Source organism: Mytilus galloprovincialis, chromosome 1 (genome assembly GCF_965363235.1).
Source record: "Mytilus galloprovincialis chromosome 1, xbMytGall1.hap1.1, whole genome shotgun sequence".
NCBI lineage: Eukaryota > Metazoa > Mollusca > Bivalvia > Mytilida > Mytilidae > Mytilus > Mytilus galloprovincialis.
The window spans coordinates 30,675,168-30,819,346 of NC_134838.1; the positions used below are offsets into that span (position 1 = coordinate 30,675,168).

Here is a 144,179-nt window from a genome sequence, read left to right on the forward strand (position 1 = left end):
TGTGTAAATGTTCGCTAACGTCGCCAACGTCGCCAACATTTACGAAATCATTACTGTTTGCCAGCGTCGCCAACGTCGCCAACATTTACAAACTCATTAATGTTCGCCAACGTCGCCAACATTTATGAAATCAATACACTTCGCCAATATCGCTAACGTCGCCAACATTTACAAACTCATTACTGTTCGCCAATGTCGCAAACGTCGCCAACATTTATGAAATCAATACGTTTCACCAACGTCGCCAACGTTTATTAAATCAATACTGTTCGCCAATGTCGCCAACGTCGCCAACATTTACAAACTCATTACTGTTCGCCAACGTCGCCAACATTTATGAAATCAATACTGTTCACCAACGTCGCCAACATTTACAAACTCATTACTGTTCGCCAACGTCGCCAACGTTACCAACATTTATGAAATCAATACTGTTCGCCAACGTCGCCAACATTTACAAACTCATTATTGTTCGTCAATGTTGCCAACGTTGTCAACATTTACGAAATCATTACCAATGTCGCCAACTTTAGGAAATCATTATTGTTCGCAAACATTGCCAATATTTATGTAGTCATAACTATTCGCAAACATTTACCAATTAATACTGTTCGCTTAGGTTGCCAACATTCAGGAAAACATTACTGTTCGCCAGTGTCGCTATCATTGCCAACCTTTACGAAACCTGTACTGTTCACTAACATTTACTGTTCGCCAAGTGTGCGTCAACTTCGCCAATTTTTAGAATTATTATTGTTCGCCAACCTTAACATAATAATTATTGTTTACCAAGTTCGCCAACATTGTTTTATATGTAATGTTGGCCAACTTACTGAAGTTTGCCAACTTAGCCAAGTTCGCCAACATTTATTTTTGTATTTTTTTTATATTCACCAACATTTCCAACATTATTTTTCATTTACTGTTTGCACAGTTTGTAAAAAATATTTTTTATGTTTTGTTTAGCATGTTTGTAAACATTAAATTTAGATATAAATATATCATTATAACTTTATGGCGAAAAATTAAATTCGGATTTTGGCCTTATGTATTCGTCCTTGTCTCTGGAAATACACAAGTTGTCAACATCCGTTTTCTCTAACTTTCCCTGGAAATTGACCGCTAACCTTTTATTGAGTCTTACTTGGTGCTATAGAACATTATAATGCTGTGAAATGGTATACAGTATGTCCCTTAAGTTATTTTTGTAAGTTTCAAACATTAAATACCGACTAAAAAAATGAATTAAATGTTAGTGCAAACGTGATCACATACTGTATTTTTAATTTAAATCATTTGCGAATGTCCATGACCAGCATGTTTTAACTTATAAGAATATCCCTTTTTACTACTATTACTATCAGACCACTCAGGGACAGAATAAGACGTTTTTAAAAGGGGGTTCCAGCCTTCACGCTTAACTTTTGAGTCCACAAGCCAGACGCTCAATTTTTTGAAAATTTTAGTTGGATTCTGTTGGCTTGTAGAGAGAATTTTACAAGCCCGAGAGCAATTTTACAACCAATGCAGTAGGACTTGGGGCTGCCCCGTTAATCCGACACCCCATTGGTCCGACACCCCATTAGTCCGACACCTCATTGGTCCGACACCCCATTATTCCGACACCCCATTGGTCTGACACCCCAATAGTCCGACACCCCATTAGTCCGACACGGATATAATTGAACAATATTATAATAAAAAGTAAAATAAGAAAATACCAAACTCCGAAGAAAACGGAAAGTATTTAGTCAAATGGAAAAATCAAAAGCCCAAACTCATCAAATGAATGGATAACAACTGCCATATTCCTGACTTGGTAAAAGCATTTTCTTATAAACGGTAGTTTAAATCTGGTTTTATAGGTATAGTTTCAAGATTCAAGATTTTCAAGATTTTTAAAATTCATAACCTCAGACTCATACAGGTGTACAAGAGGACAATATATACAAACATGAGATAATACATAATACATAGCGAGACAGGACAGACGAAACATAAATACATAGTATATTATAAAGGACAATTGGTATAATTAGTTAAAGTATTTCATAATTTTTTCACGAAAATTGATAATTTCCTTTAAACTTGTACGTTACATATAGACAGCAAGCCAGTAAAGGAGTAGGTACGGTACTGACCGATTTTGGCCTCAATTTTCAGGTTCATCTGACGAAATATTTTGACCACTTTTTAAACACTTAAGTGTCTATTTCATTTGATTCAATTAGTTTATGTGAAAGATTTTAACTGATTTAGTCATGAAAAGCGATCCGATTTAAGCTCCAATATGAAAAATCTACCAGATATGCCGAGAAATGTCACTTTTCAGATGGTTTTTGTCAAAAATGAAAGTGTCCGCATCCGTGTTCATCCTCAACCTTTATATATGTTATGTATTATCATCAAATACAACTTACATTTCAATATTAAGGATGAACACGAATGCGGACACTTTCGTTTTACACGGAAACCGTCTAAAATTTAACTAAAATGATAGAATTGTGAAGATTTCAGTAATTTGGCATGACTTGATGGTGCTACTACCCGATATATGGGCATTGTAGTGTCAAAAACAGCCTATATTTATGTAGCAGAAGCATTCTTCTGTCCGATAAATAACTAAAAGTTTACATTTTAACAATTTTGTAAAACTGCTATATTTTGGGGCCAAAAAGGGGTCTTATACTGAACCTACTCCTTTGTTTTTGCTTAGATTCAAAACAATAATTTGGTGTAAACGTTGATTTAAGAGCAGTTGCATCAGCATTTTTACAGATGAACAATATATGAAACTCATCCCTATTCCCTGATAACATAATGTACATATTCTCTGAACCTCTCCCTTGCATTACAGTCGTATAAAATTCCACTATATTGACAACACTATGTGAACAAATTAAAACAAACATAATAGGTAAAAATGTCAAAAATAGGGGTACAATAGTCAACATTGTGTTATAATCTCTATAACAACAAAAATGTAACAAGGAAACACAACTAAGGGCTCCAAGGAGCCTGTGTCGCTTCCCTGATATTTTTATTTTAATTGATGCATGAAATAATGCAACCGTTATTCTTTTGCTATATATAAATAGTTTCAGAAATATAAGTCAAAAACTGCATTTCCCCCCTTTGTGATATTCTTAGCCATGTCTGCCATTTTGGTTGGATGGCAGGGTCACCAAACACATTTCTAAAACTAAATACCATAATGCTGATTGTGGCCAAGTTTAGTTAAATTTCCCTCAGTAGTTTCAGAGGAGAAGAAAAATCAAGGGGTCGACCATTTTGGTCATGTTTGACTTTGTAGATCGTACAGTTTAGCTCTATCTATCATAATATTTAAGATCATAACCTAAAACTGCAAAATTTCCTTAAAATTTACAAATTTCAGTTGCAGCAACCCGACAACGGGTTGTACGATTTGTTTCAGGGCAGATAGATCTTGATCTAGGAAACAATTTAAACCCATTTCAGATTTGCTCTAAATGCTTTGGATTTAGAGATATATTCCAGAAACTACATTTGACCCCTATGTTCTATTTTTAACCATGCCAGCCACCGCCTTGGTTGATTGGCCGGTTCATCGGACACATGCTTTAAACTAGCTGATATCTAAATGATGATTGTGGCCAAATTTGGTTGAATTTGAAATTTGGCCCAGTAGGTTCAGAGGAGAAGGTTTTTGTAAAAGTTAACGGACGACGCCGGTCGACGGACGCCAAATGATGGGCCAGATGAACTGAAAAGGCATATAATAGACAAAGCACATTAGGAAAAATGAACGAAGAAATACATTATCTTCATTTCAAGAGAATAATATCATTAGTTAAAACTAATCCTCCTTTGAGTCCTCATAATTATAATAACATAATTCATGAAGCACTTACAATATTATAATTTTGCTTAATGTCCAGTGACAAATATTACCTGTATGTTCAGGGCAAGAACAATTTAACAATAAACAATAGGTAGGTACTGTAATAGATACCATCCGGGGTGAAAAAAAGGTCAATGAAACTTGGAGTGCTGCTGGATGATAAACGTATATTGAATAGGGACAAACATTCGCCTTGCAACAGGCTCAGCGAAAAGGCTACCGACAACCCCTCATAGATTTGTTGCAATGTTTCTTAACCTGCAGAGAGCGTGGTACTCTATCTACACGAGGCATCGGATAAAACGTCACCACTCTGACATTTGTTGAAAATTATATACCTCGACCAATCAAACGGACGTATCATGCACCCAGGGTTTACTGATAGTTGGAAAAAGGCAAAAGTGACCATAATTCTTTTCCCACTTTAATGTTCAATAGATATCAAAACTCATTGACCTTGTCCATCGAATGACTGAGAACAGGTAATGCAACTTAGGAATATCAAGGTTGGTTGGTATTAGTGAAAATTATGGCATATATTTACTCAAACCAAATACCGAAAATCTGACTGAGGTGCCGAGTAGCGAACATTTTGTAAAACTAAATGTACTTTTTGAAGTTTGTGACTGCCTAGACGCAGTCCAGCTAAACCTATGTGCTAAATCGTTAGGGACTAACAAATCAAAGTCAATACTGTGAGATAGTATTTATTCCGTTGCACATCTATATGGTGAAAAGCTACAATAAAACAAAGACAATCGATATAAAAACAGCTAATGTAACATTTCAGACAAATCAACAAAAATAGTATCAAATAATAGAAAATGTAATGTACCTCTAATGGAAACATATATTTCAAAATAAGAATTCAGTATACAAACTTCATATATTCAAAGTATCAACTTATTCGCAAAAAAGCAATTTATCTACTGTCAAGTTTACACACAGTGACATTTCTGACCAAATTCCAACTGAAAACATATTATCGATTCACACTTTGCTCACAGTGATTTCGAATTCGCATGTGGTTATCAAAAATTGTTTGCATCGTCAAAAACTTATAAAAACAATTGCAGTCTATCAAAATGAATGTGTTTACACTATATATACATAAAAAAAGGTAAGTATAAGTGACTTACATCGTGGCATCAGAAGGATTGTCCAAGAGAAAATTCACGTGACTTGACGGAAGTTTATGAAAATTGTAATACAAAAAATAAGTCCGGTTTCTTTCCGGAAAATAAATGAATGTGAAACATGGGACATGACACTCCTCGCCTGATATTATCTATATCACATTATAATGACGGAGTCAAACATGTATCTAGTTCTATAATAATACACAACAACAAATATCAACAAGTCAAATTGTCCATCGAAACTCCATATTGTTAGTTTGGCAAAAGTACATTGAAACTACATATTGTTAGTTTGGTAATAGTACAATCAACTCGTTCACGGGCCTTGTGAATGTTTTCCTGTCTTTTCCTAAACGAACATCGACCTTGCGCACACGTTTGTCATCGCTTGTGTGTTTATCGCACATGAGAACAACATCACCTTCTTGTACGTTTTTACGGTCCTGTTGCCATTTCTTACGAGATTGTAAAGATGGTAGAAATTCAGATTTCCATCGGTACCAGAACTGATGTGCGAGATGCTGAGTACCTTTCCACTACTTCTTGAAGAGATCCTTGGAACTGAAGTCTTCTAGATGAAAAGATCGAACAGTGTGATCAGTTTTCAAGGTGAGTATTGTTGCAGGAGTTAACGGAAATGGAACTTCAGGATCATATGATATAGGCAAAAGAGGTCGAGCATTGATGATGGAAGAGACTTCTGCAAATAGTGTAGCAAGCATATCGTGTGTCAATTGTTTGACATCAAGTAGGATAGCGTCGAGTATCCGTCTAGCAACACCTATCATCCGTTCCCAAATTCCTCCCATGTGGGAGGAATGGGGAGTGTTAAAAATCCAATTTATTCCTTTTTCATTTAAGTACTGTTTGATTGGTCGATCCTCAACACTTATAATATTAATATTCAAGTCCTTCACAGATCCTATGAAGTTCGTACCACAGTCTGAACGTATAATCTTAACTTCTCCTCTGATTGTACAAAACCATCTAAGTGCATTAATAAAACATGATGATGTCATCTCTTCCAGTATTTCGATGTGAACGGCTCGCACAACAAGACACGTTAACAAGAGTGCCCATCTTTTAGAGTTAGCTTGTCCCCCTCGAGTACGGCGTGTAGAAACTGTCCACGGACCAAATACATCTATACCAATGTATGTAAACGGAGGCGCAGGGTCAAGCCTATCGAAAGGCAGATCTGCCATTTTTTGGAATTCTTGTCTGCCACGGAGTTGACGACATCTCACACACTTGAATACATACGATGTCACAACACGTCTTCCTCCCAACAACCAGAAACCCGCCTTTCGAATCTCATTTTCAGTGAATTGTCGCCCCTGGTGAAAGATTCGTTCATGAAAATGTCCTACCAGCAAAACGGCAATATGACCTTTGGGAACAATAATAGGATTCGCTTCAGATATCGAAAGGTCCGCGTTTCCCAATTCCCTCCAACCCGCAAAAGTCCAAACTCATCCAAGTAAGGCGAGAGATTCAAGATTTTACTGTCTTTATGCAATGGTTCCCCAAATGACAAAGCTGAAATTTCATCAGAAAAGAACTCCTTCTGAACGGCTTGAAGAATGAAATGTTGACTCTCCTCACGAGTAACTTGCCTTCTATTCTTTTCTTGACTGAAACCGATAGTTCTTAACTTAGTTTTCAACGTGGTGACGGCTCGTACAAGACTGATTCATGTGGAGAAATTTTCAAATCTATGAATTTCGAAAGGAACCTTGCCAACAGTTGTTTTCAAAATTCGTACTACACAGTCTTCATCCGGTGTAACTAGTGGAAATGATGACGGAACTTCATCGATGTGATCTATAAATGAAGCATTTGGGCCTTTCAACCAAAGACTATTTGGGAGATCTACGGCAGAGATAGAATTGCGAGTAGCATCGTCAGCTGGATTTTGATTAGTTGGCACATATTTCCATTGTGTGCAAGATGTTGACTTTCTAATACGGTCTACGCGATTTCTAACGTACACAAAGAATCGCTTGGTTTCATTGTAGATATATCCCAACGTTACCTTACTGTCTGTAAAGAACGTAACGTTTTTAAAGTCTGTGTCAAGCTCTTCTTGAACTGTTTCAAAGATTTCGACACCTAGAACAGCAGCACACAATTCGAGCCGCGGAATTGTGTGTCCATGTTTTGGGGCTACTTTAGCTTTTCCTAAAATGAATCATATTTCTTGTTGACCACTATTGTCAATTGTACGCACATAAGCCACTGCTGAAACGGCTTTTTCCGAGGCATCGGAAAATACCAGTAAATCTCGATGATGAATATCAGAGAGGTCTCCTCCATAAGTACGTGGAATTTGAACATTTTCCAACAGTTTGAATGAGTTTTTCCAAGTTTCAAACTTTGCACGAAATTCATCTGGCAATGGTTGATCCCAATCCAACTGCTCGGTCATTGCCTCGCGCAAAAGAAGTTTTCCGGCCAATGTCACTGGGGAGGCAAACCCAAGAGGATCGTAAAGTCCATTGATGATCGATAATACGCCTCTCCTTGTATATGGCTTCTCGTCCTGTATTACACGGTAAGTAAATGCATCGTCACGTAGATTCCAACAGACACCAAGACTCCTCTGAAGAGGAAGCTCGTCACATTGATTAAAGTCAAGTTTCTTCAAGTCCTTTGCTAAGTCATCCTTCTCAAATGCCGACAAAACTTTCCTTGAATTTGAGCAAATTTTGTGTAGCCGTAAATTTCCTTCTTCTAGTAGAGCTGATTTAGCTCTTTTGAGCAAACTTACTGCTTCTTCACTCGAACTGTGTGAGGACAGCGCGTCATCAACATAGAAGTTACGATAAATGTATTCCTTGACATCCATGCCCGACATTTCACCAGCAATATCGGCAGTTTTCTGTAAACCACAGGTAGCCACGGCAGGACTTGGGCTGTTGCCAAAGACGTGCACTTTCATTCTGAAATCCACAAGTTCTTTCGTGAGGTCGTTATTCTCGTGCCAAACGAAACGTAAGTAATCTCTGTGGTCACTACGCACATAAAAACTATAAAACATTTGTTGCAGGTCAGCTATCACAGCAACTTTCTCCGTCCTAAATCTAATGAGCACACCAAGCAAATTGTTAGTTAGATTAGGACCGGTCATTAAAACATCATTAAGGGATAGCCCCTGAAACTTAGCTGATGAGTCGAATACGATTCGTATACGGTCCTTTTTCTGTGGATGGTAGATCCCGAATAAAGGTAGGTACCAACATTCACTATTTGGTTCTAGTACTGGAGCACGTTCTGCATGCCCATTTTCAAACAGAGCTGTCATGAATTCATTAACGTGCTGTCTCTTAACGGGATCCTTCCTAAGAGTTGCGTCAAAGCTCCTGGCCCTGTGCAAGGCTTGTGTGCGGTTGTTGGGTAACTGTTTACGATTAGGTTTGAAGGGAAGTGGTGCTATCCAATTATGGCTGTTGTCGTCTCTTTTCATTTCAGTGTCCATCAGTTCTAAAAAGCGTCGATCTTCTATCGATAAACTCGGTTTGTCGTCATCTTTCGTAATCTTAAACAGGTGTTTGTCTTGTTCACAATCAGAAACATGAAATTTACTACTACAAGGTTCTAGCACTGAAGACTTTCCATTAACATCTATAAAAGTTTTCAAAACGCTTGCATCTTTGGGAATGTGAGCACCGTCTAAGCACGATTCACCGACAATAATCCATCCTAATTTTAATCTTTGTGCGTATGGCTGATATAGCTTGCCAATCTTTTGATCCAATACGTGGTGCGCTTGCATCAAATCTCTACCAATAAGAAGTAATATTTTCGCCTCAGCATCAAGAGGAGGTATGAATTGAGCAATGGATGCAAGGTGTTGGTAATTAGCAGCTACGTCACAGGTAGGTATATCATTTCGATTATTCGGTATCATGTCACACTCAATGAGAGTAGGAAGCTCAAGATTCTGTCCATCTAGAGATTGCACAACAAAACCACTTGCCCGTCTGCCTTTCATCATAACTTTACCGCTACAACTACTTAATGAATATTGTCTCGACTCTGCTTCGATGCCAAAGTAATCAAGTATGTTTCCATGCACATGTGAGGAATTGCTTTGTTCATCTATAATCGCGTATATACGCATGTGTGAGTTTGGTTTCTGTGCGTGTAATATGTCTAATAATACAATTTTCGCACATGATTTTCCTACGCCGCCTTTGCAAACTTCAGTGCATTTTGAATTAACTTCCTCCTTTGGGGAGTTCTCCTCGCCATAATTTGAGACACTTGCTTCTGGCTTTGATTTAATTCCATCTTGAGATTCAATTTTGAAGACATGCATAGCTGTAGTATGTGAAGTTCCTTTACATTCCGAACACTTGATGTTTTCGTGACAGTCTTTCCCGAGATGCTTTGAAACACAACATCTAAAACAGATACCGTGCTGTTTCAAACGTGATCTTCTTTCATACAATGTCTTGTGTCGAAAAACACGACAGTCATCAAGAGAATGATTCGCATTGTGAATGATACATTTAGGAGTGTTAGTGTTGTTATCAATTTCCGTTTTTACTACTGAAACATTACGATAATTGGTTCTAGGTTCATGAGACATTCCACTAAATTCAAAGTCAAAACTTGGGTCATTCATTTCTTCTGCCATTTCAAGAACAAAGTCACAAAAGAAGGTAAAAGGTGGAAAAATGACACAATGTTTTCTTTTGTAAGAGGCTGCACGATCACGCCATTTACTTTGTAATCCTGCTGGTAACTTTGAAATTGGCGGATTAACACCCATAGATGTATCATAAAAACTCAGCAGTGCAGAATATTCAGTTTTTTCCTTTACTGCTTGAATCTCAGCCAGAACATCTGAGAGTTCATATAGTTTGTTTTTGTCCTTGTAAGTGATTTTCGGCATAGAACTTAACTTCATTTTTAACGCAGTTTCTACTTTCTCTGGTGATCCATAACGACTGTCCAAACGATTCCACGCACGTTCGAGTGCGCTTGTCGGATAACCTGCGTTAGCTACTTTGATGCTTATCACTTGTTTCCTCGAGTTTACACCTGTATACTGTAACAAAAGGTCCAATTCCTCGGTGGCGGTGACACCAATTTCATGTACAACACATTTAAATGTGTCCTTCCACGAGACATAGTTTTCTGGGCAATCATCGAATTTATGTATTCTCGATGAAAGTAAATCCTTCTTCATCAGAAACATAGCGAAATTGTTGTTAACATCTCCTTGCTTAACATGCCTAATAATCTGACCAGTCTCTTTTGTTGTTAGCAGAATGCTAGGTTTAAAACTAGGAACAGAAGGATCAAGTTGAGACGGCTTTGAAATATATTTCTCTTTGTCATTCTCTTTACTCAGAATTTTATTTTGGTCTTCAACATACATTTTTGTTAATTGGATTTTTACAATTTCTGATCCATTGTCACTAGATTCTGACTCAGTTTCATCTTCTTCAATTGCATTTAACTCGGCCATAGCAACAGCTGCCTCTTTTCTAGCTGATAAACCTTTCTCTTTAGCCGCGAGTTTGGCCTTTTCAATAATGCATGTAGCTTCATATTCTGCCTTTTGTGTCAGCAAGTCTGATTCTTCTTGTGCAAATTCTAATTTCTTACGTGCAGTTTCTGCAAAAATCTTTGCCTTTTGTCGCAGTACTGAACTGTTACTTGATCTAAGAGAAGCTTTGGATAATGTTTTCTTTGAAGTTTTCTTGTGAGATTTAACAGAAGGTTCTTTGAGTGTAGATTTCGGTTGAAATTCTGTTGTCTCAGCAATACTTGATCGGATAAGTCCTTCCACTTTGTAGACAAAGTCTTCCCTAAATTTCGTGTGTTCTTCTAGTTCACTTGTCGCTTCATCTGTTTTCGTATGCGTAAGAAAACTGATGTAGTCATCAGACTTTTTAATGTATTTTTCTAATGATAGTTTGAGTAATTCTAACGTATCATGGTCCATTTGTCCAGAAGTAATTTTAAAACAGTGTTCGTCTATCTTACTTGAAACACGTTTTAAAGTTTTCATGTGTTTATCCATTGTTGTGTGAAACAACTCAAGTCCTTTTTCCGTCATTGTATGTTCTCTCTGTTTTGAATCATCAACAGTTTCTGCTGTATCCATGCTGATTAATGATCTTTTCACTGTGACTGCCTAGACGCAGTCCAGCTAAACCTATGTGCTAAATCGTTAGGGACTAACAAATCAAAGTCAATACTGTGAGATAGTATTTATTCCGTTGCACATCTATATGGTGAAAAGCTACAATAAAACAGAGACAATCGATATAAAAACAGCTAATGTAACATTTCAGACAAATCAACAAAAATAGTATCAAATAATAGAAAATGTAATGTACCTCTAATGGAAACATATATTTCAAAATAAGAATTCAGTATACAAACTTCTTATATTCAAAGTATCAACTTATTCGCAAAAAAGCAATTTATCTACTGTCAAGTTTACACACAGTGACATTTCTGACCAAATTCCAACTGAAAACATATTATCGATTCACACTTTGCTCACAGTGATTTCGAATTCGCATGTGGTTATCAAAAATTGTTTGCATCGTCAAAAACTTATAAAAACAATTGCAGTCTATCAAAATGAATGTGTTTACACTATATATACATAAAAAAGGTAAGTATAAGTGACTTACATCGTGGCATCAGAAGGATTGTCCAAGAGAAAATTAACGTGACTTGACGGAAGTTTATGAAAATTGTAATACAAAAAATAAGTCCAGTTTCTTTCCGGAAAATAAATGAATGTGAAACATGGGACATGACACGTCGAATAACTAACATGGCGATACGCTACTTTGTGTTTCTCCCAAAGGAGGGAAATAAGAAAGTTAAGGCTCAAATTAGGCTTTACTGAATACAAGTTTGTATGTAAAATGCGAAGTTGATTCGGTGTGGTGTACAGAATTTGTTTGAAAAGACCATTTAAGTTTAGTTTGTCTTTATGCAACAATGTTTGTACTTATTGAAGAGTGAATTATTTAAAGCAAATACATTAAACACCTAAAATAGGTGGTGAACCAAACAGAACTTTGTAAAGTTTGGTATTTTCTCTGTGAAAGAATCAGCCAAAAATGTACTGGTAAAAAGAAATAATGAAAACAAGTACATTCCTGTAACAGTGCCAATGTCAAGAGAAGTGGAGTTTGTTGCCAGATTTATTTTCATGTCGCATGTTTGCCAGGTTTGTTTAAAAAACAACCGATTAGTTGTGTTTTTGAAGATGCAACAAAGAACACAAATGAAAATAACTAAAATATAATTACAGAAAGTTTGTTGCTGTATGAATATGCAATTACAAATATTGTTGCTTATGTCGTCATTCATGGACATGACGGTTTGAATACATGATTGGTAGTTAATTTTTGTCTAATGTCCAGTGGCAAATGTTTCATGACTATTCAGTTCATGTTCATTCTGACAGCACATTTCATCCATTCATATCGAAGTTTCAACCTAAATCAAGTCTTCTTTGTATAGAAAGATAATTACCGATTGGACAATTTCACTATAGATGCTATAAACTTAAAACACACTCGCCATGGCTCTCAGTGTTCGATAATTAAGTTCGTGTACTGTATATATTGGAATCTAATTGAGTAATGGTTGTAATGAAAAGCCCCTCTTTATGGTAAAATGACAGTTTTTCCAGTTTTGACTGTATCCGAGACCTTATCACGAGTACGCGATTCATTATGATGAGAGACTGCTGATGACATTTATTTTTTAGTAGAATGTGTTCCCATATATATAGAACATATCTTAAATTAGTTTACCAAAACTTGAAGGACCTTGGTTTTTCTTATATGGACGTAGGTATGGTACTTCTTCAATAGTAATATCAAACAGGTGACATGGTATTATCTGTTTCTGTAATATACTCATAAGCAACAGTAGTTCAAATATCAAGATTCTACGAAGGAGTGTAGGGATTTGGGGAGGAGTCGTTCATATAGATATTCTTTAATTGATATGCAATTTTCTCTATTCTTTATACTGTTTGCAATTATTCTCTAACCTTTATATTTCGGCGGTTATTTACCTTTGTCGGACTATTGGTGTGTCGGACTATTAGGGTGTCGGACCAATGGGGTGTCGGACTAATGGGGTGTCCGACTATTGGGGTGTCGGACCAATGAGGTGTCGGACTACGGGGTGTCGGAATATCGGGGCGACCCCGTAGGAGTTGTGGTTAAGCATGAAGACTGGGGTTGCCAACCTGGGGTCCAACTAAATGTTCCCATTCAAATGCATAGTTTGTAAATTTAAAACCCCCACCCCCTTGACGACAGTAAACTGGTTAATATAAAATGAATTAATGTTTTTGTTCTAAAATTATTAAAAAATTCATAAAGGCAAAAGAAAAATTGAATTAGAAAGTAAATTTAAATTATGTTTTTTTTAAAACAAAACGAAAGGAATAGTCATGGTATTTAGCTTCCTTGGGGGACTAATAAAGGACGGAATTGTTTATAAAATCGAATTTTACTACTATATATGTTTAAACCATAATGATCTATTCTAATGGATATATTTTTATTGCTTTTTTTTAATATATTTTGGACATTAACTTATTTTATCGTACTGATTTTATTTACCAGTAAGAAATTTTTAGAAATTTCCAATTTGTGGGCCCAAAGCCATGAAAGAGAACAATTTTAATAATTTAAGGGTACAGTACATGTATATTCCTAATTAATTTATTCCTTTTCTTATTTTGCTAGTATTTTTTTGGCTTATAAACTTCACCTTGAAACATGAGGTTTAATCTTTAATCTTTACACAATTATTTATAAATTTCTCTTATTTTATTGAACAGAAAATTATTTTTTAATGATTTTTTCAACAAAGTTTATATTAATATGATCAGTCATTGTCAATTATGATTGTGGACAGGTGTAGTGACTGATAGTGTCAGAGCTACCAAGTATAACAACTGAATATGCATTAGGATTAAGACTAAATTTAGTAAAATGGGGGAAACAATTAAAGAATTGTGATATATTACTCTTTTTAAGGGTAAATGATATTTACACTTAAACTTTTATTTTTTAGCATGATTTATAGGGTAAAAGTTATAGTTTTGAGGGATTGAAACTTAGGAGAACTTATAATGAAGGCATATATAGAAACATAAATGTTGTTTATAATTTTAAACACATCTATTGTATCATGTTGTGGTGTTTTAATGGAGATGAAATTATAAAACAAATATTTGATTACATGTGTATTTATTGGTCTACACTATATTTTAATTTTTATCATTACCCGCATGATTTTTATTTTTTTTTAATCTGATGTTCAGTAATTGTCGTTTGTTGATGTGGTTCATAAGTGTTTCTCATTTTTTATGTAGATTAGACCATTAGTTTTCTTGTTTTCTTGTTTTTTTTCACTAGTAATTTTTGGGCCCCATTATAGCTTGCTGTTTAGTGTGAGACAAGGCTCCGTGTTGAAGACTGTACTTTTACCTATAATGGTTTATTTTTATGAATTGTGACTTGGATGGAAAGTTGTGTCATTGTAACTGATACATGTACCACATCTTCTTATATCTATCATGTCTATGACATCCTGTTTGATATAAAGTAAAAAAAAAGGATAGAAACATATGTTTTCTTGAATTTGACAGTTATATGCATATGATGTCAAGATAAACCTGCTTTTCATTGAAGAATTTTTTTTTAACATATGCAATATTAAACTTAGTTTGATTTCCTCAAAAATTGAAATCTTGGTGTACTTTGATATGCCGAGTTTAACTGTGTAATTAAATTTTTAATTTTGGGTTCGGTTTCTAAATTGGTTTACATTAAGGTTCAAAGGGTCAAATATAAAACTTAGTGTGATTTTAACAAAAAATGATTTCTTGGGGTTCTTTGATATGCTGAATCTCACCACGTATTTATATTTTGATGTTTGGGTCCCGTTATGAAGTTGGTCCTCATTGAGTTTAAAAGGGTACATAATCGAACTTTTGTTTGATTTATGAAAAATTGAGTTATTGGGTGTTTTTGATATGCTTAATCTAACCATGTATTTAGATTTTGGATATTGGACCATAATAGGAAAATTTTAAAGTTTTAAGTTCTTAGACTACATTTATTCTGTGTCAGAAACCTATGGCATTTGTGTTAATTTAGAAAGTAAGGGAACACAGAATAAATGTGTAAAAACTATGGAGCTATTAAATGTGTTCAAAGTATTAAATTTTCAAAGAACTTATTGTGTTAAAAATGGGATTTTTTACCATGAGGAGCCGCATTGCAAAAGGATACTCGTAGTTTGCTAATTTACGGAAAAATGAATCACACTTGGTACCCCGAAAATTTAACCACATATGTAAAAATGTCTCAGCTTCGAAACAAGCCATCATACATATATACAAGTTTACGGTATGGGCTGAGCAACAGAAGAAAATGTTACCATTACCGCCTATGGAGAAACAATTACGCATATTGCCCCATATGGTCATTTTTATACATTTCCTGTTACAAAAGTATGACTTTTTCGAAATACTAAGTATTTTCTTACTCCAGACACTGATTACCGCAGCTGTATTTAGCACGATTTTGGGGAATGTTTGGTCGTCAACTTTCTACTTGTTTGGCTCTCTATCTTTTTTTATCTGAGCATCACTTATAAGTCTTATGTAAACGAATCACGCGTCTGGCATATTACATTTTAAGGCTGCTACCTTTGATAATTATTTACACTACTGCGTCGATGTCACTGCTGGTGGACGATTCGTCAACGAGGGTATCACTAACCCAGTAGTCAGCACTTTGGTGTTTATAATGTTCCTTATGTCGTTCCTTATGTCGTAACTACAATATCATTCCCTTTTCGCGAATGTGACCCACCGAATTACTATTTACCGGATATATTACATAAGCAAGACGACTGGTGCCACATTTGGATCAGGATCTTCTTACCCTCCGGAGCACCTGAGATCATCACTAGTTTTTGGTGGGGTTCGTGTTGCTTAGTCTTTAGTTTTCCATGTTGTCTTATGTACTATTATTTGTCTGTTTGTCTTTAGTTTTTAAGCCATGGCGTTTTCAGTTTATTTTTAATCTATGAGTTTGACTGTCCCTCTGATATCGTTTGCGCCTCTTTTTTGATGACTATTTACTCTACTGGGTCGCTTTCACTGCTTGTAGACGTTTTGGTGTTGACCTGAATATCAATTATATGTTCATGTTTATAAATGGTCTGTTAACAAAAATTATAAATTTATCACCAACCCAGTAGTCAGCACTTTGGTGTTGACATGAATATCAATTATATGGTTATGCTTATAAATTTCCTGTTAATCAAAATATGAGGGTTTTTTTTATTCCAGGCATATACTACATTAGCCGTATTTGGCACACCTTTTTTGGTAGTTTGCTCTTCAATTTTGTACTAGTTTGGCCTATCACTATTTTGATATAAGCCTTACTAAAACGATTTATGTATACGTGCGTCTGGCGTATTCGATTTTAAGCCTGGTACCTTCGATAACTAATTATATATGATGATAGTTATCCAAAGCCGACTTAACATATATCATATACATAATATACAGCATATATATATTCCATGTAATTACGTATATGTATGTATTAAACTTAAAGCTGACGTGTCCGCTTGGTGTGTTCCACTGTATCTAAGCTTACACACGAATTTTAACGTTCATTTTATTCGTGCCTTCTTTTCTATTATAGTGAAGCTATTAGCTCTCATTCAAAAAGGGACATCATGACATGCAGATCAGATATGTCCACAGAAATAGTGTTACTTAGACGATGACGAATTTGTATGTACATAGATGGACATGTCATCTTTTCAGGTAAAACATGCCATTATGTTATATTTTGATTTAAAAAATCTATTAAGTCTAAAATGACTCTATTCAAAAAGTCAAAACGTCTGGAAAGCAAATACGTCCAAAAGCTATACACATAATCTAAGCTGACTTGATCTGTCGTTGCATATACATTTTTTCTCAAACATTAGACTTATTAATTGATATATGATACCGGTGTAATATGTTAATAAGGCTGAACACAGTGTATTTAAAAATCTTTTGTAAAAAGTATCTTGTCATTTAGCAAATATAATATGTTTCTGATATTTATATTTGGACTGCGCTACTGGTGCAACCTGGTGACTAAGCTGACAACGCATAAAAATACCATATGTTAAGGTTAACTTAACTGATAAAGGAATGTTTATAGATCTGTCGTAGCAAAGCTCCAGAAAAAATATATACATGTTTTATATCTGACAGTGGTATATTATTAATACCATTATGTTGTTAATCCTTATTTTAGTGAATTTGTATTTGCATTGTATCATAAATCAAATGTATTGGTTCAGTGTATGTTCAACTGTGTTGATATTTCTTTTGTTGAGTTAAGCCATTTAAATTGATATTTTATAGTGTGTCTTTCTGTGTTGTGATGTAACATAATTGTTTTTAATAAGGGTGAATGTTGATACACATTAAAACATTGAAACCCGCTGCATTTGTTTGCACCTGTCCTATGTCAGGAATATGATGTCCATTAGTTGTCGTTAATTGGTGTGGTTCATAAGTGTTTTTTGTTTCTCGTTTTTAATATATAGATTCGACCGTTGAATTTCCCGTTTGAATGGTTTTACACTAGTAATTTTTGGGGCCCTTTATAGCTTGTTGTTCGTTGTTAGTCAAGGAAAATTTGTAGTTTGCTTTTTACAATGTTCTATAGTACATTCCTAAGACAGTGAATACATATCTTCCCATTTGTCATCTCTAATTTTTTTTATTAAATAAAACTTTCTCCCCAGCTTTATTGTGAAAAAGGAGAAACATTTTCCTTATCAACAAAAAATGTATAAGCATCTTTAGTAAATAGTTTGCTGATAGGCATTGTTTTATTATCATGCTAAAACACGAATTCAAAATAAGGAGCTGTTTGGTGACATGTGCTGTTTTTATAACAAATCAGTCACGTGGTATAGCAAGTTTAATAGATAGAATGGCTGCAAAAGTAACTTCAAGTTTATAATTCTTGTTTACAGAGTCATGAGACAATCATGAGGCTTTATTATATACAGTATAATTGATGAACGCTATGCCTTTCATGTAGCTATATCTGTAAAAATACACGCTTTGTCAAGTTTGATAAACGGATTGAACCAAATAAATGCTTTTCTCCTCTGTAATATATATAACTAAATAAAAATCCACTGGATTGTTTTCAAGGAGATACAATATCTATATGAAAAAAGGTGCTTTCAAATTTAAAAACTCAAATTCATATCTGCTCAAATCATTCCCTTCAATCAAAAAGAGAGAAAAATGCTTTGAAATGTGTTTCCATTTCCAAATAACCTTTATAGCATATGTATATATAAGGCCAACAAAAAATCAATACATTATTTTACCTTTATTATAGAATTGTAAGGTACAGACCTAACATGTACAGAACGTTAACTTGCTTACCAGTCATTTTGTACTATTACAAGTTAGTTTCAAAACCAGTCCTGCCATAAGTTAAGCTTGATTTTGACAGCTAATATTGAACCAGACCTGATGTCTACTTAACTTTAGGCTGATATGTACAACACTAAGTTAATTTTTACCGGACCTACATATATTTTTTAAAATTGAATATTTTGATATTGTCTTTTTTATATAAACCATACGGATTGAATACATGTGTAAAAAGAAGTACTCATTCAAAATTGCTAGTATTACAAATTTCATCGTGATCACTTTTTTGTATAAATTGATAACTATAGTTGGTATACTGCTAACGTGCATTGAATATATATGCCAATATATAAATATCATTTTTAAAAGTAGTATATACATTTACATGCCACCTTAGTAGAAATTTACTAACTTCAGTTGCATATGGAATAATTGTTTTCCCAACTTCTCCGGTATTTAAGAACTTGCAGCTGCTACTCATACTTTGTAAAACGTCACCAGTGTCTTAGCAGAAAGTTGATAAACTAGGGGTATGTCAAAGAACATCTCGTCCTTCGTCGGAATAATATCTTATTGATAAATATTACGTGTTAACTTCAAACGATGGTCTTGAGGCAAAGACTGAGTACTGAGTTGAATATCGTCTTCATAACATGGTATAATATTCTTTTATGTGTCTTTTCGGATATAACTTTTACTGTATAGTCTATATGTTGTGTTATTCATTTGACGTGACTCGATAATTATACATCTCGTCATTCTGTGATTGTGCTATAGTAGTTTTTTGTATTGTTATCTTTCATATTTCATATGTGCTTTGTCTTTATGCTGTCATAGAAGTGAGATGTTAAACTAGCTACAAAAAAAGGTTAAAACCACCACTTTCTACATTTATAACCTTTACCAAGTGAGAAATATATGACAGTTATTATTTATTCCTTTGGTGAGTTTGTGCTTTTGATTTTGCCATTTGATTAGGGACTTTCAGTTTTGAATTTTTCTCTGAGTTCGGTATTTTTTTCTGCTTTTACTTTTTTGTGTGAAATGTTATATGTGCTGATCTGTTTTCAAATGTAAGAACAATCTTATAAAATGGTTATATCACCAAAGACAATCGCTAGACAATTAGAATAACGCTTAGCACTTAGATTGTAAAAAGTAATCATAATAAATGAAAGCAATATTGGTGTCAATTGTGATATTTATCATGCTATCGTCGGCTTTGATTCAGAGTACCACTTTCCTGCTGTGTCCTTTAAAAGGAGCATTTCGAAAAGGTAAATCATTAATTACAGAAACACAATGAGTTGTCTACCCAATGATGGTTAACCAAAAAAGTTTCTAAAAAAATGGCGACCTATTTCAATACTTAATGTAGACTATAGAATAATATCAACATGCATTGCAAATAGAATAAAAAAAGTCCTTAATTACCTGATTAGTGAACATCAAACTGGCTATATCAAAGGCAGATAAATTGGTTAGTGTACACGTCTTTTATGTCACTTTTACAAAAAGTAAATAAGAAGAATATTCCTGACTCGCTTGTCTTGTTAGATTTTGAAAAAGCTTTCGATTCCCTGGAGTGAACCTTTATATGCATAACTTTGAAATTTCTAGGTTTTGTTGACACAATAGTGAAATGATTCACAACCCTATTCTATAATTCCAAAAGTAGTATTTAAGATACTGGCTATCTATCTGAATTTTTCTTGTAATATAGAGGGGATACGACAAGGGAATCCATTGACTCTCTACCTTTTTATTTTATGTTTGGAACTGCTTAGTGCATCAATAAAATATGACACCAACATTAATGGTATACAGATTAAAAATTCAGAATTTTTACTCAGCCATTATGCCGATGATTCGACTTTGATTCTGGACGAAAATGAAGAATCTCTAAACAGTGCTCTGAATAATTTAGACTTGTTTTACTCATGCTTGTTTGAATGCTAATTTTGAAAAAAAAAAAGAAGTTAGATGGATTAGGATAAAAAGGGCTGTGGTGAGAATCCTAACATACACACAAAATAATATGGAACCATATAGGAAATTTGAAATCATTGCGTCCAAAATTGTTTGTCAAAAGTTGATGTATGTGTCTACAATTATTAAGAAAACATTCAAAAAGGCAAAAAATCTCTCAAGTGATTGGTCGTTTAGGAATATTACTATATATGAAAAAAAATGTAGTTATGAAAACTCTTGTCCTGCCAATTCTAATTCAATGTTTTACCATATCCATCCCTTGATTTTTAAATTAAAGCAGAAACAATCTATGCTATACAGATTTGTGTGGGTTGGTAACGTAAACAAAATTAAAAGATATATACTTATCTCAAATAACAAGGATGGCGGTGTAAAAATGCTAAATATTGAATCCTTTATAAAATCAAGTAAGCTATCTTTGGTTAAAAAAAAGTTTTATAACCCACTTATTATTCATCATGGAAGGTGTTATGTGCAGATCATCTTGAAATGAATGGCGAAGAAAATATTCAAAATCAGCACTTAATAAAATTAAAAAAGAATCTAACTCTTTTCGGCATATTATCATTTCATCATGGGCCTCACTGTGTGAACCTCCGACCACAGCCCCAAGTGACTCCTTATCTCAACCATTATTTGTAGATAAAAATATTTTGGTTCATGGAAGAACAGCTTTTTATTTTAATTGAATAATGAATAATATAGTTTTCATCAATAATATCATTAAGGAAAACGGAGAATTTTATAATTTTTATGAATTTATAAAAAACAATAATATAAAAGCAATTTTCTTAGAGTTTTGTGGACGAATCTTTGAACTTCGAAAGGAATGGTAAATTGTTATTCATTCACAAGTATTTAATTTTTCAAACTAAAAACTTTCGGTCAAATAATTGTCACCGCTAAAAAGAAACAGTGGATAAAGTATCAACACATTTTTATAGAACGATTCTAGATAAAATAAAGAAAACCCCATATCGTATACAAGAGAAATGGAAAATAAAATTGGAAAAAGATATCGTAGCCGAAGAATGGAGTTTCTTTTTTAGTCTTCCTTTACTTATTACCGCAGATCCAACATTAAGAGCATTTCAATACATATAATTATAGGAAAACATACTTTACTCATGAAGTGTAAATATAGTGAATCAGAACTGTGCACTTTTGTGCAGAAAGTAGAGAAAAAATATTTACATCTCTTTTTCTAATATAGATATGTACGAACATTCTGGCTTAATTGTATTTTTTCTAAAGTTGGAAGAGGTATGTAAAATACGTTCTCTTGCAACCTTTTCAAGTATAATCGTGGGCGTTAGTTATCAGAATATTTAAAGATATTCTGATATTGAAAAAATATGTTTACCAATGTAGAGTTAGTCCCATCTGTTACTAAAGCAATTGAATTGCTTAGATGTTAAAATAGGATTGACATGGTCTATAGATATAGGAAGATGTGGTGTGAGTGCCAATGAAACAACTCTCCATTCAAATAACAATTTAAAACAGTAAACCATTATAGGTCAATGTTCGGCCGTCAATACGGAGCCCTGGCTCACACCGAACAACAAGCTATAAACGGCCCCAAAATTACTAGTGTAAAACCATTTTAAACGGGAAAACCAACGGTCTAATCTATATAAAAAAAAGAAAAACGAGAAACACGTATAAATTACATAAACAAACGACAACTACTGTACATCAGATTCCTGACTTAGGACAGGTGCAATTTTTTGCAGCGGGATTAAACGTTTTAATGGTACCAAACATTCTCCCTTTTTCTGAAACAATAACATAACATCACAACATAGAAAAACACACGCTGAAATATCAATTGGCAGGCTTAACTCAATCAAAAAACGTAAATTAATACACTATGAACGAATAAATTTGATCTGCGATATCTGAATGCAAATGCACAGTGAATAAAATATTAGGGACAATCATTTAAGGCCAAAAAGCAAACAAATAAGTCCAAACAAAGCCATGGCAAGACACCACTGCGAAATATTTAACCCTTCGAAAAAATAAAAAAGTATTTTTTTGGAATACTAAGGTCTTTCTAGCTCAGGAATAGATTACCTTAACAGTATTTGGCAAAACTTTAAGGATTTTTGGTCCTCAATGCTTTTCAAAATCGTACTTTATTTGAACTTTTTAACTTGTTGAGATTCGTGCGTGACTGATGAGTCTTTGAAGAAGAAACGCGCGTCTGGCGTAAATTAAATCTAATCCTGTTATGTATGATGAGTTCGTTTGTTATTAATTGTAGTATAATAAATTAATAGGTTGGTTTCGTGTCACAACCAGAATATGGCACAAATAGTCTATGTTATGGTCTTGCATATTGTTTTCAACCTAAATCCCTCTTGGTGTGAACAACAAAAATATATCATTGTTTCTTCTATAGATCATACACCAGCAGAAAGAAATGCAATACTTTTAAAGCTGAATAGGCAATAGGTTTTTCGTGTGTTGCTACATATTCTTATATTTTCCGTGGCTTTAATACGGATTTTTTTGTACACATTTATATCCTTAAATATCCTGCATTTCATTTTGCAGATAATTTATTTTCAACCAGTCTTGTGAAAAGTCAATGATTTTATGCCAAATAATGACTTTCAAAATCCTCCTTCCCTCCCTCCTTTCAAAATCAAATGACCAGTTCATTACTGAAAGCTAATGAAATGGAGTTATACATCTACAGTCTGAGAAAAGTACGACCATTAACGTCATAATTTAAAAACTAGCATTATACTGTCACAGCCTGTTCTACTATCTGACTAAATTATATGGAAATTCTTAGAGAGAAGGATTACATACATTTTCGCCGCGATGTAGCCTTTTTGTACTGATGTGGCGTAAAGCTACAATGTATCATGATCAAACAATCCATACATTCTGTATATGCTTGTTACAAGTTAGGGTCGAACCTTTATTAGTGGTTGTTGTTATGTCAAGTTTGTCAATCTTTCGGCAAATTGTCTTGTTATAAATTATCCCGTTTTTTCATTAAATAAATTGTTTGAATGTTCTTATATCCGTGCCATTTACAGCCGACAATACTGTGTGTATTTTGTCACTGTTGAAGATCCATCAGTTGCAAATAACTGCATACTTCCGCATCTCCTTGTGTTTTTCTATACAGGTGTTACATGAAATTAACATTATCAATGTTCCATGCAAATGAGGTCAGATGAATTGGCCACAAAGTCATGTACACCTTGCTAACATCCTATTCACCAAATATTTGGCAAAACTTTTAGGATTTTCGGTCCTCAATGCTCTTCAAATTCGTACTTAATTTGAACCTTTTTAAGTTGTGGAGATTCGAGCGTCACTGATGAGTCTTTTGTAGACGAAACGCGCGTCTGTCGTAAATTAAATCTAATCCTGTTATTTATGATGAGTTTGTTTGTTAGTAATTGTAGTATAATAAATTAATCGGTTGGTTTCGTGTCACAACCAGAATATGGCACAAATAGTCTATGTTATGGTCTTGCATATTGTTTCCAACCTAAATCCCTCTTGGTGTGAACAACAAAAATGTATCATTGTTTTTCCTATAGATCATACACCAGCAGAAAGAAATGCAATACTTTTAAAGCTGAATAGGCAATAGGTTTGTTCGAGGAATCCTCTAAACCCAATTACCTATGATGTTCCAAGCTGGCAGTAGGATTTATTTTTACGTGTGTTGCTACATATTCTTATATTTTCCGTGGCTTTGGTACGGATTTTTTTGTACATATTTATATCCTTAAATATTCTGCATTGCATGTTGCAGATAATTCATTTTCAACCAGTCTTGTGAAAAGTCAATGATTTTCAGGTCATTTTATGCCAAATTATTGACTTTCAAAATCCTCCTTCCCTCCCTCCTTTCAAAATCAAATGACCAGTTCATTACTGAAAGCTAATGAAATGGAGTTATACATCTATAGTCTGAGAAAAGTACGAACATTAACGTCATAATTTAAAAACTAGCATTATACTGTTACAGCCTGTTCTACTATCTGACTAAATTATATGGAAATTCTTAGAGAGAAGGATTACATACATTTTCGCCACGATGTAGCCTTTTTGTACTGATGTGGCGTAAAGCTACAATGTATCATGATCAAACAATCCATACATTCTGTATATGCTTTTTACAAGTTAAGGTCGAACCTTTATTAGTGGTTGTTGTTATGTCAAGTTTGTCAATCTTTTGGCAAATTGTCTTGTTATAAATTATCCCGTTTTTTCATTAAATAAATTGTTTGAATGTTCTTATATCCGTGCCATTTACAGCCGACAATACTGTGTGTATTTTGTCACTGTTGAAGATCCATCAGTTGCAAATAACCGCATACTTCCGCATCTCCTTGTGTTTTTCTATACAGGTGTTACATGAAATTAACATTATCAATGTTCCATGCAAATGAGGTCAGATGAATTGGCCACAAAGTCATGTACACCTTGCTAACATCCCATTCACAAAATATTTGGCAAAACTTTTAGGATTTTCAGTCCTCAATGCTCTTCAAATTCGTACTTTATTTGAACTTTTTAAGTTTTGGAGATTCCAGCGTCACTGATGAGTCTTTTGTAGACGAAACGCGCGTCTGGCGTAAATTAAATCTAATCCTGTTATTTATGATGAGTTTGTTTGTTAGTAATTGTAGTATAATAAATTAATCGGTTGGTTTCGTGTCACAACCAGAATATGGCACAAATAGTCTATGTTATGGTCTTGCATATTGTTTTCAACCTAAATCCCTCTTGGTGTGAACAACAAAAATGTATCACTGTTTCTTCTATAGATCATACACCAGCAGAAAGAAATGCAATACTTTTAAAGCTGAATAGGCAATAGGTTTGTTCGAGGAATCCTCTAAACCCAATTACCTATGATGTTCCAAGCTGGCAGTAGGATTTATTTTTACGTGTGTTGCTACATTTTATATTTTCCGTGGCTTTGGTACGGATTTTTTTGTACATATTTATATCCTTAAATATTCTGCATTGCATGTTGCAGATAATTCATTTTCAACCAGTCTTGTGAAAAGTCAATGATTTTCAGGTCATTTTATGCCAAATTATTGACTTTCAGAATCCTCCTTTCCTCCCTCCTTTCAAAATCAAATGACCAGTTCATTACTGAATGCTAATGAAATGGAGTTATACATCTATAGTCTGAGAAAAGTACGACCATTAACATCATCATTTTAAAAACTGGCATTATACTGTTACAGCCTGTTCTACTATCTTACTAAATTTTATGGGAATTCTTAGAGAGAAGGATTATTTACATTTTCGCCGCGATGTAGCCTTTCTGTGCTGGTGTGGCGTAACGTTACAATGTATCACGATCAAACAATCAATACATTCTGTAAATGCTTTTTACAAGTCAGGATCGAACCTTTATTAGTGGTTGTTGTTATGTCAAGTTTGTCAATTTTTTGGCAAATTGTCTTGTTATAAATTATCCCGTTTTTTTCAGCAAATAAATTGTTTGAATGTTCTTATATCCGTGCCACACTTCCGCATCTCCTTTTTTTATATACAGTTGTTACATGAAATTAACATTATCAATGTTCCATGCAAATGAGGTCAATCAACTTGGCCACAAAGTCATGTACACCTTGCTAACATCCAATTTACTAAATATAATTAACTCAATACTTGAAGTATATACAATCAGACTGGACAACTAAAACTGAACCTGATCCATGAACAGAGGTCGATGTCATGAACCATAAACGACTGTCATGTAGAGCTTACAAGGATAAAAGATGTTATTAAACAAACATAGTTATCATAGAACTCATCATTAAAGAGATGCGAAGGATACCAAGCGACACTCAATGGCAAAAGTGAGACATTCACATAACAAAAAAACTATTAGTCAATAAACCATAAAAATGAGATCAAGGAAAATAATTATATGTCATACTGGGAATTTCTAAATACATAAAGATATACAAATAGTTTAAGGGTCCACCTCCACTGCAAGAATGTATGCCTAGCAATCTGCGACTTGCTTCGAATGCGATTTAAAACATAACCACTGACATATTTCTCTTTCATGGTCGATAGGCTTACAACTTAACAAAAAACAATGAAACGTAATAACTACTGCTATCTTATTCAATGTTTAAATGTTTTTTCAATCTGATAAAATTCTTATCCATACTACAAAATGTACTAAATCGCGTGCTCGTATATATAAACGCATATGCAGATAAGAAATCAGCGATCTATAGTTTAGATTAATGCTGTTACAACCTCTTTTGTGTAGATAAACTTTAGGTCAATTGTAGGCCAATTTATGTTTAATAAGTCATATAAGTATAAAAGATGGAGTAATAACCTGTTTGTATTTGTCATTTTGTTTCCACAACTTTGACGGACCACCACTTCACCCTCTTTTTTACCGTTTGCAGTCTTTCGTATTTCTATAGAACAAAGACAATATCAATCCTGCTAGTTCAATCTAGTATACGTTGATATAACCAACTGATTTTTTTTGAAGAAAATCATTACAAACACTTTCTTTCAAAAGACGAAAAGAATACATTTTGGAAGGGCAACTTATAAATGTTAATAACTAACAAAACAATCTAGAGATATAACCTATATTTTTGACCTTCAAATAGGTAAGGTCACTGTTTTTGACAGGTGAATCAAATTGTAAATGTGCATCCGAAAAGTACAAATATCAATCTCGAACCATATTTGGTAGCATTAATATCAAATAAGTCATAAATATAGAACCTGTAGTAATAATCCTTTGAAATATGTGAACTTATTTTGCTATAAACGCGTATATGAAGGAGCGACCAGCTGTATTAACGTGTACTCTGAGTTTACCTTTAAATTATTTGCTTTGACCGTTGACTAAAATTTTAGAAAATCGTGACCCTTGTTGACAACGACGACATCATTGTTTCAATAAGGCTTGTTCTCCTGTTTCCCATACACCTTATCCCTATTTTTCGCTATTACTGGACATCTCAAAAGTTCCCGTAAAATGTTACGTCATATTATAAAAAAAATCTGACGCCACTATGGAATCGTGATGGTTGTATGACGTCTACGCGTGGCAGATTATCGGGTCAAGTGGGACAGATTTACAAATAGTGATAAGGTGTATGATGTTAAATACAGCCGTTAGTAATTCTGTTAACCTAAATCGAAAAAAAAGTGGACTGGACACCATAGTAGCAGTCCTAATCCTTCAACTGATATCTTCTATGTGTATGTTACATTCTATCAAATATCATACTTTCTTCTCCACATTTCCCAAACAACTTTAAATCGATATGATAAGTCATGAGTTCTTGACAGCAGTTCAACTAGACGACAATATCTACAAGAAAAAGAACCTACTTCCGTATACATAAAATGCGGTTGAAACTGTATATTGACAACTTTTTCTATTAAATTTGTCGCTGCTAACATTTCCAAGACTTCAAATTCGCAGCCTTCGCAATTTATGTTTAACAAATCAATATCAACGCATGCCACACCCAAATACACGAAAAAATCAATGATATTAACTACTTCAATAGTTTGAGAATTGGTAATGTTATTTGAATGGATAAGAGATGTTGCGTCAACATTTTCATTAATTGCTAATTTGCTATAATTTTTTCCTAAACCAAAATTGTAAAAATGAAAATTTGTTGTTCCCTTGCTGGACTTCATATTTCTTTTCATTTGGTCATAAAACTTTTTAACTGGTTCTACAAGTACGTATGTTTGTACATTCTGTTTTACAAGAAGCTTCGCTTGGTTACCAATATAGCCTCCAATATCTATTATGATGCTTTTTGGATTCTTATTTGTGGACGAAAAAAAAATTGTACTGAAATCAGAAAAGAACGAAAAACTGTGTGCCTTCAAAATTGCAGGATTTTGATGGTATGTCATGCATTCTTCTGTATTTAGTATTTCTTTTAAAGATAGCGGAAAAAGCGGACGTACTTTTATTGTCTTAACACACAGGTCTTGTGTAACCTTTTTGCTTAGGGGATATATGCCTTTATTGTTTGGCCTTTCTGGGATTATCCTCGAAACAGTTGGTTCCTCCTTTAATCCACAAGTTCTTGTGAAATTCATAATTGGTATTTGAGCACGCTCATCATCACAATATCTTTTAATGTACACGTTATTCCAAGTTATATCATCCTTGTACATCCAATAATATGAAAAGACCGCAGTTACTAGAAGGAGACACACGAATATGACACTTATTTTCCGCATCTAGAATACAAAACAGAATTATGTTACAAAAAAATGAAACGTTCTTCTTGAAAGTAAAACATTATAAACTTATTTCTCACACAGATACGATTTAAGACCCATACATATTTGTTCTTTAATGATATGTTTTATCTTATATTATATGATATGCATGCACAGTTGACACACGGGTGGTTGTGGTGCATAATGGTAAGTTTCACAACATTGATTTTTACCGAAACAAAGATAGTATGTTGTTTTAAAAATATATGCACTTCAGAAAAACTTCATAGTAGAACTGGTGGTGAGCTAGAGTAGTATGTCGATGAATTTTGATAGTTCTCTGCAAATCTGCAAAAAATTCCATCTATGAATCACAATTTTTAACAGTCTTTCCCCTCCGAAATATGGTTGATTGACCGATTGCTTTATGGCTTGATTTATTGGTTGATTTGTTGGTTGAATGATATATTAATTAAGCACATGGAGTAGGGTATCTTGGAACAAGCGAAAAAGAAACAAGTGAGATATTGGACTCCATAGGAATCATATTAACTGAATGATTGATTGATTGGTTGGATGGTTGGTTGGTTTGTTTGTTTGATTGATTGATTGATTAACACTGTGCATTGCACTTTCTTCATGCGAGGCATCGGATTTAACGTTAATATTTTTAGCGAACGTGACTGCATATTTGTACCTCCCGCACAGCCAAACCGTCCGTTTGGCCTTATGAAAACAATCCGTAATGAAAACAATCCATATTTTTATATGTTTTTCTCTTTTCTGCATTTTATTTGAGTTTAGAGGAAAACTGAGAAACGTTTTGTCTTATACGTTTCAATTTCTTAACTTGGACATGGAATTACATATCAGAGAGTACTTGCAGTTACTTACAGCTATAACAACTAATGAACAAAATTTGATTGTAGGATTTCCTATCACCCTTGTACCTCCAATAGTATAATCAAGCGGGCCGCACGTGTCTAATTGGAATAATTTTTTTTTTGGATTCATTTTACAGGTTTGTAGTCTAATCGGTGATCAAGAGTCTTCATTTATTGCATGCACATAAAAAATGCTATTCTTTAAGTATTTTAACAAAACGTTTATCGATTAATTTCAGAAAATAACATGAATTGGAGCATATTATTTTGAGTAAAGGATTTCTATATCAGAAAGAAAGTATATATTAAGCATTAGCATTTTACAGTAAACACTTTGGGACAAATAGCAAGTGTCTTGTCATAGAAATTGGATAATTTAAAGCAAATCAGTTAGAAAAAAGGGAATGTGTTATGTTAGACTTTGGTAGTCTTTGGTTGGTGATTGAGACAATAAGCAATTAAAACATGATATGTAATTTATATAATAAGTAATTTGTTGATTTGACTATTAGAGGGACATTGAAATATAATAATGTGTACTATTTCAACAAAAAATATGATTAGAAAGGAAATGTCCCGACAAACATTTTTGTTAAAATGTTTGTCGATATCCATTAGTATTCCTTGAAAGAAGCGATATGAACGTGATATAAACAAATCAGAACTCTGACCTTGACCTAATTTTAGTTTATTCGGACAGGACCTCAAATCAACAGACTCTAGGACTCTATAATCTATGGTTTACTAGTTACAAATGGATATAGTTTATATTAAATGCATCAATGGAAATAACTCGCACGTGGAGTTTTCGTTCAAAATTAGACTTAACATCATAAGGATATCAAGAGCAATTAGATGAAATAAATGTGTCGCTTTCTTTTATATATGTACAAAGGATATCTCATCACAAAGAAAACAGTGTTTGTGTAGATAGTTCTTACAATATAAACAGCAAATTGACAATAGTTTACCTGTAAAGTATGTTGCCGTTAGCACTATAAAAAATTACGTTTGACGGTCAGATCTGTCTTAAATAATTAAAACCAAAGTTCGTAAATGTTAATGAAATCCTTCAATCAAAGTTCTAAACATACATTAACATACAAATGTGTGCCCCCGTAAATATGTGGACGAAATGAGCATGCATTAGCAGACATCAATGACCTGTAAATGAAAGAAAATTAAACCCGTTAGCACAATCGTTATTCACAGGTCTGGTCTTGACGAAATCCTCCTCTGCAAAGAAATTTTAGAAACAGTCTTTTTGTTTCCCTCCGTTTGATGTTGACGTACACTTTTTTTTACCAAATTATATATGTCTAAACGTTGAAACTTTGTAAGATTTGTAAGTTGAAATGACGTTGAATGAATGTTGCAGTTTCAACATTGTATTGACAGTGATATCATGTTGGAATCGGTTCCAGTGAGGTTGTATTCAGCTATGATGAGGTTGAAATCAGGTCGTGTTTAGGTTGAAATCAAGTCGAGTTAAGTCGAAATTAGGTTAATTGCAGGTTGGTTGAAGTTATGTAAAGTGATGGTTCTCAGCTGTAAATTAATCCATTTTGGCACGTGTTCAAGTACTACAATAAGATGTCTGATTTATAAAATAACAAAAGACTCCTTTGTTTATTTCAAGTTAGAATATCCATCAAAAGTTCTTTATTGATAAGATTCAAATCCCAAAAGAGAACAGTAGACAATAGCAATCAAAACCTTAGAGAAGAGACAGTCAAAATATCAATATTTTATTTAAACCAAGTATCCCCATATTCAAAAATTCTTACGCTAATATCAAGTGATTTATACAGAAAAGGATTCTCTTGTTCTTATATTCATTAGACGCAGTTGTTCACTATTTGTTTATCAGTTTGCTGCGAGGATAATTTTCAAAATTTTCAAATTGGATGTTGAATGCGTATCCAAAAGAAATCAAACTTAAAATACCGCGATAATTAAAAAACTACGATCTTACACTGGGTACTTTGTACATCGATTATACTTTAAGATCGTATATACTTGTTTAATATTAATCGGTAAAAATAATTGAAATAAATAAAACTGATAAAATAACATCAACAAATTTTGAGATCCCCTTTTTTTGTGGGAAAATTTTTGTTGATTATTTATGGATCATAGAAGCATGACAAGAGGAAGCCTATTCATGCTTTTGGCAGTAGGACACCGTTAAAATTATGATAAAGTTCTGGATTAGCAACTAATTATCCAATCATTTGTAATACTGAACTGTCTTTGTCTGATCTGCTCATCACATTTATCTGTACCCTTCAATGTTGACAATGAGATTTGTCTGTCGCGAATGACTGATGTTAACCCATCTTTGAGTCTACGCTGTAATTTAAACTTTAATTTTGACGACGTAAATTAAACGTTGAAATAACATTGTAAAGTCAATATTGAATACCATTTCGTTAAATGAACGTTGAATTTAGGTTGATCAACGTCATGACCAATTTACAACGTTGAATGCCCACTAAGAAGCGACATATTGCTAAACAATCAAAAAGCAAAGACAAAAAATATAGACGGAAAAAATAAAGATAAAAATCAATTGTTCAGAGAACAATAGCAGGTCGTTCCACTTTTAAGGATTTATTTTGATTTGAAATATTACAAATGAATTTAAAATGTCATTTTCAATGTTAAATTTTAGTTTAGTGTTTGCTGATTTAAAAACATATATGGTTTCTATATAGTTTTCTTTGAAATACTGCAGATAATCTTTTACTGCCGGTCTGGAAAATATCACTGCCGGTATTATCAAATAGTTTATTTTACACTTGTTTCAAATATTTATTTGTTCTATATACTTTTACTTGAAAAAGTACAAAAAAATAGCCACTTCTGGTTCACACAAGATCACTTCCAATTTGTTTTTAATAGACAATTTTTCCTGACATTAACCTATAATGGTTTTATTATTCGGCCATAGTAATATACAACATAAAGTTCAATTATGGGCAGTTTCCGTTGATACGGTCATAACTTTGTTTAACGTGTCAGTCTAAGGTATCAAAACTACTGAATTTTACTAAAACGGGGGGTGTTACGTTTCAGTATTTTAGAGTAGAAAGAGAACTTACTGGAACTCTTAACTGATGCGGACAATATTGTGTAGTCATTGTGTTCCAACATTCCTGACATTTGTATTATACACAATGTTCTGATATACAAAAATACTGTTCTAGTAGTCCGGTAATAAAGTCAAAAAATTGTGTGTTTGAGTTAATACCGTAAAATGATTTTGTTGTATCAAAACTACTAAATAAGTGTTATTGTTAAAAATGTTCAGTAAAATGTGGAGATACTGGCACTACTCTAAATTGATAAGGACATAATTGTGAAGCCATTGTGTTCCATATTACAATCATTTATATTATACAATCGATCCTGACATAAATACAAAATACTAATTTAGGATGCCGCCATACACGTTTAAATAATAAAGTCTAAATCTCTATGGTCATGATTTTGTTATACTAGCCAGCCTGATGTATCAAAATAGGCGACATTTTGTTACATTTCAATATTTTAGATAAAGTGAGATCTTTCACATAAATTATACAGCTCGTAGTGACATTTTTGCATATACGAATGTATTATGTGGCACACATTGGTCACGGATAATTTTATACAAAACCCGACCACATGGTTTATATTACGCGTGTGTATTCCATAAATTGTAAAAACAAACACTTACTTTATAAATAAAGAACAGCCTTGATTTCATTCTTTTCGTAGTGAATTTATACTTGGTAATTATTTTTATATTCGAATAAATTAGTAATGATGCAGAATGAAGAGGTACGTAGTTGACTGAAAACAAGCAGAATAACAATTAAAAAATTAAGTACATTTTCTGGTCTATGGATTTTTGATAAATTGGGACGTTGATGACGTTTGAATATTAATATGCATGTATGGGTTTTCATGATTTGATGATTATGTACGTTGTCAATTTGTTATTTCCAATAGCTTTTTCTGTGGAACTGCATATGGTCTAACAATATATTATGAGCTTCAACCTGTTCAGCATGAATTCAAGGAAAGAAAATTTATCATATATATTTTGTAAAATCAACCATCCACATATTGTAGTTAACAGTTATTGTGGGATACTAGCATGAACAGATATGATTTATGAACAACATATGATAACCAACCAATGTTTGTTAAGGTGATAGCAGCAAATAAATAGGCAATACATGTGCTTCAAGGTAAAGAGTCATAATCTATACCTACACTACGGCATCAGTTCATAATGAATATATATAGTTATCAAAGGTACCAGGATTCTAATTTAGTACGCCAAACGCGCGTTTCATCTTAATAAGACTCATCAGTGACGCTCATATCAAAATAGTTATAAAGCCAAACAAATACAAAGTTGAAGAGCATTGAGGATCCAAAATTCCAAAAAATTGTGCCAAATACAAATAAGATACTCTATGCCTTGGATAAGCAAATCCTTAATTTTTCAAAATATTCAAAGTTTTATAAATGGGAAATTTATAAAAATGACCACAAAATTGATATTCATGTTAACACCGAAGTGCTTACTACCAGGCATGTGATACCCTCGACCCAGTGGTGTAAATAGTTATCAAAGGTACAAGGATTATAATTTAGTACGCCAGACGCGCGTTTCATCTACATACGACTCATCAGTGACGCTCATATCAAAATATTTATAATTAAGCCAAACAAATACAATAAATATGAACTGGTTCAGTAGAACATCTCAGTGGAACCAGACCTTTTTTCAATCAAATTGCTAGAAAAAAAACACCGTCTGTGTAATCGGTATTCATATGCTGACATTTAAAAAAAACGGTGCGTCATATTTACACATGCATTCGTGTGACGCTAGGTCCATTAGTCTTTGGTGCTGTATTTGTGTTATGTTGTAAAGGTTTTATGTTTTCGTTGTTAATATATTGTTTAAATGTTGAAATGTATCATTAAATGTTATGTTATGTGTTTTCCGTCCTGAATTTTCTTTCGTTTTTTTTAACTGTATTCCTGTCACTAGACTTTTCATTTTAGCGATATTTGTTAACATTGTCAAGGTAGCGGCTGGTTTGTCCAGCCATACAACCAGGTTCTACCCACCATTTGTTAAAATGTCACATAGACAGTCAGATGTATGGCAGTTGTTATCCCTTGTTCCGTTTTAATGTATGTGTGCGCGTGTTTGTGTGACAGTTTAGTGTTCCTCTTGTTCTGTACTTTTTTCTCTTACAGTAGATGTGTTCCCTCAGTTTTACTGTGAATATTTCATGATTGTTCATCGGCAATAAAAAAGGGTTGTCCCATTTCGCATCAGTTTACATGAAAATATGATCCCGTGACCTTAGCTCTGTCACGTGACGTGGCGTTTTCACGAACTACAACTGTTGTTTGCATTTTGCTCAAGCACAACCTTTTACGCTTGACCACTCTCTGTAAAATTTTAACAGTAAGTTAACCAACTAACAAACACAATATCACTTCAAAGTGCTTGGGGTTACAATATTTTTACTTTTATTTTTCTTGTGATCAAATTCCAGGATTTTGTCAACTTGTCATACCTCGTGCCACTCTCAGTGATAAACTAGGTGGAAAACAGTAAGTTTCAAGCTTGCATTTAAATGCCAAAATAAATATTCTTCAGTTGATGGCTCTTGTTTGAGATAGAAATGTTGTGCTAGGCAAAAAATGATTAAAAAAATAACGACAATCCTGTAGCCAGCGATGTTGTAAATCGCAACAATGAAAGCGATATACAACCGGGTTCATGTAAAAAGTCGATTGTTTGTTTAACATAAAAGACGGTGCTTCAACATGTATAAAATTGTTTTTAACTTTGTGTGATTGAATTGCAGTACTTTCAGTTATACATTTATACAAGAGGGACGAAAGATACCAAAGGACAGTCAAACTCATAAATCTTAAACAAACTGACAACGCCATGGCTAAAAATGAAAAAGACAAACAAACAACAGCACACACGACACAACATAGAAAACTAAAGAATAAACAACACGAACCCCACTAAAAAACTAGGGGTGATCTCAGGTGCTCCGGAAGGGTAAGCAGATCCTGCTCCACATGCGGCACCCGTCGTGTTGCTTATGTGATAACAAATCCGGTAAATAGTCTAATTCGGTGGGTCACATTCAGGAAAGGGAAGGGGATTGTAGTTACGACGTAAGGAACATATCCGATATCATTTGTGATACGGTTATTCCATAACGGTCAACCAACTCGTGATGGCGTCAGTAAAATTTACGAAGGGATGATTTCAACTTCACCATTTGGAAATTTAATAGCTTCCTTGTGAGCAGCAACCCTCTATCAAGAAAATTATGATAGGAAATGCAAGCACGGGCATATCGTATCAATTGGGAGATATATACCCCGTATGCAGGTGCTGCTGGAATGTTGCTACTTAGAAATGGAAAGTTCACAATTGGAAAACTGAAATCATCTCTTTTGTCGTAAAGTTTTGTTTACATGTATACATGTATACATGTACGATGTGTCATTTTCTATTTTAGGGGAACTTTTCTGTTGTATCCTTATTTTTACCTTTTATGTCTGTTTTGTTCACACATCGTTGTAAATATATGGAATTTGCTGCAACTGTCAAGTGAGAGGTTAAGCACTATAATGTCATAGTTCAATCCACAATTTTCTACAGTTGAAAATGCCTGTAACAAGTCAGGAATATGACAGTTGTTGTCCATTCGTTTGATGTGTTTTATGATTTGATTTTGCCATATGATTAGGGACTTTCCGTTTTGAATTTTCCCCGGAGTTCAGTATTCTTGTGATTTTACTTTTTACTAAAATAAAGAGAGTTTGGGTTGTGAAAAGTCCAGAGTAGAGCTGCCTTATGTGCAGTTGGACCAAGTCAATCATCTTATATGTATATAACACTTAAATAAAACAAAGTAAAACTATAGAATATATTTATACGGCAAATAGTTGTAAATAAAATTGAGAATGGAAATGGGGTGTGTTTATTTCCTAAATATAGTAACAGAGCTATATTTTGTGCAATGTCAATTTCATCATGGTACGCTTTTTTTCCATCAACAGTGGCTCATGAAGGGATGAAATAAGTTTAAAATGTGTGTTACAATTTAAAGAGCTATCAATGTATTAATTAAGATTGCAGTATAAAAACAATAGTAGGTCAATGTCAGAAAATATAAACTGTTTTGTACTAGGCACAAAGCTGGGGAAGAGCTCAGTCCAACCTCGCCCTTCCTCATTTTCTTAGTCACATACAAAAAGTTTAAATTTTTCTGACATTGACCTAATATTGTATATTTATTATTACAGAACTTTAAAGATGTCAGTCTATATGCCACGAAGTTAAATACTAATGTGGTCAAGTGTTTTAATTTGGGACATTTCATTGCAAAACGACTTAAAACTTAAATAAACAATTATGTTAACACGAGTTAAGTTATAGGACCTATAAATGGCTTACTGGGTTATAAGTCTGAGGAGAACATGTAAATAATCACTAAATTGATCATAGATCATAAAATGGTATTGGACCAAGCAATATCATAAAACAAAATATCCTAATGTTTTTTTTCAACATGCAAAATACAGCAGTGCCAGTTCAGCCCTTACAAAATCTCGAAAAATGTATGCAGAAATGTGGTCTTCACAAAAGTTTTGCAATCTTATTTTTACCAGTAATCAGTGATACATGTATGCAAGATTAATAAATGAACGCATTAATATCTGAATTTCCAGTTATTCTATTTTCAAATTGTTACAGCAAACAATAAATATCTTAATTTTACAGAATGAGTTTAGCCCACATAAAATGTGTATGTTTGCATAACATTATTCTCCTTTGAAGTTCTGATCGCATTCCAAGATTTAAAAATAATATTGAACTGCAAACTTATGACAAAGCATTAATTTATTCTTGGTCCTAATAATTGTTTCTCTTTAAGATCAAATGATCATAATGCTTGATACTGCCGTATCATCAGCTAAGTGTCATTGTGAGTAAACCTAGTGAATATGATTATGCGCTACAATCTCAGATATATTCAATATTTCGTAACACTACACTTAATATGACCTGTCATACCTTTTTTGTGTACTTTTCTCTTCCAAAATAGAGCAAAACCAATAAAAGACATGTATTATCCAGCAGGGGATGCAAGTACAACTGACAACACAGAGTAAGTAAGTAAGAAAGTTCTGTTTGCTATATATATATATGTATAGCTAGCGAGAATAGAGAGTGAAGTGGCACATTTAAATTATTGATTCGAATGTGTATGTTTATTTAGTAACACATTGTATATGATAGTTATTGTTGTTGTTATTGGTTTTGGTAGACGGATTACTTATGTAGTAATTGCGCCTTAAATTCATATAACATAAACATTATGTATATATACTTTCAGTTCTTAATTTATTTTTAGTATTGCGTTTTGGCGAGTAATTATATAAAAATTTGACGAACATGATTGACTGAGTTACTAAGAAGTATTTATATGTAGAGAGAAAAAAAAACACATAACAAAAGGTACATGTAATAGGAAAATGAAAAAAAAAGCAAACGATAGTTCCTAATGAAATATACATTACTAATTGATAGGTATCTTAAAATTGTTTAGAAATTTTATCTGGTTGTTCACCTTTGTGTCGTCTGTGATATACTTATACAAACAAATATATTTAGAAATATATAACAAGACATGTGCTAGTTAAATGCTACCAATGTAAGGACGTCTCCACGATTGGTGTAGCAAATAAAGAATTCTTATAAAAGTAAGAACTGGTTGTAGTTTTTTCTTTTCCATAACGACAAGTTGCGTCAATTTTTCGAAACAAATTTTCAAAGACATACTGGAATTTAGTGATTTCTCCTTCCCCAACGAGAAAAAAACATTTTTGTCATTGAATGAGAAATAACCCCTACCTACACTCTTAATTGCCTCTTTAGATATGTAATATATAAATGCATGGAGCAAAAATTAAAAAAAAATATTATAGTTGAGAGTATTCGTATTTTCTGATAAGTATATTAGTTTCCCGTAGATAGTTATGTACGGGACTAAAAGTGTGTGTGTATCCGGATCGAAGGTATTTCAATGAGAGATCTATGACTCAATTAATTTAAGCGATTCAAACATCTGTTTTCGTTGCACATCATATTTTGAGCAGACTAATAAAAAGTGTACAACATCACCTGTGACTTTTCACAAATTTCACTCGGGCTTTTCCCTATTTTGTGAAGATGTTTATTGACATTTATTTAATAGAGCCATATCTTAATCTGAATATTATTCGTTCATTTTTTCTATTCATTTGTGGAATAGTAATCTTTAATGATACATTATTTTGAAAAGAGTGTAGTAATCTCCCCTTTGGGTTGTCTGACCACTGTTTTTGGTAAATTTGGTTTCAAATGTTTTTTGTTAAACATTTGAGGTCTTCCTTATATAGGGGAATATGACAATCAATAGTCTGGTCTGCAATTTCATTTCCTAAAATTCCGACGTATCTTGGGATCCACTCAAATATTATGTTGCTACTTAGTTTGACTAACTAGTTGTATAAAAATATAATACCGTACAATAGATAATTTTCTACCTTAAATAAATTACTCTTTAATAAAATTCTGTCGTGTCGTAGTCCCTTCGTTTGATGTGTTTTATCCATTGATTTGTCATTTGTTTGGGACTCCGTTTTGAATTTACATCGGAGTTCAGTATTTTTGTGATTTCACTTTTTCAGGAGAAGTTGCTACGACAAACTGTTGTAGAAGTATATTGAGGTCAATGAATTAAAAGGAAAATAACTCCTCATAATTTTCTGTCCATAGCACAACTACAAAGTTTCATGAAGTTCTGTTGTGTGTTTTCAGAGGAGTTGTGATGACAAGAATATGACTGACAGACAGACAGACAGACAGATGGACGAAACAAATCTAATAAAATAATTGTCATTGTAAAAGTAAATAATGACACTGATTTTTTTTTAATACAACTATTTAATCAAAGCATGATATATCCAGTTTAAGATGCAGTTAACGAATAATAGTCATTTTGCAAGATAACTGTTATTACTGTTTTCTCTTTTTGATAGCAGATCTTAATTTGTAACTTAAGTCTTTTGTTTTGATTTTTGTTTTGTTGGAGTGCTGTCCATTGGACATATACCCAAAATCTCCTTGTATTAATATGTTAAAATCTTTGGGCAAACGTTAACTCAGAGTTTGATCGGAACATTACTGAAACTATGAGTAGTATTAACCAGAAGGCTCTTTTTGAAGTACTAACATGTTAAAAAAAGTCAAGGACATTTGTATTTCCATACTACTTGGCTGACACTGAAAAAAATTAATTATTTCGTTTTTAATTATAAACAACCATATGTGTATGACAAAATTATGAAGACAACAACACATAGAAGTACGCACGATATATGAAGGTGATATCAACATATTTTCATTTCTCTTAACATGCTTACAAATCTTTTGTATCAAATATGCAACAATATACGTGTGTCAAACACAGTTCACATAGATATGTCGAGTGTTTGCATATTTGGTTTATTGATAACTGTTAACATGGCGTAACACTTGCCTCTATGAAGATAAATGGCTGGTAAATAAACACAAAAGGAACTGTTGTTATTAATGTTCTTAATGTGAGCAATTCCACATGGGGTAAACAAAAAACTCCAGAACAAAGAATATATAGACACATAGACATAAGACGGTAAAATAGCTTGCGTTATAAACACATGGAAAAACACCTTGATTTTTTTAAACTTGAAAAATCAGCCTCATTTTTTGAATGTATGATAAAATAATATTAAAGATAACATACGCATTAAAACGAAAAAAAAATGTATGAAAAAAAATGTTTTATCTAACCAAAATTTTTATAACAAAATGAAGTGTTTTTTGTACAAAAAAATGCATTTTACAACTTTTACTGTAGTGGAAATTTACAATGTCAGACATTTCAAAATTAATCTTTAGATGATTGTTCACATCATGGTTGATCGTTATACGCCAAAGAATTAGTTCTTTGTGCGCAGCTTCCATTCAAACGGATAACCGCATCTTAACGTCTTTTGATTCCTGCCATAAGTCGACTTATTTGTTGCTTAGGTAGCAGCAACCATTCCTGATGAAGGGTATTGTTTATTTCATGACGTGTTTGACCTGGAGTGTCCTTTCGTGGATTTTACGCCTAATAGTGTCCCCCACGTATGCTCGATATGGTTCAAATTCGGGCTACGATCGGGCCAAAGAAGATAAACCGAATTCCATTGAAACAATTGATCTTCCTCCACGATGATAATTTCCAAATTTGGCGAGCTCTACATACACTATATTGGATACGGGCAACTGTTTGTCTGTTCGTAGGCAAAGGTCGCCGAAATGGTCTTATCGCACGATAACCAGTAGCGATGATCCGATATCGAAAAATTCTTGTTTAAAGGCTCCTGTATGGTTATCACTCTCTTTTTCGGATTTTATTGTTTGCAATGGGTTTCCTTCTGAACAACCTTCATTGTGCTTAATTTTCCCTAGTAGATGTCATAGGGGATCTTCTCAATCTCGGAAGGTTTTTAAGATCGTTTGTTGCCTGATTTTTATTCTCAAAACAACTTATAGTGGAATGGTGATGACCAACAATACGTGCAATTGTCACAACGACATACCTGCTTCTCTCATACTGATTATCTGTCAACTTGCTGCGATGTGGATGACCAATTACAAGGTGTCAATCACATAACTTTATAAACTTGGTTATTTAAATTGTTGAAAACAATGAGGATAAAAACATCTGTTTTATTGTTTACGAGTACAGTAGCTGCATGTGCAGATAAGAACTTATCGAGTCGATATTTATTGATTAAACTCATGTGATATTTGAATAATGTTGAACTAGTTCTACTTCAACAAATTATATCACAAAAAAATAAAGAGTGTTTTTTTAATTTGAATTTCAATTTGGTGTTGCAATACTTTTTTCCATGTGTATATGTTCCAGACTGTATGAGTATTTGGACCGTATGCGAACTTTTTCAAAATACGCATACGCTCGGACCGTACGCGTACGGTCTGACTAATATTAAGAAGTTGGTCAAGTTTATTAGATACAAATGTATATGACAGATCAACTTATATCTTAAATTAATATAAACAGTTCAACAGCAATTGAAATAAAAACTAAATATTCTATATATTTAAAAACATCACGCTTTAATCTGTTAATTTCCTGTATTTAGTCAATAATTGCAGCCCAGTATGCTCATTGAAACTGAAGTTATCGGAAGTTAACATAATATGGGGGGACAATTGTTTCAGAATATTTATGAACTTTACAAAAAAATGAATACGCAAAGGAACATGCATGAACACAACATGTAACTGTAACAAATATTATGTTCTTTGTAGAAGCAAGTGTCACCTGGGGTCAGAGTAACAAAATAGAATTCACGGATATACAATTAAACACATATCTAATTTTAATTGTTCGCTTATTCACTTTATCCATCTAATTGTGAAAATAACAATTTATATAAACAAAAAATAAATATTTTGATAAATGTTCGTTTAAATTTAACCCATATGATCCCAAAACACGTATGGTCAGCTGGACCGAACGCGTATACTCATACAGTCCGACCGTACGCGTATACGTACGGTCCAAATACTCATATGGTCAGAAACATGTATATATATATCAAGCGTTACATATACATAATTGAATTATAAGTGGTTATGTGTTCATCAACGATAAAGTTAATATATGCTTAAACTATTTACGCCTTTTCAATTTCATTAATATTTATCCCACAAGGACGCGGTGTGTCAGTGTAAGATCTTCCCGATGGCCGGAGGCCTGAGGGTGATCTAACACTGACACACCAATTCCGAGTGGGATAACAATTTTACATCCCAGCTGTTTTGGATTAGACGAAAAACCATTTACAATTCATAAAATCTAGTTTAGAACGCCACACAACCATTATAATATATTTTTTATATTACTATATGATGTATACCCTTAAGAATTATGACCCCGAATACGATGATTAAATATCAAACAATGTCAACTCGCCCCAATTGCAAATCGGCCAACACTATATCGCCACTTTATAAAAAAAATCTCCCACTCTTGTTTACTGACTCGCCCCACCTTTGAAAAAGTGTAAAATCAAATTGAACAATCAGTCTGACAACTCACTTATTAACGAAAAAGGTTTAAACCCCACTGAATAAAGGTCTGCCAACTCGCCCTACTTTTTTGTCTTGCTTCCTTTAAGTATGTAAAATTGCTATTAGTTCGTATCTAGTCGTCCTGGTGTATTGGTATGTGTCGTGGCTTGATATGCTAAAGGTCTTCAGTTCGAATCCCAGCATATACACTGGATTTTTGCCTCGTGAATTTTGATAGATATAATCCGTATAATAAATTATAAACTTTATACATGTAGTGGATTTCAAATTTCCGCCAAAATGTGACAGAACAAAGGAAAGCATGCATAACAAAGAAACTCAAACAAGGGTGACCCGGTAGGGGTTAGACGGTTCAGATCACCCCCTGTTGGAACAAAGGAACTGGGATGTAACTACTGTAGCAATGTCAACCAAACTATGAACTGTAGAGAAAGTGCATAAGTTATATTAATATAAAATAAGCATATGTTGTGATCCCTAGTAAATTTGAACACTTCCCCAACTTGACGTTGATTGGTTTTCTTTCTCTAGATGGCTGCGATTGTCTCTTTGGTTATTCTTTAGGACTTGTCGTCTAAATGGTTACCGGAAAGAGTTAGAGAAGGCATCATGGGATCGTGCAACTTCCGGCAGGGTCTGGCTTAGTACCAACGAATACCATACTCTCCTAGCTTTACATTTTTGTTGTACGTTTAGAATTTCCAAAATTGATATAATGATAAGGGTGAATTTTCGAGATGGGTCCTCTCAGATGAGAGTGGCCCAGATTGAACAAAGGTACTATTTCTATTTGTTTGGGGCCACTAAATTAAGTAGACCCTATTTGCATGTACAGCCAGCCCCTTTCCCCTTCTAGCAACGACCCAAGCCCCATCAACCCCTTCGTGATGCCACCTTGATTAGGTGGGTTAAGTGGGTTATTTTGACAAGAAAATAATACGAAAATAAACTTAATTATAACCTTCCTCTCTGGACAGACTTTTAAAACTGATGGACACATCTATTTACAACTTTTCTTCTCTCTACCTACATCCCTACTATACAGGGCCAGTACATTGCTGGTGGTGGTCTCCTGCAATGCCCAGATGGTGTCCCCTGACCTAAACGCCAGCAGTCCCATTGCCACCTCGGCAATATTTTTTGGATGCCCATGGCTGTTATTGAGCACCAATGACGGCCTGAAATACGGGGAATCATTCTCGGGTATGATCTTTTCTAGATGAAGGGACGACACCACTTGTCATTGTTCGTTTTGGGGTGTATTTTGGCTTGAAACCCTATACTCCCTTGTCGTAAAGTTTTTTTGGGGTGTCCTCTGGACTGACACCCCAGTCTCCCTCTGAGTAAAGTTGCCCTGGGGTATCCTCTTTCCTGACACCCAAGTCTCCCTTGCCTTATAGTTTATTTAGGGGTGTCCTCTAGCCTGACACCCCAGTCTCCCTCTGAGTAAAGTTGTCCTGGGATGTTTTCTGATCCGACATCCAAGTCTCCCTTTGTGTATAACTGTTCTGGCTGGGGTGTCCTCTGTCCTGAAACCCCTGTCCCCTTTGCTGTGTAGCTGCATTGGGGTGTCCTTTGCCACGACACCCCAGTCTCCTTATTTCCTCCTGCCTGTTGGAATGTGTTCCCCGGACTGGTGTGTTCGCCTCTCTTGGGCGTCTCTAAGGGCCCTCTGTAGCCTAGCGGTTTCCTCTGCAAGGCGTTCTTTCTGCCTATTCGTTCTCCTCTTCCTTTACTGTGTTGTCTCCTTCTTCCCTTGAAAGCCCCTACCCAGTCGAGGCGCGTTGTGAGCATCCCGTGTGGCTGGAATGCCCACAGGGTGTCCCTAGCCATCGGGACCACGGCCCATGGAGTGCTCATGGAAACGGAGCAGCTGCTCTTTCCACCACTGGGATACCTAACTGTTCCCTGCCTACTACCTGACCGAGCCCTTTTCTTGGAATAAGGGCTCCCATCCCTGGTACTCCTAACTACCTCGCAACCCCGCTCCAAACTCGTATCCCTAGGCTTTTGGGATGGGTCCCTGTGGTCTCCAGAGATGGCTTCCCCTGGGACCTCAGCTTCCTCCTTCTGGCCCTTTGTATCTCTCAGGCTTGGGGTATCCCCTTCAACTGAGGGGACCCTATCTTGGTGGGCTTCCTCTAGTATTCTCGTCACTGGACATCTCTAATGCTCCCTGCAAATACAAATAAAAAAACATTTTGAGGGCAAAACATACTGACATCTGGCCTAATCATTAAATATAACAGTTATGTAACTAGATACTCATGAACAGTGTAAATAGTTGCCTTTGTATGTACAATCTCTTAAAAAACTATATTCAATGACTTAAAAACTCCTTATGTACAACAGCCTCCTTATGTCACTCTTTTCTGAACCCTTCCTACGGGCTGACCTCCGCAGTCCAGTAGGGTTCAGACTAGCTTGCGGGTGATCTGGTTTACTTTTTAGATCTTACAACCAGAGCATATATAGTCCTGCTTCTCCCACTCTTCCGCTTCCTGTGGAGAAATTCCCACGCACCTGCCATGGTACCACTCACTGCACTTGTCACATGATATTATAAACTCACCTGTATAAGGTCCTCGGCAAGTGCAATACAGTGCCCCAGTACTTCATGTTGAGGTTTTCCAGCCCTCAATTGATGGCAGAGTGGGGAGCACCGGGTCCATCCCGACAAGACCTTGAACACTAGCTTGTGAAGGGGTTACAGGGTTATTAAGTTGTATTGCTTTGGCCACCCCTCCATTTTGAAGCTCTACTATTGCCCGGTTGACCCATGCCGGTAGCTCCCTATCCCTTCACAGCTTTAAACGGTCATGATTAACCGTGGTGAGCGCTTTCTTTTTTTTTACCTTATACAGGTAAGGGGAGATCCTTTCTAGGATGACCCCTTGCCCGTTCCACATAGGGCTTAGCTTCTAACCTTTTCGTGGCAGTAAAGCTGTGTCCAGCTTATAGACCCTACCTTGTACTGACGGCTCACTACCCTGAGATCGTAGGCTTGATTAGCTCTGAGCTGGGAGGTTTTGAGGTTTGCCCTCGCAAATTCATGGGCAGACTTAATGGACTCTTCCAAGTCACCCACATACCCTGCCAGTTCTGGAGGTTGCCCGGCTTGGCGGCCTAAACATTAACTTAGCAGGGAGATTAACCTCTCTGCCCAACATGAGCCTTGTGGATGTGTAGCAGTTCACAAACTGATTGGAAGAGTAGACTCGGAATTATGGCCCTGGTCTGTAAATACTTCATATGGATACCCAAACCTACAGAAAAATTCGTTAACAGCCGCCTATGCCGTGACATTAGCCGTCTGCGAGGGGAGAGATATACACTCTATCCGTTTGCTGAATTGAGCTACAATCATGAGCAGGTGTTCGTTTGCTCTGTCTGACTTTGGTAGGGGCCCTACAAAATCGAGGTGCACTCTTTCCATAAGAGCCCCAGCATTAAACATTGTCATTGGGAACCTTGCGGTCTTATTCGGTTTCTTGCCCTGATTACATGCCGAACAACTAGCCACATAGCCCTGCAAGTCCTTTTCAAGCCCATGTCAGTAGTAGAATTGTCTTACTCTATCTGGGGTTCTAGTCATGCACTGGTGCCCAGCTAAGGAGATGTCATGGCATAATTCCAAAATGTCCCTCCTCCATTCTCGGGGCACCAGCAACATGTTTCCCTCTCCGTCTTTTGCGTGATACATTATCATTCCCCGTTCATCCCTGCTGAACCGCTCCTTGATCGTCCAGTAAAATTTTGCCGGTTGGTTACTTCGAAACAGGTCCCCTTGAGCAGGCTGCTAACTGTTATCGCCAAGCCACTTAGTGAGCCACTTAATTTCGGGGTCTTTGCTCTCCGCGTCACACATCTGATCAACAGAGTATTTCCCTAAAACCATCCCAAGAACATCTGTACAACCCGGATGGAACCGTCTGGGTTGTCAGGGACAATCGCCACATCTCTACCAACAGTGGCAACTGTCACTCGTGATATGCAAATACTCTTGTCGGCGGGTTTTGGGCCAGCAACCGGTATTTCATCTAAAAACCCACTCTCTGCAGAATTCTGGCCAGTGACAAGTATTTCGTTTACAGACCGCCTTTCGGGGTCTTTGCTCTCCGCGTCACACATCTGATCAACAGAGTATTTCCCTAAAACCATCCCAAGAACATCTGTACAACCCGGATGGAACCGTCTGGGTTGTCAGGGACAATCGCCACATCTCTACCAACAGTGGCAACTGTCACTCGTGATATGCAAATACTCTTGTCGGCGGGCTTTGGGCCAGCAACCGGTATTTCATCTAAAAACCCACTATCTGCAGAATTCTGGCCAGTGACAAGTATTTCGTTTACCGACCGCCCCCCCCCCCCCCCCCACATCTGTTCCTTTGGATGTCAATGGGACCACGTCATCCACATCGGTCATACATTTAGACCACTGGGCTTGAGCCCTTGCACAATATGGACAACCCAACAGGGCAGGATTGCCAAGTTGACATCGGTTTTAAAGTCCTGACATGGAGAGTCAACAGGCATTCTGGGCAAGGCATCCGCGTCTATGTGCTTGGAGCCCGCCCTATGTCGCACCTCCATGTGATATTGGCTCAACTACTCGAGCCACCTGGTCAGTGCCCTTGGGTCTGCTTAAAGCGAAGCAGCCAGCTGAGGCTACTGTGGTCTGTGCGGACTTAAATTCCTTATCAGCAAGTAGTAGCCGGAACTGTTTCGTGAAGAGTACTACTGCCAGAAGCTCCTTCCGGGTAGTGCAACGCCGCCTTTAATCTGGAGTTAGAGTGAAACTGGCATAGCAAACAACCCTTTCCTCCCCATTTTGTACTTGGGATAAGACTGCCCCTATTGCAACATCCGAGGCATTTGTATCTAGGACAAATGTATCAGATGTATTCGGCAGGGCCAGTAGGGGTGCAGAGGTGAGAGTCTCCCGCAATTTATCAAATGCCTTCTGCTGTGTTTCCCCCATGTGAAAGACCTTTTGCCTGTAACATCTTGAAGTGGGGCTGCAATTTTAGAATACCCCTCAATGAAAGCCCGGTGATAATTGGCGAACCCCGGACAACGCTCTACCGTTTTCGTATTGTGAGGGGTTGGCCATTTCTTCACATCCTCTATACAGCCTGGGCCAATATTCATACCCTTCCTGCTTACTACTTGTAACTACTTCTTGAAACAGTTCGAATTTCTTTGGCTAAAGCTTGAGGCCGTATTCTCTAAAGCGCTGTACGACCGCCCTCAGGTTGGCCAAATGAGAAGCTATATCCTTTCCCAGAACCAAAATGTCATCTAGAAAGGCCAACACTATATCCCAGGTTAGCCCCCTTAGAACCAAGGTTATGACCTAAGCAGAAGTAGCTGGCGGCACTACAGAGCCCAAATGCCATCCTGAAATAAATACGGTTTTTGACCTATCCTCCTTCTTGATTTTCACTTGCCAATACGCTGAGTTTGCGTCCAGCTTGGAGTACCATCGATTCCCTGCAAGGGTATCCAGGCACTATTCTTCTAACGCTAAGGGGAATACATCTTTTACACAGGTAGAGTTCAAAGACCTAAAGTCAATGCACCACCTGACATACCCTCCCCCCCCCCCCCCCCGTCCTTCTTTCTTACCAGTACTGGGACAGAACACCATTTAGTAACTGAAGGCTGAATGAGCCCTGCCTCCAACATTTTCTTTAAGTGGGTCTTCTCCTCCTGAGCAAACCCAATAGGGACTCTTCTCATTCGTTGCTTTATCTGAGGGTGTCCCGCAGTGTCAAGTGGATGCTCAATGACTGAAAAGTTCCTTAAATCAAACTCACTTGCTGCGAAGTCATTCCAATACTCCATTAAAAGAGATAATTGAGGTGCTCTGGGACTCCCTGGTCAGACCCCTGTACCTACTACTCGTACCTTTGATGGGACTTCTATTATTCCACTTCTACTACATGGGCAATTAATTCCCCTTGACACACGTGTACAATCGTATCTGAAGTATTTATCAGACACACTACTGATTGGCTCCCCCTGTCTTTACAGTGCGGGGGACCAAAAGACCAGAGTGTATGCTGGTCTCAACAATATAGCTTGACAGTTCACAGTTAATCTGACAGCTGAACTTCATCACCGAACTAGGCACCACCGTAATTTTATCACGTATTGTCACATTAGCCAGTCATGGTGCCTGCCCGACCTTACCGATAGTCATGGGTATGACCTCGTCCCCTACCCGCAGCTGTCCATCAGACATTTGCAACTCGATGCAATGTGCCCTTAATAAATCAAAACCCAAAAGCATGTCGTCCTCTATAGAAGCCACGTACAGCTGTGTCTGTATGAGCTTGGAACCCAGTTTTAAATTCACTGGCCCGACAACATACCCATTCATTTGCATCCCCTTTCCTGCTGTATTCATTATGACCTCCCTGCAGATGGGTGGAACCGATTTTACGGACCTGTACACCTCTTCTGATATAAGGGTCACTTCTGCTGCAGTGTCCACTACAGCAAACAAACTCTGCTCCTGAACTTTTATAGGTACCCTAAATACAGTTCCAGACCGGAGCTGACAGTGACTATTTCGCAATCATTTTCTTCATCAACTAATGTGGTGTCTGCTTCCCCCTTTGACGAGGGGTCCCCACTGTTATGGGTTTCCTCATTACTTTCCAGGGCAGTATCAATGGTGCTTGCCGCCCTGAGAGGGCTACGGCCTTCAGTGGAGTCCCAGCTTCCCTGGGGCTCTCCATAACTGACAATAGTTGTTTCTGCTGGGCTGGTATCTACGTATTCAAACCGTAAGCTCCTTGTTATTTCACCCTCTCTTTATCCCTAGGACCCCCCCCCCCCCCCCGGGTCATGGGTAAGCACTGAACAATAGGGGTTCCCAATTTGATTTGTTCCTCAGAGCATGGAAGTATTATATTGACAGGAATTCCAAAGAAAAATTAGCACATTCCCATCCCACTGATTTCTTTAAGAAAATAAAAGGTTCCGACTCAGTTTGTACGTGATAACTCTTTTGTGGGGTATCTGTGATGCCGCCTTCGCCTGTTCTTTTAACTGAAGCTGGTCTTATCACGTGATTTGATATCGATTGTTCTATCTACCTTCCAATATAAATAAACACGGAAACTCCTGTGGTTATTTGTGAATCGCCACATGAATAACAACACCTGATTCCGTTCAATAAATGAGGAAATACGCTGAAAAGATCGAGAAAAAAAAATGGTCCATTTATAACAGAACGACATACGAAAATTAACTGCATTCGGAAAGAGGGCAAGCTTATTTTTAGTTTTGTTGAGTATGTTTTAATCATTGGAACTTAGAAATCGGGAAATATCTGATTATGAAAATTACATTATTCGGAAGTAGGGTGTTTGCAGAAAATAATGTGATGGGCTTGTAGTGTGCCATATGGTGCCAGATAACTCAAATTTTAAAGATTGTAAACTTTAATCGAGTGTTACACAAATATTTATGGTTTTCTATATCGTAAAATGTTTTTAACTTATTTATCAAATATGTTTTAAAGACTAAAAGAGGTTAATAATTACAGGCATGTGATAACCTCTACATAGCAATATCAGGTTACGAGACTTGCAGATGAATTGTTACACCTTTTATGATAATTCCAAAGTTGTAAACAACCTTAAACATTCAACCCAGTCCGAGATTACTCGATCTGACGTCTGACAGATTCATTGTTACGGATGGCTTTTAATATTTCTGTTCCGAATTTTGTAACTCAACCATTATATTTTCGATAAACTTCTTTATCATTTGAATGATATATTATATCTTTCCTATCGCAAAATTCATATTTCAAGGAGATTGATTGAAACCAATTAAAGAACTTGAAGAAATCTGACCGCAATCTTTTCAAGCAATTTTTTGTTATTTAATTTTCCGTTCAGGTCCGAGTTTTCACACCACAACGATATTTTTCATATCATTTCTTTTCATTTTATCATTATACTGAATTTTAGTTTCACAAAATCTCTAGTTGAAAGATAACCACTGAATATTAAAGAGGTTATTAAAGTTAGAATTAGTCCAACCATAGATTTTCAGGTCCCTTCAGGTCTTATACAGGTTCTCCGTTCAGGTCCAACTTTTAGCATAACAAATTTGTTTTTAATTTAAAACATTTAATCCTTAATGAAATATGGATGTTTACAATTAATAAAATTCCAATTGAAGAAATTCCATCCAATAATAAAACAGTTATTGCAATTTGAATAATTTTAGTCGTATACTTTCAGGTTTTATCAGGTCTTTGTAACCCACAAGATACAAGATATAAAATATCGATTTTTTTTTAAGATTGCATGTAATTTTATTAATTATGAACGCCTTAAAACTTATTATTGTATGCTGTTACACTAATGTAAGCAGTAAAACACCTATTACACCATTACAAATATTTTTCTCGGGATATATCATTTTGTTTTGGGCCTTAAGCAATTTATTTTTTTTTTATCATTGAAACCAAATTAGAATTTATTTATGTGTTTCAAAGCTTAACAGTTCTGAAACATCTTACACCGTATGCTAAGCAATTTATTTTTCTGTTTATTGTTAAATTGCATGAAATATTTACCATTTGACTTTCAGTAAACAATAAATCAAAATATTTGATATTTATTTCGGATCAAAGCTCTTTAATCCCGTCCCTCGGCCAACTTTTGGATTAAACTTTTGTTGGAAATTCTTTCATTAAACACTGTCTTCATTAAAATATTTGTCAGAGTTAGCAGTTAAACCTTATAATAATTATTGATAAAAACGTTTACTTTACATGAGAATTGTATGATTTTCAAGTCTAACAAGTATATAACAGTTACGAGTGTCTAGCCAACGGCTCTCTCATGAATAAAAATCTTACTATTTTAAAATTGATTGCAACTTAAACTGAAATGTTTATGGCATGTGAGTATTTTTACTCTTTAGTTTTTTGTTTTTTTTGTGTGTTTGTTTTTTTATTTGGTGAAACAGTCGCGGGGATTTCGTTTTTTTTTTTTTTATTTTTATTTGTTTTTAAGCAGGAAAATCTGTAAAAACTGACATATTTTTCATTCACATGGTCGGTAAATTCATTTCCTTGACAAAAAAGTACACATCCAGTTATTTCGGTATGTTCCGTAATTACGATCATTCACGAGGTTCCAAAAATTTGATCGGAACTCATGCATCGATAAGACATGTCGAGTGAATTAACAGATACTTAACGATTATGCGGCATCGCACTATAAACGTTTGAAGTCCGCTTGTTGGAGTTCCTGTCAATATAATAATTCCATGCTCAGAGTCTAGATGAACAACCCCCATAAAGAACTTGACGGACAGGATTCCTGCATGGTTACCCGGCCATAATATAGCACTAATGGGTGCCCAAAAGAACTCATAACCCTCTGTCTGACCCCTTGGTACATCATTATCTGTACTTTCCAATGAGGCTTGAAGGTAGGGGGTACCTCACTCAATAGATGAATGTGTTGCCTATTCATCCGTCTCAAATCTTCCTCTTATATATCCCCTAAGTAAGCATGGTTGTGTAGTGATAGGCAAGGGCAAGGGCAACAGTATTTTCCTCTACTGAGGGCATACCAAAAGATCCCACATCAATGGAATGCCCCTGGTTTGCCTTTATTTTCCACCAACCATAATCTGGGTCCCTCTCTAAAGTGAAACGTTTGTCCATATCTACCTCAACCAGACGGGTGAGCTTCTTTAGGGTGTACCCCGACAACCCTGGGTGCCTAGTCAGGAGCTCATCAACATGCACAAATCCCCCGGGAGAACCTTGAGTCCCCATTTACTGGCACCATGCCGCAACACATATATCAGTGTTTTTGACAACCGACGGTCAACTCCATGGTCTTGTATGACTTCCTCCTCTAAATCGGAGGAAGCATTTCCCTTATCCTCTAATGGGCACTAAGGCGCTAGTGTCCTGGGTGCTTTCCCCTTCAGACTCTGATGATAACACCCCCTCTGCCTCTTGTAGTTTGTTGGGCATTACCTCTTTCCCCGGACATACTGATTCCGGACAATGATATCCCAAGTTACTTCCCCCACCTTTTGCTCCCTAAACTGCACATCTGTCGACAGACCAAACTCTATTTGCATGGGCTTGCTCTGGCCTCTGGAGTTGCCCCGTTGGAGCATAACGGATTTGGTGCTGTACGAGTTTGGTCAGCAAAAGTGACAGTTCTTTCTTTAGACCTCAGATCTAGGCACTCATTTTGAAGATGTCCGGGCTTATAGCAGTGAGACCATACACTTTCCCGCTCAGGCCCTCGATATGGGGATGAGCTTCTTGATTGGAACCTTCCCCTAAATTTTGGGGAGTTCCGTTTGAAATGTCCACTCTCTCCACAGTCGAAGCATTCTCCTGTAGCTGGCCGTCCGCCCGGTGAGGGGCTTCTTGCCGTAGGGCGAGTGAGGAGTTTCCTAAATTGGTTCATCATGTCGTCAAATTTTTCATGGACTTGACCAAGTCTATTTTCAAACTTCTTATATGTCTTTTCTAATTCACTTTTCCATGTACTCACTTGGGCCTTCTCAGGGGCCATAGTAGCCCTTACTTGGGGTACCTAATACTCATCGAAAACATCTGAGTGATCTTAATACCGCCCGCCCATTACCTGCCTAATCTCATGCCTATTTGGCTTACCATATATTGCCTTGGTGTTATGTTGGAATAGCCGTATTTTATCTACGGCCTCCTCTATGCTTTGGGGCTGAAAGTAAGAGACTTGCACCCCCAACTTCTTGTGTTCTATGCCCTGGTACAGCCTCATTACGGCTTGCTCGCACATGTTATCGTCAGGGAAGTTTCTTAATGCCCTGGTGGCCAAGGACAACACCCGTTCAGCCCAGTCCTCGAGATACTCCTCATGGGCTTACCGGGCATTGTTAAACTGGACCCGGGCAGTCTCTGGGAGCGCCTTGAAACCAAAATGCTTGTGCAGCTTCTCCACAAGCTCCTTGTAACTGACCTCCCTGTCTCTTTCTGTTATGAGGGCATAATAATCACATGCTTTTCCCTCAAGACACCAGCAAAGTTGGTCCTTGCATTTCTGAGGACCTCATTCACAAACCTCTGCGTTTCCTGCAAATTTTGTGAAAAAGGCCTGCCAGTTGCCCTTCCTGTCATACTTTATATTCTTTGGGGCATTGCTAACCTGAGAGACTCCACCTAAAATTCCTCGTGTCCTACCTCTGCTGTCAGGTCCCCTTGTGTTTTCTCTGGGTATATCCTCATTATGTGGCCTGTTGTCCATAGCTCCCCCTGTGGTGACCCCTTGTGGGGCACCGGTGTATACCCTTGATGGTACGGATTCTGGGGTTGCCTATCCCCAATGGCACGGGCAGGGGTCTGCCTTGTGTCCTCACCCCTATTGTCTTATCTTTCTCCATACATTTGGGATGGGGCCGTCCTTGTGTGTTCGCCCCTATTGTCTTGCCAGTTGCCATATATACTGCGGGGTGTCTCTTACTGTCCCACACCATTGTGAGCCGGCTGGGTACAGGAGTTAAGCAGCATTATATATTTCCAAATGAAATAAACACATACAGGCTAAATGTTTTCATCCTCATATAGCTGTGTATAATGCCTGATGATTGTTGCAGGGGCAATACTTCTGATCACATTTGGTGTTTGAATGAGTTCTCCACTTGAAAGCTGTAATGTTTTTTTCTCAAATTGGTAAATCTTTGAAGTTATGAAGTCTAAAAAATGGTTAAGCTGTCGATCATTTATTTTCGAACGAGGAATCTTTGCGGTTTGTGCAGGAACACCTAAACCAATATTTTGTGCATGCTTAGTAGCAGAATAGAATAAACTTGTAGTGAGATAATCCTAGTATACTGGCACTGACTTTTGCAAAACTGTATCATTTGTTGCTATTGATAATAAATGTCTCCTCAATGTTGAGGTGTTTGCAACCATGTATGACGTGACAATAGCATCTAACAAAGCGCTTGTGGTTATATTTTTTTCAATAATTTCTTACATTCTAAAAAGAGACATTTTGATGAACTCAGAATCATCAGGACAAACAGTGTTCGGTAGAGCAGTTATACAAGTAAAAATGAGAATGGAAATGGGGAATGTGTCAAAGAGACAACAACCCGACCAAATAAAAAACAACAGCAGAGGTTCACCAACAGGTCTTCAATGTAGCGAGAAATTCCCGCACCCGAAGGCGTCCTTCAGCTGGCCCCTAAACAAATATATACTAGTCCAGTGATAATGAACGCCATACTAATTTCCAAATTGTACACAAGAAACTAAAATTAAAATAATACAAGACTAACAAAGGCCAGAGGCTCCTGACTTGGGACAGGCGCAAAAATGCGGCGGGGTTAAACATGTTTGTGAGATCTCAACCCTCCCCCTATACCTCTAACCAATGTAGTAAAGTAAACGCATAACAATACGCACATTAAAATTCAGTTCAAGAGAAATCCGAGTCTGATGTCAGAAGATGTAACCAAAGAAAATAAACAAAATGACAATAATACATAAATAACAACAGACTACTAGCAGTTAACTGACATGCCAGCTCCAGACTTCAATTAAACTGACTGAAAGATTATGATTTCATCATATGAACATCAGGCACAATCCTTCCCGTTAGGGGTTTAGTATCATACCATCATAACATATATGAGAAGAACATAACCCGTGTCATGCCAACAACTGTTTTTAACAAAATAATGTGTTTAGTTCCGATGCAAAGACCTTATCAGTGACTCAATATTAACGCCAAAATATGCAATCTTTAATGACTTGACAACAGTATCGTAATTATATCCCTTCTTAATAAGTCTATTCAAAGGTTTTGTAAGTTTCTGAGGTGAATACTGACACCTTTGTGCTTTATAAAGAATATTACCATAAAAAATTGGATGTGAAATACCTGAACGTATTAGAAGTCTGCATGTTGAACTATATTTACGAATGATGTCTTTATAGCGATGATAAAATTTAGTAAATGTTTTGACTAGTTTGTGATATCGAAAACCCTGGTGTAATAATTTATCAGTAATACATAAATTTCTCTCGTTAAAATCTAAAACATTGTTACATACACGAGCGAATCGTACAAGTTGAGATATATAAACACCGTAAGATGGTGACAAGGGAACGTCACCATCTAAAAACGGATAATTAACTATAGGAAATGAAAAATCATCCCTTTTATCATAAATTTTAGTATTCAGCTTTCCATTAGTGATATAGATATCAAGATCGAGAAAAGAGCAGTAGTCATTGTTAGTATAAGCTTTATTTAAAGTAAGTTCAACAGGATAAATTTCATTAATATACATACTGAAGTCGTCATTATTGAGAGCCAAAATATCATCCAAATATCTAAAAGTATTATTAAATTTGTTTATCAGATGTTGTTTCGATGGGTCTTTGCTTATTTTTGTCATAAATTGTAACTCATAACAATACAAAAACAGGTCCGCAATAAGTGGTGCACAGTTAGTCCCCATTGGAATTCCGATAATCTGACGATATACGGAATCCCCAAAGCGAACAAAAATGTTATCTAGTAAAAATTCAAGGGCATATATAGTATCAAAGCATGTCCAATTAACATAGTTTTTTTGTTTATTGCTACTAAAAAATGACCTAAAAGAGTTTGAACATATATATTCACATTCTGATTTTTTGAATGCCCATTTAATTAGGTGTGTGAATTTTTTCTTAATGAGAATGTGAGGCAATGTGGTATACAGGGTAGAAAAATCAAAACTTTGAACAGATTCAAAATCACCAATATATGCATGCAATTTATCAAGTACTTCCAACGAGTTCTTGACACTCCAAAAGTAGTTTATTCCACTATTTTCGAAGGCCTTATTTGAACAATTTATTATCAGGTTTTTAATTGTACCAAGTGTGCTGGTAAGAAGAATAGACAATTTAGTAGTTGAACAATGGCTTGAAGACGAAATAAATCTATATTTGTAAGGGGTTTTGTGTAGCTTCGGAAGCCAATACATAGTTGGGACTTTCATTGTATTTGGCTCTGCTTGTAAAGCGGTGGCTAAAAGTTTATGTTTGTTACAGATTTCGTTTTCTGAAAATGGAGTCAGTTGGAATGTTGGTATTTGCTTTTGATAGATATTGTCTCTTTTTTCTCTCACTTGACTTATACGATTTTTCGTTCCCTATTGTTAATTTTCCATTTTTAGATGGTGATGTTCCTTTGGCACCATCTTACGGTGTTTATATTTCACAACTTGTTCGCTATGTCCGTGTCTGTTGTGACGTTTTTGATTTTAACGAACGCAACCTATGTATTACTGGTAAATTATTAAACCAGGGATATCGTTACCATAAATTACTTAAAACCTTTACTAAATTTTTCCATAGATATAAAGATTTGGTTTTGAAGTTTGGTTGTACCTGTAGAAAACTTATTTCAAACGGGATAGCACATCCTCATTTTTACGGAAATGTTGAAATGATCCATGTAAACTTGTCGCTCCTTTAAAAAAACGTTTTCTAAATGGTTACCTATTCAACACTGTAATAAGATCATTGAATATTGTTTTTATTGGTATAAATATTGATTTTGTTATCAGTAAATTAAAAGCTAACTAAATATTACTAGTATGTTATATGCATATACATATTCATGGATCTACAATCTGTCGATACCTGTAACTTGGCATTGCACAAGGTCATGTTTTTCTCTGGCTGTTTATCTCGTCTTTACACTAAATCCATTGGATGTTGGATGTGTACGGATTGATAGTTTAGTCTAAGTTGCATGATTTTTTTTTAGTTGTTAGTTGCTTTGAACTAGCTGTCAGATAACTGCAAGTACTCTCAGATCTATTCATTTTGTCTTTTTGTGTCGGGATGTATAAGTACCGGGCCACGTTCACTTGTATTTTTGTCCATCTGATGAGTTTTTCAACTGATCTTTATAGTTCGTTCTTATGTTGTACTGTTATACCACTGTCCAGGTTAGGGGGAGGGTTGGGATCCCGCTAACATGTTCAACCCTGCCACATTATTTATGTAGGTGCCATGTAGGTGCCTGTCCTAAGTCAGGAGCCTGTAATTCAGTGGTTGTCGTGTGTTGATGTGTTACATATTTTTTTTTTACATAAATAAGGCCGTTATTTTTCTCGTTTGAATTGTTTTACAATGTCTTATCGGGGTCTTTTATAGCTGACTATGCGGTATGGGCTTTGCTCATTGTTGAAGGCCGTACGGTGTCCTATAGTTGTTAATGTCTGTGTCATGTTGGTCTTTTGTGGATAGTTGTCTCATTGGCAATCATACCACATCTTTTTTTTTTATATTATCTTAAGTTTCAGTTAGATACTTTACAGGGCTTATGTCACATGTTTCCAATAATTCATTAAATTTTCCAAGTTTATCAATTCTGATCACGGATGCTTCTGTACCCTGACTATCAGTAGTGCAGCAACTTTCAGTTGCAAGTGGTTGTTTCCTGACTTGATGATGTGGAAGCATGCACACCAAACTGAAAATAAATGTTTTTTTATTAAATATAACTGAAAATTCAGAAATTAATGTGATTACTGTCAAAAAAATGTAAATGCTATATTTATTTAATGGGATTTGGAAAACCACTACTGAAATAACAGTTGCAAGCTATTCTCACTATTAAGCTTGTATATTAATTTGAGGTCAATTAATTAACAAATAAAAAAGCTAGAATGTTTACAAATGAAATTCATTAAAAAGATCAATCAAAGGGCAATACCGCTTTAAATCTGAACTTGGCCAAGATATTCTCACTATAAAGTGTGTTTATAAATTTGAAGTCAACCGGTTAAGAAAAAAAAAATTCTTGAGCGCTTACAAATCCAGACGGACAGACCCGGCATTTCCATATCCTCCGCATTGCACAGTGTGCGGGGAACAACAGTTAGATTGCATAAACAGCTATACGATCAGTATCAGAACCTTGAAGACACTCTAGACAATAATCACAGAGTGATCTCAAATGAACAAAATGATTAAACTTAAAGTTAGTACAGTGAAAGTTCTTGAATTCTGTTATTCTCTAGCTCATAAGATAAAAATAGAGCATCTTTGCCATGAAGACAAGGAGATGTTTCATCTTGTTGTGTGTGCTTTAATATAGATACGATAACGTAGCCCCACTCACTAGCCTTGCGCTCGTTGGGGCTACCATACGGTTTGTTGCCTCGTAAGGTAACAAAACAAATTCACTATAACATTCAACATATAGACATATTTTCATATAAACCTGTTCAATATAATCAATTCAAACATCATTTATCAAATAAATGATGTCAATCGGTTATTAAATACCTTTCTTCAAGGTTTTTTTAGGCAAACTGTTGACATTTACAAAGGTAGTCGAAGAAAGTCGGTCAACACGCTTGGGAATCTATAAAGTGTTAATGTTTTGGTGTTTTTTTAGCTGACTTAATGAGGAAATATATATCTTTGTTAAAATAACGAGTTAAAGTGAACGATATATCTTTAAATATCGCCATAAAACTCCCGTTGTGAATTACAACGGTATGCTACATTATGACACATGGGACGAGCGTAAGGCTGTGAGTGGGGCTACGTTATCGTATTTAGCTTTACTACTGCAAATTTTGATCAAAATGAAATTTTCAATGATACCTACATTATAACCACTAGTAAGTCGATGAGGTCTGAGATTATACTGTTCTTCATTTTGATAGCTACATGTACATGTATCACCAAGGTTGTCACTGTACATCAAGCACTGCATAGAAAAAAATGTTTACTTATATCAAATGTTAACTGAGTCTTTAAAAACATAAACCACAGTAAGCGTACCCTTTAACAGGCTATCCTGACTCTGTGATTTTTACGTTTGTTGTTGTTCATTATATATGTACAATTTGTGAATAGTGGTTAGTTTTTCCTATTTTTGTATGGTCTGTCATTGTTGGCTTGTCCTGTTATCTTCTTTGTATTATTTATTAAATGTATAAAGGTAAAAAAATAAGAGTTAATTTTTAGATCAAAGATTTTGGTTTAAATGTTTGTTAAATTAAGATGTGACAATTTTGGACATATGTTATGGACCCCTCATAGGCAAAATTAAAACAATCTTATTTTGATGAGTTCGTTTGTACTGAGAAAAAGGGACAACACAATTTGCATAATGATAAATATACAGTATATATATGACTAGAGGTTTTAAAGTACTTAATGAACCCACATATTCAATAATATTAATGTTAATATTTTGGATTTGCTTTGCATGAATATTGATTGCAATTCATACATTGTTCAGGTTTTGAATAAAAATATGTAGAAGAAATGAATGCTATGCCCTTCAAAAAAGCACACATTAATTTGAAGTATCGTCATAAGATATATTAAAAATGCTGAAATATACTGAATGTCAAATGAAACAATACACCTATGTGTATTTTGCATTGAATAAAAATTCAGAGTCAGATTATTTTCTAACTAAATTTGTCTGTATACGTAATTTTGCTCAGCTCAATTGAGAAAAAAAACAACCAAACCAAAATGTGTTCAACTTCAATTTAATATTTAACAAATATCTTAATATCTTTTTAAACAAACAAAAAAATTGGGAGTATCAAAAACATTTCTTTTGGTATTCAGACTTTCAGTAAAATATTTTAATAATATATGTTATGATGTTTGATATACTCTTTTATACGACAGTTGGACTGATAAAATTAAGCCTATTCACAAATAGAGATACCATACCTGTACATTGACTCTGAATAAAATAACAATATGTACTAGCATTATTACTTACATTTTTATTTGCAAAATGTTCAGCAAGGCTACACGAAGTGAATTGTCCATAATAAAAGGTCTTTCTGCATCTTGGACATATTGCTGAAACATACAGTTCAAATTATTTTTTTATAAAGATACATGTTTAGTACATGCAGATACATTTGTACTGATAAAATAAGTATTGTTAATTTTGGGGTACTAACATTCTCTTACATTCAAAACCATGTATTTCCAACCCACTTACCATCTTACTTCTGTTATACTAAAATTTTGTTATCAAATCATTTTTGCAAATTTGAAGTAGAACTATCCAGGAATAATAGAAAATGACTATCATGCATAGTTTTAAAAATATATTGTAGTTTTTGCTTTTAAAATGAAGGTAAAATGTAATGTTCATTGTTTTGGAGGGAATTCTTTTTGATAAGAATGTTGAAATTATTTTATCAGTAAAAACTCAAAAATAGAATAAATGAACAAAATGTTCTTTTTTGGTAATATGTAACAACTCTTAACATTTTTCAGACCTTGAATGTTTTGTTTTATATGTCAGTTTCATTTTTGATGATTTTTTATGTACAAAAACAGGTCCAAGAGTCAACCCCCACACCCCCACCCCTAAGTAAATAGATGTTTGCCCCAAAAGAGAAAAAAAAAAGAATTTAGGAGAAATGAATTCTTAAAAATTCCTTATAAAAGTCAGAGTAAACTACTGATTGTAACAAATTTAAATATTTTGAAATAAAAACCTTTCAGTTTTTGGTCAACTTATTCTGTACCGTTGTCGTTGACAGGTTGTGCTGCATGTTTTTGAAATGAAATTCTGTTCCATCCAATGCACTGGTTGATGCTAACATTTATTTCACATAGCACACAATAAGTACGAGGGGTAAAAGACAAATATTTTCAATTTTCAGACGGCGTTCTTTTTTACTTTCTGCAAAATCGGTAATAATTTGGGTAAGGGAAAGAAATGGACAAAATCATGCAATGTAAATGCGTTTTTCCTTCTTTGATAACTTTAGAAAGATTTTAGCCATTGATGCAATAATCTGACCGTTCCTCCTAAATTTTATAATAGTTGTCACTTATTTTGAAAATAACATTTTGATTTAGTCCATAATGGTCCAGTATTGATGCCTCGTTTCGGAATGCATGTCTGTGATTCCGTAATGCCCAGTTTTCAAAATTTTCTTTTGTCTTATCGGGGCCTTTTATAGCTGACTATGCGGTATAGGCTTTGCTCATTGTTGAAGACCGTACGGTGACCTATAGTTGTTAATGTCTGTGTCATTTTTGTCTCATTGGCAATCATACAACATCTTCTTTTTTATATGATTCCTGTTCTAGCATGAATCTCTTTCACTTTTTCCACAGATACATTTCTGTCTCCCGTTATCCCATACCATCCTCCGTATATTTCATTGGCTTTGTTGTGAGACGAAATTATATCAGGTATCCCAAATATTTTAGATTTACAGCCTGCTTTGTTTTGATTAAAAACCTGTGAAAATGTTCACTGCACACGTTAAACTTCTGTGTAATATCATTTGGCAGTAGACTAGACTGAATTATCTTTCGTTCAAAAGTTTTTTTTGGAGGGTGCTTTTGTGACAAAATACAAAAACAAAAGCTTTTGAACAACAGATAATTCGATTTAGCAGTAGACCAGCCTCAGTTAGAATATTGGACTTCAATTTTGATGACAAAGAAGTCAGTGGAGTATTTTCACCTGCGCATTCACATATCTGTGAGCTTTTAAAGCTACAAAGGGATATGGTTATTTACTGACCATAATGTTTTAACATCCTGTTGATCACTGATCACTGTTGTCTGCAAAGTTTTTCCATTTGTGTATTCTTTCTGTGTACATCGTGTGTTCTTTTATATCAGAATAGTTCTTTCAGGGGAGATACCTCTATATTCTCAAACATGAATAATGACTATTTTCTTGATACTTTTTTAGGACATGCTTGAATATCCTATTCAATTTACAAGTTTTGTTGGTTATTTATATGGTATAGAATATATTGCAGTCACATAATACTTTGAAATCATTGTGGAAAGGAATGAAAACATCCACAGATTTTAAGGATCTATGGATCCAATAAATTCTTAAAAAAGTAGAAAACATTGATGAATCTGCATAATGGCCTATTAAATCTTTTAAAAAAAATAAAAAAAGCTTGAAGAAAACATTTCATGACATTAAGCAGTCTACAAACAAAAATTGAACAACATTTTTTATCATCTTTATTTTTATCTGAAAAGTCATGTTTCCATGGCAACAACAGGGTGACACATTTTGATTATGGAGTGACACATATTTTTTTGTGAAAATTGTGACAACTAAATAATAAAAGTTTGTTTTTTTGACGATGTATCAACGGTTTTCTTAAATAATCTGATATGTTTAGACATTTATATCTTCAAATAGAAAGCCGGTAGAGGTATGTTTATTTGCAGTTATGCAAAGACTTAACAGAAATATCTAAACAAATGTTATGCCAAAATATCTTCTTTACTTTAAAGTGAAAACAGATTGAAATAGAAAATAAGCATGTTGGGGCCAAAGATAGAGCTATCTTTGCCCCTTCAAAATAAAATACAAAAAAAAAAAAAAAAAAAAACAAACAACGCCAACAAAACTGATAATTTTGTTTTAAAACTAAAATAACATATCAGACACAATGACGGAATAGTCAATCCTGGTAGGCAAGAACATAATACTCTTCTCTCGAATTTTAATTTTCCGAAAACCATGCCCTGGTGATACTGGTATGCTATTAATTCAACACGTCTCTGTCTTTTTGCAATGTGAAACCATTGAATACATGTACGGATGGGAGGAGAAATTTCTAATTTTACCAAGCCGAGTGCAAGTTCTCGATCTGTTCTGTATCTGTTGTCGTATCTATACTACAAATCGACCTACAAGTACGTTTGACTACCGGATCGTAAACTTGAAAATATTCCTAAAATTTAAAGCCATCATTGAAGACCACTGGTTGAGTTACAATTTGCGGAATGATTTTCAAAATCATTAGACATTGACACACAATTTCTCGGCCAGCCAGTATTTTCATAAACTTCTTCACTTCCAATTTTTTTATTTTTTGGTTTTTATGACATGAAAGCACTCTAAATACCGTTTAACTTATATATATAGATAGATAAAGGTATAGGCTTTAATAACATATATGGATCTTATTATAAATTTATTAACAAGCAGAAAACATTAAACTTGCGGAATAGGTGGTATATCGAAATCATAAACTAATAATTAAATTCAATCTGTTTATCTGGTGAATCGTTTATTTTGCAATTATCAATTGCAGTCAGCAGGGTTTAAGAACATCAGTTGTTCGACCTGTTTGTAAAAAGCGTTTTGACGAAATATACTTCTACTGAATTAGTATACATTTGTGTGTAGAGGAGAGTCGAAGCACGACTACAGGTGCGTGTTTTTCTCGCTGTATGGAAAACCCATTGGTGATATTTGCTGTTTTGTTTCTCCTTGACCAATTTCCATTCTCAATTTAATTCTTAACTTGTTTCGTCTTTTTGCGATTGCCAAATAAACTGATCATCAGATGTTACAAAACAGTTCTTAATAATAAAACTGAAGGAAAAGTTATAAGTTGCCATCTAGACATGAATTATTCTTCTACCTTCGTGTACCTCGGACAACAGGGAGAACATTTATTTCATAAAAGTAGTATGCTGTCATATATATATATATAGGCGTAAAAAACAATTTTCACATGTGCAGATATATATATTCATTAAATAATATAATAAGATAAGTAAAAAGTTAACAGTTCCATTCTATCGATTTCATCCTTCCATTTGGGACTCTTCAGGATAACTGATGTAGTGTCGCTATAGGCGACGTCGTTAAGGAGGTTTATGACGTTCCGTCATTGTTCGTTATTAAAAGTTCTCTGGATTTAATTTTGATCGGAACGTTGTTATGAAATAACGTTCCATCTCTTTTCTATATGCTTCATCCCGTCTACATTTAAAAATAGGCATTATTTGAAAATGTTTTTTACCACAAATGTCAAGATGGGCACTAATTGGCGAATTTCTGTATTGTGAGTATATATATATATGCCTTATATATCATGTACTGTAGTACGACGCTAGATTAAAACTGACGTGGAAAGTTAACACCTGGCCACCGAAAGCTTCATTTTGTCGTGTGGTCTAGAGGGACGGCTACAGTGAAGGCGATTTGGTGTCACGATATCTTAGTAGCATGGGTTCGAATCCCGGCGATTGAAGAACCCAAAATTTGCGAAAGCAAATTCAGAGATCTAACATTGTGTTGGGTTGATGTTGTATATACATAATGTACACAGCCATGTATCACAATCACTGCTGGTGATGATGGATAAATCTGTTGTAGAGTTGTCACTGGCTCAGACGTACTTATAAATATAATTATTTTCTGTGACTGTATCTTACATTAATTTGTAGGATCCTTTACTATAAATAATTTAGCTGATCTGTAAAAATAACATCTCCATGCCTTATATATCATGTACTGTAGTACGACGCTACATTAAAACTGACGTGGAAAGGTAACACCCGGCCACCGAAAGCTTCATTTTTTATGAAGCCCAGGTGGTCGTGTGGTCTAGCGGGACAGCTACAGTGCAGGCGATTTGGTGTCACGATATCTCAGTAGTATGGGTTCGAATCCCGGCGAGGGAAGAACCAAAAATTGGCGAAAGCAAATTTACAGATCTAACATTGTTGGGTTGATGTTTAGACGAGTTGTATATACATAATGTACACAGCGATTTATCACCATCACTGCTGGTGATCCGATGGATAAATATGGTGTCACTGGTTCAGATATATATTGGAGATATGTGGGTCACATCTGGGGAATATGGAAACATGGTTAAGATGAATTCAAAAAAACATTTACGAATTGTCCAATAATTTACATTCGCGAATTAAAACGGAAATGCGCTGCTCAACTTAAAGAAATCAAATGTTTTGATGTGTGTGTTGACATAGAAACAGATCTTTGTACACAATCGACAGATAAACATCAGGAACTACATGTTTCGCCAAGCCATTCAAATTCTTACAAAAAATCTATACCTTATGGACTCGGTATTTGCGTTAGGAGAATTTGCTCAACAAAAACAAAACGAATTAAAAACGCACCTGAAAAAACCCACAATAACGCGTCAACTGAAGTTCAATGATAAAAGTAAACATTTTTAACTTAGATGATCTATTACAGTACAAATCAAAGCAACATCAAAGACATGTAAGTGCACAAGAACCACAATTTATTATTGTATAAACAAACTAATGGCTGTGGACCATGCAGGACAAATTGTACATTATGCTCACACATAAATGGTACCACGGTATTTTGTGATAACACCGGACATGAATATGAAATTCAGGGACAAATAAATTAAAAGCCATGAAGGTTATGTAGTCTATGAAATTAAATGTACAAAATACGAGAGAAAAAAAGTATATATGTAGGACAAACAGGTGATACACTATATAAACGGATGTTATTGAACTTTACGAAAATTAGAACAAATCAAAACCGACGACTTAATTGCAAACCATTTTATTCAACAATATTCGATGTAAAATTAAAAAGATACCGCCATAGGAAGAGTTTTGGAGAGAAGTTTACAGAAAACAACGATGAAGCTCTTTGACTAAAAAAAAACTGTAAAGCCTGATGGACCTAACACAATGCATAAACAATAATGAAAATAATTCTAAAAAAGAGGGGAAAAAAGACATTTGGAAAATGAACGTCAAAGTAGTAATTATAGAATTGTGTATCTTAGCGATGTTATTGTTGTTTCAATGTTGTAATTCATTTCAATGAGGAGAAGGTCACATTGGCCGAAACGTATGGAAAATTGTGTTATAATTTTGATAATATAATCAATTATAGACTTTATATAATAGATATTGTACAATTTTTCAATTATTCATTTATATATTAAATGTTAGTTGTAATATCATTTGACATTAACCTGTAATAAAACACCTTGCACTCAGCCTGTAGTGCAACATGTAATCACATCAGCGAGACGATACTTATTATTTCTAAAGCATATCGGTTTATACTTATATTTAAAAATCATCGTATCGTAACTGTGTATTTAGTATCTTGGTATACATGTGAAGTTACATATTTTTATGTCTTTATAAGGTGAATGGAAAATGTCTGCCTACCGAATTTGTGTTTTGTGTTTGTTTTTCTGTGTTAATTCATTAAAATACGAACCAACATGGGATTCTTTAGATACAAGACCACTTCCACTGTGGTTTGATGAAGCTAAACTTGGTATATTCATTCATTGGGGTGTATTTTCTGTACCAGCTTTTATGGGTGCTGGTCTTTGGTGGTCATGGAAAGGTCAGCCATTGCCGGCTATTGTGGATTTCATGCGGAAAAACTACCGTCCAGGTTTTACCTATGCAGAATTTGCAGCTATGTTCACAACAGACTTTTTTGATCCAGAGGAATGGGCTGAAATGTTTCAAGATTCTGGTGCAAGGTAAGAGTACAATTCATATAAAATTTGAAATTTATCTAATAAACTGTAAAGTGAAGATGTTGTGTGAGTCAAGAGTCTCCATCCACTTCGTTCATATAATGTTTGGTGAACAGATTTATCGAACAAAAGAACTCCTGCTTCACGATGTTCTTCGATAAAGTTATAATACACATGCTTTATGTAATGGTCATGATGGTATAACAAAAGCACTGAGTATTTCAAATGCACGATAATATGTAAAACGCGTCTATATAGATTCTAGGTATAAGTTTGGGCGCATTTGTCATGATTTCGGACATCAATAATTTACACAAAATTCATGACAAATGTTATACAAACCAGGTTTTGATAGTTCAGCTTGGTTATCGCTGATATTAGACAAGATATATTCAGGAGGGTCCGTGTAACACTTATCATTTCAAAGTTTTAAAAAGTTTTTGAAATTTTAGATTTTTGGAATTTTGGTAAAAGTTTTAAAATATCAAAATTCAAAATTCCGTAAAAGTTTTGAAATTTATAAATTTTAACCAAATGATTAACATACTTAAATTATAAATATCGTTTTCAAATTTTTATAGTTTACATATTTGATCAAACGTTAAAAATACTATACCTAACATGCAATTTTGATTATTTCACTTTTTGAAAGTTTGAGTTTTTAAATTTTTATTTTAGATATCAAAATTGGAAAAGGGGCGAAAAGTGGGGTACATCGTAGAGTAAAACAGAAATTTAGAAATTTAATAAGATAATACAACGTGTATTGAACCATTTTATTGCTTAAAGATCAGTAGAAATTCATATACATACTCAACCTAACCATACTATTTGACCTACTATTGGTCAGTTTCTAATGTTACTCCTAAAATGTGGGTGCTGTGAAAACCAGCATGTAAACTGGTCATTATCAGAGCTGTGCATCTTATTTCAAAATGAATTCTCTTCTTTTGAGAAAGATTTATTTTGTCATCCAATTTTTCACCGCTTACAACCAACAGCCTGTGATTTTATTGTATACATTAACTTTTAAGTATCATGAAATTGAAATTGAGAATGGATAAGTATCAGTATGTTTTTTTTTAAATATCAGTATGTTTTCATTTCATCTTGTTTCGTTCCTCTTTTATTTCGTTTCGCAATTTACAGGTATCCCTCTTTTCACCACTTTCCTATTTTTGATATCTTAATCAAAAATTTAAAAAATCAAACTTTCAAAACGGAAATAATCAAAACTTCACGTTAGGTTTATTATTTTAAAAGTTTGATAAAATTTCTAAACTATCAAATTTAAAAACGATATTTAGAATTTTATTATTTTAATTATTTGGTTTACATTTCAAAAATCTAAAACTGTCAAAACTTTTTAAAACTTTGAATTGATAAGTGTTACACGGACCTAGGAGAAATGATCAAAATGTACGTTAACAAAAGAGATAAGTTATCAATATTTTCAGGGCTGCATCACCTGTTTATAATTTTGTACATTTCTATGCAATACATCCTGGTATTTTTGTCTGTGTGTGTAGTCTAAAAATAACATTAAATATTCCTTAAATGGATTTGTTTTCACACCAACCTATCACAAAGACGAATAAACGAAAAATATTGAAACATATCAAATTCATCTCAAATCAGGATTATCTGTATTACAGAGGTCATATCTTTCCCTGTTATTGAACTAGACTTGAGTTGAGTCTTGCAACAATTTAAACAAATGTAACGTATACAACAACTACAATTTCACTGTGGTACAATGTTCTATACATTTAAAGCTCTGCTGTACCAAAGGGTGATAGATTGCCATGACTTGGTTTTAAACGTCAGTTGTCTGTCAAGTTGACTTTAAAAAATGTTCTCCTTTGAAACTACACGATCAATTAGAACTTTTAAAAAGCATCTTCCGAACATTTAAACGTCCCTACCATGAACTGGTTACCTAAATTACACAAAAAACCATAACATTCCGTTTCATCTCCTCATCTAGTAAGTGTTCTACTACTAATCTATCACTGCTTCTAACTACCTCCCTTACTACTATCAAAGAACTGGTTTATTAACTTTTGTAATAAAGCTTATGAAAATACTGGTATCAATCATTTTTGGAGTGTGAAAAAATCTTTAGAGGTTTTAGATAAAATACATGCTTTTGATGGTCCTTATAAATCTGTTGACAGTTAGATTTTTCTTCTCTGTACACTACACTTCCACGCAATCTTATAAAGAAAAAGTTTATGTATTTGATAAATTGGTCTTTAGAAAAATCTCATTGTATTTGTATTTGCTGTAACTCGTTTAAAGCCTTTTCTGTAACGAAAAAGGGAAGTATGATAGATACACTTACTGGAAATATGAGGATATGATTGAAGCTTTAAAGTTTCTGCTAGATAACATGTATGTACGTTTCGACGATAAAGTGTATCGCTTTAATAGCAGATTTATTTCTATATTGCTATGAATCTCAGTTAATGACCAATCTCAGTAAAGACCCATCATTATTGTATTTAGTTGATACATTCAACAATACCTACCGTTATCTGGATGATATTTTTTCGTTAAATAATCCAGAGTTCTCTAAATATACTTTCGAAATTTACACAAAAGAACTTACTTTAACTAAATCTATCATAAAAAGTAACAGTTGCCCTTTTCTAGATTTAGACATTTTAATTTCTAACTGGAAACTACAGACTAAAATTTACGACAAAAGAGACGATTTTTCATTTCCTATTGTTAATTTTCCATTTTTTGGACGGCGATGTGCCTTTGGCTCCATCATACTGTGTTTATATATCCCAACTCGTTCAGTCACTACAAAAGTTTAAAAGTCTGAAAAGACCAGTTTTTGTCTTGATTTGCATGAACTTTTACTCGACATTCTCCAAAAGTATGACTTGTGTCTTAATTTTTCTTGACAAATTCTCATTTATATCAAATTTGTATGAAAATTACTTGACATATTCTTGACATTCTGAATATGGTCTTAAACTTTCTTGACAAATTCTTGACATTTAAATACTGTCTTGAAATTTCTCAACATGTTCTCGACATTCTGATTCTGATCTCAGTATGGCTTGACATATTCTGAACATTTTGAATTGTGTCTTAAATTTACTTGACAGTTCTGAATTAAATCTAATGTTTAAAATAATTTAAATTTGGATGTGTTGATATAAAACACTTTAAAATTGAGTTTTTAAATAATTACAAATTTTGATTCCTAAATCTTATAAATTAATTGATTAAAACCAATCATACTGTAGACATATTTCATTCTACATTCATAATTATTATATTAAATGTTTATATGATTAAACATTATTGTACCAAAATGTGGTCTATATATTAATAGCAAATTATGATAATATACAAATCATTCATTTAACAGAAGAAAAATTGTGTAATGTCATCTGTTGGAATATATATTAAGTATTACACATGGGCAAGGATGTTCCCCATAAAATTAAGGTATTCCACACACCCAGAGTACACGCAACTGTCAAATAGAAATTACAGCTTTACCTGGAATAAGCCATACAACTTATCAATTGACCGACCATGCCACTACAATTTAAAAAAAGTTTGTTCACAGACGAAAATGAAAATCATCATTTTGATGAAAAAAATGAATTGAAAATTGAATATTTCCCAAAGATTAAAAGAAAAGTATTATCTACCCCAGGAATAATAAAAAAAAATGTATTTATAATGGGTCCATTTTCTATAAAAATCATTGGTCTTATGAAATGGATCCCAAACAGACCTGTATAATATAGACCTTCACGAAAGCCCCCCCCCCCCCTCTTATTTCAGCCACACAAACCCAAAAGATGAATTTTGGGGTCCAAAAGAGACGCAAGGTCACATTTTAAAACTGCCTTATAGACACCTATTTTAGTAAAGCAAATTTGACTAGCAGTTTTGTGAATGGCAAAAATCTAAATGCTGTTTGTCAGCAAGTTCAACTTATATTCCAAGTGAAAACAATTAATTAAACGTTTAATAAAAATTAATCAAAATCAAACTACATGGGGGATTATTCAGGGTATTCCAACTAAGTTGCACCAAAAGGGTATCTTACTACACAAAATTAATCCTTGATTCTTCAAAGTTTAGTTTAGCCATAATAAGTATATAAAGCAAAAGAATGTCACAAACAGTGCAGAATAAGTCTGTTCACATTTTTAGGCGAAATTTATATAACTAATTATACTGTTGAGATAGTGTCAAGACATATTTAAGACTGTCAAGAATGTGTCTAGACATATTCAGACATTATTTAGAATGTCAAGAATATGTCAAGACATATTCAGACATTATTAAGAATGTCAAGAATGTGTCAAGACAGATCGAGACATTATGAAGAATGTCAAGAATATGTCAAGACAGATCGAGACAAATTTAAGACAGTCAAGAATTGGTCGAGACTAATCCAGACTCTTATCAGATGATACAGGAAGTGTCGAGAAATTTTAAGACAATGTTCATACTGTCAAGACACTTGTCAAGAAAAATCAAGAACCTTATGCGACAAATTCATACAATGTCAAGATGTTTTTAAAATTATTTAGACAAATCAAGAATGTCGAGTAAAAATTCATGCAAATTCAGACAAAAACTGGTCTTTTCAGACTTTTTGACTTTTGTAGTGAGTATGGCCGTGGGTGTTCTGATGTCATAGATTTTAACGAACGTAATCGATGAATCACTGGGAAATTATTATATCAAGGATTTCGATACTATAAATTACTTGAAACTTTTACTAAATTTTCATAGATACAAAGATTTGATTAGTAAATTTGGCTGTACCTTATTAAACTTATTAAAAATGGTATTTCACATCCTAAATTTTATGGTTGTATTGTACTTAAAGCGAGGAAATCACTATGTGATCCGTGTAAACTCATCGAACCTTTAAACAAACTTATAAGTAAGGGTTATCGTACCAATATTGTAATTAGATCTCTGAATATAATTTACATTGTCACTTATATCGATTTGTCATAAGCAAATTAAAACGTAACTAAATTGTATCTTCTATTGAGGCGGGATGTATAGAGATGCATTTTTGGCATTACACAATCCATGTCTTCTCTGACTGTTCATGACGTTAAAATACTAAATCCTTGGGATGTGTGTGTTTTAGTTGATTTTAGTCTCTGATGCATGATTTGTTATTAATAATTTTTTGTTTTGGCTTTTAACTAGCTGTCAGTAACTGCGAGTACTCTCAAATTGTACTTTCTTGTTAATTCGACCTGTGGGTACTATTTGTAATACTTTTTTGTTATCTTATATTTATATGGTTTTGTCTATATATATACCAGCTTTGATTATTTGGAATATCTACTAATTTCCACTTCTTCATACTACATTTGTATGAACATCAATATTATTCTCCTTAAATCTGTACAGGGAAGTTTTAGCTAGCTCTAATTTTATAGTTTTATTGTTGATATTCACTCCTTATGTATCTAGTGTTAAATTATGTATTTATATGACAGACCTTTCATGGTATACCTAATTATTTGAAGATTTTATAGACAGAGGTAGTATACCTAAAACGACAAAGTTATTTTTCAGTTACCTGTATATATTATGAAAACCGTTTTTTTTTTTCAAAAGTGATTATTTTCTAAGGGTTAACTATTTCGCGGTGGTGACTTGCCATGGCTTTGTTTGGACTTGTTTGTTTGCTTTTTGGCCTTGAATGTTTGTCCGTGATATTGTATTAACTATGTATTTACATTCAGGTATCGCAGATCAAATTTATTCGTTCATAGTGTGTTAATTTACGTTTTTTTTTATTGGGTTAGGCCTTCCAATTGGTGTTTTATTGTGTAATTTCTATATTGTGATTTTATACTATTGTTTCAGAAAAAGAGAGAAGGTTTGGTACCATTTAAACGTTTAATCCCGCTGAAAATGTTTGCACCTGTCCTAAATCAGGAATCTAATTAACAGTAGTTGTCGTTTGTGTATGTAATTTATACGTGTTTCTCGTTTCTCGTTTTTTATATAGATTAGACATGGTTTTCCAGTTTGAATGGTTTTACTCTTACTAGTAATTTTGGTGCCCTTTATAGCTTGTTGTTCGGTGTAACCCAAGGCTCTGTGTTGAAGGCCGTACATTGACCTATAATGGTTCACTTTTATAAATTGTTATTTGGATGGAGAGTTGTCTCATTGGCTCTCACACCACATCTTCCATTATCTTACCTCCTATACATTTCCAGGAATATTATTGGTTAAAAGCGTCCGCGTGCAAACCGTGTATATTTGATATTAGGTTAGTAGGGAGGCGGGGCTTATCTCATACACGGTTAGTAGTGGAGTTACGTCCCTTTATATTCCATATTAGGTAAGAAGGGGGCGGGGCTTATTTCATACACGGTTAGTAATGGTGTTATGTCCCTTTATAAAAACAAAACGGTACTGAGAAAAAAACTTAAAAGTTCCAACAGACGACGAAATTGATGATTAAGATTGAAATAAATTCATAAAACACATTGAAACCTTAGAAGTCGTTATTGTTTGCATCTGTTTTTGTAGGATCAATGAAAGTATTTTCTTAATGCTAACAGTATTGAAGACTTGCTCATTTTGAGAATCACTAGTCTTAATTTCACATGTTAAGATAGTCGGTAACATAAATTCGTTACATAGTGTGCTAGTGACGTAATACGGTATATATGGGGTCAGTAAATTCCATATGGGGATTCGAGCTTCGCTCTCACCCCATATGGAATTTACTGACCCCATATATACCGTATTAGGTCACTAGCACACTATGTAACTAATAATATCTATGTACTGGAAATCTAAAGTAAAATATGTTTTTGGAATGTCAGGATCTACCTTTTTCCTTTTTTTACAATCATTCTTTTTTATATTTAAATTGTCTAACCATTTCCTATCTGATAAACTTGTATTGCCATTCCCCCTCTGAATATAAAGAAACAATCAATTGCAGTTTAATTTAATATCAACATATATAAAAATGTAGAAAGTAAAAATCACTCATATAAACGATAATTAAATCATATATGTCTTTAATTATGTTGGAGTAGGTTATAATTTTGCTAATTTGAAAAGAAAAGTACTATAATACTGTTGGGTATCATTTAGTATAACAAAACAAATGTATACTTACAAAAATATAAAACATAATTATACTTGTTCGAGTCCATGGTATTTGGATCTCCAATATGGATAATTTTAATCAAGAGGATATTTTGATTGCTCTGACGTATTATAGAAGTATCTTTTTGGAATCGAGTGAACACACTATAAACATATATCGGGATAACTTACGCAGATTATTAACATTCACGTGTCGTAGCAAGGGTGTTACAAAAAAGATACTATACTAGTGTCTCTCAGCGAACAATTGTAAATAAAACGTCGATGCTGGACGTCGATGACTTCATTACAAATTGCACCTTTTTTTCAATGTTCTATTTTATTCTGAAAGTGATTATCCCTTTTATAACATGTGTAAAAACAAAACCCATATCTTCGAAATGATATGCCAGACAAATAAGTTAAAGCATAATGAATCAACAGACGTCCTTCAAGACGTTTTGTTTTTGAATTATGTTTGTAAACCGTGTTTGTTTTGGAAATTGTTGCAAATTACTGGTAAATTGAGATGCAGTATGACGTTACAGTGCACCACAAATCACCCTGTCTGGATGATATTTTAGTGTTTTCAATCCTTTGTGTTCTTTGGTGTGCTTTGGTATAATAATGTTCGTATGTTCATAGTTCATAGACTTTTTGCCATGTCATTGGCAGTTTGTGTTTTATTTATGTGTTTGAATATACCTGATATATTTCGCCTCCGTTTTGACAGATTCTGATTATGAAATTTAAGCTATTAAGTTTCAGGTAATCATATAATAACAAAATATGGAGGTCATGAAATATATCAGAATATAAATATCTCTAACTTTTACTCTGTCAATGCTTTGTAGATTTGAGGTGAATTTTTGTTACTTTCCATTTAGACAATTAATTGTTTGAATACATCACAAACTTTTTTCAAAAACGTTTCTAAGTAGTTGGACTTAAAGACTTAAAACTCCACTGTGCATTATACAGTCTAAGTAGATTTAAATGGGTCGTTTCATCTTATTACAGATATGTTGTACTAGTAAGTAAACATCATGAAGGTTACACCAACTGGCCATCAAAGTATTCATTCAACTGGAATTCGAAAGATACTGGTCCTAATAGAGATCTTGTTGGTAAGTTTTGTGATGCACTACCAATTAAACAATCAAAGTAAATGATTGAAATGTTTAAGCCTAGACCAGAACGCCATGTTGACAACACGTAAACTTATAGTTCTAACTGGAATATAAAGTTCTTGATTCCTGTACAAAAAAAAAAAACGATATATAAATGCTGACCATAAGGAAACAAACATTACATGCCTCCTCGAAATAATGTTGTGAAAGTATTTAACAAACATTTATCCATCATTGTTTAGATATTACACGAATTTGAAATAAAAACTTGAATAAGTTGAATAATGCATGGACAAAAATCACGAAATTATAATTTTGAAATTTATTTGGTGAAATTTTCAAAACTTGAGAAAAAAAAATTGAATTTGGATGTTTAAAAACTTTCATAAGAATCCAAAAACTTATAAGATGAAAACTTTTTTAAAATTTTGAATGATAAGTACATGTATAACACAGACCCAGATAACCGCATCATCGATTTATAGGGCTGTATTTGCGTCATTTGGAAGTATTTTCTTTGTTACACCAGCATTGCAGAAGATGACTTGACAAGGCCGTGTCAAACCAACCAACGTGAGTTCAAATATTATGACGTCACTAATATGTTCAGGTCAAAGTTATAAAGGCTGGGTCAACGTATATGCCTTCACAAAGCCGTAATATGCATGTTGATCAAGTGCCGTGAAGAGTGTTTTATAGTAAACAGACAGTGGGAACCGATAAATTCGAATATTGACTCAATGTTACATTATTTACTTTTGTTATAGTTTGTCAACGATTTGGAAATGATTTGTTTTTCGTTTGTTCATTAAGTTGAGAAAAGTTCAACGGAGGCTGGGTCAACGTATATGCCTTCACAAAGCCGTAATATGCATATTGATCAAGTGCCGTGAAGAGTGTTTTATAGTAAACAGACAGTGGGAACCGATAAATTCGAATATTGACTCAATGTTACATTATTTACTTTTGTTATAATTCGTCAACGATTTGGAAATGTATTGTATTTCGTTTGTTCATTAAGTTGAGAAAAGTTCAACGGATATTTTGTGTTCAAATATCAATATATTATTCCTTTCACAATAAATTGTGCGAAGTTCGATAATGATGCATTTTACTTCTACTATTCACGAGTAATGGAAGTAAGATATAGGCTTGTGCAATAGAAAGAAGGTATACAATGTAGATATTACAATTTCGAGATTTGTTTACAGGTGAGTTAGCGGCTGCAATCAGGGCGAAAACACAGATGAAGTTTGGACTATATCACTCACTGTTTGAATGGTTCAACCCAGTATATTTGGATGACAAATATTCAAAATTTAAGAAACGCAACTTTGTCAAGGTATTATATTTAAAAGCTGATTATGAACATTCTTTTTTCCCCACCGAAAAAATATTCCAATGTGAGACTTATGCTTGTTGTTTCCGGTAGAGGCGTCAAAATTTTGCAAACCGTTTGCAAACATAGAGTTAACGAGATGCATATATGGCAATGCAAAACTTTTTGGTAAACATTAGTTCAGCATTGTCGCATCTCATTTCGAAAGACATTATTCAGGCTGTCTTCTCAATTATGATCTGTTGAATTTAAAACTTTTGCTTATTTTAATGGTTGTAGTTGAAATTATTGAATTTTTTTAAGAGGAAACTCTAAAATTCAATCAATTATAATTTGTTCACCCAATCATCATTACTATAGTACATACCAATGATAATAGTGTAACAGTGACCTTGAGTCATGGGTAATTTACCTTGAAATGCATCCTTGAAATAATCAGTTTGTAGTAAACATAGTTTAAAGTGGAAATCATTATTTTTTGTCCTTTGTCAAGCAAGCAATAACCTATCAATCATTGTTGTCATAATCTATTGACTTTGAATGTACTACATAATTTAAAACATGTTACATATGGTAAGCCAACATGTTCAAAATTCTTAATTCGTAAATTGTCAATTTGTAGCTTGTATTTTTGTAATTTAAACATTCTTAAATTATAAATTATCAATTTGTTACTTCTAACTATGTGCTTTATAATTGTGATAATGGTTAATTGTCGATTTATATATTGATGTTTGGTAACTTGTAAAATGTTGATTCATAAAATGTCGACATATTGAATGTCATCGTTGTATTATGTTCACGATCGAAATTACAAAGATACACGTTACAAATTTACTATTTACGAGTTGATAATTTTGACCCCGTTGGCTTTCCATAGTTACATTTTTACTGTGCTGAAATTACTTATATTTAGTATTTACTGTGCTGAAATTACTTATAATTAGTACTCATTTCTGACAAAATGTCTGGATAAAGGAACCAGGTAGGGCAATTTCATATCAATTCAATGATAACGTCAAAGAAATAGAACATTTGTCAAGTCCAGTCTGCAGTGATGTGAATGTATCTAACGTATTTAATACTACGCTATGATTACCATCGGCACAAATTATCAGAGTCCTCAAATTCTAGATCGTAATCCTAGAGCATCGATGACCTCCTTTAACATCTTCATCATCCGATTGACTACATTTAATGATATCACAGCTTCATCATCAGATTGGTAACATTAATAAAAATCACCAGTTCAGTAGTCAGCACTTAGGTGTTGACATGAATATGACACCCCTTTTAATCTAGGTTCACACTGCCGATTAGATCAACTCGATGATCCCGATTGTACAAATTTCCACGACCAAGCTCAACCAAATTCTTGATCGGGCCTGTTTACGACTTCTACCCGACCGCCATCCGACTGTAACCGACCTTAACTCGACCTTTCACGACTCCTTAATGACTCCATCCCGACAACAAAATGAATACTTATTCGATAATTCTGATTAATAGTCGATCTTTACACGATCTTTACTCGACTAGCTAGACAAAATCAACTATTCACGATCTTAGCCTGATCTCCAACAGACTAGATCGACCTGATCGTATATGGGTCGTTGGGATAATCGGGAATTGGTCGGGTATGCACATTTTTAGTATAAAAACGTCCCAATTTTTTATTCTCTGCCGCTTCGTAGTGGGCATTAAGTGTTACCCTTGTCCGTCCGTACGCACGTACGTCCCAACATGACCCCTTATAATGTTATATATGCTAGCTGGGGCATTATTGGTGTCCCACGGACACATTCTCCGTTTATTTGGTTATATTTAGTAGAAGGTCCGAGTAAAATCACACATTTAACACATCTACATAGCAATAAAGCACTTGGATTTGTGGGAAAGGTGGTAATAGGTCAGAGAGACAGGTTAATAGCTGTGATGGAGCTTGAAGAGTCCATAGAAGACGAAAAAGATGGTGTAGAAATCAATAGGAGCCGAGAAATCTAGGTGAGGCAGTGGCTGACACGACGACCCCAGTGTGGGCATTTTGTGATACTTTTCTCAAATAGTTTACAACTTGACATATATCTTTCAAGAGATCAAGAGTGCATTTCATTCTAACCAAAGTTTGGTAAACGTTGTGTGCCGTTTGTTATAGTTTGTTAAATGTAACAGATGTAGAAACAAATGCATCGTTTGGTTAGAGAGGATTGACATTTTGAGTAATTATAGACAATGTTTTGAGTTAGGACAAGCAAGATCACGTTTAGAAAATTGATTTAATGTTAAAGTTAGAAAGAAATGCATCGTTTGAACTTATAAACGATGAACAACAAATTGTAGACGTATTTGCAGCGAGTGTATAGTTGGTCAAAGTTTATGCAAACTTGCAAAAGTATGTTAGAAACAAATGATCAAAACGTGTGCTCGCTGAACAGTTTGTATCGTTACTGTAAGAAAGAATTCGCACACAAAAAATAATATTTGTCTTTCGTCTCATTTTTGTGTGAAATTACGTCAAAAAGTTCGAATTGAAAACAAATTGACTGTAAGGTGATTTATAGTTGTTATTGATAATTTCTGTGTCATTTTTGTGTTCTGTGAAGAGCTGTCATTGGCAATTGTGCCACTTCTTTTTTTATGCTTCAAACATTTCTAGACAAACGGAAAATACGGACAGACAAAACAGAAAATAGCCCTTAAAACAGGTAAAATATAATTTTGATGTTCTTATAAACCAACTTTGAAAGATAACTTATTCATCAGCAGTTTAATACAATTATTGCACAATTACTTTAATATTAGAAAAATTCGCCGGTGCCAAAATTGCAGGATTTTCTTCCCTTCCGGAACATCTGAGATCATCCCAGGTTTTGTTTGGTTACGTGTTGCTAAGTTTTTAGTTTTCTATGTTATGTGGACTGCTGTTTGTCTTCTCGTCGGTTAACGTTTTTCGCTATGGCTGTGTCGGTTTGTTTTCGACCTCTGAGTTTGATTGTTTTTTTGGTGATTTTTGTGTCTCTTTTAAAATGTAACTTTCCTTGCAAAAGTAAAGACACGTACTATGCATGGAGGGATTTTTGTACAGTTAAAAATAACGTTGCCAATATATTTTTGTGGAAGCAAAGTTATGAGGGTTAATCAGATCTGCACACACTTTTAGAGAATCGTGTAACAGTCATGTGTTCTTGTGTATGGCCGAGTAGAGAACGAAGAGTGGTCGAATGTGGTCGCAAAAGGATCGGGTAATCTTTTAAATGAATGCAATATTTGTGTTATGCAATCATTATGCAATCAATTGTTAAACAATTAGTGGCAAAATCTTGGTCAGTTCATTTGAACGAATTAAGCTCTTTCATCTCTATAACTATACATAAATTTAAACGAAATCTTGATCAACACAGCAGGAGCTACAAAAGGGTGTCTCAAATTATCGCTATGGTATTCCATTCTCTCATAAATCTCATATTAGTTTAAACATCCTTACCACATAAACATAGATGATAATTGATTAGGTGTAAAATTTGATTTATACATTCTGAGACACTCTTTTGTAGCTTATGGCTCTAGGAACAGCATTTAATAAAGTCAATCCTATCGGGCTATCCATGAAGACGCTAATTTCAATTGAAAGTAGAAATTTCTTGTAAAATATGTAGACACAGTTAACATTATAATTAATTATAAATTATTGTATAATACTAACATTGTATTAATTTGAAAGAGTAATCTGTTAGCTATCCATAAATACCAATTTTATTAATTTTCAAGCATTATAAAAAAAAAGTTACAGCATTTTAAAACTGGGAATTGGAGGTACGAAATGTTTGTATTGTGCTACCTTAAATGCACCAGACTTTGAATTCAGTATAGAAATAAACCTGAGTGTCATGTCGGGAGTCTTCTATAGCCGACTTTATGATGAGTTTTTTATTGTTGTTAAATTTTAAATAGAGTCTATGTAATGAGCATTTAAACGACATATATTTTACAAGTGTAAACATACCTCATGTACAGGCAATTAAACCATGTTTATAGATAAGCACGAATTTCATGCGAAACCAGTGTATACTGTAAGAGCAGAAATTTTCGTTGGAAATTTAAATTAAGTCTAAATCAAAAATACGTAAATTCAAATTCATATTAACATTATATGAATGGTGAACATAATTATAAAATGTATACAATGATAAAAAAAAAGGTTAATTGATTAGCCAAAAATATTTATTGTTTTTTCTTTCAGTAACCTTAAACTTTTGTTAGTACAGAGCTTAATCAAAATCAAAAAACATCAATCACTGTCATTTAACATTCTAATGCGTCTGTAATGCCCGCAAGCCGAATTCCATTAATGACACAATCAGTGTCTTTTGATAAGAGCCAGTTAGCGTGTGCCTATTTGTTTGCACTTATCCGGAGATCGACAGTTACTTTTTCAACAGGTACACCTTTTTTCAAGTTAAGTAGACACTTGATCTGAAAACCAATTGATAAATTTCTGCTTGAAAATGTACTTTAATTTCCAGTTAACGGTACGGTCAGACGGTTGAAGTTCTTAAGTTGTACTAGGGGGTACAAACACCGTATAAATACGATTTTTATGAAACAGTGTTCTTGTCTTGATGTGCGTTAAAGACATAAAATATGGCTAGTGCATGTGCCTTGCTTCTACCGGAACGTTTAATTTCTTTACGAACTTTGTCAAGGGATGGTATCAATACGGATTTCGCATATTCTATCATGGTAACACTTGTTGACCAGTGATTCTCAGAATGCGTTACATTCCAGTCTTTAGGAAATGTGTATGAGGATGACATATATCAGTTGTACCCTTCTAAATTAATTGAAACGGACGTAATGCACCTGTCAGGGAAATTCCAACCACACCCGTTATATCTCTTTTATCATCTAACGCAACGATACTATATACAATCTTTTGATCCCTTATTTTCTAATGTCCATTCAATTGTAGGAACCATTTCAAGACCTGTCTGGTCAAAGTTTATAATAATTTCTTGCCGATTTTGTCCCTTTCCTTTTGACTAAATTCATTCGTGATCTTGCATAATCTCGACTAAAATCTGAATGGCCTCCGTTTTCAACAAGTAAAGAACGATTTTCAGATCTAACTATACCACGGGCGGCAGCAACAACTATAGTCGTATTGACAACCCCACCTGCACGTAAATTTTTCACAAACATTTTTACTCTGTCATCCAGTTTATCTTCCAACATCAAGGGCTTACCTCGAATTTTAGTAGGCAATTCCTTAATTTCAGATGCAATTCTCTGTTCAAAGTTTATCTTGATCTTCTTACGGTATTCGTCTCTCATACTCCTGATTGTTGTGTACGATACCCGTTTTCCGAGATCACTTGATATGTTTCTTGACGCTTTTGCCACACCAAAGTCATTTGCGATTTTTGCAAATTTGGAACGTTCTTTAGGCGTATATGGTGCGTATACCCCTAAAAAAATTAATAACTATAGGTCACCGAACGGCCTTCAACAACGAGCAAAGCCCATACCGAATACTCAGCTTTTAAAGGCCCCGAAATGACGATGTAAAACAATTCAAACGAGAAAACTAGCGGCCATATTTATGTACAAAAAATGAACGAAAAACGAATATGTAACACATAAACAAACGACAACCTTACTTAAATGTTCATAACATACTAAATGTATGTTCATATCGAAATTGATAGAGAACCAAAAATTGGGAATTTGGGAAATGAAGAAGGAGGGATAAAAAAAACATTTTCCTGTCCCCAATAACCTATGACTTATGATACATTTGCTGAAATTCTCCAGTCATTCAATATTTTACATTTCCGTTTATCCGGTCTAGAAGGTGAAGCTTTTGGGGAATCACTTAAACTTTCGATTGCTTCATTTGCTGCCGTAATTGCTATTACATCATCCTCGGAGGTTGCACGACTCGTGGAATGTAATCCTGGAGAGGATGGTTCACGTATTTTAGATCTTTTAATCCATTTTAAGATAAACATGTTTTTACTTCTTGTTTATGAATGATAAAATTTAAGTTCACAAAACTTAATTACAGCACTGTCACTATTAAATGCACTATTGATTTTTCCAAACGGCAAAAGTAAAGATTAGTTTTTTCGAGTGTTGTCAATTATAAAGTGACATTAACATATTTTTTCTCAACTTAAAAACCACGAAATTAAATTCCCACGAACATACTTTTTGATACAAAACCACGAAATGTTAACCCCACAAAAATAAGTGCTTATACAGTATTACATTAAACAAATTGTAAACATATTTAGTGTACATGGCGTTTGGTGTGAACGCGGCCTTATACGTTTAGGTATGTCACATCTATTTTTTCATGATTATCTTCTTCACAAAGTAAAACAAATGTCGGTATCACCTCAACAGCTAACTGGAACTTTAAACAGACTCATTCAGAGGGGATATAGTTACGATACTCGTGCCAGTTCATTAAAGATGTCATATGTTGGTATTATTTATAAATTTTAATTATTTACCAAATCAAAAGGATGAAATCATAAGATTTTTAAAATAATTTGGCCGTAAACTTTAAAAAGCAGGTAAGATAAAGGTTATCTATACTATTAAACGAGAAGACCTCATTTGGGGTGTCGCTTTTCTTCTTTCCACAATAAATTAATCAACACGCCTCTGTTTCCTATAGGTACAGTGCATAGTCGCATTTGTCATCCATTTATATGATTATTCAGATTGAGTTATTTTGGGAGAAAAACGAGAAAAAAGGCATCGTGATATTGTCCCGTCAATGGACGAAATTTTAAGTCAGATTAGACTTCCGGTTTGCGTTTTTCTGTATACTTTGAACATACATATACTACGAATAAAGTGTATTTTAATTCTATCTGCTATCATTTTCAAGTTTACTATCCACGGCGGTCACATAGTTTATTAAATGGAGAGGGTCTGTATACTATATCAATTGACCACCATGGATCGATTAGTAAATTTAGAATTGAAAGTAAATACACTTTATGTATATGGCAATGAATGTTCATAATATACAGATAAGCGCTAAAATTATTCATGTGAACTTTTGATACCTTTTCTGAAATTCTCCAGTCATTAAATCTTTGACAAAATTCATTTATTACAACAACAAAAAAAGATGTGGTATGATTGCCATGTTGAGACAACTCTTTACAAGAGACTAAAATGACACAGAAATTAATAACTATAGGTCACCGAACGGCCTTCAACAACGAGCAAAGCCCATACCGAATACTCAGCTTTTAAAGGCCCCGAAATGAAGATGTAAAACAATTCAAACGAGAAAACTAGCGGCCATATTTATGTACAAAAAATGAACGAAAAACGAATATGTAACACATAAACAAACGACAACCTTACTTAAATGTTCATAACATACTAAATGTATGTTCATATCGAAATTGATAGAGAACCAAAAATTGGGAATTTGGGAAATGAAGAAGGAGGGATAAAAAAACATTTTCCTGTCCCCAATAACCTATGACTTATGATACATTTGCTGAAATTGAAATTTAAGGATGTATTTTTCTGAAGTGTCAGTCTCGTTGAAATATCGTTCTGGAATAATTTCCAAAATATGCGATACAAGTGCAAACTTATAATGAATGTAATAAACATTATAATATAACTTAGTAAATTTGGCACGAAAAAGCATCAAAATATTAAACAACTTTTTTATATTAACACCTACCCATAGTTTTTTGTTTTGTATTACGTTAAGTTTACTCAGATTGATCCACTTCATCTTAATTTGAAGTATGAAAAACAATTGTGGAACTGGGATTTTTTTCATGAAAATAGCCAACAATTAGTAAAAATTGATGGAAAATTAGGTACTGTAGACGGGAATTGGCAAGACAGGATTGCACCACTATATGGGCTTTTCTTCACCAATTGTGTTTTCAGTAATATAAAGCCAACAATGGAGTAAAGAAAAAAAATTAATTCTAGAAATGTGTGGTTCCTCAGAGGTGGTTCCCCTTACGGATCATGTATAAACCTATTGTAATGGCTGGTGTCATGATGAAGCAATATAGCTGCTATGCAAACTAGCAAAGTATCCGAATTTTTGGCATACATGTATGTGTTACAGTGAATTTGGATAATCAGTGATTATGTAGATTCCTTTAGATTATATATAATCACTAAACTTTTCAGAGATTATGTAAAATAATTATACAAAATATCAGGGATTATACATTATATCTGAAATGATGATTTTTCTTTTATTTATATAGAAATAATAGAAAATTATATAGTTTATTCTATAAAATCATTATAAACATAAATTGCAAAATGTTGATCAGAATATATTAAAATGTGAGGAACAATATTCTGAAACATTAAGCACAATATATAAAATGTAAAGAACAATATTTTAAAAACAGTCCTCTATTCTTACAAACTGTGTTTTATCACAAAGAACATGCACTGTGGATTTACACTTGGAACAATTTTGTCTTATGATCTTGGTAAACCATGATGGATATAAAATTATATTGCATTGCCATCACCTTAAAACATTGTCTACGTGAATTACATTCTTTGCTAACAATAAAATGGTTTATCAACAAGTCCAAAACATGATAAAAAAATAGTATACTAATTTTAATGAGACGCTAATCGTAGAAATTTGTATGTAATAAAGAGTACTTTTATTTCAATCTGCACATGTATTTTTTATTTCTTTTGCTATTCAAAACATATCTGTGTGTACACACAACAGTTTTGATTTAAAATAATGATAAGAAATTCCAACAGAAATGTTCAACATAAAAGAGACATTGGACAAGCATATAGGGGGAACCGATCTTAAATGTAGAAACCAGGAATGCAATTGTGTATTTTCGCTAGATGTGTGTTACGTCTAAAAAAGACTCATCAGTGACGCTCAAATACAAAAAGGTTAAAAGGTCAAACATAGTACGAGATAAACAGGCATTTCAAAAAGTAAAACCACCTTGGTGTGAATTTCTGTGCTCATGATCTTAACGTAGACTACTAATCGAAGATTAAGTTATTTGTTTGAAAAAAAACTTCTTACTGCATTTATGATAATTGAAAATATAAACATACGAGAACAGTTACGTGAATTCTTGCTAATATCTTAGTTGATTGAGTTTATAATGGAGATAGGATCCGAGTAAAGTTTTAATTAATGTATTGCCTATCACATTATGCACTTCAGGTTAAAAAAAAACTAGACATTTGTATGGCTATTTTTTTGTTTGCTGTAAGTTTGATGATAGATTTCACTAAATAATATACTATTTTCAGACTAAGACTATGCCTGAGTTATATGAACTGGTGAATACATACAAACCTGAAGTTATATGGTCAGATGGAGACTGGGAGGCTACTGATGCATACTGGAATTCCACCAATTTCCTGGCTTGGCTTTATAATGAAAGGTCAGTAATACCTGCAGTCGTTTCTACAAAATAATAGATACCAACAGGTAATATTTATAGTTAAAACATTGTTGTGACGTCATTCTATTGATTTACCTGTTCTTTATTTCAGTGATTGGACTCATTTACCCGTAAAAAACCATTATGTTACCTTTAACTGTCCAATATGTTTAAGAATAGCCCTCATCTTTCTAAAAAAATATTGGACAGCTAAAGGTAGCACAACTGATTCTTACAGGTAAATGATAGTTCAATCACTGAAATAAATACTATAAATTCCCCATATTGTTTTCATCATGTAACAAAACTACAACCAAATAACAAATGACAATTTGCTTAACAACATTTTATTATAGTCACCTTCCAATAAAATAATTTTGTCACTCATCAAAACTTGAGAAATTACATCAGTTTTAAATTGATTTTAACACTCCCAATGCTTCTCATTTTTCTCATGTTTTTGAGTTGTTTTTTTAAGCGCTAATTCAATTGGTTTATTATGCTCGCTGTATGTCTTGTTTTTGTTGCTTTTATGAATTTCTTTTTTTTCAAAATATTTATCCGAGTCCTTGTTTGGTTATCAAAAAGACCTCTGGTGTTGCTCTTACTCGTCCTAACATCATGTTCAACTACAATTAAAATAAAATAAAAAACAATAACGTAGTGCTTTTAACATGTGATGATCAAGGACCATAAATAAGATCAACCTTATCCCGTGTACAAAGTGATAATCTAGAACTTGCTTCATGAACTAGGGGGCTACAATAATTTTTATGATATTTAGGTGTCGGCTATGATTTACAATTTATTTAAGTCTAATATTTTTGCTTAAATATGAATATAATGCAAAAAATCAATCCTGTGTCCGATTCAGACTTTGTTCGTACTGATTGTTTTATAAAATAAAAAAAGGAAGTCATTTTTCAAATGAAATCGGGAGACAAAATTATGTTTCGGTAATATTACTAAACACAAGGGACATCACTGCACAAATAAACGACAAAAGAGTGACACGACCTTATAGACAGAAAAAGGGGGGTTTCTGCTGGTACCTTATAGGTAAACATAAACACTCTCGAAAATTCCGATGAAAAGCATAAAAATATATAACTGATTGCACCTTATCTCTTCATTTGTTCAGATTCATTATATATTTCAAATAAAATCAACTGCGGTGCATTTGATATGGGTCATCGTGAACCTGTCTATATATGCTATTCTTTTTTTCTCTGTAGTATTTATCTGTTTGTTGTTAACTTTTTCTCGTCCTGAACATGCATGAAATATTTGCCCCTGATCGTTCAGCAACCGACAATCCATTTTGTTTCTTATTCACCTAGTACAAAATCAAACCCGAGGAGAAACAAAAAAATAAAAGCAGAGGACTACATTTGAAAATATAATATATATAAAACTTGTCATTATTAGCTGCTATAACTGTATTCTCTTTGTAATTCACACTGAAATCGACTATATCTGAATAAATTCTGAATACACATTTGACATAATTTGGTTTAAATACAGTTTGAAACAACACACTCACTAATACCGGCATCAGTCTTTTCGTTGTTTGCATTAGAAATATACTTCGATCACTTTATCCATTCTGAAACAAAAAACGCATGTAAAGGTATAGACGGAAAATATGAGCGGATAATTATGAGTTGTCCTTACGCACGCACGAATCATGATACGCATATCCTTTGTCTTATTTTTCATGTAGCGTTACATGTTGTTTACCTTCAGCTGTACATTCTTTTTGTCTATTGAAAATAAATCTTTGCTTGCTTTTTCGTTTTTATATACCTTTTTCTACGTGTGAAACAATTTTTTTAAGTAAGATATAAGCCTCTAACAGTCCATCCTGTCTAGTATGACACAGAATGGACTGTTATCGGCTTATATCCTTTACTTCTTTTACATGACTCACCAGACAAGATTCAGTTGCTGATTTCCCTTTTACAAAAAGAACAAAATATTGTATCGCCATCATCTTAAAAAAGAAAAACCATTAATGTCGCCTCGTCGTTTTTGTCTATTAAATTGATATTGATTTTAAATGACATAAACATGCTACTACGTGGAACTATGGCTTAAATGGTTCCTAATTATGACAAATGTACTGCATGATAGCTGACTGTCTTTGTTCGTTTTATGCCAATCAAGATGTCAAAAACTGTTAACCAGACAAATACGATCAATTGGAAAGTTAAGTTTTATGCAATTTTAACTTGAATATATAATTTTAGATTTGATCCATTAACGAAGACATTGAAATAGTGTAGTTTTAATCCATCAACGGACATGCACTTTTAACTTCAATGAAACAACTCAAAGAATATTTATATTATAAAATCATCAAACATTTTTAGAAAACAATTTTTAGAGCAAAATATATTTTGTTGAGGCTGTTGCTAGTTGTATGTCTTTACGAATAAGTATTATTAATTTTCCAACATTTAATCAGAAAAAAAAAGGAGAAGGTCCGGTAAGGACTCATTTTGGCCTCAAATTTCAGTTTCATCTGAAGAAAGATTATGACCACTTTTTAAACACTAAAGTGTCTATTTCACTTGATTCAATTAGTTTATGTGAAAGATTTTAACTGATTAAGTCATTAAAAACGATCCGATTGAAGCTCAAATATGTAAAATCTCTCAAATATGCCAAAAAACGTCACTTTTCAGATTGTTTTTTGTCAAAAATGAAAGTGGCCGCATCCGTGTTCATCCACAACCTTTATATATGTTATGTATTATCATAAAATACAACTTACATTGCAATATTAAGGATGAACACGAATGCGGCCACTTTCGTTTTACACGGAAACCGTCTAAAATTTAACTAAAATGATAGAATTTTGAAGATTTCAGTAATATAGCATGACTTAAAGGTGCTACAACCCGATATATGTGCATTGTATTGTCAAAAACAGCCCATATTTATGTAGCAGAAGCATTCAACTGTCCAATAAATAACTAAAAGTTTACATTTTAACAATTTTGTAAAACTGTTAAATTTTTGGGCCAAAAAGGGGCCTTACCGGACCTACTCCTTTCAGAAAAAAACAGATGAATTTACTATTCACGTGTTGTTTTGTTTTCATTTTTCAAGTTTACATATTTCATAATTTTAACACCACACTAATAATAGAGCAATCATTCTTGTTAATTGGTTGGTGCTTTGTTTCTTTGAACCTGTATACATTAAGTAGCACTATACAATTTGTTCATCATTTTCGTCCCTTTACAGTCCAGTGAAAGATACAGTGGTTACCAATGATAGATGGGGATTTGGAATTCCCTGTAAACACGGTGGATTTTTTACATGTATTGATCGATATAATCCAGGTATATACAATGTAAAATTTGTTATTTTTTATATAGTTTATTTTTATTTTATTTTTACCATTTTGGCTGTTGTTTGGCATGTTAAATAGTAATTGTGTTGCGGAGACGATTTGAATTTTGCAGCGGAAAAAACGTTCATATACAGTTCGACGATTTGGGACTTGGGAGTTTAACTATAATGTTATACAAAACACATAATTGACTCGAATGATTGCTAATAACTACGTTTTAATACAATAGTTATACTATTACAATCATTTCATTTTACAATTCAAAACATTGTTTTCGATGTTTACTTATGGAACGATAAAGCCGGACTGTTGTCGTCTGAACATTCACTAATTTAACCTGATTTCTAGAGATGATTAAAGTATTTTTAACAATCGCCACAGATACATTTGCAGACGACTATTATTTCAACTCTAATTGACTAGACTGACCCACTGAAGGTGTCATTAAATTTAGGAATTCCGTTCAGATCAACAATTGACTTTCTAATCTAAGAAATTCTTTCAAATAGTGTCTTTAACTATCTTAGTAGACGAAAATGCAACTTTATTTCAACATAATTATATTAAAACGTACCGATGAAATTAAACTTGCAAACAAATATAAGTGTAATTAATGAAAAATGATCTCTACTCTTTTTGACAATGTATAACTAAAAAACAATCAGACTAATAAAAACAAAACAATCCGTTCTTTCCCTCTTGATTGCTCTAAGGCAATCAAACAAAACAATAATTAAACTATATAAGACTGTCTCTGATCTTCGTTCAAATCTAAATTTATTTCAAAATAATTAACTGCTTTCGACGTCTAACGGACACAGTTTTGTTATAGTTCTTATTTTTACAGTTTGTCCAAGTGAAACTTTCGCAGCTCAAACATGCACATCTTTTCCGGGAAAAACTTCGATTATTCTGGATAAACGCTGAAAATGTTTGATATGTCTAACTAGCATGTTGTCCTAGTTTGTGATAGCGTTTCACAATTAGCAATGTGACCCAATTTGTGAGTGGTAATATAATCGGATACCAAACATCAAACGATAGAAAATCACCGTACTCTAACCGTCCATCACATTTGAATATTCCATTTTCACCAATTTGCGGTTGTAATCCTAGTAATATGCTGGATTTTCGGTAAATCTGAAAATGACTACTTTGTGCATTTTTTTTAATTATTTTCAGTTCGGCATCTGTATATTCGACTGTTGATAAACTTCCTAAGTGACGTTGTTCTTGTTTAAGTCTGTTATTGCCAATAAATCTGTAAACATACGCTTGTACACAAACTAGTCCTATAAAACTTGACTAACTTACGGGATCTAAACGCCAAATTGAATCACTATTGAGAATACTTTCAGTGTCGCACAGTACGTCAATGTTTCAATTGGTTTTTTTAGAACTTTAGTTCGATAGCAAGTACGTTGTCTAACTGAATGCTAGTTTATGGCTATTGCGCTTCTTCTTTTTATATAAATTCCGGTTCATTCCACAAAATTAAGTCCGACTGTAATTGTTTAATTTTCCTTACTCTATATACTAAATCTGCCGGGTTCGAAGTGCGAATTTTTCCGATTTGATCCGCAACAAACGGCTTGTACTCTCTACTCCTGCCTCTAATCTAATACAAAACGTTCATGCTGTCTGACCAAAATGTCATGTTATCCCCAGGCACTTCTAATGCGTGTTTAACTGAAAGTGCTTGTCTTAATCCAAAAAACTGCGGTCATCAATTAGATCGTGGATTGCTGAATGAAGTTAACGGACCAACTTTATTTTCGCCGCTATTAATCTTGTAGATAGACTTCCACTCTTTAACTCGTGTCTAGCATATATGAATGAACCATAAGCCTCACGAGAAGCGTCGCTGAATGTATGAAGACTCGTGGAGACGATTGCATCATCTAACTGCAAACATCTCGGTATTTTTTATACAAGTAAACGAAACCACTCTCTAAATTTTCAACAAGAACTTCGTCTAACTGTTCGTCCAAATCTAGTCTTGTTGTTCACCTCTCTTGTATTATTAGTTTTCCTCTTAATGTGTACATTGCAATACATCTCAATAATACGAATAACGTACCACCTTTGCTTAAAATGTTTCGTTTAGTGAATTTGAAATCATCTGCTAGTGTGTTAGTTTTAAACGTGAATATGTCATTGTCTGACAATCATATTACTCCTAGAATTTGCACTGACGGAAAATATCCCTCATCAAGATCGACTTGTGACGGCCGATCTTCTTCGACATAGTTAATATGCCTTTGAATTCAGAAGCAATGTTCGTGCATACATCCCTGATTTTGCCCATAACTGTTAAAGCTGATAATATAATTCGACGACTTGTTATTCGTTATCCATACTGTCGTCCATGTACGTAGAATTAAGAACTGTTTCGGCAGCTCGCGCATATGAATCCTCCATCATGTCAGCATGTTTTCAGGAAACAAGCTGAGATTTAAATGGAGACGAATTTACTCCAAAAACAACATTATTGAATTCATACTTCTTTATAACCTGTTCAATTTTGATTGCGCGCTATAAAAATCTGTGAAACGGTTGGTCGCCTGGTGCAATTTAAATTCTCATATACATTTCGGCGTTGTCATAAACAAGTGCAACTGGGTGCTTTCTGAATCGTAACAGTATATCAAATAAATCGAACTTTTAACTGTTGGTCCTTAATGAATAGTGTCATTTAGCGAAATCCCCTTAACTTTGTAGACGCATCAAATACAATCCTCGTTTTTTTGTAATTTCCTTGTGCAGTTAAATCACCAGAAAATGCGACAAATTCCATTTTCCTACAACAGTCTCCTCCTTTGTCGACACTTTGCGAACTATATAAAAAAGAAGATGTGGTATGATTGCCAATGAGACAACTATTAACAAAAGACCAAAATGACACAGACATTAACAACTAAAGCCCATACCGCATAGTCAGCTAAAAATATCCTTTTTTCAATATATTCCTCTATTGTTTGTATATAAACTTTTGTAATACTCGTGTCTTTGTTTAAGCTTTTTTCGGTGTTTTCTAATCTACTAAATGCCATGTTGTAATTATTCGGTAGCAAAGGTGTGTCGTCCTTCCAAGGTACTTTAATTTCGTAGTGTCCATCCTTAAATTCCACAGATTGCTATACCTTAGACAACGTCTTTTTCTCATCACGGTTTAGAAAAACGTTTTCTCTTGGTGTTTTTACATTTTCAATTTCCCAAAACTACCTTACTATGCAATCAGAATCATTTCGATTCTCCTGTCCACAACCAAAATGCGTCCTGCAAAATAGTGTCTGCTCCTGTACGCTATTTGGATCTCCGAGCATGTCCAACTTAACGGATTTAGTCTAGCAATTGGTTAGCCAGGCTTACCACGTATATCTCTAGAAGAGAAATGTACGTCATGATAGAATAGCCCGATTCACATATCAACGGTAGTTCTCTGTCCTTAATTCGGAAATTTAATCTCTGCAAGATGGTCATAGTCAACTGGGTGTAAACATCCGGTTACACGATAAGTAGTGAATGCGACTATGTAGGCGTCTATCTGTCCAAGTTGACTTTAATGTCTAACCTCATCTGGTATAGTTTCGAATGTTTCCATCATTCGAAACTCATTAAACACATAAACTGCCACTTTCTGACCATGTCCTTGAAGTTCCAGTGCGGCGGCAACATCAGCATTGATATATGTTTACGTACTTGCGTCATCAAGTAATGCATCAACGTTTACGGTACGGTTTCCCCTTTTCAATATAACGGTAAATGTTCGAAGCGTAACAAAGTTTGATTTTTCTCGCGGCCGATCATTGTACGATCCTTACTCTCCCCTCCATGGCGGCGGCTGTTTTTTTCCTTCTTTTCAGTAACATAGTTCTGTTTTGTTTTCAATTCAGTTCTCACTTGAACTTTGGGCTCACTAAACGATTGTGTATACCTATGTAAAAGTATGCTGTGCACTTGCAGATTCCATGATGACCGTTACAACACTTGTACAAATGTTTTGTCGATTCCCTGTTTTTATTTTGCGATTCTTCAAAACAATGTTCTAAATCTATCCCTACGATTCCCGTTATAGTTCCGCTGTGAATTGCTACTAGTGTTCGCCCTTAATCCATGGTGCTATGGTTTGAAACACTGACTCCTGTAAATACCACTCCTGTAGACAGTCAACTGGCTTTCGAATATCCAACGATGATAACTCGCCAACATCGATTCTGTCATCTGTCGGTGTAATTTCTTGTTCAAAGAATATTTTTTTAATTCCTCGACTGACCAGATTCTTTCAACTGATATATCCAGTAAATCTGCAAAATGTTCGATGTCTTTAGCGAATCCTTCTCTCATAGGTTTAAAGTTTTCAAGTTCTTCGATATACAATGTTATTTGTCTTCGTTGTTCTCTATAATTTCTTTCTAAACGCTCCTTTGCGGCATCGTAAGCAACTGCTTAGTGTCCTTAATTTTCTATAACTTGCAAATCACTTCCTGTCACATATTATCTCAGTTGTAATAACTTATACCCTTTTGTTGTCATTGTTTGGTCACACTAGTAACCCACAAAATACAAACGAAAATATTGAATTGTGGGTAACGATTCCGTAAAATGATTATTGTGATGTCACGCACCGTGACGTATAAAAATTCGTGCAATAAATGAACATGTATTCTGTTTATATGAGATAATGTTTAGTCTGCGATAACGATAGGTAGGTTGATTTAAGATTATTAATGATTTCTTAGCGCTAAATAAGTCTTCTTGTCATTATACTATTATTCTATTCACTGATAAGTGAGACCCCACTTAGCACTATATGTACAATTTGTTATTATAAGCAATACCCGGTGTAATTATCAAAATATATATGGTGTACAAGTATTAATTACTGAAGAAAATGTATTAACCAGCAATTTCAACGTAAACGGAAAGATACATTTTATTAATCAATAAACGGTCTCCAGAAGTTTTCTTGAATAATGACTATTTTTTGTGTGTAGTTTTGTATGTTGATTTGTCAATAATGCCTTTTCCTTTAACCATTTCTTTTAAGTTTGTTTCTTCTTACATTTGCATCTTAAATTGTCTTTTTGTTGCAACATATTTTTTTATTTTTGCATAAAATGTTCCTGTGGAAATTGAAATGTCTAAATCTAGAGAAAGACAAATACTGATGTTAATTTTATATTTATTCAAAGTACGTTTCTTTGAAACAACTTTGGAAGTACATTTAGAGATCTTTGGATTATTTAACGTGGAAATATTATCACGATAACGGTAGGTATTGTTGAATTTGTCAACAACATGTAATAATGTCGTGTTTCAATAATATATTATGATGTTGTTTGCTGATGTTATTATGATGTGAGGTATTAATGATCTGAATGACTATAAAACCATTGCATGGTCAGATGTCGTATTTTGAAAACATAAGAATAACAATAATCAATGCATTTCAAAAGTTATTATGTTGTTATGTTTATTTAATTGCTAAGGCAAGCTACAGAAACACAAATGGGAGAACGCCATGACAATAGACAGAGGTTACTGGGCATACCGCGTAAATGCTAGGCTTGAAGATTTTCTAACAATAGAAGATCTGTTATCACAGTTGATTTCTACTGTCAGGTAACTACGTTTTTGATCAATGTCATAAGAAATGATCCTACACATTGTTGTCAGCTTTGATTCCATATTAAAGACATCATTAACTGTTAACGTTGTCAAACTTTCACTGAGTTGTGGGAAACTCGAACATAGGCATGTTTCATGCGCATGCTAGACCTTCCTGAGCACAATTTAATTCACATGTTGTTTTTGTATCATTAATCTAATGAATGAAAATTACATTTGTGTCAAGTATGAGATAACATCTATAATTGATGTGGGTAAAATAAATTGTTAAATGCTTATTATATGGATATGTGTTTGCGTGATTTGATTAACATGATAAAGAATATAAAACTAAGCAAATATATTATTTTTAAAAGAATTGAAGGATCATAGTATTTATTGTAAAATAACAACAACTTGATTAGTTTTTGGCTGCTTATTTGTCATGTCAATTAAAACAAATTCTTCATACAAATAACATAAATTGCCAACAATTTACAACACGATGACCGTCAAACACCGAATAACAATTGTCTGTGCTTGGTCAACGAAAGCAGTGAATTTCGATAAATCAGCCATCTCAATAATCAGTTTAGTACAGGAAAGTTCTGCCATAACGATTTTTGATGATCTTCTTGTCATGTACATGGATGGAATGACCAAACTATTAATTATTACTACAATCTGTAAAATAAATTCAGAAACAGCAGAAATATGTTTATTATATAGATTAGACCATTGGTTTTCTCGTTTGAATGGTTTTACAAAAGAAACTTTTGTGGGCCTTTATAGGTTCCTGTTCGGTGAAAGCAAAGGCTCCGTGTTGAAGGTCGTACCTTGACTTATTATGATTTGCTTTTATTAATTGTTATTTGGATGGAGAGTTGTCTCATTGGCACTAATACCACAGTTTCCTATATCTATTAAATGGAGTGATTGGAGGGTCTGACTTTCTTCCAACAAATAACAATATGGTACATTTAAACTGCCTTTTCACGTCTTTTCGAATTTTAAAGGAAGAACAAACTCGTGTTTACGTTTATCGTGAAAACGCACGACCTAGTGTATAATATGGATATTGTTTGTAAACATGTTACCTTAATACAATTAATGATTACAATGAGTAAAAAAGAGGCTTGTTAAGTTTTGAAAATTAATACAATAAATGAGTTGAATAATTGCATGATTAAATTGTATCAATACATCAATGATATTGATAACTGTTCATTGAAGTGACAAAAAAGTCTTTAAATTCAGGAAATAGCTCCAGGAACAATGTTTATTCCTTTTTTTTTCCTTTTCAAGTTTGATTAATTTAAGCTAATATATGCACTTGGTTTTATTGCAGTCACACAGTCTGTCTAACACTGACAGCACTAATGTCAAACAAAAGAAAAAAGTAGGAACATTTGTCTTTGTATGATACTCAAATGAAAGTAAATCTTCCTGTAATAATACGGTTACCAATTTTCAATTGCCATATCAATCGTTTGTTTTAAGGACGTTTGAATGTTTTAAAATGTTTATAATTGCTCTAAATGCTGACGTATTTGATATATTATAAATGATTATTAATATATGTAACATAACATAACGTTTCCAATGTTTGCATTAAGCTGTGGAGGAAATATGTTGATGAATGTTGGTCCAACCAAATATGGAACGATAAGTCCCATTTATGAAGAAAGACTTCGACAGATGGGACAATGGCTGCGTGTAAATGGAGATGGAATATATGGAACCAGACCATGGGTTCATCAGAATGACACTGTAGTTAAAAATGTTTGGTATGTGAAATTTCATTACTAAAGTACAATTAACCATGTACAATTGATTTATTTGATCAAAACATTTGTTTATGAAGAGATAATGAATATATAGCAAAGGTTAAAGTAATTTTGAAGTGTTATATAATGTTGTTAAAGCAAGTGATTGTTTTACTCCATACCGAAGTCGGGGGCAAAAATTCGAGCCCTTAGACGTGCTTTTCCCGGTGGTTGCCATCAATGTATTAGTTTCTGAATAAAACAGATTAACTTGGAATGAAAAAAGGTAAGATATGAGTATTTGTTAAAAAGCTGTATTAGCATTTGCACATTTCATTGATTTCGATATTAGTTGGCTACACTTCTGAGTCGTGATCTATTTGTTTCAAATATATTGCACAGTTTACATGTTTAACTTTAATATCATGACCATTGAAGATGACCCACTGATGCTTATTCAATGATACTAAGTGTGCAGTGTCATTTTAACAAAGATTGACTTGCACCGCCTTTGTATCTTGGTTTATTGATCATGACACGTTTGCAGAACGTACATGTCGGAGCTTGAGTTGAGTACAGTTTTAAGGGAACCACTTAAGATATGTAAATGGTAGCTGGAATTTAGTTTTCCTAGCATTTGCTTCGCACATTGACATTGGTATTGCATCTTAAGTCCTCTTTATGTGAGTTTGCAGGTTGTGCATAGTACAATACTTTAACAGTTTGATATTATTCCCTCCAAAATAATACGTAATCTATCAAGATGAACTCTCATGTACATAGTTAATTGCAGTTAATCATCTAATCTGCTAGCAGTGTTATATGCTGATCAACCTTAGTAAAGATATCAATGATGGTAGCAGTTAAGAGAAAAATACAACTTCAATTTTTTGAATGTCGTGTTTATGATTTTTTTATTCTTATATATTGAAGTAGCATACAATACTGAATATTACTTTGCTAGGTATACAATGAAGAAAGCGGTAACAGCAACTGACGTTTTTGCGATACTGCTGGAATGGCCAGACAATAACTTGTTAAAACTTGGAGCTCCTATAATATCAGAGGACACAACTGTCAGCATGTTGGGATATCCTAAAACGTTAACATGGACAGCTGGAATTGGTGGGAAAGGAATCACTATACAGATACCATACATGTCTGTGAAAACTATGCCATGTCAATGGGCATGGACATTTAAAATGACAGGATTACAGAATTAAACATGATTGTGTTATAGATATATACTATTGCTTTGGAGGTTTTTGTTTTAAGATTCTTACATATTTTTCAAAGTTAAACGAGGAACATCAAAAAGAGTTATGTAAGTATAAGATCCTGGCTGGATCATTATAATCTCAAAATTATAATAACTAAACAACATATTTTGGTGTGACTTTCAAATTTATTCGTTTTTTTTAACAAAATGTATATACAAGAAAGGCAGGAACTTACACACATCATACACCCGTGTCCCTATATCGTACATTTACAAAGCTTTTGTTATTATGTTTGGAAAAAAATCATACAAATACATTATAAATACCAATTACCTGCACTATAGAATGTTGAAAAATGAATATGTACAAAATTGACATTGTGTATGTTTTAAAAGACATAACAACACGGGTGTCATTCGGTTTAACGAGAGAAATGATCGTGAAAGAATATCTAACGGCGGTCAAGTATTGAGAGACGATCGTGGAAGCTCTAGTAATGGATCGTGAAAGACATTTAATTAAGAAGACATATGAAAGGTCAATAAATATTCTAATTTGATTTTAAAAATTACACAGACAAATTTATGACAAAATAAAACTGTCTGTCAAAATGGTCCAACATTATGATCAGTATGTGAGAATATCCAGTTTTAAAAGTACATAGTTATTACAAAACAACAAAAGGCAGATTGCTTCTCGACATTTCAATGACATAAAAAATGTAAACAAACATGATTTTTCACAAATTCGACTAGAAAAACTACTTTTATACGAATAAGGGCATTTCATTTGAATTAATCAAATGGTTCTCATAGTTATTTTGGATACACATAATCTGAAACTTGGTAGATAAAGAACTATTTACACAAAAATTGATTTTTCGGATAGTGAAAGATGACGTACCGCGTCGAAAAAAAAAAAAAAAAAAAAAAGATGACGTACCGCATTTTTGAAGATCGTGAAAAGGATCGTGAAAGATCTGATGCTACGAAGAATTATTCTTCAATTATATCATAATTAATATTTGTTATTGGTATTGAGAAAAGCTATATAGGTCAACATCATCAATAGGTTTAAGCTTTTTAAAGTATTAATATTTTCAGAAAATGAAATGTAAAATAGTTTGATGCTTGTAGGATGAAGCTTTTTATTGTCATGTGAAATACTCACTTATCACGAGTTATAGGATACCCACATTTTGTATATTGGATCCTATAAACTACATGTTCGTCATACAGGATTCACCTGACCCCGAATTTGCCTCATTTCATGGATGAAGATTCAGTCCGTATCGCGGATTCGTTAAGCTTTAGGATAACTGTCTGTTATTATTATTGTAAAGTGTAATTTTCGACTTCTGCAAGGTTTCAAATAACATCGAACTTATTATCATGCATCATTCGGCGATGTTCGTTTTATGTTGTTTAGCCTTTTGGATATATACCTGTATGCTATATCGCCATGGTATTTCGTGTATGGTGTACATGTGTGTCTGCATGTTTCATATGTGACCATGATGACGTCAATTGTATTTGATATATTGAATGATAGTAAGATGTCTATGTCTGGCTGTCGGTCAGGGTTTATATACTTTTGACCTTATGTTCCGAATTAATTGGGCAAGCATAACTTTTACATTTGTCAGTTTCTAAGGCACTGTAAGGATCGGAACACATTTATTTAGTCTACGGGATATTTGTAGAGATCTGTATGTCATGGTTCATCTGACCTTGAACTCTTTTTATGAACCATTGACAATCCTAATTTTAAAAAAGAAGATGTGGTATGATTTCAAAAGAGACAACTGTACACAAGAGACCAAAATGACACAGACATTAACGACTATAGGTCACCGTACAGCCTTCAACAATGAGCGAAGCCCATTTAGCATAGTCAGCTATAAAAGGCATCGATATGACAATGTAAAACAATTCAAACGAGAAAACTAACGGTCTTATTTGTATAAAAAAATGAAAAAAAAAAAATGTAACACATAAACAAACGACAACCACTGAATTACAGGCTCCTGACTTTGGACAAGCACATACATAAATAATGTGGCGGGGTTAAACATGGTAGCGGGATTCCAACCTTCCCCCTAACCTGAGACAGTGGTATAACAGTACAAAATAAGAACGAACTATAAAAATTAGTTGAAAAGGCTAAATCAGTTGTTAAATATGTTTTATTATTATTAATTTCGTCTCTCATTAGATTGACAAAAATACATTAAGCGCATTAAGTGCATTTGACACTTCTAGTAAAACCCTTGACATTATAGACGTTCAACAAATTTACTATCATAAGTAAAGCAGACGAGACATTACAAACAAAATGTGGCTGTAGTGCTAATGGTAAGACTAGATGTAACACTAAACGTTGTCTTTGCAAAAAGTCGGGACAAATGTGTAACAGTCGCTGTCATCCAAATCTTACATGTAGCAACAAATAATTGTCAACTTAACTGTTTATTCTATTACAATTAAAAATCTGTAACTGTTTAAATTGCATGCTTCATTTAATGATAGAATAAAAGAATCCATTTGATATTTCAAGTCGTTTAATTTTGAATACATTATATTCAGTTTTAGTCTTTTAGGTATTTTGTAAAATGCCTTACAATTTTTTCAGGCATTTTATAAAATGCCTGAAAAAAATAGTCAATTTGTAAAATGCCTGAAAAAAATAGTCAATTTGTAAAATGCCCAAATCATGCAGGCATTTTAGAAAATGCCTAAGATCTTAAAAAAGTACTGTTGCACAAAATGTTGGTTATCGTTCGATCTCAAATTACTCATGAAAGATGCTGTTTTGCTGTAATTTTTTGTTTGATGGATATCATTTTGGTTTAAACGTGGCATATCCATATTATTGGCTAAATAGTGTCGGTCTGCCTGAATTGCACTAGACCGATTCTCAGAGCTGAATCTTTCACACTTATTTAGACACGTTTTTAGTTGTTGTTTTTTTAACTTTCGAGGTAAAGTTTTGAATAGAAAAAAATAATAGTTTTAATGTTCATCCATATCAAAATAGTTACAGGCTTAAACCAGTTGCAGGTTTATCAAATGGTAAAAGAAATACTGATTTCTGATTTCTAGTAATAAGTCTGGTCACGCATTATCTTTCACGATCAAAATAATGCGTTGCCTGATCTTTCAAGATCAAGTTTGATTGATATTTAACAAATTCAAGGTATTTATATAAAAATTAATGCTTTTAAGGGAAAAACATACCTTAATTGTACTGTACTATCAGATACACCAAAGATTTAATTTCAAATATATCATGATAAACTGAAATATGACCATTATAGATACAAAAAGCGTGTTATTTGTAATTAATTTCATAGACATGCATTGCGCCTTTTGTGTTTTTTCATAAAGTACTGCATATTTTCTATATCTTATTTCACAGTTCTGTTGAGGAAGTTAAACCATTTTGACAGACATATTTTTTTGTGCGGATTTGTTCCGCGTTTTGAAAATTAAGCGATTTTTTCAAAGATTCTGACCTAGAATTTTCATTAAATGTCTTTCACGATCCGTTACCAGAGCTTTCACGATCGTCTCTCAATACTTGACCGCCGTTAGATATTCTTTCACGATCATTTCTCTCGTTAAACCGAATGACACCCGTGAACAAATTTCAAAATACTCTAGAAAACTATTAATATATAAAACACAACTTTTTATTTGAATGTCTATATGTTTGTTGATAAATAATGCAGATTGATACATTCCGATTTTTTAAAATCTTGTTAGAAGATGAACCACGGTTGTGTATGTCGAAATGTCAGTATATTGTTGTCGTTGATACTATGATAAAAGCATGAGTTTAACGGATATTTGATCTTTTTATTTCATTACTTTTGATCTGCAATCTATATATGTTTGTTTGTAATCAAATTTGACAGAATTAAAAAAAAAAGTTATCATTGAGAAAGCATTCATCTTTGACTGACCCTTGCTACAAATAGACATAGTTACGTATGTTACTCAAACTCTAATGCTTATCATTCAATTGGGTATTTTGATCAACTTTTGATTAAGTGTGCCTTGAAAATAAAGATTTATTTTCCATAATGTAAATTTAGTGATTTATAAAGTAGATTTTCTTTATGAACCTTTTTCATATTTTACTAAATCAAACTTTGTGGTATCCTGTTATTGTTGTTTTTTGTCAATATTATGAAAAATAAGTTATAATAATGTTCCGTTTAATATTATTGCAAGCCGTTACATTACTACTGAATGTTATCATGTAACAGTAATATATCATGATTAGTGATATTCTATACAACATCTGTTACTAGGAAGAATAACCAATACCAGCATGTATGTGTAAATAGAGTTTAAAACATGTTTAATTATCATTTATTGTAAATAAAAGACTTTTTGGCTGGAATTTCCGATAATATTGATTTTATTAATGCCATGTGTGTAGAAGGCATTTCTTTGTTTAAGTATATCAACATGAGGTCAAGGACTGCAGCATGTTCAATGCATGATCATCTAATTACATTATCTGATTGGTCAGTTCTTGAGATCGGTAATTAATATCAAATTTCTACATGTGCTTGGACACGCGGTCATTCGCCTTTTGTTTTGGGAGAAAGAAAAGATCGTTTTTGAATTTATCTGAAAAACTGAAAAAAGTACTGTAGAAAGGCATTCATCGAAGAATCCACAGATTATAAGGTAAAAGCGAACCTTTAGTATTATTTTATATATTTTTAATAACTTAATTTTTAATTTATTGTTATTTATTTTTTGTTTGTTGCTTTTGAACCATGGTCCAGCGTGCCTTTATTTTTGGTAATTCTTTTATTCGTCGTTTAGAAACTTTTACTCATGAAAACTGTGATCAAGGTTGGTTAAATTTAGGTTTAGACAGAACCGATATCAAGGTGGAATTTTTTGGTTTGGGGGGAAGGGACTCTTCGCCCCCGTCATAAATGTGTTCAAAAGCAACAAAATATGCATATCATTGAAGAATTTATGCCACATTCGGTTTTTCTTCAGGTTGGAGGCAACGATTTGTCGTCTGAAAATGAGCCTGTGAAAATAGCAAGAGATATCATTGTTTTTGCCGATTACATAATAAATTGCAATCATGTTAACCACGTGGTTATTGGTCAACTTCTCCCGAGGTATTCCGAAAGACCGGAAGGATATTATAACAACAAGGTTTACATTGTAAACAAAGAACTTAGTCATTTAGTAAAACAAAGAGACAATGCGACTTTCAGGCATCATAGGGGGTTGTGGAAGAACACCCCCGATTTATTATTAAAAGATAAAGTTCATCTTAATGATGAAGGTATGGAAATATACGCTAGAAGTGTTTGTGCTGCTGTTGGTAGCCTTTCACGTACATGTAGTATCGAGCAAACTTGCGTTGCAAACTACCGTGTATGATTGTTGTTACTTATTGTCCCTAATTGGACATATGAAGAAAAAGAAGCATACATTACAATTATTTAGTAATCTATGAATTATTTGCATATTATTACTCCATCACCTTTAGTAACGATTTATAATCTGAATTATCTCTGAGTGGTTGTGCTTATATTCACGTGGTTGTGCTTATATGCACATGGTTGTGACACTGGTGACATGAAAAAAATGTCTTATTTGAAATTAATTATGTTTGGTTAAATCATTTATATCAGAGTTATATAATATAATATGTCTCTTTTTATATTTCATTATTGAGTATTCATAATCACGGTTTATATACTTTTATTTTAGTATATTATTAGGTTAATTATTTAATCAGAGAATAAATTATGTCTTTCCCTATAATGGTTGTGTCAGAATAGGGATCGATTTTGGTACTATTGAAGAATTTTATTCATATTGGTTGGTTTTATAAAATTGGTTTTGGAGTATTAATTAGCATATCATAGTCAAACTTAACTTTAAACATGAGTACATTTTGCTAGATATATCATCATATCAACTATGTTTAATTTTATGGACAAGCATTTTGGTGTAAAAATTATACTTATATATATTATAAGTAGTAACATTCTCAAAGTTCTGTGATATACAGGATTTTGATTTTGATTTTTTGTTTTATGTATTTATAGCAAAATGCCAAAGCAGAAAAGTAGAACAAGAAGAGATGTTGCTCCACAAAACCTTGAAGAAGATGTTCAAAATTTAGTGAAGGAACAAAGTCATGAGATACCACCATTATACAGGCCACCAGTGCGGAGACGCAAGACCAGATGATCAGTCCCTGAAACAAATACTGCACAGCCGTCTGTTCCAACTGCAAATGACATTGCTGATGCTTTGTTCCGAAAGTTCGAAAGTTCCAGCGTGCAACTTGTAAAAGACAATACAGCAGTTCCAATAATGACTTAACTGGTATGTTCCAACCGCCAATGTATTCAGACCCGAATATCAACACTTCTTCTGATGGTGAGCTGATAAACTCAAATAACTCATATGAAGAGAATCCATATGCTTGTGAAATGTTGAGACATTCTATATCGTTAGACTATCATGTCAGCAGTAAGGTTAAATCTGATGTTTGGTGTGATAATTATGTAAATTTTGCTTTATTATTACCTTCTAACATTGATGATACATGTAATGAATCAACATTATTTGAGAATTTATTTTAATATAACGATTTAAAATAGGAAGTCTAACAAATGCTTTTGATATATTTATGTCTATATATCTTGAAAATAATTTGAGGTCTGCTAAAGCATTGATAAAAGATGGTTTTAATGTACGGTCATTATGCAAGTCCTTGGGTTTCCAAGCCGCTAAATCATATGACGAGAAATTTAGAAAGATAAGGAAAATTTGAGGGCTACAATGGGATCAAATCAATGATAAACTTTGACGATCTGCAGCTTTATATGACAGACAATCTGAATTTTCAGGTCAAAATAAGAAATCGTATGCTAAAACCTCAAACTCAGGCCCAAATTCTTTTCAAAGGAGGGCCCAGCATCACTATCAATTCCCAAATGGCTATTGCTTGGCCTTCTGTAAATCAGGGGAATGCACAGCAAAGTTTTGTAAACTCAAACACTAATGTGTACACTGCAGCAAGAAACACTGTACCCTTACATGTCCAGAGCAAAAAGGAAAACAGGCAAACTTTGTCAAAACTTCCAACACCAATAAAGGTTGAAAATTTAGAACATTTTTTAGCAGGTTATGAAACCCAGTTGAAAGATAAATTGATTAATGGTTTTTCTTTTGGATTTTCAATTAATTCTTGTTTTTCTACATCCCTTTCTACTCAGATGGTAGCTCGATTACCTATGGAAAAAATAGAAAAAAAAATTGCAATTATTGAGTATATACAAATGCAAACGCAGTATCTCACTCAGAGAATTGCAATCCTTATTGGGTCTTTTAAATTTTGCATGTGGAGTTATCATACCTGGAAGAGCCTTTTTACGTAGGCTTTTTGACCTGACTATAGGTCATACATCTCCTCATTATAGAATCAATCTAAATTCTGATGCAAGATTAGATCTTAAGTAATGGTACAATTTCATTGAAAATTACAATGGTAAATCTTGTTTTTTATTCAAAGAATGGGTTTCATCAGATTTTTTAAACTTTTTTCTGATGCTGCAGGTACATATGGTGGTTTTGCTGCAGTTTTTGGCAGCAAATGGTTTTCAGGTGAATGGCCACCGGAGTTAGTTGATTTACACATTACAGTGAAAGAACTTTTCCAGATTGTGTTAGCTATTGATATATGGGGCAGATAAAACAGATAATTCAGCTGTTTCTGAAATTAAAAATAAGACATCATCTCGGGAAAAGAATATTATGAGATTGATCCGAAGATTAGTGTTAGCTGCATTAAAGTACTATATCTATTTTAGAGCCAAACATATTCCTGTGACTTGTTGTCTCGTTTTTCATTTCAGGGAGCTAATCAGATTGCTCCTTGGTTAATTTCAACTCCTGTGGCCATTCCACCTCAATTTTTTCATCCATGACTGATAAGCTTGTTAGTGCATCATTACTTATGCAGTACTATTATAATTGTTAAGATGTAAGTTGCATTTTAAATTAATTTCTGAATAAATGACATTTTACTCAACTTGTGTTTTATTAACAGCAAACATAGCTCAGACTCTTTGATCTAGGTCATTTATACAAGGTTTTCTCGTTGTTATCGGTGTCTAGGAACATTAGCTGACAAAATAACATTTATTGTAAATAAAAGACTTTTTGCTGGAATTTCCGATAATATTGATTTTATTAATGCCATGTGTGTAGAAGGCATTTCTTTGTTTAAGTATATCAACATGAGGTCAAGGACTGCAGCATGTTCAATGCATGATCATCTAATTACATTATCTGATTGGTCAGTTCTTGAGATCGGTAATTAATATTAAATTCCTACATGTGCTTGGACACGCGGTCATTCGCCTTTGTTTTGGGAGAAAGAAAAGATCGCTTTTGAATTTATCTGAAAACCCTCCCATTTCCCTCCCTTTTAAGTGTTATTATATGGGACATTTATTTTTTCTTTCAACATGAATTAATTACAATATTCATGTAGTGCTTATATAATTTGTAGATATACATATGTTGGTGAGTTAATTTTTCAACTCACTTTTATTTTTGTCATTTTTATGATGTTTATTTTGTTACGGTGTGTCACCATTTCAACCCTACCTTTGCTTATTAAAGTCATTGTCATTTATGCAGTACTATTATAATTGTTAAGATGTAAGTTGCATTTTAGATTAATTTCTGAATAAATGACATTTTACTCAACTTGTGTTTTATTAACAGCAAACATAGTTCAGACTCTTTGATCTAGGTCATTTATACAAGGTTTTCTCGTTGTTATCGGTGTCTAGGAACATTAGCTGACAAAAATCATTGTTACGTTAATAATGTGCATGGATATTTCTATGTTAAAGTGTTATTTATATAATGCCATTACAAGAGTTAAACTGCTTTAAATTTCCCTCCATATAACAAAAGTTGCATCTGGAAGTCCATAATTAAAAAAGGGACAACACAATGATTTTTGTGGATTAATGGTTATAAGATTACCACACGTTGTTATTGATAAAGTATACATATTTTGCAGTCGACTATTACACAAAGACCTGGTTACCTATGTTACTCAAAATGTAATGCTAATCATTCAATTGCTTATGTTCATCAAATTTTCGATAACACTGTCTACAAAATAAAGGTCTAAACTATAATGACAGTATAATGATTTTGTAAGGCTTATGTTTTTATGCGTTTATGTCATATTGAACTAAATTTAACTGAGTGATATGATGTTGTTTTTTTAATAGTATGACAACAATGGGTAATATTTTATTTCACATATCTCTTCTTTGTCTTTTTACAGCTGCATAGAAGTAACGATAGAAATAAACAAAAACAATGATATATTCTAAAATTTACTGAGAAAGAACAACCGATGTTGTGCTGTGCTTGTTATTAAACTGTAATTGCCAATCATACCACATCTTCCTTTTTTATGTTTACTATTTTCTTTACTCATACTGTAGTGTATGCAAAGTTGTACTGAAAAAATACCATAAATAATCTTTCCCGATCCTCTTGTCTTTGCTTTTCGGACACCAGCAAGTCTGCAATACTTATTTGTGAGAGCTGACGTCTCCTGTAATAAACGCTGTTCAACTACAGGATGGTGCAAGTCGTGTGGTAACAGACGATGTCTTGCGATGTCCAACAAATATTGAATACTCAAACATTTACTTGCCACTCGACTGGGTCTGTGTACACGATATTTTGTAATGTAACTTGCAAAACCCAGAATGTTGTATACAATGTTCAGTGTCGATATGGCAAGCAGTATGCTGGCGAGACAGAACAGTCATTCAACAAACGCATGAATGGTCATCGTAGTGACTACACCTGCAAGCCATTCCTCCCTGTAAGTAGTCATTTGAGATCAACTGGGCACGCCCATGCTGATCTAAAACACTTCCCATCACTGTCATAGATCACAACTAGGATTGGTCAAAGGCTGACAGACTTGCTCTGGAAAGTTTTTGGATTAGGAAGCTCAGGACAGTTTCCCCAGAGGGCATTTATGAAAAAAAAACATAGAAGAGTCACTCATTTTCCTACCATCACTAACTTTCCTGCCATCATTTGTGTCCAGTAGCTTCCGTACTGGACTCTTACACATTTCAGGAATTTTTGAATTATACTAGTTTTATTTACAATTGGCAGGAATGTATAAGTTCGCAGCCAAAATCAATTACTTAACCTTAGTGAAAATGTATTACTCATTTTTCTAATCATCAAATTATTATATATTTGGGATGTTTAAATATGCAGTCTCTGTTGCAATTGCGCTACCGTTGTCATACTTTAAATATTGTATTAGCTTAGATCGGTCAGGACTGTTTATTGTGACTGTATTTTAACGCAGTTGTTGTAACATCTTAACTGTCGTCACCTTTGTAATTTTAGAGTTTTGCCATGGCCAGTTCATATCGCAAATAGCTATTTTTATTTTAGCATATCTTTGCGTTGTGATTAAAATTGTACCAGCGTCTCTGATGTTCGCTTTAACTGTTTGATTTTTTGTATCAATTTCAAGATTGTGATAGTTTTATAATTAGAATAGATTGACATGATTCATTTTACATCGTGATCTCATAATGATGAAGGACATCTATTATCCGAAATATCTAACATATTGTTCGGGTTTTTTTTTGTTATTTTAGGTGATGTTGTATACTTTTAGACTAGTTATGTATATAATATATTTCGATCCCTAACATCACTGAACAGACATTTATTGTCGAAATCCGGATATGGTGTTAACAATTGAGCACCTCATGTTGTGGTTTACCATCTTTGCCGCAAGTTTATTGTTTTCTAATTGGTATTAAGTTAATACAGAGATCCATTTTGTTACACCTTGTTACAACTTATTAGGCAATCGCCAATGGCAGTCAGCAGGGTTTAAGACCATCAGTTGTTCGACCTGCTAGTCAAATGCGTGTTGTTAAAATATATTTTTTTACTCTTTTGGTCTTTGGGAACATGTTGTTTGTGCTGTATTTAGACCCTTCTACAACGGGAAAGGAATTTTATCATAGGGTTGAACGTTGTTTTTAATTTAAACTTGATTATATATATATATATATATAAATCTGTTGTAGAGTTGTCACTGACTCAGACGTACTTATAAATATAATTATTTTCTGTAACTGTATATTACATTAATTTGTAGGATCCTTTACTATAGATAATTTAGCTGATCTGTAACAATAACATCTTCATGCCTTATATATCATGTACTGTAGTACGCCGCTAGATTAAAACTGAGGAGGAAAGGTAACACACGGCCAGCGAAAGCTCTTTTTTTGAGAGCCAAGGTGGTCGTGTGGTCTAGCGGGACGGCTGCAGTGCAGGCGATTTGGTGTCACGATATCACAGTAGCTTGGGTTCGAATCCCGGCGAGGGAAGAACCAAAAATTTGCGAAAGCAAATTTACAGATCTTACATTGTTGGGTTGATGTTTAGACGAGTTGTATATACATTATGTACACAGCAATGTATAACCATCATTGATGGCGATCCGATGGATACATCTGTTGTAGAGTTGTCACTGACTCAGACGTACTTATAAATATAATTATTTCCTGTGACTGTATATTACATTAATTTGTAGGATCCTTTACTATAGATAATTTAGCTGATCTGTAACAATAACATCTTCATGCCTTATATATCATGTACTGTAGTACGCCGCTAGATTAAAACTGACGAGGAAAGGTAACACACGGCCAGCGAAAGCTCTTTTTTTGAGAGCCAAGGTGGTCGGGTGGTCTAGCGGGACGGCTGTAGTGCAGGCGATTTGGTGTCACGATATCATAGTAGCATGGGTTCGAATCCCGGCGAGGGAAGAACCAAAAATTTGCGAAAGCAAATTTACAGATCTAACATTGTTGGGTTGATGTTTAGACGAGTTGTATATACATAATGTACACAGCTAAGTATCAACATCACTGCTGGTGATCCGATGGATAAATCTGTTGTAGAGTTGTCACTGGTTCAGACGTACTTATATATATATATAGGTGATCCGATGGATAAATCTGTTGTAGATTTGTCACTGACTCAGACGTACTTATATATATAAATCACTTGACATAACGGATCGATGGATAAATCTGTTGTAGAGTTGTCCTTGACTCAGACGTACTTATATATATAAGTACGTCTGAGTCAGTGACAACTCTACAACAGATTTATAAGTACGTCTGAGTCAGTGACAACTCTACAACAGATTTATCCATCGGATCACCTATATAAGTACGTCTGAGTCAGTGACAACTCTACAACAGATTTCTCCATCGGATCACCAGCAGTGATGGTAATACATGGCTGTGTAAATTATATATATACAACTCGTCTAAACATCAACCCAACAATGTTTCCCTCGCCGGGATTTGAACCCATGCTACTGAGATATCGTGACACCAGATCGTCTGCACTGTAACCGTCCCGCTAGACCACACGACCACCTGGGCTTCATTTTAAAATGAAGCTTTCGGTGGGCGGGTGTTACCTTTCCACGTCAGTTTTAATCTAGCGTCGTACTACAGTACAAGATATATAAGGCATAGAGATGTTATTTTTACAGATCAGCTAAATTATCTATATTAAAGGATCCTACAAATTAATGTAAGATACAGTCACAGAAAATAATTATATTTATAAGTACGTCTGAGTCAGTGACAACTCTACAACAGATTTATCCATCGGATCACCAGCAGTGATGGTGATACATGGCTATCAACATTATGTATATACAACATGTACAACTCGTATAAACATCAACTCAACAATTGTAGACCTGTAAATTTGCTTTTGCAAATTTGTTGTTCTTCCCTCGCGGGGATTCGAACCCATGCTACTGAGATATCGTGACACCAAATCGACTTCACTGTAGCCGTCCCGCTAGACCACACGACCACCTGGGATTCGTATTAAAATGAAGCTTTCGGTGGCCGGGTGTTACCTTTCCACGTCAGTTTTAATCTACGTTCAAACCTATGATTGCGTTGGATAAAAACCGCAATTTTTATACGTGTTCATGTAAAACAAATTTCGTTGTAGAAGGGTCTAAATACAGCACAAACAACATTTTCCAAAAAAGTAAAAAGTCTATTTTAACAAAACGCATTTGACTAACAGGTCGAACAACTGATATTCTTAAAACCTGCTTTATATATATATATATATATATATATATATATAAAGTGCCTAGCAAATCAACCTAACGATGTTAGAGTAGATTTGATTCGAAACTTCCTCCCCGGCCTTGCACTTGACTGGAACCTGTAGTTTTTATTTCTAACTTCTACGACAACACCGCCTAGCATTGCGCAGAGACCTTATCCCCTCCTCTAAATTTAGCTTATTATTTAAATAAGCTATCGTTTCGAGAGGTTTTACCTTCTCGTAGGAATTAAACAAGGATCTCTGCTACAATACACGAAGTATTCCTATATATATATAAATATATAAAACGTTTGAATAAGAGTCAACGATTTTTCCAACGAGGGCGCTGGGTCGTTACTAGTAACGATACATGTACACAATAAATAAATTATAAAAAGGCCTAAAAAGAGTACAAAATAACACCAATAAAACCAAAAAAGGAAACTATAAATGTAATTACTTATAAATATTTCGGATAACAGATATCCTTCATCAGTTAAGATTGTCAAAGTTAAGTCGGAATGGATTGATATGATTTTATCTCAGCGAAAAACTGATTTTTTTCATCCTAGGTTTTGATTGAACAACACAATTATATATTGGTGTACATGTGTCAGCAGATGAAGATTTGTGTATATATTACTTATATTTAATATTATTTTTCTATTAAAACTTTGAACATTTTTATCATAGATAACATGCGTCAGCTTAAATTAAACGTGTATCTGAAAGAAATGTGTTATTATTCAAAAGGAATCCGATAAAACCTTGAAGGTTCAGTTTGTATTTTCTTTTAATTTGTGTATATGTAATGTTAAACAATAATCAAATTGTCATTATGGAGGCAGGAATCTACATATATGATTAAAAATTAACAATTTGTACGGTTACATATATTGACATAAATAAAGAGCTAATAATGAAAAAGACAAACAAACAAATAATAGTACACATGACACAACATAGAAAACTAACAACTATAAAGCAACACGAACCCCACTAAAAACTTGAGTTGATCTCAATTGCTCTGGGAAGGTAAGCAGATCCTGCTACACACGTAAAGTTTCATTTACATAATGTCATTACAAGACTTAAAGCGATTGCAGTTTCCCTTCATATAACAAAAGCTTGACCTGAAAATTCATAATTCGAAAAAGGACAAAATAATGACAGCAGATCCTACTTCCCTCTACAGTAAACTGATGCGTTTGGTAAATATGTTTGGTATTACAACAAACAGGTAAAGATACTATGACTGACACCTACCAAACAGGAGTTATAACCGATGCACAGACTTAGCATGTATGACTGAAGTTTTTCCATCATATGATTCCAAATGCAAATGCAAGTGACATAGCTGAGAATGGGCGTAGCTACCCGGAGGCACAACAGCACGTGCATCCACGTCGTTTTCACACATATGGCAGGTCTTTTTTTTCATTGTTAAGGAATTTAAACATTTTCAATAAGAACAACATTGTACTTTTTATGCATTCTGCCTTATAACTTTGCTAGAGTTGACGATGTTACTTTCAAGAAAGAAAAAAAGCACAACAAAATCTATTTACTTTTTTTTCTAAATATGATTCTAGAAAAACAAACATGTTTAATGTTGCAAACATAAACATGCCTTATTTTAAGTAATCAGATAATGAAAGGAAAATGTTGGTAGGGAAAATGAATGACTCATTCTATTGGTTTTTTTTCATTGATGCCCTCTTGGTAAACTGTCCCTAGCTTTCTTATCCTTAATCTTTCCCGAGCAAGTCTTTCAGCCCTTGACTAAACCTCGTTGTGGTCTATGATTGTGATGGTAAGGTTTTTGAGATCAGATGTTGAATGGGTATTCTGTCTCGCCAGCATAATGCATGCCACATCGACACTGAAGAATGTTTACAACATTCTGGTTTTTGAAAGATACATTATATATATATGAACGCCTACAACGTGTACAAAACAACACCAATAACAAAAAAGGAAACTATAAATGTAATTATAAATAAATATATCGGATAACAGATATCCTCCAACAGTGTTAAAATTAGATTATCTGCTGACAAACTTGTGGAAGGAAGGATTCGAACTCACACCTTTGGTTCACTACAGCACCAATCGCTTAGTCTTATGTCCATCGCTCTATACCACTCGACTACATCCGCTAGATAGAAAAATATAACTGCAATAGTCGTAGTGTTACCTTGTAATGGAAGGCGAATCTAGAGATAGACATAAGACATGTGTTTTTAGCGTGTGAAGATGTTATATGATTATGTTATACACAATCGGTTTTTTTTGTCAGCAATCTAACTCAAAAATTGTATAATTATATATATACAACTCGTCTAAACATCAACCCAACAATGTTAGATCTGTAAATTTGCTTTCACAAATTTTTTTGTTCTTCCCTCGCCGGGATTCGAACCATGCTACTGAGATATCGTGACATCAAATCGCCTGCATTGTAACCGGCGCGCTAGACCACACAACCACCTGGGCTTCATAAAAATGAAGCTTTCGGTGGCTTGGTGTTACCTTTCCACGCCAGTTTTAATCTAGCGTCGTACTACAGTACATGATATATAAGGCATGAAGTTATTTTTACAGATCAGCTAAATTATCTATAGTAAAGGATCCTACAAATTAATGATAGATACAGTCACAGAAATAATGATATTTATAAGTACGTCTAGACCAGTGACCTCTCTACAACAGACTAAGCCATCGGATCACTAGCAGTGATGGTGATACATGGCTCTGTACATTCTGTATATATAACTCGTCTAAACATCAACCCAACAATGTAAGATCTGTAAATTGTCTTTTTTGTTCTTCCCTCGCCGGGATTCGAACCCAATATATATAATAATTTTGTTTGTGCTGTATTTATACCCTTCTACAACGAAATTTTACATGGACACGTATAAAAATTGCGGTTTTTATTCAACGCAATCGTTGGTTTGGACGTAGTTTTCAATTTAGATTTGTTTATATATTTTTTTGGGGGGGGCTTGTTTCATATTTTCCCTCCGGTATATATGATCCGTTCATCCTATTTTGACTCTTTAAATTCAAGAGTCTATCCTAAATTGAGGTCAAGTACATGGTCTTCCAATGGTCTTCCAATGAATTTGACTAATTCTTATTTTCCCCTCTTACTCAAATTATCTCCATAACTTTTTTCTTTTTCTTTTTATCTTTAAAATGTCGAGTTAAAGCACAAATTTGTAAACTTGAAAAGAATAAAATGTTGGAGTTAAAATCTAAAATTTAAGGTTAATTAATCTTTAAATTGGACTTTCAGGAAAAATTCAGTTCTAATAATATTTTCATTGATATCGATCAAAACATGTCCGTCTTTGTCGGATGCTTTTCCGCAAGAATGTGCATGACCATACATTTGAAAAAGAAGCAATTTATTACACACTAGGCGTATTATGAACATCTTTACTAATTTCAAAGTATCTTAGTTTCATCCTGTTCGTTCAATAATCCAAGCTGATTCACTTCTTGCACGTGAAGTTTTTGTTAAATAACAGCATTTTAATTTGAAATACATCAGAAAAAAGTAAAATCACAAAAATACTGAACTCAGAGGAAAATCAATTCGGAAAGTCCATAATCACATGGCAAAATCAAATAACAAAACGCATCAAAAACGAATGGACAAGAACTGTCATATTCCTGACTTGGTACAGGCATTTTCAAATGTAGAAAATGGTGGATTGAACCTGGTTTTATAGCTAGCTAAACCTCTCACTTGTATGACTGTCACATCAAATTCCATTATATTGTCACCGATGCGTGAACAAAACAAACAGACACAATAGGTAAAAATGTCAAAAATAGGGATACAGCAGTCAACATTGTGTTATCATCTTAATCACTATGAAAACAACAAATGTAACGAAGAAGCACAAAAAGGCATACATCAAATTAACATCCTAATTTTCATTATATTATACGATTTTATTTGTCTATGTAAAATGCACCCATCAAGGAAGGAGGGTTTTGAGTACTGGTGTAAAAATGCGCGTTTGAAATTCGCACAGGTAGACATGAAATAATTTTGTCGTTCAAAGTATGACGGGATGCATAAATACAGTCACGTAAAATAGATATAACAAAAACTGACTTTACAGTGAAAGTAATAATAATAAATAAAATAATACTGTGGTTCAAAGTATGACGGGATACATAAGTACAGAGTCACGTCAAATTTATATCACAAAAAAAGTTGGTTAACAGTAAAAGTAATATTAATAAATAAAATAATTTTGTCATTCAAAGTATGACAAGATACATAGGTACAGAGTCACATCATAAAATAATCTAGTCATTTAAAGTATGACAAGATACATAGGTACAGAGTCACATCATAAAATAATTTTGTCGTTCAAAGTATGATGGGATACATAAGCACAGAGTTACGTCAAAAGGATATCTAAAAAAAAAGACTTAACAGTAAAAGTAATATTAATAAAGACAAATAAAAGAATAATAAAACACGTTATTAAGATGATAAACAACGTCAGTACGTAACATCTATACTTCAAGACCATCGTGTATTATTTGTGAAGTTGATACGGAATATTTATCAACAAGTTCTGGGTACCTTCCGATGAACTTTTTTAGAAAAAGGACGAGACGTTCTTTGACATACCCCTGGTTTATCAACTTTCTGCACAGACACTGGTGACGTTTTACAAAGTCTGAGTAGGAGCTGAGTCTGAGTAGAAGTGGCACTTATAAGTTAATCTGATTAATTGTTATATATTTAATTTTTTCATGAATTGATCAAACTTAAAAGTGATGATTTTGTTTTTTATAATTTGTGTTAAAAACTGAAGTTTGGAATTTCACATTTTTTATCGCAAACAACCTAATAACAAACAGTGCTTAGGGGTTATATTGGTAGCGAATGTATATTTTAGACGACCTTTGTATTCGTACTAAGATAGTACAATAACATTCAATACAAAATGTTCTGCCAGTCGATAAATTCAGTCATTAATGATTGAAATATCTGTCATTTGACATAGTTTTATAGTCTATACGTTATTCAGAATTTCATTTTCGGTAGATAAGAGTTTGCAGCTCCTACTCAGACTTTGTAAACCGTCAACAGTGTCTGAGCATAAAGTTGATGAACCAGCGATACGTCAACGAACGTCTCGTAATTTTCTGACAAGAGGTTCATCGAAAAGTACCAATATCTTGTTGATAAATATTCCGTATTAACTTCACAAATAATACATTATGGTCTTGAAATAAAGATACTGGTTACTGACATTGTGTATCATCTTAATTATTGTTATACTATTCTTTTATTTGTGTTTATGAATATTACTTTACCTCTTTAGTCTGTTTTTGGTGATATCCATTTGACGTGGCTCAGTACTTTACATCCGGTCAATGTGTTATTGTTCTATGATAGTTCTTGTATTCTTGTCTTTAATTTTTGTGTATGTGCTTTGTCTATATGCATTCTGTTTTATTTGATATATATGATGTGGCTCTGTACTTATACATCCCGTTATTGTGCTATTGTAAAACATCTTTGTATGCTTATCAGTTATTTTTGTTAATGTGGTTTGTCTATACGTCTTTTTATATTACTTTGACATATATAGACGTCATTGTGTTATTGTACTATGGTAAATTAGTGTATTCTTGTCTTGAATTTTTGCCTTTATGATTTGTCTATATGCCATTTTGTTGTTCTTTGTTACATATTCTTTTGTTTTCATAGTGAGTAAGTTTATGGTACATTTTTGACTTCTGCACCTTTTTTGTTTACATTTTTGCCTATTATGTCTGTTTGTTGTGTTCACACATCGTTTTCAATATAATGGAATTTGATTCAACTGTCATACAAGTGAGGGATTCTGCTGGCTTTAAAACCAGGTTAAATCCACTATTTTCTGCATAAGACGTGAAGGAAGAGGACTCCTATGCTAGAAATATATATTTGCTGCATTTTAGTTTCAGACCATTTTATTATGTTTATCAACAGTGTATAAAGTCGTAGGATAACGTTGAAGTTGAATAAAATTGAGAATGGAAATGGGAAATGCACCACAGAGACAACAACCCGACCATAGAAAAAAACAACAGCAGAAGGTCACCAACAGGTCTTCAATGTAGCGAGAAATTCCCGCACCCGGAGTCATCCTTCAACTGGCCCCTAAACAAATATATGCTAGTTCAGTGATAATGAATGCCATACTAATTTCCAAATTGTACACAAGAAACTAAAATTAAAAATACAAGACTAACAAAGGCCAGAGGCTCCTGACTTGGGACAGGCGCAAAATTGCAGCGGGGTTAAACATGTTTGTGAGATCTCAACCCTCCCCCTATACCTCTAGCCAATGTAGAAAAGTAATCGCATAACAATACGTAAATTAAAATTCAGTTCAAGAGAAGTCCGAGTCTGATGTCAGAAGATGTAACCAAAGAAAATAAACAAAATGACAATTATACATAAATAACAACAGACTCCTTGTAGTTAACTGACATGCCAGCTCCATACTTCAATTAAACTGACTGAAAGATTATGATTTCATCGTATGAACATCAGGCACAATCCTTCCCGTTAGGGGTTTAGTATCATACCATCATAACATATATGAGAAGAACATAACCCGTGTCATGCCAACAACTGGTTTTTGAATAAATGTGTTTAGTTCCGATGCAAAGACCCTATAAGTAAATCAATATTAACGTCAAAATATGCAATCTTTAATGACCTGACAACAGTATCGTAACTATATCCCTTCTTAATAAGACTATTCAAAGGTTTTGTTAGTTTTTGAGGTGAATACTGACACCTTTGTGCTTTATACAGAATATTTCCATAAAAAAATTGGATGTGAAATACCTCAACGTATAAGAAGTCTGCATGTTGAGCTATATTTACTAGTTTGTGATATCGAAAACTCTGGTGTAATAATTTTTCAGTAATACATAAATTTCTCTGGTTAAAATCTAAAACATTGTTATATACACGAGCGAATCGTACAAGTTGAGATATATAAACACCGTAAGATGGTGACCAGGAAACGTCACCATCTAAAAATGGATAATTAACGATAGGAAATGAAAAATCATCTCTTTTATCATAAATTTTAGTATTCAGCTTTCCGTTAATGATATAGATATCAAGATAGAGGAAAGGGCAGTGGTCATTGTTAGTATTAGCTTTATATAAAGTAAGTTCAACAGGATAAATTTCTTTAATATACATACTGAAGTCGTCATTATTGAGAGTCAAAATATCATCCAAATATCTAAAAGTATTATTAAATTTGTTTATCAGATGTTGTTTCGATGGGTCCTTGCTTATTTTTGTCATAAATTGTAACTCATAGCAATACAAAACAGTTCTGAGTTTCTTGTGTACTAACAGTTTGTTTTTGAAATTTATTATTGATGACTCAGAATTAAGTGCTCTTCCTGTATTGATTTTTAATAATTAATGTCCTTGTATAAATCTTCTGTAAGTTTAAAATGGAAACGATTGAGATTCAAAAAAAATATATAATCCTGTGACATTTTCATATGCCTTTCCAAAGCAAAAAACATCTTCTCAACAAACTATAGTTCGCTAAATAGGAATCTACATCTTATTATACATAGTCACGTACACATCTTAATGCAAGGAGCTAACGTGGCCGCAATTTTAAATCCTTGTGAGGCAAATTATGATCGGGCAATCAGGACATCTATGAAATTTAAAAAAAAACATGTTGCATTGTCCTTTATGTAAAAGAAAAGACATGTTGACCGAAGTAATAGCCATTATTTGACTAAAAAATGAAGGCTTACAAGGTAGACTCAATTTAAACTTCATGGTGGTAGCAAGTGACTGCTGATAATAATGCATAACCGTGCTTTTATCGTAATTATAGAAAAGAGACTAGCAATTTTAACATTTCAAAGAGACAACAACCCGACCAAAGAGCATGTAACAGCCGAAGACCACCAATTGTAATTAAACGCAGAGAGACAATACCGCAGCTTGAATTGGACTCTTCATAAAATTGTGTACTTGTTCAGTGAAAATTGATGTCATTCTTTGCACCAAAACATATATATGAACTAGACTAAAAAAAACATACAAGAATAGCAAAGGCTAGAAGATCCTGCCTAGAGACAGGCACAGAAATGCGGCGGGGTCACATGTTTTGTGAGATCTCAATCCTCACCTTTACCTCTTGCCAATGTAGGACAAAGAAACACACAGCAATATTGTACTTTTTTGGCATATGTTTTGATATCTGTTATTAGTTTTGCAATGGAAGTATAAAGAATTATGATTAAAATTATTTTGTTAAGTATCAAGATAGCATGATTTCGAGAAAACAAAACAATTTATTATTTCTCCTTTCGTATTCAACCAAAATGTTTTATCGGACAACAGATGAATTATCACGTTGTGATTGGTTAAATGCCGTCACGTGGTGACCCCCTATGAGACCGTATGGGGTTAGTAAGTTTCATATGCGGTTCATGACGCGTTAATGGCGACGTCATCTATTAATGTTGTTGTGTTTCATTGTTTATTTTTCAACAAAACGCCGCAGAAAAAGTCCAGCGTCCGATAAATTCGTTATACGGTTAACTACTGACCCCCTACGGATCCATAGAGGGTGAATAAAATTCATAGGGGACTCGGCCTCCGGCCTCACCCCCTATGGATTTTATTAACCCTCTATGGATCCTTAGGGGGTCAGTAGCGAACCATATAACTTATAGTAGCTTCCATTTCTAGGTGATATGGGACAAACTGTTATGTCAAAGTTAACTGAATATTTGGTTACGTAATTCGTTATCGTCTCAATGATAGCTAGGTTTTCTATAAAATTTTCTTGGACATATTTAGCCAAGTAGTATGGAAATATAAGTTTAAATTTTTTCAAAAGATTTAAGCATATGAATACAATGAGATGTTGGGTACAAGTCCAATGGACAGCATTCCAAAAACACAAAACAGAAAATAAAAGACTCAAGTTACAAGATCTGCTATCAACAAATAGAAAACAGTAATAACAGTTCTCTTGCAAAAGAATTATAATGGCTTAATTGCATCTTAAAACTGAATACATCATGTCCGTGTGTGATTAAATGGTTGTATTTATGCATAAGAAAGTTCAGTATTATTACCTCTAACAATGACAAATATTTTATTTTCTCACGCAACTAAGTTGCGGAGGGGATCATATTTTTGATCCGTCCATTGGTCTCTCTGTCTGTCCGTCCGCCAGTTCTGGTCTTCAACCACTTGTCATTGCAACTCCTCTGAAAACACACAACAAACTTCATGAAACTTTGTTCATAATGTAGATGTGTATATAAACAGGAAATTTTGATTCAATTCTTTTTTTCTATTAGTTATTCCCCTTTGAACTTATTGGCCTCAATATACTACTGCAGCAGTTTGTTATCGCAACTCCTCTGATACGACACAACAGAATTACATGAAATTTTGTAGTTAAAAAGGAACATTTTTATTAGTTGACTTTTGTAGAGTTATAAGTGAATTAAGGAATGTGGTGAGATTTTGTGTGTTCACTGACAATGTGGGGACGTGGGGTGTGTGATTGTGCTCACAAGGGATCATAATTTCTTTCTGAATTTAATATGGCATATATTACCAGATGAGGGATTCAGTAATAAAAATTATGAGATGTTTTAGTTGCCAGTGAGACAATAATTTTGCAGTGACAAATGGGTCATTGGACCAGAATTTTTGTCAACTCGAAATAATAGAAATTGATAAACAGTACATGTATACATTCTTCAGAGGTTTAATGCACACAACTCAAATAACAATTACTGTTAATGCCAAGAGTATCATGACATAATTTGGGTGTAACAGCTACCAAGGTATATGTTAGCTTAAAACCCAGTCCCCAATCATGTATATTAAATAATAGATACGGTTAATGTGCAGTAAAGGTGAAAATTATATGATAGAGATAAGGGTCAAGTAAATGATTTTGATATGCAAGGATAAAAGTAGAATAATAAAAACATTGTCATGTTTAACGCTGCAATGTTCACAATTTGAAAGAAATATTTCATGTAGGTGTCTAACGTGACGGTACCCAAATTGCACCTATTTTGACAGTTTTTTCACCTAAGTTTTTTTTATGATCAAGTAAAATATGTCCATACTGTGTTTATTTTGTAGCCCTATCCTTCTTCATTGTATATGTACACTAATTTGATCTTTAATCTATATTGAGTCCATAAAAAATGGGTTTGAATCAGCCTCCAAACTATCCAGGATTCTGTTATGAGGAGTACCCAAATTGCATCCATGCTTAAATTCACATCTTCAAAAGTCTTATAACCGAGCTTTTGTTTAATTTCTTCAAATATTTTGAACAATTGGATATTAGTCCATGCTTACTCTTCATATTTTACAAAATGGATGCTTATAATATATTGTTTTTGCTAATTTTAAAAAGATGACGTTTTGATGACGTCGTACGGTGACGTTTTCGAACATTTTGCTTTTTCAGTAAACAGTCCATCTGTTGATCAATACTGTGAACGTTTTGTGTATATCTAAATATGATTACCTATGTTGAAAGACGTGCATAGTATCAAATCAAAAAGATACAAATTGTTTAGTCTCTAGGAAATGTTGTAAGATTTCCGTTGCTATGTTTTCTAAATAGGTGCAATTTGGGTACTCGGTACAATTTGGGTACCCTTACGTTACGTATAATGCTTGAAGAAGAATAGGCTTCATAATTTTTTGAACTATGACACCTACCATCACAGAACAGGAAATGATCAATGACATCCTTTTCAATCTTCTAATGATCTGTGAAATAGAATCTCAAAAGAAACAGGTATGAAAAGGTGGTATGATAATAAGCACAATATATGTCATCCAAAGCACAAAGTAGAATTAAAGTCCAAATAAATACGAAATCTTGGAAGGCTATTTTAAATTTTGCTTTGGCGCGTTGCTGTAAGGCGTCAAAGACAAAAAATATAATAGCCTTTCAAGATGTCATAATCATTTGGACTATTAGAAATAGTAATGCTGTCTTTTACATGCATGCAAGGAATAAGCTTAAAGAGCATAGCAATATATTTTTCTCATTTAGTATGAAGAACTTTTATCAGGTAAGGAACAACCCAACCGAGCAGGGGATATGAGAGCCTTTCCCTCTGACAAAGGCTGAGGCAGGGGTTTGTTATAATTTGCCGTGTGTACTATATATCCATACGAAAAAGCGAAAAACATACAAGGGTGGAACCTCATTAGCGGTTTTACTTAGAATTATTGTTTCAATTTTTTCTCCCTAAGACTTTCACGTACTTTGTTCCTACTGCCACTGGATAATTTTCTCTTCTATGACAAGCAGGATTCTAATTTATTACGCCAGACGCGCGTTTCGTTTACATAAGACTCATCAGTGAAGCAAAAAATATGTTTAAAGCCAAACAAGTACAAAGTTGAAGAGCATTTAGGATTCAAAATCCAAAAAGTTGTGTCAAATACAAAAAGATGTAGAACATTGTAAAATGAACTGTGATATTTTTTTCGGAGCTCATATATATAGATATATAGTAAACCTGGCAAATTGTTACAAACCCCTGTAGATTACACTGAGCTCCAGGTTGGACAACTACCACCAATGACTAGGATCAACGGTGAAAACTGATAACCAAAGACTCTTGCCGTAGCCTGTCAGCAAAATAGCTAGAATTTCTTGTTTTTCCGCTTCAAATAAACTCCTCATTGATACCAGGATTAAAAGGAGTAGGTCCAGTGAGACCCCTTTTTGGCCCCAAAATATAGCAGTTTTACAAAATTGTTAAAATGTAAACTTTTAGTTACTTATTGGACAGTAGAATGCTTCTGCTACATAAATATGGGATGTTTTTGACAATACAATGCACATATATCGGATACTAGCACCATTAAGTCATGCTAAATTACTGAAATCTTCACAATTGTAGCATTTTACTTAAATTTTAAATGGTTTTCGAATACAACGAAAGTGGCCGCATTCGTGTTCATCCCTAATGTTGAAATGTAAGTTGTATTTTATGATAATACATAACATATATAAAGGTTGAGGATGAACACGGATGCGGCCGCTTTCATTTTTGACAAAAACCATCTGATAATTGACGTTTTTTGGCATATTTGGTAGATGTTTCATATTTGAGCTTGAATCGGATCGTTTTTAATGACTAAATCAGATAAAATCTTTCACATAAACTAATTAATTCAAATGGAATAGACACTTAAGTGTTTAAAAAGTGGTCAAAATCTTTCGTCAGATGAACCTGAAATGTGAGGCCAAAATCGGTCCTTACCTGACCTACTTCTTTTGTGTTTGCGCCAGGCGCACGTTTCGTTTAAGTAATTTTATAACTTCAATTTGGCGAGAATCCTAGTTGGAGGAGATGATTGTCGTAATTTCCGCCATCGCCACTTTACCTGATTACTCCAAAACCTTCCGCTTAATAAATTTCGATTGTCCTCGGTGGGTGATATATCGGGCAATATACTTTCCAGAGACTACCGAATGCTTGTCGGCCATGATGTAATTTCCTCATGGAGTCGGACAATGTATGGCAGAGGTCATACTTAGTGCAGTATTGCGGAGTGTGTATGGAACGGATATGAACTCTGCGCCGGAGATTGGGGAAAGACCTTTGTTTGAACGCTCTTCTCTTCTCCCAGCCTTGGACAGTGCTTTAATGAAACAACAATAGATGAAATTGTAATAATCATAAAAAAAAGTCTCATCAGATGAGTACTAAACACCAACAATAACGAATAAACCATCAGAGACGTTAGATACGATATACCGAATAATTGCAGATTCTTCCAGTTAACAAAAGATAAATTCCCTTTCCCACTAACAAGTGCAGCATGTTTGACAATACTTAAATACCAATCAGCATATATCCAACGGATTTGGTGGTAGAGAAGTCATACATAGCATGTGAAAAGTTTGAATATAAGTTTTTAAGACATTTTAAAAGTGTTACTACCTAGACAGCAATATTTGATTTCGTTATTCGAAGCACAAATAGTTATAGTTTTTTGTATTTTTTTCGAGCTCTATAAAAAGTGTCACCATTAACATGATAAAACTAGGATATGATATTCCATTGTGGATTTGGAATAATGCCGCAGGAGGGTTACTCACATATTTTATTTCCTGTTAAAATGAAGACGATCTATTAAAGGGGCATTAGCTGTCAAATTAATCTTCACCGATTTTGCTCAAATTCACATATTTATAACATACACATGTACTAAAATGTACATCTAAATCATAAAAAGTCCGAAATAATCAATTTACAAAGCATATGCTTGATAATATCTATCATCATTTTAAGTGTTTTTTAGTCTTTACCATTGAGGTGACACCGCAGACTTTCGAAGGTCATATAATCCGATATAATCATATATTACATAGATAAAATATAAAATAATGCAATTCGTTATTACATATACTAGTAATTTATACATTTAAATCTGTTCATGTACTATTTAGCTGTAAAAGTTTTGTTTGTAGGAAAAAATAAAAGATACCCATATCCATAAAATAGAAATATTTTTAGACATATTTACAACAATAACAATGGAAACGATGTAAACAGTGTACAACAGTTGTTACAATTTGAAAGACGTTGACACAATGTTAACATGGTTGATATGGTGATGTAAACGATGTACACGCGATATCTTTACAACATTTTATACATCACATTGTTAACGATGTTAACGATGTAAACAATATATAATGGTTCAGAAAATATATTCGATGGTGAAACGTTATCGTGTTAATATTGTAAATATCAAAATGTAGACACGATATCTTTACAACATTGTATACATCGCGATGTTAACGATGGTAACAGAATGTAAGAATTCGGATAATGTAAACGATGTAAAACGATATCATATTAAAATTGCATACATCGCAATGTAAATTATTGAAACACGATATATTTACAACATTGTTAACATGTTAACAATGTCAGCGAATTACACAATGTGTAATAATTTAGACAATATAAATCATGTTGACACGATATAATAATATCTTTATAACATTGTGTGCACCGCAATGTTAACGATGTCAACGATGTAAACCATATGTAGGAATTTAGACAATGAAAGCGATGTTGACACGATATTGTGTTACCATTGTTGACATCGCGATGTGAACGATGTCAATGATGTAAACAATGTATAAGAGTTCAGACAATGTAAACGATGCTGACACAATATCGTGTTTCCATTGTGAATATAGCGATATACACGATGTTAACACGATATCTTTCCAATTTGTATACGTCACGATGTTAGAGTTCAGACATTATAAACGATGTTATCTAATTGACATTGTAAATATCGCGATGTTGACAATATTGATTAAACATCATGCACTAGACATAGATGATACCACTATCCTTATTTTTAGAGAATGTACAGAGCTGGCAAACATGTCTACTGCGCCACAATCTTTATGTGTTTGTGACAAATTAGGAACATTTATGTCATTGGTTGCCATGTGTCAATTTTTTTCGATTTATGTTATCAAGTTATACCAAGATAATATTGTGTTATTATCCATTGGCTGTTATAATTCTATATATGTTGTGATCATTATTGAAGTTCTACGTTTGTTGAATGACTTGTAGGTCACTCCAAACAGAATTGAATCACATGGACAGATCAAAACTAAGTTTGTCTTCTTCAAATGATTCTTTATCAAGATTCATTACCATTTGAACATGATTATGACATTTATTCAAACAGAGAAAACAAAGTTTGTATTCTATTCCTTATAGTATGCATTGCACATGGTACTATAAAAATTTGGCAAGAATGTTCTATTGTATTGTAATAGCTGCTTCAGAGAAGGAGTATTAGGAATATTTAGGTGTTTGTATACTTCTTGACACTCTTGATCAATTGCACTCAATACATTTTTCGGTAGTTTAGTCATCCATTTCATTGAGACAAACAGAGAATCTGCCACATTTACATTGTATTTCATGCCGAATGACATAGCATTCCCTTTAGTATGAGTTATCAGCCAACTGTGAGTTTCGTTTGTAAATTGAAAGTTTAGGTAAGTATATAATGATTCAGTCACACTTATTGGATGTGCAGAAAGACATTCAAATTTCAAAGAAAATACATTCCCTCGCATTTGATGATTGCAATTGTTAATATTTTTGACCATCTTGGTACATAATTGATACGACAAATGTTTTATTTCTCGATAATCAACATATCCCAGCTCTCTACGAGAGTGTAGAATCGCTCTTGGGTCCCTTACTAAATGGATAATCTTGATGTCGGGAATTTTTGAAACAACTTCAGGAAATATATCAAATGATATTCTGATAGTTTTTATCAGAATACTTATTGAATTTTTACACATTGCTTCCAACTTGTTTACACATCTAGCCCTCGTATCTGACTCACTGAGAAAGTGAAAATTGTAGCACTTATTAAGAATGGCGTGTCCAGTACCTTGTGGAAAAAACTTCAACGACACTAACACTTCCACTGGAAGATCATTAAAGTTACAACTGAATATGTTGTGAAGTACGTCTGATACTTTCTGGATACTTTGGACCTCAGTTTCCTCATCTCTTCAAATAAATAACAAAAAATAAAGTATTATACATTTATAAGAATAATACAACCAATTAAATTAAAACTATCAACATAATGATAAACACAAAACCTTCTGTAGTTTCATAAAAAAAAATCATGAACAAATAGTTGCATAAAGAAATGCATGTGGAAATATAAGAAGTCAATACAATTTAATTACTGGAAAATTTTAGTAACTTAAATTAGAATTTGTGAGTGGGATTAATACGATATCTTTAAACAATGTATTTCTATCCTATTCCATGAACAAATAAAGAAGAAATTTCAAGAAGCATATACTAATGATTGAGTAGCTGAATAAATATTTCATAATAAAAGTGGAGAAATTACTTAAATCTATATTTATAGTTCTTTAATTGGAGTAGCATGTGCCTTCATTGAGATCAATTGTGATATGAAGAATCGGATTACGTACCTGCACACAGCTTTCCAGGAAGATCTCCGTTTTGCAAATTCTTCCCGACAAATACCCCAGAATGGTTCGAAAACAAGAAAGGAGTGTCCACTTTGTCGAATTATTTCTGACGTAAATGTAGACCCGCTTCGCATGTACGAAACCAACAATATTTTATTAATCGTTGACTTGGATCTCTGTGCCCCTAAAAAATATAATAATGGACAATGATGGCAAGTTGAAAACAAACTTTATGACATAAGAGATCTTTTCAGCTTCCCAATTGCAACCATATCATACAAATGTAGCACCATTACAGCATTATAAAAGTATCAAAGTCCCCCACCTTAGTAGCAGCAGTATACACACTTCACCTGTATAGTGGCTATATACGTTTCCAAACCCATTCGGTATTTAAGAGTCTGCAGCTACTTCTTAGACTGTAAAACGTCACCATTGTCTGAGCAGAAAATGTATGGACAGGGAGTACATGTATGTCAAAGAAAGTCTCGTCCCTTTTTTAGAAAATGTTCACCGGAAGATACCAAGGCGTAGTTGATAAAGGAGTAGGTCCGGTAAGACCCCTTTTTGGCCCCAAAATATAGCAGTTTTACAAAATTGTTAAAATGTAAACGTTTAGTTATTTATTGGACAGTAGAATGCTTCTGCTACATACAAATGGGCTGTTTCTGACAATACAATGCACATATATCGGGTGCTAGCACCATTAAGTCATGCTAAATTACTGAAATCTTCACAATTCTAGCATTTTAGTTAAATTTTAGACGGTTTTCGTGTAAAACGAAAGTGACCGCATTCGTGTTCATCCTTAATATTGAAATGTAAGTTGTATTTTATGATAATACATAACATATATAAAGGTTGAGGATGAACACGGATGCGGCCACTTTCATTTTTGACAAAAACCATCTGAAAAGTGACATTTAATTTTCGGTATATTTGGTAGATTTTTCATATTTAAGCTTGAATCGAATCGTTTTTAATGACTAAATCAGTTAAAATCTTTCACATAAACTAATTGATTCAAATGAAATAGACACTTAAGTGTTTAAAAAGTGGTCAAAATCTTTCGTCAGATGAACTTGAAATTTGAGGCCAAAATCGGTCCTTACCGGACCTACTCCTTTGCCGAATCACCTTCACAAATAATACATGATTGTCTTGAACAATATAGTCTATGTTATGACGTTGTTAATCGTCCGAATGTTTTATAGTATTCTTTTATTTGTTTCTGTAAATCATTACTTTATTTTGGTAATATCTAATTGACTAGGCTCGGTAATTATACTGCCCGTTATGTTCTACCTCGCTTTGCTCGTCCGAACATAAATCATTTCTTATTCTATCAAAAGAAACAACAAAGACTAATATGGCAGGAGATACACACCAAACAGTTTTAATATAACATGTTTTTCGAAATACATGTATACCATGCGATTGAATAGTTAAAGTCTATACATCATGCGTCATTATATTATCTATATAATCATCTCAACTGTTCATACTAATATCTACAAAAAGAAAATACAAAGAATTAGGATTTATACAAAGCATAATATTACAATCTAAATGTAATAAAGTTGTCGAATAAGTTTTGGTGTGAGAAATATCGATGAAATGAAAAGGGCGCGTAAAACAGTATACAAAGTGCGAAAACCGAATAACTCAGTATTGCGCAGCAGAAATAGTGATAAATCTTAAAACGAAAAGAAATACAATTATGTTCTACCTCGCTTTGCTCGTCCGAACATAAATTTATTTCTTATTCTATATAAAGAAACAACAAAGACTAATATGGCAGGACATACACACCAAACAGTTCGACAAAACAAAGGAAATATGTGTAGACTTATCATGTTTATCTATTGTAATAAAAGTTCATAATATCTAATAAAATTTGTAGATTTATCTAACAAAGTCCTTATATTTGTATAAAGTAACATTCGTTTATCGTGGAAAATTGTTTTAACGTTAAATAAGCTACAATTAAAAATTGCTTGCTAGTCACTCTCTGTGATTAATCATGTTAGTAAGAGATAACTCTGGTTAATTTCGCATTCAATCTCCCATGAAGGGGGAATAAATTGTTCGACTTTCATTAACGGCTTTTTATATTGGTATGTAATTATTTTAAACGTTACAAATTCATGAAATTATATTCGTACATTAATGTCTTTGATACACCAATAACAAAAACTGAAATTATTTTGTAATTATTCAAAATTAAATCAGAAACATATACTTAATCATAAAATAATGAACCTGTTAAAGGGAGACAATTCCTCATTGACTTTTTCGAATCTAAGCATAATACAAAGGAATGTCACTCTTGCATACAAATGGCACCTAAATGTAGTAATTAACTGTGCATTCACCCAAATACAGATTTAATTAAGTCATGAACATTTCGACATAGTTTTTTTATCTTTATCAATACCGGTTATAAACATTTCACAAATACATGACTGTTAAGATCCGACTAAATACCTATATCCTGATACCGTCAGGTAAATACGCTAGTAGACTGGTATAAATAAGATACCGTATGAAAATAGTAATTTACAACTTCGAATTATTGGTAACAGATAACCTGTTATATAAATTTTCTTTTATGAAACTGTCTTTTAATAGATCAGACTTATATCGACTGTGTGCTTTTACAAATCTTTCTTGTATTCTATTATTAGCTGCCGGAGTCGCGCCTCCGCTCCTCAAACTATGAAGACCAAATTTACTTTTATCAAAACCTGCTTGACACAAAGAATCTTAAAATAGCTCTCTTTTTCTAATATATGATATAGGTTTGTTAATTTTGCATAACGTACATGTATAACTGTTTTACCTCGTAATTGCTCTAAATACATATTCACTGGAAATCAAAGATAAATTAAATATTTTAATAATTTAAAATATTTCTCTAATGTTGTCTGGACACAAGTTCGAGTTATTTCTAGCAATAAAAATAGTGTTGCCCTGTTTATACACATCAGTTTTACTACTTTCTAATATAATATCTAGATGAGATTTGTGAAAAAGATAAATTGGATGCTTTAATATATGCAAGCTCGCTGAAACGCATGAAAACCCAACAGCATCAAACAACATATTCTGAAATTATTAATGATATTCAAAACTTCATAATCATCGAAAACGTTTTGTAAAATTTTAGACGTAAAAAAAAGACTTATATTGCACTTGTTATCAGACTTAATCAATGCTTGCAAGGATCTCATTCACGTAGTTGAGATCAGTTGAAAAATCCTATCACAGGAGATAGAAATCCCGTCAAGGGGAAAAAAACAAAATCCCATCACGGGAACGGAAACAAAATCCCATCACAGCAGACAAATAGAGTTATATCACGAGAAAATAAACTAAATCCCAGCACATTAGCGTCAGCAAAGTCCCATCTAGGGAAATAATCTTTTCGATTATAAACACAAGTCATATAACAGGTTGAAAGTCGCAAATACGCATCACGGGTAATTGCAATGTCTAAATAAACTCCCATCACCTGAAAATTAATATATAATTGCCCTCAGCTTCTGAAATCTAACCTCAGGACGATAATGTTAAATAATAATTTCTTAGCAACGAAATTCTTTTTTTCAAACAACACATTCTAAAATTCTTAATATTATTCAAATTTTCTTTATTATTACAGTGACTTGACTGTTAGTGTTGCTATCTGACTATTGCAACTCATTCAAAATTTTGACCAAATTGCAATTCGTTTTATAAAACCAAACTGTTCAACTGGTCAGAACTTTGAACAAACTGTTTAGTCAAAATGTGAAAGTGCAAGGTGATAAAATAAAATATTCTTACTATAATATAAGACTTTAAATCCACTTTAATGTTGTTGTGACAAAATTAGTTTAACAGTTTGTATAGATATATTATATGCATTACCATGCAAAAGATGAAATGTAATTTTGAATTGCTATAAAAATGTCCAAACTAAGCTTTCATTTTCTTTTGAAAATTCTACTATATTCGTAAGAATCAGACATCATTTGAATAAAAACATCATATATTCAGTAGAATAAGTGTGGAATAACAATATGTTATTGATAAGTTTTCATGGGGAGATAACCTAAAACCTTACTATTTCGAATAAAGACTTCATTAAAGAAAAAATAAGTATCTCCCCATGGAAATCTCCAACAAACATATTGTAATTTCACACATATTTTACTGAATATTAAATGTTTTAATTCACATAATGTCTGATTCTTGTGAATATAGAAGACTTGTCTAAAGAAAATTTGTATGAAAACTTAGTTTGGACATTTTCATAGCAATTCAAAATAACATTGCACCTTTTGCATGGTAATTACTATAATATATCTATACAAACTGATAGACTGAATTTTCACATCAACAGTTAAGTGGAGTTAAAGTCTTATAGGATTGTAAGGATGTTTAATTGTATCACCTTGCACTTTAACAACTTGACTGTGATTTTTCTACAGCAGTTTGTTTAAATTTCTGACCAGTTGAACAGTTTGGTTTTAAAAAACAAATTGCAATTTGGTCAGAATTTTTAATAAGTTGCAATAGCTGGAGAGCAACACTAACAGTCAAGTCACTGTAAAAAACTTTTTGTAAAATTTCAGACGTGAACATAAATTACTTATATTGCGCTTATTGTCAGACTTAATCAATTCTTGAAAGGGTCTCCGTCACGTAGTTGAGATCAGTTGACAAATCCTGTCGCAGGAGATAAATAGAAATCCGATCACAGGAAAAAAAATCCCTTCACATAAGATAAATAGAGTCCCATCACGGGAAAATAAACAAAATCACAACACAAGAACGAAAACAAAATCCCATCACAAGTTATAGAGAGAGTCCAATCACGGGGAAATAGACAAAATCCCAGCACATGAACGTAAACAAAATCCCATCACGGGAAATAATCTGTTCGATTATAAACACCTATAACTGGTTAAAAGTCGCAATACCCATCACGGGTACTTATATTGTCTAAATAAACTCCCATCACGGGAAAATAATATATAATTGCATGCCCCCGCTTCTGAAATCTAACCTCAGAATGAGAATATTGAATAATAATTTCTCAGCAACGAAATTCTGTTAATATCAGAGCCTTTTAGAAATAACCTGCTGGGTTTGACGTACTCGATCAAATATTTCACGAAGTATTTAAACCTATGATCATTTAATAACCGCAATAAAGACCAAACCGATGACGACGTCCATTTCAGTACGAGTAAAGTGCCTTGACCTTTACATGTCGATATATGTGAAATTGATCTAATTAATCTTAAAGATGGCGCAATTCAACAGTTAAATTTTGTCTGCAAATAGGTCACACGTGTATGGACCCCACACTTTAACAAAATGATTAAAATACAAATAGGATACAAACCAATCATCAAAGTCAAAAAAATTACTGTAAAGATCAGCAAGTTCGTTCTAATTTCTAGGTATCCATTCTTTTTCTGGATAAATACTGAATTTTAAACAAAAAATAAAAATAATCGGTGTAAACTGTTTGCTGAAATATGGAACTAAAGACAAAGTAATAAAAACTGCCTTTAATTCTCTATAAGTCAAACTTTAAGATGCTTCTGTATTAATCCACATCTTGTGGACTACTTGATGAACTGTCTCTACTATAAAACCAACACATGCGTGACTGCTAGCGCATGTATACACTATTCTGCCAGATAGATAGGTTTGTTAGAAAAGATATGACAATTATTCAACCAAAAATTCATTTTCTGCTGTGCTTTTAATGTTAAAAATATTCTTCTGTTCCGAAAACCAGACTTAGCAACCAACTTCACCAAATTTCTACTCATGATTCTACAAATATTACCTAAACTAGGCATGGAAGAAAAAAATTTCCCGGTAACTACTTAACTGTCTTGCTGACAGCGTATACAAATGTATCGATGTCTTTTTAAAAACGAATAGTTTTATCTAAAGGAAGATCCAGAATTGAATTATTCATATCTCATCCATAACCAAGCCAAGTTAATTTTTGAGTATGCTTCCAAACGCCTTTCTCTTCTGTAACAAAAAAAAACTAAAAAAACTGCGAATTAAAATCTAGCTGCAAGATATCAGATAACATTTTACAAGATTGTGCATTAGTCTCTACTCCCCGACTTCGTCAATGTATAATATAATTTTTAAGGCCCTGCGAACGGCAATGCTTGACAAAATGACGTAAAACTTTTGAAAACACGTGCTGATGTATATTACAAATGGGAGAGCTGACATTTTTAAAGTATTTAGTTGTGTTCTGAAATTTCCACAAAAAAATCCAATATGTGCGATGATCTATAACAAAAAGGAAAGTGATCTTGGCATTCAATAGCTACCCCAGTTTCTAAAAGCTTATTAATAGCATGCTCCACGAATAATGCATGCTGAAAAGCAGAAATATTGTTCATAAAAAGGTATTAAATAACCGCTAGAAATTACATTGAGAACAAAATTGTTTGCTTTTTAAATATCTTTCTAAAATGAAAATTTTCGTAAAGGCTACCAACATAAAATGGGGTTTTATTTTATGAGTGAATTTTCATAATCATAATCTTACTCCTGTAAATTATCAAACTGGTACGTAACTGTTTCACTGCTGCTGCTTCTTTTGGGGATATCTGCCTACTTGTCTGAGACACTGATAGACCCAACGACCTTTCTTGTTGCAGTAGTAACATAGGGTTGCTCCTTTCATTCCATCAAAGTACTCGCGTGATAAGTAAACCCTTTTTCCACCAGCCGTGCTCCTACTCCTCTAGACGAGTCTTCTGTATATGCTGCGCTAGGGAGAAGAAAAAGATCAGAACTAGCCTTTTCTTCAACGGAATTCCTGTAATAAGGGTTCGGACGGTTGGCAGTATCCAGTTGACGGGAAAACAAAGAAAGGGCGTCTTCAGGAAAAAATTCTACATGATTACCTGGGTCTCTTTGATTTGGCGGTTCATTATCTCGGTTAGTACATGTAGCATCACGTTGGTCCTCGCCGTCACTCATGTTGTACGTAAAGTTGTCGAACAAGTTTTAGTGTGTGAAATCTCGATGAAATGAAAAGGGCGCGTAAAACAGTATATAAAGTCCGAAAACCGAATAACTCAGTATTGCGCAGTAGAAATAGTAATAAATCTCAAAACGAAAAGAAATACAATCATGGTGTTATTGTGCTATGATAATTGTTTGTAATCTTGTCTTATGTTTTTGTATGTCTATCAGCCTTTTTGATTTTCTTGGTTGACATATTTGCATGTTTTTATAGAAATTACGGTTATTACACAATGTTCACTGTTGTTTTCCTGATTTTGACATTTGTACCTATAATGTCAGTTTGATTTGTTAACTCAGTGTTGTCAATATAATGGAGTTTTATGAGACTGTCATACAAGGTACAGGTTATGCTAGCTATAAAACCAATTTTAAACCACCATTTTGAATTCCAGTACATTGTCGGAATATTGCAGCTGTTAATAATTCGTTCGATGAGTTTGAGTTTTTTGGGGGGTTTTTTTTGCCATTCGATTAGGGACTTTCCGTTTTGTATTTCTTCGCTGTTTGCCTTTTATATTATTTTATTTTTTTCCGTAAGTTTTTGGGACGCATCTTAATTTGGTTCACCGTAATGAAATATCTGTCTCGGAAGATAGCGGACATATTTTTGTTCTGATTTTTCCGAATGTGACCTACCAAGTTTAACTTTTACCCGCTTAATATTAACATGAGCAACACGATCGTTCCCTCATAAGGAGCAGGATATGCTTACCCCTCCATACCACTTGAGACCAACCTAATTTTTGGTTGGGTTCGTGTTGTACATTCTTCAGTTTACTTTGTTGTTGTTCTTTGTGTATTATTGTTTGGGATTTTTTGGGATTTTTTTTTTATTCATTGTGTTGTCTGTCTTTTTCGGCGTGTGAGTTTGAATGTCTCACTGGTGTCTTTAACCTCTCTTTTCTACTACTTAAAAGATATCAGTGTACCAAAAAAGTTTAAAATTAGTGGAACGATTATTTATTTTTAATACTACGACGGTAGACTACATGCTTTTTGCATAGACAGGATTATCGTAAAGTATGTTGCTGTTGTTTGGAATAAATATCAATTCGCCAATGTTTTTGTTTGAAGCCATTCTAAACTTTGTTTGTGCGCTGTTAGGATTGTCAGACATTGCGCACGATAATCTCTGTTTATGACATTGCTGTACAAATGACTACACTGTGTAGAACTCGACACAATCTTTGGTGTATTATTGTGTATGCACATTATGTTACCAAGCTTTTGATCATCACTTTAATACACATTTATGTTTTAATTTTGTCGATCATTCCCATTATCATTTTAATTTTATAATCCCCAGTGATGCGTTGCCCATTATTTTTTGTATGTTTATATTTATAATGTCTAAAAATAGCAACTATCAACATCCAAAATATTTAGGCGCGGATCCGTTTGTGAAAATAAACTGATACATTACTGAATTAAAATTATATAAATGTCTAAGAATATAACTTTAACACGCTAATTAATTTCTAAAAGGTTCTATTAGATATTAAATAGAAATACGCAATATTTCGCTAAACAAATACACTTCATCAGGAAACTTCCCCTTTACAACGGGGGTAACCACATGCGTCATAAAAAAGCAAATCAAAGTATTTACAAACAACATTTTATGATTGTAATAAATATGGTACAAGAAACTTTCAAATATTTAGAACTCTAATAAATACATCAACGCTAAAATATCATAAAACCTTGGTTATCTCGAAAAAGTACATTACAGAAAAAAAATGCATATTTCGGTTAGGGAAAATTTGGCAAATTATTCATTGTTTTACAAATTAAAATGAGTCTTAAAGATATACACCTCTGAGAAGACAAACACTTCTAGAATTAAACTTTTTTCCTTAACCTGATTTTAAGGTTTATATGACAGTAAAGAAATAATTGTTGAAGAAAAAAATCATATGGTGGTGCACTTTTTATTTTGCTACACCCCTTGACAATATCCAATTGGTGATTTTCCCATTTTTCATCAACTTGTTCCTATTTTTGAGCTATTATCGTGAAAAAAATCACAGTTCCTTATTTAAACTTTAAAAACTTTCAATAAAAATGAAGATGAAAGTTTATCCTATTTTGATGCTTTTTTGTGCTAAATTTACCATGCTGTCAATTTTGTAAATTTGTGATTTTTCTCAGTTTTAAGAACAAAATAATTTTTTGAAATAATTCCAGAACGAGATTTTTACGAGACTGAAACGTCAGAAGAATGCATCCTTAAATAAGTCCTCCTATTCAATAATATCATGAACATGGTAGCAACTATATTCAGAAATATACAATGGGAAAAATAAAGAGTTCCTTTCAATAACTTTATGTCATTCTTTGCTTTGATAGAATCATGTCAATAGTGTAACCAATATAAAACATGCATTAAGTTATTAAGAAAAAATGTTATATACCAAACAACTGTTCTAAGTTGTTGTTAAGGTTTAAATTACTACTTATTGTCATTATTTTTATAGGTATGCGTTCTATTTTAAATTACAGAATAAATTGTTGTTCAAACTTGGCCATCCTAATTATGGTCGTTGTTAATATTAGAAAATACACTAAAACTTAATATATGAACAATGTGCAGGACTGAATGATTCGATAATGTCTAATCCTTCGAAGACGACCTAACAAAACTTTCATTTGTTTGTGAAAAATAAAAAATCGTCGCATTTGTAAATAGTAACAGCATTGACCCTTCAGTAACTCCAATGACACAAAAGTATCACTATTGACAAACAATCTCAAATGTTACTTTTATTTAGTATTGAAAACCAAACAATGAACCCTTAGCCAAAAAAAAAAAGAATGAAAAATAATTCTTAGGCTAAACAGTCCCAACTTTTATAACATAACATCAATAACTAAAAATGTCAATAGTGTTAATGTACTAGATAGTGTCATTGGTGTTACCAGCATTCACCAGTTTGTGAAAACTCTGTATAGGCTATACATTTAAATTGTTAAAACATTAAATAATAATTATATACCACAAATGATATGATGTTTCGCTTATTAAACATGTAAGAAAAACTAAAAATGTTGATTGCCATAATATATTCAGTGGTGTTACTATACTGAAAAAGTAAAATCACAAAAATACTGAACTTAGCTATAGAGGAAAATCAATATGGAAAGTCCATAATCACATGGCAAAATCAAATAACAAAACGCATCAAAAACGAATGGACAAGAACTGTCATATTCCTGACTTGGTACAGGCATTTTCAAATGTAGAAAATGGTGGATTAAACCTGGTTTAAACCTGAACAATGGTGTTACTTTTTAACGTGGTCTCATCATCGACAGTAACACCAAAGATCTACAAGTATATTTTTATATTTAGTTGCAAAAAAGTGATTCATTCCCCTATTCCATATGTTGTCCTTGGTGCATGTTTCTACAATCAATATCTCCTCTTCAATCAAAGTTTTTATAAGAGTACATCATTGACACTATTTCAATTTACGATAAAGCTTTAAATTTACCGATTTTTAAGATTCTTTTGATAATTTTCAACACAGATTGTTTGCATAACATGCTAACTGGTAACATTGTTACGGGAGAAACTGTTGTAAATGATGAAATCTTGAGAAATATATACTCTTACCCAACCAATATGCCTTTTGGTTACACCAGTTACTTAAACAATAATACTCTTCATTTTGTGGAAAATGTTTATCATAAAAACCAACATACACCTGCGATATCATTAACAAATGTTTGTTTGTATCAAAATGCAATAAATAGTTATAATTATAGATCATCGATGATCATCTCAGCGAGATTGGTTTTCCCGCTTGAGCCGGTACGGCGAAAGCGAGAAATGCAATCGAATTTAGATGACCAATAATAATCTGTTTATCGTTATTTAACCTATGACGAAGTTGTCAATTTCGTGTCAATTTCATAAGCAACGTCACTTGCCTCCTTAGTTTCCAGCGATTATTTTCCAATAAATCCTATTATCGCTATTTTACAAATATTTCCTTTGATCTTACTGTCTGTTAATTTTCCTTCTCAGCGGAGTCGAGTAATATGAAAATTATCGTTAGAAAATAAGAAAGCATGTGGCTTTCCTAATAGAATTGACATGGAATTGACAACGTCGGCATAGGTAAAATATCGATAAACAGATTATCATTGGTCATCTCAACGATAATCTATAAATAACAAATGATATTTATAATAGTCCAAGTTTAGGTATGAAAGGTATTATAGAAAAAAAAAATGACAGTTGATTCTAACTATATCCAAGGGTTTCAGAAAATATTACGGATGTTTTTATAACATGCGATACTGTAAACTGTATATAGAATATCACAAAAAAATCATATATAACATATACATGTGTTATTTTTTATATATGTTTATGTCTGAGAATTAGTAGACCAAATAACATATATTTGCATGTTTTTTTTACAATGACCAATATGCATATATATATAATTTGAAATCCATAAAGGATTAAACATGTCAACCTTGAAATTAAAAATGTTCGCAGTTCAAGATATTATACATTAGAAAACTATATCAAGTAGAACGAAACGTTCATTTATAACGTCTGCAAATTTTTTTTTCACAATCTTATCTAAACTATTACCTAAGTCTGGAGAATACAAGGAAACCGGATCACCTATCTTGACCTGTATTGGTGCAAATGGCGGCAACTCTGAAAAACAGATATCCATTTTTAAACTATCGAAACATGCTTGTATGTCAGTACTTTGTTTTTTTTGACAGCCGTTAAAGAAGGACAACCTAACATAAAGTGAAAGATATTTTCTATTTCATTTTATCACTATGATGTAAATCAAAAATTGCAAAATGTAATTTTCTTACTAATATCATAAGTCCATTAATTTAGTAGCCTAGTCAGGAGTTCTAGTAATATAACCTATAAAATTATTTGACACACTCAAATTTTCAATGTTACCTAAATCACTGGTGTTAACCTGATCATCGTAATTGCAGTTGTACGACGATCCCAACATGGCGGAGCCAAACAAAAAGTAAAATCGTCTTCTTCTAATTTCTCTATGTACAAACCTTGTATTGAAGAATTACTCAGCCGCTAGGTTAATATTCACGGTATTGTTGTGTGTTTGTGTTATAAGTATCTTATGTGGACTTGTAATCGAAACTCCCAGATGTTTTTGTATATTATGATCGTAACTTGATTATTAGATAGTCGTAACTTGGACATGATAATAGTGAATTACAGTGATAATCGTAACTTCCTTTATATGATGATGGGGTAGGCGACTTTATATAATCGTGTTTGATAGTATGACTAGTATAATAAATGAATAATTTACTAGTTTCGTTTGCTATGTAGATATATCCTTATATTTTACAAGTTATAATTGATTTTAAATGTTAATCATGATGACAAAAAGAGCCAAACATTTTCAGTGTTCACACATTATAAATGGAAATTACGTTCATTTAACTTTTCAAGTACAGATATGATGAAGGTCACGGTATCTTATTATCTTTAGAACTATAATTTTAACTTTAATTACAAGGTTATATATATATATTAAAGATGTGGTAGGATTGCCAATGAGACAACTCTCCACAAGAGACCAAATGACACAAACATTAACAACTTTTTGTCACCGTACGGCCTTCAACAATGAGCAAAGCCCATACCGCTTAGTCAGTTGTTATGCGTTTGTTATCTTCAAACAATATTTTTGTTATCCCCCGCCGCAGCGGGTGTGGCATTAAGTTTTTCAATTGTCTGTCTCAGTACGTCCGTCTGTTAGAACGTCCAAATGTTTGTTTCCGTTCTCTAACTTTAGTTTGCCTCAACCAAATATTATAAAACTTATACAAATTGCTTATAACTACATTATTCAGATCAAGTTCGAAACTTGGTGACATCAATTTCATCGTTCTTCAGTTATGCCCCTTCAGTTACATGAAAATAGCGGCTGAATAATTCTTAAAGCAAAACGTGAACACAGAGAAATTATAAGAGGACGATGTTACTTGTTTTTGGCTCCGCTGTGTTTGGATCATCGTAACTGCAACTACGATGATTAGTTTAACACCAGTGCTAAATGAATTCCTTAAATATTTTGTAACCAAAACTATCCTGATTTGTAACTTGTAATCTGTTCATATGTTCTTGTTGCACAAATTACAAGACGCGGCTGAGCAATAATTTGCTAAATACATCATATCAAATCACATTCAGTCATGAAACTGTGAAAGTTAATTATACCCTAGTCGAAGGTGACACATTTGCTTTGTTTTTTTTAAACAGATATATTTTTAAACGCTTTAATTTCAAGTTGAAGCTAGCTAGATAAGGGTTCACATTTTTAAACTGGATCATTTTCATTAAAAATTAACAACACGTCAACCTGAACTTTAAATATGTTTTATGTATTTTTAATTGGGCAGCTCTATATATGATTATATGTTGTTTTGATACAAATAGGTAATTACCTTCATAAAGTATATATCCAGCAATTAACAAAACAGTCAGAATAAAGCCCCCAAACCAACAAAATCGTCTCATCTTCGCTTACGTACTAATCACATTTAATCTTATTCAGGGTTATACACCAACACATGTCAGATTTTCTTAACAATTGTTACATATCAGCATACTTGATAAATTCTGAAATGAGATTTAACAAATTTTGTCGAGAGTGACTATAATTTTGGTTTGAATGGAAAGAATAAATACTTGGCAGCGTTTTTGACATGAATTTCGATAATAAAGACGAGACATGTCCCGTGAAAGAAAACAATGTCACAAAACTGACTAGTAATGTTTTCAGACGTAAGGCACACGCATCAATAAGTTTTTGTTGTAAACTCTCTTTGTTGATGGTTCAAGTTTTATCATTTTTATTTTAAAAGTTCTCTTTTAATGACGTGTTTGGTCACAAAATAATCATTTCTTCAAAAAGGAAAAAAAAGCTGATGAAGGTGCGTATTTTTTTTTTATTTATTGTTTTCTGTTCATTCAGATTATTGCACGATAAAAATTTTTATGGGGTTTAGAAATCTAAAGATGCAGGGTTTCACTATTTAAAAACAAATACAATTTTAAACTCAATAGTATCCCATATATTTACTGTGTTAATATTAATACAATGCTTACTGCATGGAATGTTTGTGGCCTGCCTTGCTTCATCACAAAACTGTTTACTACCATATATTTAAAATACTCAGCAATATTCCTTAAATTCGTATATATTCTGCCTTTTTACAAGGGTCAACCAGAGATCCACTTGTGATGATTATTAAGATATAAAGCGCGTGTGGCTAACCAATTAAAAGCCTTGTATCCTTGAAAAGTTTTACTCTGAAAAAAATGATTTAATTCAATATTCACATAAAATCAAAATGCTACACAATTGGCATGTTCATGATTTTAAACAAAAGTTACGGCAAAATGTTACCTATTTGGGTGACTGTCAAGATCCTGTTGCTTACATCACAATGTTGTGGTATAAGATGGGTGGTTGTCAAGACCTCGGTGCTTACATTAAAATGCTGTGATATAGGATGTGTGGCTGTCAAGATCCTGGTACCTACATTACAATGGTGTGGTATAAGATAGGTGGCGGTCAAGATTCGGGTGCTTACATTTCAATTGTGTGGTAGAAAATGGGAGGGTGTCAAGATCCGGGTGCTTACACTACAGTATTGTATTATTAGATAAGTGGCTGTCAAGACCTCGGTGCTTACATCACAATGTTGTGGTATAAGATGGGTGGTTGTCAAGATCATGGTGCTTACATCCCAATGTTGTGGTATAGGATGGATGGTTGTCAAGACCTCGGTACTTACATTACAATATTGTGGTATACGATGGGCCTTTGTCAATACTTCGGTGCTTACATTACAATATTAAGGTATAAGATTGGTGGTTAACATGATTCATTTTACATTGTGATTAACTGATGGAGGATGTCTGTTATCTGAAATATCTAACATATTGTTCGTTTTATTGTTATTTTTGGTGATGTTGTGCCCTTTTAGACTTGTTATATATTATATTTTGTAGTTTACTGTATCATAATTATATGATCCATCGCCCCGTAATATTTATCGTTGACTGTTCATTCAGTCAATTTATATATATAATATAAGCCTTATATCATGTACTGTATTACGACGCTACATCTTCATGCCTTATATATTATGTACTGTATTACGACGCTACATCTTCATGCCTTATATATTATGTACTGTATTACGACGCTAGATTAAAACTGACGAGGAAAGGTAACATACGGTCACCGAAAGCTTCATTTTGAATCCCAGGTGGTCATGTGGTATAGGGCGCCGGATACAGTGCAGGCGATTTGGTGTCACGATATCTCAGTAGTATGGGTTCGACTCCCGGCGAGGAAAGAACAAAACATTTGCGAAAGCAAATTTACAGGTCTAACATTGTTGGGTTGATGTTTAGACGAGTAAAATATATATATTGGTCTTTGGTCTTTTGGAAAATGTTGTTTATGCTATATTTAGACCATTCTACAACGAAATTTGTGTTTTTATCCAACGCAATCATAGGTTTGAACGTAGTTTTCAATTTAGACTAGTTTATATTTTTTCGTTTGGGCTTGTATCATATTTAATTTTCCATCCAGTTTATACGATCCGTTCATCCTACTTTGACTCTTTAAATTCAAGAGTCTATCCTAAATTGAGATAAATTATGTGGCCTTCCAAATACCGTTTCGATCCCTAACATCACTGAAGAGACATTTATTGTCGAAATCGGGATCTGGTGTACAAATATTGTTTTTGCACCTCATGTTTGTGGTATAACATCTTCGCTGCAAGTTTATTGTTTTTCTGTTTAGTATAAAAATCAAAATTAAGATCCATTTTTTTACATCTTGTGATCAATTCATTTGGCAATCGCCAATGGCAGTCAGCAGGGTTTAAGAACATCAGTTGTTCGACCTGTTAGTCAAATGCGTTTTGTCAAAATATACTTTTTCATTTATGTATATATGACTGCATATTACATTAATTTGTGTGATCCTTTACAACAGATACTTCAGCTGATCTGTAACAATTCAATTTTCATGCCGTATATGTCATGTTATGTGTTAAGACGCAAGATTTAAAATGACAAGGCCAATGAAAGCATTTCTATTGTAGAGCCTAGGTGGTCGAGTTGTATGCTTCGCGCATAGTGTAATGCGATTTAGGGCCACGATATTTCAGCAGTAGGGGTTCGAATCCCGGCAAGGGAAAAGAAAGAATTTTCTAACATAAATTTACAGATCTTACACTGTTGGGATGTTATTTAGACGCATTATACAAATAGAAATGTGTTTTAAGCCTTGTATCACAATCACTGGTGATCCGATGGATAACATTTGCTGTAGAGTCGTCACACGTTCAGCCGTTTACATATGATATAATTATTTCTGTGAGTGTATCTTACATTAATTTGAAGGATTCTTTACAAGAGATAATTCAGCTGGTCTGTTACAATTACATCTTCATACCTTCTATATCATGTACTGTGTTGCGACGTTAGATTAAAACTGACGGGAAAAGGTTACATCGGGCACCGAAAGCTTTATAATGGAAGATCCT

At 33.6% G+C, this 144,179-nt stretch overlaps 1 protein-coding gene and 2 long non-coding RNA genes across 3 annotated transcripts; 1 reads left to right on the plus strand and 2 right to left on the minus strand.

The window, feature by feature from the left end:
* Positions 1–27,106: 27,106 nt before the first annotated feature.
* Positions 27,107–33,452, minus strand: LOC143074403 (uncharacterized). Its single transcript, XR_012977860.1, has 2 exons — positions 33,338–33,452; positions 27,107–28,750 (listed from the first exon to the last, which is right to left on the minus strand). It is a non-coding gene; the product is annotated as an uncharacterized LOC143074403 (long non-coding RNA).
* A 33,425-nt stretch (positions 33,453–66,877) lies between these two features.
* LOC143077280 (alpha-L-fucosidase-like) lies at positions 66,878–98,633 on the plus strand. Its single transcript, XM_076252964.1, has 8 exons — positions 66,878–67,215; positions 75,355–75,461; positions 76,676–76,806; positions 86,107–86,240; positions 89,493–89,590; positions 95,094–95,226; positions 96,828–96,998; positions 97,942–98,633. Exons 1-8 carry the CDS (start codon positions 66,878–66,880, stop codon positions 98,198–98,200), a joined length of 1,371 nt encoding a protein of 456 aa, XP_076109079.1. The 3' UTR covers positions 98,201–98,633.
* Positions 98,634–125,010: 26,377 nt separating this feature from the next.
* On the minus strand, positions 125,011–141,314 carry LOC143074480 (uncharacterized). The gene is made up of 4 exons (XR_012977909.1): positions 141,051–141,314; positions 139,195–139,263; positions 127,524–127,707; positions 125,011–127,083 (listed from the first exon to the last, which is right to left on the minus strand). It is a non-coding gene; the product is annotated as an uncharacterized LOC143074480 (long non-coding RNA).
* Positions 141,315–144,179: the final 2,865 nt, after the last annotated feature.

What these genes read in the sequence shown, in the direction of transcription:
- LOC143077280 (XM_076252964.1), top strand. Translation starts at nt 66,878, where the DNA reads ATGTCTGCCTACCGAATTTGTGTTTTGTGTTTGTTTTTCTGTGTTAAT. An exon ending in TATTGATCGATATAATCCAG is followed by an intron (nt 89,591 to 95,093) that starts GTATATACAATG and finishes TTAATTGCTAAG; the next exon opens with GCAAGCTACAGAAACACAAA. An exon ending in ACTGTAGTTAAAAATGTTTG is followed by an intron (nt 96,999 to 97,941) that starts GTATGTGAAATT and finishes TTACTTTGCTAG; the next exon opens with GTATACAATGAAGAAAGCGG.